General features: G+C 44.5%; 4 protein-coding genes across 20 annotated transcripts; 2 read left to right on the top strand and 2 right to left on the bottom strand.

The window, feature by feature from the left end:
- LOC100154053 (SLAM family member 7) lies at positions 2,161-25,829 on the top strand. Of its 2 annotated transcripts, none has more exons than XM_021089565.1 (7): positions 2,161-2,293; positions 11,070-11,402; positions 12,637-12,909; positions 13,141-13,257; positions 13,801-13,904; positions 15,709-15,771; positions 22,213-25,829. In XM_021089565.1, exons 1-7 carry the CDS (start codon positions 2,242-2,244, stop codon positions 22,255-22,257), a joined length of 987 nt encoding a protein of 328 aa, XP_020945224.1. In that variant the 5' UTR covers positions 2,161-2,241; the 3' UTR covers positions 22,258-25,829. The 2 variants fall into 2 exon arrangements, with proteins under 2 accessions (XP_020945224.1, XP_005663244.1); XM_005663187.3 differs by lacking the exon at positions 22,213-25,829 and adding an exon at positions 16,730-19,577.
- On the bottom strand, positions 36,744-50,356 carry LOC100156074 (SLAM family member 9). Of its 3 annotated transcripts, none has more exons than XM_021089562.1 (7): positions 50,060-50,356; positions 49,425-49,570; positions 44,061-44,411; positions 40,515-40,787; positions 39,886-40,227; positions 39,517-39,783; positions 36,744-37,710 (listed from the first exon to the last, which is right to left on the bottom strand). In XM_021089562.1, the coding sequence occupies exons 2-7, from the start codon at positions 49,471-49,473 to the stop codon at positions 37,631-37,633; spliced, it is 1,362 nt and encodes a 453-aa protein (XP_020945221.1). In that variant the 5' UTR covers positions 49,474-49,570; positions 50,060-50,356; the 3' UTR covers positions 36,744-37,630. The 3 variants fall into 3 exon arrangements, with proteins under 3 accessions (XP_020945221.1, XP_020945222.1, XP_020945223.1); XM_021089563.1 differs by having other exon boundaries at positions 49,425-49,567; XM_021089564.1 differs by lacking the exons at positions 40,515-40,787; positions 50,060-50,356 and having other exon boundaries at positions 49,425-49,891.
- LY9 (lymphocyte antigen 9) lies at positions 59,061-86,103 on the top strand. 13 transcript variants are annotated; one of them, XM_021089556.1, is made up of 10 exons: positions 59,062-59,282; positions 63,001-63,324; positions 67,844-68,119; positions 68,643-68,981; positions 71,208-71,477; positions 73,127-73,231; positions 74,461-74,514; positions 81,410-81,642; positions 82,066-82,137; positions 85,187-86,103. In XM_021089556.1, the coding sequence occupies exons 1-10, from the start codon at positions 59,159-59,161 to the stop codon at positions 85,253-85,255; spliced, it is 1,866 nt and encodes a 621-aa protein (XP_020945215.1). In that variant the 5' UTR covers positions 59,062-59,158; the 3' UTR covers positions 85,256-86,103. The 13 variants fall into 13 exon arrangements, with proteins under 13 accessions (XP_013852312.1, XP_020945215.1, XP_003125709.1 ...); XM_003125661.4 differs by having other exon boundaries at positions 81,410-81,672; XM_013996855.2 differs by having other exon boundaries at positions 81,368-81,642.
- CD244 (CD244 molecule) lies at positions 86,935-119,688 on the bottom strand. Of its 2 annotated transcripts, none has more exons than XM_013996859.2 (9): positions 119,391-119,688; positions 99,828-100,166; positions 99,464-99,739; positions 96,257-96,364; positions 95,915-95,982; positions 93,461-93,514; positions 90,569-90,634; positions 89,017-89,102; positions 86,935-87,986 (listed from the first exon to the last, which is right to left on the bottom strand). In XM_013996859.2, the coding sequence occupies exons 1-9, from the start codon at positions 119,449-119,451 to the stop codon at positions 87,944-87,946; spliced, it is 1,101 nt and encodes a 366-aa protein (XP_013852313.1). In that variant the 5' UTR covers positions 119,452-119,688; the 3' UTR covers positions 86,935-87,943. The 2 variants fall into 2 exon arrangements, with proteins under 2 accessions (XP_013852313.1, XP_001928360.1); XM_001928325.4 differs by having other exon boundaries at positions 89,046-89,102.

The raw sequence follows: 143,461 nt of genomic DNA, 5'->3' as shown, positions 1-143,461 counted from the left end.
ACCCTACTAGTAACCGTAAGGTTGCGGGTTCGATCTCTGGCCTCGCTCAGTGGGTTAAGGATCCGGTGTTGCCATGAGCTGTGGTGTAGGCTGGCAGCTATAGCTCTGATTCGACCCCTAACCTGGGAGCCTCCATATGCTGCAGGTACAGCCCTAAAAAGACAAACAAACAAACAAAATTAACAGAGACTCAGGGTGCTCTATGAGGCAATAATAGAAGAGCTAATGTTCATGTCATCAAAGTCTCAGAATGAGAGGAGAAAAAATAAGAATGTAGGGTTAAAAAAGAAAAACTATTCAAAGATGTATTAAAATTTCTCCAAATAGCAAAATGTACACACCTACAGATTCAAGAAACTGAATGAAACCCAAACAGGAAAAACTCAAAGAAATACATACCAAAACACATTATAATCAACCAGCTAAAAACTCACAACAAAGAAAAAAATCTTCATAACAGAGAAACAACACATTAACTGCGGAAGAAAACAATTCAAATTTCTCATCAGAAACTAACAAGGGTAAAAAGAGCAGCATATTTTCAAGTGCTGAAAGAAAAGAACTATCAATCTAGAATTCTATACTCAGGAAATGAAGGTGAAATCAAGACATCCTTAGGTGAAAGAAAACTAAGAAGTTGTCACCGGCAGACCTATCCTAAGAAAATGGCTAAAGGAATATTTTGAAACAGAAAGAAAAAAAAAAAAGAAGGAAACTTAGAGCATAAGGAATAAATAATTCAACCCCTAACCTGGAAACCTCCATATGCCTTGAGTGAGGCTCTAAAAAGGAAAAAAAAAAAAAAAAAAGGGTTGGGGGAACAAAGAAAGAACAACAGAGTAAAAATATGGGGCAAATGTAATGGATGATCCTTCTCCTCTTGAGTTTTCTAAATTATGTTTGAAAATTGAATCAAATTTTCTAACATTACCTGATATGGTTCTCAATGTGTGGAGAGGATATATTTAAGATAAGTTATTAAGGAGAAATGGTAAAGGGATCCCATACAGGTAATATTTCTAACATGTTAGTTGAACTGGTAAAATGCCATCATCAGTAAACCAAGTTCTGTATGTATAATGTAATGCCTTGAACAGCCATTTTAAAATCTATTTAAAGAGATACTCAAGATACATCATAGATACATCAAAATAGAATTATAAGAAATATTCAAGTAGCCTACAGAATGGCCAGGAAAGGAAAACAGAGGAGTTCCCTGATAGTTTAGAGGCTAAGGATCTGGAGTTGTCATTGCTGTGGTGTGGTGTGGTCCGGGAGCTCCCACATGCCACTGGTGCAGCCAGAAAGGAAGGAAGGAAGGAAAGAAGGAAGGAAGAACAAAGAAACTATCAGAATAGTAAAAAGGCAAGCTATATAGTGAAGTAATGGGAGAAGATATTTGTAATACATTTATTCCGCAAGAGACTTATATCCATAATATGTGGTTGTCCAATTATTCCAGCACAATTTGTTGAAAAGATTGTCCTTTCTATATTGAATTGTTTTTATACTTCTGTCAAAAATCAATCAATCATGATGACTGTGGATATATTTTGTGGGTATACCCAAGGGTTAACTATTCTGTTCCATTGATTTACATAATGTATTTATTGATATATTATGGCTTTACGAGACTTATAAGTCTACTATTTACTGTATGTTTTCTTCTTGTTTCTTCTGCCCCCACCCCGGTCCCGTTCTACTTTCATGACCATTCTATTTCTTTTGATTAAAAGAACGTCTTAATTTTGCTGTAATATACTTAAAGCCTTCATTTTCTCATCTGTAAGGGATTATGCGAGTATTTCACTCACAGGGTTGTTATGAGGAGTAAAGGAAAGAATGCAGGTACTCCTGGTACTTAGCAATTTTCAATGATGTTGTTATTATTCCCAGCGCCACCTTTTTGTTCACCATACAACCTTCTCTTTCCTTTCATGTTCTCTGTTCTGTATCTCTGACAGGTCATATGCTATAGCAGAAAAAACAGGCCATATGACCTTGACCAGTTTTTAATCTCTCTGAGACGTCACAGTAATTTCTCATCTGTGAAATGAGGGTTTCACAATTTTAAGAGTTCATTTTTTTCCTTGTTTATTGAATATATATTATGTACTAGATTATGTAGATCAGTGAGATGACTCAGTTGGTTTTCGATCTCGTGACTTCTCCCCCCTCGGGGGAAGAGATATAGCGTGAGGGAAGTGAGTTTCTTTTAGTGCCTGACCTCCAGAGAGCAATATGCTGGCTTCCCCAGCATGCTTCATCTTATTTCTTCTCTGCCAGCTCACAGGTGAGTCCAGCCAAATCCTCCTGTTTTCTTTATTGCCTATCCCATTCTAAGGTAGAGCTCCAGGCTCCTGTGTCTACTCTGGGCTCTGCTCCCTCTTCTAACATTTATTTTATGTCCTGTGGTCTCTGAATCACAGAAGGCAAGAAGACTGGAGGGAGAGGAGAAGGAATTACTTTGGGGACTGACTGCCCTTCTGACCGTCCTCAGGGCAGCAAGGGCTGAAAGAAGTGGTGTTGGGTATCAGGAAGCCTCTGCTCTAATCCAGATTCTGCCATGAATTAGATGAAAAATGTCATCTTCTTCGGACCACAGCCCTCCCTCATTTTTAGAGTAATTTTAAAAGCAAAATGAGATGGTACAGGTGTATATTTACTTATTTAGAACTATGTATTAAAATATTTGAATTTAACTATATTTATAACATTGATAAATATGTTTTGTAGTTACATAAATATATTTAGAAAAATATTTTTGAGTGATTAGGCATCACAATCAAATTGAGGACAGAAAACCTTTGAATTTTCTCTCTTTACCCAAGCAATCCGATCAGTCTCTACTTAGAAAACCGACTCATAGGCACTTTGGGTTTAATGCCATGAAGGACTGAGGACGTTCTGCACCTGTCACAGATATTCTAGTCTTTGAAGATTTCACTATGGTTGGGGCTTTCAGAAAGGACCAGGAACCGCCTAAGTTAGGAATATCTCTCTGGTCATCAAAGTCATGGGGGACCACCTTGAGGTCTCCCTCTGAGCACTTGGTGGAGGTTCATTCATGTGTTCCCCAGGGCTGCCTATGGAGACCTGCCCAAGTCCACAACCCAATGCTGTCCTCCCCCACACCTGGCCTCACAAAGTGTTCAGCACTGTCTCTCACCCTCCCTGAGTTCGTTGGAAGTTTGCATTTTTAGAAAACACCTGGTTCTAAGCAGATGGCTTAGAATAGACCTTTGTCGTAAAAACTAATCCCTGAACGGAAATGATGATCAGTTGTGGAACTTGGGGACCGTGAGGTGGGGGAGGACAAGGCAGGACTTTTAAATCCACATGCCCGCCTGAAACCTGATCCAGGCAGCAGGGTGCAAATGTGTGCCCTGCTCTAGGAGGCTGTGGCAGCCTATGCGGTTGGCCTCCCTTGGTTGAAAGGAGTCTGAGATTGTCCAAGAGCCTCCAGTGGGCGAGACCTCGGAAGCAGTGGTGACCCTGGACAAGGGCTCCTGGGTTTAACTTAGTAGCTATATTATTGTGGGTAAGGTTCTCAGCCTCTGAACCTCAGTCTTTACAAGTATATGAGAGAAAATGAAGCCAAACTTGCAGAATTATTGTGATGTTTTAAATGAGATATAAAATACAAAACAACAGGAGTTCCCGTCATGGCACAGTGGTTAACGAATCCAACTAGAAACCATGAGGTTGGGGGTTCGATCCCTGGCCTTGCTCAGTGGGTTAAGGATCTGGCATTGCCATGAGCTGTGGTGTAGGTTGCAGACGCGGCTCAGATCCCACGTTGCTGTGGCTCTGATTAGACCCCTAGCCTGGGAACCTCCATATGCCACGGGAGTGGCTCAAGAAAAGGCAAAAAGACCAAAAAAAAAAAATATATATATATATATATATAACATAATAAAAATAATCACCATTTATATAAGCTCTCATTACACCAAAGGTGAAGTCTCTAAGATATTATTATAGATTCTGAGAGGTCAGGTGTCTTACATGAGATTATATAGCTGTGTGTGTGTGTGTGTATGTGTGTGTGTCTTTTTAGGGCTGCTCCCTTGGAATATGGAGGTTCCCAGGCTAAGGGTCAAATCAGAGCTGTAGCTGCCAGCCCATGCCACAACCACAGCAATGTGGGATCCGAGCCGTGTCTGCAACCTACACCACAGCTCACGGCAACACCAGATCCCTAACCCTTTGAGAAAGGCCTGTGATGGAACCTGCATCCTCATGGTTGCTAGTCAGATGGTTTCCACTGAGCCATGATGGGAACTCTTATGTGGCTATTAAGAGGTAGAGCAGAGACTCAGTTTCCAAAGCTAGTGCTCATTTCATCACACTAAGCAAACTGCCTAATGTCATACCATCAGGAAAATTGCTCAATAAATGTGTATTTGAGCTGAATCTTCCCCAGGGATTCCTTCCCTCTCCAGGTACATGAGGCCAAGGAAATACCAAGGAAAAACAGGTAACTCTGCTTCTAAAATGTGGACACACCTACTGAGAACCACCCAGGCCAAGATCAGAGGAGCCAAGGAGCAGCTCTTACAGCCTCAAGCATTCTCACCTGGAAAATGAGCATAATTTTAAAATGATTATATGATACAGTAGTGTTGAGGAGACAACAGATAAAAAGCAACAGGAAAAGTGGGTGAGGAGATATTGGGAAGGTGTTGCAAAGGACCAGAACAGACAAGAAGGAGGGAGTGGGAGATGAGTGAAGGGCAGGGCAGTAGGGAACTTGAATGTGAATGTCACAGGTTAAAGCTAGAGTATTGGCAAAGGTGGCTGGTGAATTGGGAGGTTTGCCAGCCTCTGTTTTGTGTACATCTTACATGGCACTGATTTTAAATGCTTTTTCCAAGATTATTAGTTAAGGGGAAATTGGGTAAAGACCAATAGTTTCCAAAATCATTATTATTTTTTCTTCTTTTTAAAGCAGTGGTTTCCATTTAGAAAAAGAAATCTTACCCAGAAACAAACAAGTAAACAAATCTAAAGCATAGAATCAAAGCCTCCCTGATGGGGGGAGAGTTTCATAGCCTCCACCCACTCGATGCACCTCCCTCTAAGATTCCAAGAAATACAGCGAGGCACTGCCACAGACCTCAAGGTTAGCAGGTGACACAGCTTGGGAAATCCTGCCTTAGGGGCCCTTGTTCCTAATCCTGGCTTTTCTATGCCTTGGGGGACATCAGTATAACCCTCAGAGCCTCAGACCGCTCACCTATAAAAAGGGATTGGACTAAGTAGTCCCTAAAATTCCTCCCAGCTTTGAGATGCTCTGGTATTTGGTTTCCATGACAGCTGGTGCATTCTGATGGAGGCCCCGAGTGCTGGGAGAAACACTCAGGCATGGCTTTACTGATGATGTCCCTTCCTCCCATCCTGAGCCTTGGGGTAACTGGTTAAGGGAGGAGGTGACAAGCCAAAGGAAATACAGGTAGCAAAAGGGAGGAGCTGTTGCCCCCTCTTGTTATGAAGGGCATCTTAGGGCTGATTCTCCTGGTGCAGAAAATATCTGCGACTTGGCCAGGGCAGAAAGCAAAGGGTCTCCTGCCCCAGCTCCCTTCACCTCCAAAGGCAGATTTGTGGGAATGCTTGCTGAAAGAGATATTCCCCTGCATGGAGATTGGACATTCTTTTGTGCTGGGATTTAACCAGGGACCAGTATATAGGCATTAGGGTCCAGACCACCATCTAAGAAGCTTACCTTGCTGAGAGGCCATCCAAGGTTTTGAGAAATCTCACTTTTAGCCATTCTTCCAGAAATGAGACCCCCCAAAATGGGAAGCTTTCTCAAGGCCTGGCTCTTCTAACACTACAGCCTGTCCTTCCCTCCTGGCTCCTACTATGCTTCAGACTCTGCCCTGCACTTTTCAAAATGCTTTCAGATCTGTATTTACGCTTCATTCTTCCCCAAATCTTGGTGATAATGGTTGTTATTTTTCTCCTATGAGGGTGAGAACACCAAAACTCAAAGTGGTGGTGGGATGCAGCTGTGGCAAGAATACAGGTCTCTGGAGCAGACAGAGAAACTAACTAGCTTCTAATGTCCCTCTTGCCCTTTTCTAGTTTGGGGTCTTAGAAAGTCACTCAGCATCCTGGAGCCCTGGGGACCCATCTATAAAGTGCAGCTTAACCTCTATCATATAGAGTTGCTTGGAGGGTCAAGAAAGGCAACACCCATTAAACTAGTTTGTGAAGTATAGAATGATACCAAATGTTTGTCGCTGGAGTTATTTTTACAGAGGAACCAGATGAAACCCAGGTCCCCCGACCCCCAGTTAGGCCAGAGCTTGAACCCTTTTTCACTATTCCAGGCTGACTGGGAGGAGAGGCCCTCTCCACCCTTCACTGAGTGAGACCCCATACCCCATCACCAGGTGATCTGGAACTGAATGCCCATAGATCAGTCATCTGCTAACTCATAGCAAAATGGTATGTCCAGTCACCACCCAAAGGAATATCTCCTCTTGGAGAATTTAAAGTGGAAAAAGCAATGTCATTCATGGTGGAATTTCAAGTGGTAGGTATGAGAAAGTGTTGAAGACTTCCTCAGGGAAGGGCTTTGAACTAGGCTTTAAATAAGACTTTAGATGGACAGAGAGAAGGATAAAGCACCAACAATTGTGAGGCAGAACCTAAACTGGAGATCAGCTAAAGGAAGAGGCCCAGCTGCCAGTCTTGTGGTAGCAAGTGAGTGGTCCTAGCCTTCATATCTTCCCACAGCATCCTGTCGTCATCCTGGCCACAGAGCTAAAGCTGGGGCTTTTCTCAGGTAGATCAACCCAGGATGTGTGATACCCCTGAACTAATTAATATGCCAGAGGAAGGCTACCAGTTGAGCTGGGTGCCTGTTAGTGGTACCTAAACCACTTGGCTGCTACAAAATAAGAAAGATATGAAGTGGATGCAAAGGAGGGTTGATCCAGGTGGGAGGGTTGGGGTGGGGGGTAATGTAGGTTTGTAGAGGAATCTCATGGGACCCAATCCTCCCAGGCCTTGTAGATAGGTTTTAGTACCACTCATTCTCTAGAGTCTTCTGATCACACAGATTGTATAACCTCCCCCATAGTATGTTCCCTAAGTACCTGTAACTTCCCCTTTCACAATAGGTGTTGTTACTTATTTAATGACTCTCTCTCAACTCCATGCGTATAAGGATTATGACTATCTTGCTCCCCAGCTATAGCTTCAGCTCCTAAACAATGCCTGGGACAAACATGGACCTAAACACATTCTTGTTAAAGAAAGGAATAACTGAATTAGTAGACCATGACCTACCTAGATATGATAAAAATTTTATAGGGTTGCATATTGCCAATGGAGAAGCCACCAGAGAAGGGAAGTTCAGTTCAGTCTTAGCAGCTAAGAAAAGAAGTGTGATGTTTCTGGATCCCCTTTCACCGTCAACTAGGACGAGGAAACAAGACTGGTTAGGACTCACTAACCCAGCCCTCTCTCCTCTGAGCACACATTTAGGGAATGGCCTGGAGTACTTTCTTCTTTCATGACCCTTCTCATTACCTTGAGGATACATTTAAGATAGAACAATATTCTCCATTTAGGTTCATGTTGGCCATTTGCACTGTATTGTCTAATTTCATTCTAACAAGAAATGGTGAATTTGGAGACGTTTTCTTATATCTCCATGCAATTCACATTTCTTAAAATTTACCTGAGAACATTGCACCACATATGTAAAAATGCGAAAAAAAATATTTACTTATGGCTTAAGTGCACACACACATACAAAACACTAAAGCCACATCCTTGCAATTTTATCACCTCCACAACTTAACCTCGTGTGAAAATGAATTACTCAACATTGCCCTAAATCCAAGAATTGCATGCACTTAGGAGCAAGTGACACCCAGTTTATTTGACTGCAAAATATTCACCCTTTCCACCTTGCTAAAGTGAAAGAGGGAATGTATTAACTGATCAATCAATAATTCAAAACAAAAATTGATTTTTTCCGTAACACTTAAAGGGACTATTTTGACAGCCCATGAGATGATCAAAGAGAGCAACAAAAAAACATCCTGCCTTAGTATTAGAGAAGCAGGGAGGGTAGCTTTTTGAAAAATCAGCTTACTTAACAGGTTGATTGGATAAAGGCTTGAGTGATCCAAAGTGTATATGCACTGACTGATAAATTATAGGGGAGAAATGTCTGAAAATAGGAATCAGCTCCAAAAAGATATTTACCCCAGGCTCCAGAGTCGGAATCCTCATGTTATCACCTGCTAGCTTTGTGCCATTGGACAAGTTACTTGGGATTTTTTGAATCTGTTTTTTTTTTTTTTTCCATCAAATCAGGAGTTAACAAACTTTTGCTGTAAAGACCCAAATAGTAAATATTTCAAGCTTTACAGGCAGTATGATCTCTGTCACAACTACTCAACTCAGGCTTTATAGTGGAAAAGCAGCCATAGAAAATATGTAAAGAACACGACTTGCTGCAATAAAGTTTTATTTTCAAAAATGAAGCAGGCAAATAGGACAAGGAAACAACCTAAATGTCTACCCACAAACGAATGAATAAAGTAGATGTGGTACATGTAAGTAAAATAACATAACAGCATAACATGAAAATGGAGCAGACCAGGTTTGTCCCATGGGCTATAAGTTTGCAGATCCCTGAGTAAGGACCAAAGTTTGCAGATCCCTGAGTAAGGACCAAAGTTCCCAATTTTCAGGATTGCTTTAAGGGTCAAGAATAATCTTTACAGGAAATGTTTGACAGAGAATAATCCCTTAAAAATATCAAGTATAATTATTTGGGAACTTTTTCCAGGGTAGTTGAGTTTTAGTAGGAATTAAGATTTTAGATATCTGGCCAGGCCAGTTACAGTAATTTGTCATTTGCTAGAAGAGGCATGAGTTACATCAGTGCTGGGGTGGCAGAAAATATCACGATAAGAGATCAAGTTGTGAAATGAAATAGAGCCTGAATGCTTCATCAATCACACAAGCCCAGTTAGGCTCAGTGCCTGGGACTCATGATAGTTTTAATTTTAGTTTTTTTTAATCAGAGGAAAAATAAATATAACAACAATAATAAATATGTAATAATGAATCCAACTTGTAGTACATTCATATTTATACCAACACAGTCCCAAAATATAAATTTTAATTTTTTTTTTTTTTGGTCTTTTTAGGGCCGCCCCTGCAGCACATGGAAGTCCCCAGGCTAGGAGTCAAATCTAAGCCATTCGCCTCCACCACAGCAATGCCAGATCTGAGCCGCATTTGCGACCTACACCACAGCTTGAGGCAACGTTGGATCCTTAACCCACTGAGCGAGGTCAAGGATCAAACCTGCATCTTCATGGATACTAGTCGGGTTCCTAACCTGCTGAGCCACAATGGGAACTCCTAAATTTTAATTTTTCTATGGAGGAACAAATAGCTAAGGCAAAAGTACATACAGCCCACAAAAGCCATAACAGCCCTGCAGTAACTTCATTCTGATTATGACTGTCAGGAGCCTATAGCTTGCCTTCTTTGTTAGTTTTTTTTTTTTCCCCAGATTTTCTTTGTTCCTGAAATTTTAGCTTCAAGTATTCTGTTAAGAGGTAGAAGGGAAAATAACTTTGGGTTTTTACTTTTGTGGAGAATATATTTAAGGAGAAGACTTGCATTCTGGTTCTAGTTTTGCCACTATTTCTGAGCCTTGAATAACTTCTTCAGTCTCTATTCAATTTCCTCACTTGTAAAATTACACTATATAAGGCCTTGAACCTGTGGATACTGATGTAGGCTTTGCCTCTTCCCACATAGTTTCACTAAGTCATTTAATCTCAGAGTGTCTCAGGTTCCTGATCCATAAAAAAAGGATATAGAAATATTCTTCCTCTAAGCATTGATTTAAGGATTTCATGAGATCAGAGTAGGTGCTTTCAAACTGCTAGTCCCTATCTAAATTCCCTGACAGGTCTGTGCTAACCCTAGAGTCCATCCCTCAGATCTTAATGGGTAGAAGGTGATATTCCCCACACCTGTTCACTGGAAATGCTCAGTTGACCATTTCTGGAAGTTTTTTCAGTAGCCGGTCTAAACTGTTTTTCACAGTAATGGTTGTTTGCAAGTCATACTTTTTAGAGATGAATTAAAATTGAAGTGAAACAAAATTTTGCTGGGGGGGTGGGGTGGTGGCAAGAGGCAGTAAAGCCTTACTGCAATTCCTAATAGTTCAAGGTAAGTATCATGAGTTAGTAGCGTGGGTGAGTTCCAGACCTCCCAATCTCTCACCCTCTTCTTTTCCACTCAAAGAAGGATATTGGAATTTGAGTGAATGAGAACCTCATTTGAGGATGATCTTGAATCCACTCTAATATATCATAAAATTGGAAGATAAATCCATCCTCAAACTTCTTTTTTTTAAGTTTTATTGAAGTATAGTTGAAGTATGGTTTTTTTGAGTTTTATTGAAGTATAGTTTCTAGTGTTGTATTAATTTCTGCTGTACAGCAAAGTGATTCAGTTATACATATACATATATCCATTCTTTTTTAGATTCTTTTCCCATATAGGTTACCACAGAATACTGAGTAGAGTTCCCTGTGCTATACAGGACAGTTTCAAACTCCTAAGCTACCTCTACCTTTAAGAACTGATAGTTTGCCTCCCAGTGTCCTGGTTTGAGCTAGAACCTCTGCCCCAGGTCAGACAGACTGGCTACCTTCTTCATCTGCAGCAAAATCAGCTCTCCCAAGAGCAAGGTAGGAGTCCTAAGTGGAGTTTGAACAGTAACCTCCCCACTTGTCCCCCCACAGGAACTTGTCAAAGATGGAGTGGGCCTCATGGTCTACCTCAGAGCTTGGTCTTTTAAGCCAGAGGGCTCTGGGAACAGGGTGGGTTCACCCACAGTCCCCTGCTTTCAGGCAGAGAGTTCTGACCTCAATACCTTTGTGTGAATGAGGTCAAGGGTTTTTCAGGGCTTGTTGGACAGAGAGGGATTCTTGGGACATTTCTAGAACACAGAAGAAGTGAGTAATTAGTGGTCAGGGTAAGGACTCGGGTTTATTTATGATTTTCTGTTTCTGCAGGGCCAGCTGCCTGTGGAGTCCTGAAGAAGCTAGTTGGCGCTGTTGGGGGGTCTGTGACTTTCCCTCTGAATCTCTCAGCAAATATGATTGACAGCATTATCTGGGTCTTCAACACAACCACTTTTGTCACCATACAGCCAAAAATGGCAGACAAAAAAGCCCTTATCATAGTGACCCAACAGCGTAACAAGGAAAGGGTGGACTTCCCAAATGAAAGCTATTCCCTGAAGCTCAGCAAACTGAAGAAGAATGACTCTGGTGCCTACCGTGTAGAGATATACAGCTCAACCCTCCAGAATCCCCTCAGCCAGGAGTATGAGCTGCGTGTCTATGGTGAGCAGAATCAGTTCCAGAAGTGGATGTCTGCCTTCATAAAGTGGTGATGTCCCCAATACCAGAGCAATTCAAACAAAGGCTGGATAAACCCTTGGCAGGAATGGGGAAGAGGGAACGCCTGCACAGATGAAGCAGATGTAACTGACCCTTGAGGTCCGTTTTTACCCAGAGATTGTCAGGAGTGTGGTGCAGTAGATGGGCCATAGGAAGCGGCCATCACACATCAAATGTTGGCTTATTTCTTATTACTTTTAGTTGCATGGTCTTGGCTAAGTTGCTTCATCTCTTTGAAACTTAGTTTCAATATCTGTAATGGGGAGGAAAGTAATACTATCTTAGAAAGATTATCAAGTATAAATATCAATCACACCTCTTCCCCTGAAGAGTCTAACCAATATACACAAAGATCAGAAGGAATATAGAAATATCAGCTTGATTTTTTTCCAGTAAAACAGATAAGAGAAATACTTGTCCCAAGTCTAGACTTTGGAGGAGCCTATTCAGGGAAAATGAACTTTGTGAAACAATTACTCAACCAGCTACAAGAATAGCTGCCTTATTCACCAAGCTGCAATACTAGGGTCACCAGGAGATGGGCCATGTACCTTCAGGCCAGGTGTGTCCTGCAGGTGTGTCCTCCTCATAGACATAGCTGAAAAGAATGGAAGAGATGCATTATGTAGGCAAACTAGCCATGGGGAGGGGAGAAAAGGGCAAACCACATTTAAACATCATCTTAACAGCTCAAACATGTAAATAGAGAAATATAGATGTGTAGATGAGGCATGCCAGACTCTCACTATCTCAACAATGAACCAAATGCTCATCCTCTGAAAGAGAGGAGTGAGCACAAGGTAGAGAGAGGGACCAGAAGTGTTGCTCCAATACTGTTCCCTCTTAGAGCGTAAATTGAGTCCAGGGTAAGAACGAGAATTCTGCTCTGAATTGCTGCTTCCTCTCCACTCTGCAGCATACCAAGGAGATTCTGGTCCAAGGTTGACAAGAATAACTAAGAAAAAGAGGACTTAGAGTTCCCTGGCAGCTCAGTGGCTTAAGGATCTGGCATTGTCACTTCTGTGGCTCAGGTTGTTTCTGTGGCACGGCTTTGATCCCTGGCCTCAGAAATCCCACGTTCTGTGAGCGAGGCTAGGAAAAAAAATGAAGAAAAGAAAAGAAAAAGGAGGACTATGGACATAGTTTCCAACCTTGCTTGTCTATTTCTCTTTTACAGAGTACCTGTCAAAGCCCAAAGTCACTGTAGGTCTGCAGAACAATAACAATGGCACTTGTGTAACCAATCTGACGTGCTCCACGGAGGAGGGAGAAGAGGATGTAACTTACAGCTGGATATCCCTGGGGCAGGCAAACAATGAGTCCTATGGTGGCTCCATCCTCCCCATATCCTTGAGGCGGGAGAAAAGGGACATGACCTTCATCTGCCTGGCCAGGAACCCCATCAGCAGCAACTCCTCAAACCCCATCTTTGCCTGGAAGCTCTGTAAAGGTGACTGTCACTCCTCTCTTTCCAGGAGACCCTGGCCTCAGGACTAATATCTTCTTCAGCTCCTGCTCCCCATGGGAACAATCCCTTTGTGAAAATGGGATACCCCACCACCACCCTGCCCTGAGGAGTTACCGGGGTGGGAGGAAGGTTGCAGTTGCTCCAAAAGTTGGAGCATTTTCCCTAACTGACTCTTCTCCCTGCCCTGTGCCTCCACCCATTCTCTCTTTAAAGGTACTACTGGCGGCCTGGCTACCTCTGGAATCTTCAGCATCCTGTTGTCGTTCATACTGCTCTGTTTCCTTGCACTGATGCTAATTATTTTGATCATACGACGAGAAAGAAGAAAAGGTAGAGTGTTTACTATTTTTGCCTTCACCCTCATTCATGCATTTTCTCCCTCATTCATTCAGACAGCATATGTTGGACTGTGTGCCGAGCTTGGTGCTAGGCACTAAGGATACAGAAATGAAAAAGCCGTAGTCTCTGTCTTAAGGACAGCACCATCCGTCTGCACACCTTAGCTCTGGAGTGGAAAGAATACTTGAGCCCTTAACTTCTCTCCTATGACCAAGGTCCCAGTTCCCTCTCCAGTACCTGCCCCCCTTCTTCCCCCAGACAGAATTACTGGTGTAGCCCACCTACTGACATAGGGCCCACACTGCTGACTCTGCTTCTGTGACTGGGAAGTGATTGCTTCCAACTCTAAGGTCTCATAGACTAGCACTCATCCTCATCAGAGCCCCCAAACCTCCCTAGTTCTCTCCATTGGATCAACTCCAGGGACTTTTCTTTACTCCCCACTAAATGGGTCATCCAGATGGAATGGTGGGCCAGTGGGGGTGGTGATTGGAAGGTAAGGCCAGTTCTGATTCTCTCCCAACTTGGTTTCAGCATCCATCGAAGAGAAAGGGGGAGTGGGCACTCATCCGGAAATTCTTAGCTGCAGCCCCCCTTCTGGAGAGACCCTGGAATATGACACGATCCCTCACCTTAAAGTGAGTCTTTTCCCATCTTTCCTGGGGCCTTATTCTCCTCTCTGAGGCCCTCTTTGTTTTACTTGAGATTTTTCCATGGATTTGGACAACATGGGAAATAAGAAAGTATAACCCTCTGAACCCAGTGAACCTGGGTCTCCACCAAGTCATTATGGATTCTCTCTTAGGCAAGGGTTGGTGGTCTCCGGAGCACCTCATTCTAATCCAGCCAATAAGGCTCACCCTGTGACTTATGGAATCAATCCTTCCCCTCCACAGTTTACCATGGCCACTCAACAGGCATGATTCCTTTTGCATAGGGTAGAGAAGTGGAACTTTGACATGTTTGATTTATGATGTCAGAAGACTGACCTTAGGATGCCATTTCCTCTGAGACAACTCAAGGAATCTTTAAGAAGGAGCTCAGAGGGTCTGCAGTGGTTCTGGGCCCACACTCAAGGCTTCCCAAGTGTGGGTCACTGAGCTGAAGTGTATGAACACAAGATTAACTCAAAGAAAACTCTTTGAAAATCCTAAGACTAAGGTTTAAAGAAATTCAAATAACAAATACTGCATGTTTGTGCTCATATGAAGTATCTAAACTAGTCAAGCTCATGGAATCAGAGAGTAGAATGCTGGTTTCCAGGAGGTGGAAGGAGCAGGAAATGAGGAATTGGTAATCAATGGGTATAAGTTCTCAATTATGCAAGATGAGAAGAATCTGAGATCTGTTCTACCATATGGTCTCTGTAATTAAAGACACTATTGTCTACAAAAAAAAATTAAGAAGGTAGATATGTTGTGTTTTTATGACAATAAAATCAAAACTTAAAGAAAAAAAAAAGAGAGAGAATTTAGAGACAAGAACTAGATAGACAGCTTCAAAAGTATCCTCTCCACCCCCAACTTGGGAACAATAATTGTAGCTCAGGTTAGATTTGCTCCTTAGGAATCATAGTTGCCCTCTTTTTTATATATGATATGGTTTATTATTATTATTATTATTAATAGTTTATAGTGCCGTTTTTCACACTGGCCCATTTAATGAAGAAATAAAAGCACTTTAGAGTCTAAAAAAAATCTTAGTTTTTCTCTAGACTTCCATATATCTTGATCAGGATGCATCTTCTTACACTTATCTATAACTTTTATAGGAGGAGACAGTACGTTTCTTCTTCAAAGTTATTTGTGTCCTGAGAGCTCCTTCTTTCCACACAGGGGAGACCTCTCTGTGCTCCACTCAGGCCAGCTTCTGGCAAAATTGATTACTTTGTCACCATCCTCCTTCCTCCTGCTCAAGACTCACTCCCTGGAAACCACAGGATTGTCCCGGATGTTCAGGAATAAACTTTACTGACCCAGGACATTTTTCTCCAGCCTGGACGGAGCTTTTGTGTTGCTGTCATTGCTTTATCCCTTTAGTCATTCTTTCTGATTTGATCCACCAACCCTTTGACTGACAGAAAAGTTTATTTCTAACATTAGCAATATTAACTTCCAATTATCCTTTAATCACCTTAGGAGCCTCATAACTCATGGAACTTACATATCCTATATATGTACTAAGTCATGTAAAGCCAACACAGTTTAAAAAGTATGCAATTGCTTCTTGAAAAAAGTTATTAATAATTATAATAGCAGTTATTAATAATTATAAGAGCATTTCCTATAACCCATTCCTGCTTCAGAACCCTCTGTTCCCTCTCACCATTTCCTCCCACCTCTGCTTTCCCTTCTCTGGATTCTGGAGGCCTCTTTGGCCTTGTCTATGTGACCTAGGAGGGTAAGTGATGATTTATTTTGTTTGTTTTCTGTTTTTTAATAGAACACCATTCCAGAGGAAAATTCGCTTAACACACTTTATTCCACCGTGCAAATACCTCCAAAGGTAAGAAGCCTTAGGGCTGAGCTTCATCTTTGTTGCCTCATTCTTTCTCCTGGTTTAAGTGCCACTTAGAATTTCATGGACCCCGGGGATCTCATATTCTCTGGTACTAAAAGGTAGACCAGTACATCCAATTCCCTTTGCTTAAGGTTACACAAGTATGTGAAGAATAGAAGAGAGTTGTGTTTTAGGAGTTGAATGGAGGTAATGGGAAACAAATAGAGTAGGAGAGAGGTTCCAGGTAAGGGAAACTCCATGGGGTCCTGACTGAGGGTATGGGGAAAGGTCCATCACTTAGGCTGTGTCTGGGAAGGGAAGGATGGCTGGGAAGGAAACGCCAGCTTTTGAGCCACCAGTAAATTGGAGGCAGGAGAACATTCCTCTTCTCTTCCATGCTCTAGCTATGTAATATCTGGTTTGCATCTTTCTTCAGTCAAACTACTAATGTAGTAAGCTTTTATTTTTTCAATTTTTTTTTGCCATGCCTACCGGCATGCAGAAGTTCCCAGGCCAGGGATCAAACCCACCCCCATGCAGCTGCGGCAATGCTGGGATCCTTAACTATCTCTGCCAAGAAGGGAACTTCTCATAGTAAGATTCTAAAACTTATTCCTTCACGGATTACTCTTGGCAGAAACAGAGATGTCTTCCTGTTTCCTCTCCCAACCAGATCAGAAAAAGGAGATGGATAAAATAGTTTGCTTAATAATAAGAAAGACTGGTTTGGATAGATTATTAGAAGGAAAAGTTAGGTTCATTAAGCATTCAACAAGGTAATTGCGGTTAGCCTTAAGGAATAGTTTCTCTAAAGTCGAAATGATTGAGCAAGAGGAGCAAGCACAGTGGGAGGTTTGGGTTGGGTACCCTTGGCAATGAAGAGTATCTGGGATAGTGGGGTTTCCTGGAGGAATCCAGAGCCCTGCTCTCTCCAGAGCACTGCATCCTACTGTCTCCCTAACAGGTGGAGAAACCCCACTCACTGCCCGAGTTGCCAGACACACCAGGGCCATTTACCTATGAAAATATCATCTAAACAGCTGTGTGCTCCCTGGTGACTCACTCCAGAGAAAATGGTCAAAAGAATTCACTGATTTGACCAGAAACATCAAGGAAAAATGAAGAACAATGACTTCCTTCTAGAATAAACTATAATCTATTCCCCTTCAGAGTTAAGGGTCCCTAATCCAACCCTCTTCTGAGAAATCTCAGCTCCAGAACAGAAATGTGATTATGAATTTATCAGCCAACTTTAAGCAAGGAGCTTAGAAACATCTCTGTTGAGATGTAAATGAAGGTTCACACATAAGAATGACTGCTGCCATTCCAGAGTTTGGAGATGAGGAATATGCCAAGGGTTTGGTGGCCAAGATGGCAAGAACTTCAGAGTGGCCAATGTTCCCAGTAGAAGTAGAAGACAGTGGTCATAAATGGATTTATTTACTGACTCATCAACTATGTGCCTTGTATAGTGCTGAGCTTACCCTGATTTGGGTCAGACATGCTCTCTATACATCTGAAATTGGCCCTCCGTGAACTTCTTCTTTTTTTTTTTTTTTTTTTTTTTTTTTTGTCTTTTTGCCATTTCTTGGGCCGCTCCCACGGCATATGGAGGTTCCCAGGCTAGGGATCGAATCAGAGCTGTAGCCACCGGCCTACGCCAGAGCCACAGCAACATAGGATCCGAGCCGTGTCTGCAACCTACACCACAGCTCACGACAACGCCGGATCATTAACCCACTGAGCAAGGGCAGGGACCGAACCCACAACCTCATGGTTCCTAGTCGGATTCGTTAACCACTGCGCCATGACGGGAACTCCCGAGAACTTCTTCCATGGGCCTGACCACAGATTCCAGATACCCAGAGCGTCAAGTGTGGATCCACAGGACTTGGGAGTCTATGTGCACAAGGCCAGAGAGGCCAGAGAGAAGACTCGGTTTGGCTGGCTGGAAGTTCAGAAGTAGGCCTGGCCCAAAGGCAAGGACAGTTTTTTTGGTGGAAAGGAGAAGCCCAGGCCTTTGGCCTGAGCAGGAACCCATCTCAATGGAAGAAGTGCACCTGAAGACCCATTGTGAATCTATTTATAGGAGACTTGGACCCAAGGGGGTGGTCACTTGCAAACCTTTAAAGCTATTTAATTCATTCAACCAATATTTATTGAGAACCTCTGCTAGGTCAGTCTAGCAAATAAGACAGACATGATCCCTGACCCCTTAGAGCCCACCTTTTTAAAGGAATGAAAAACACGTGTATGGAGAGGATTGCTTAAGATGTGTTCCTGGACACATCTTGAATGGAAATGTTTGGAAGGGATCTGAGGTCCCAGGGCTGGGGGTGTGAATTGTCTTCTTTATTCAAGGGCAAAAAATCATGGATTAAGGGAGTACAGGGCCTCACAAACTGTCTTCCTGAGGCATTTGGGGCAAGAGTGAGTTCTATGGAGCTTTAGAAGAGGCAACTTTGGAAGAGGACATGATTAGCTAGGAGGCTGGTAACTTCCTTATCCGGGTAGCAGGCTGTAGTTTCTAGGGTAAGGTAAGCTGGCTAAAGCTGCGAGGGAGGATTGTGATTGGTGTATGTCAGGTTCCTGGACAGATGTTTCCTGATTTGGGTTTAGATTTGTGATGTGGGCTGGGCCACTGGGGCAGCTGTCATTTTGTGGGTCCAAATATATGAATTATGAGGCCAAAAAAGGTGAAGAAATGTGCGTTAAGATTTGTGAAAGGAGAAAACAGCTGCTGTGTCTGGAAAGGCCCACCAGGGAGATAAAGAACTTCTAGCTACCAACTCAGCCACGAGAGGAAGGACGTTTTGTACATTCCAGCATTCTCAGCACCTCAGCCAACCCCATAAGACTCAGAAGAACCACCTCGGCAATCCGCAGAAGAATGAGAAAAAAGATAACTTATTGTTTCAAGCCACCAAAGAGAGGGGTGGAGGGAACATCTGGGGGGAAGAAAAAAAAACAGCAACAAACCTTCAAATATAAGATGGCCAATGTATGAGATAATAAGCCTTCAAGAAAAAACTAAGGCTGAGCGGACCAAGAGCACACTCTGAGGCTGATTTGAAGGGAAATGAAAGTAGAAAGTAGGAGGCAGTCCTCTAGCTCTGAGGAACCTGAAAGAGGGGCCCCCTGGCCCATCGGCCCCACCTGTGGAGCTGTGCAGATGAAGGGGTGAAAAAGACAATTTCCTCTGTCCTTCTAGGTTCTTGGCTGAGAACCCCTGTAGTAAAAAGATTAACAAAAGAAAAACAAATGGAAGTTTAAAAACAAACACACCTCCTGTACACATGTGCGATACCCAGGAAAATGGAATAAACCTCCATGAAACGGCCCCTTCCGTCACCATCTCCAGCTAAAAACAAAAGAAGAAGATGGGGGCAGTTATGGGAGGTTATCAGGCAAAGCACTGTACCACATGGTCGTTACGCAGTTTTAAATCACCGCCTTCTCCATTGCTAAGAGTTTTTGGACATTTAGCCACTCTCCTCTTCCTGGTACAGAGAGGGAGATTTCACTTACGCCTGTTCATGTTTCTCACAGAAAGGTAACTTCTACTGCTTTGCAGAGCTTTTCCTATGTCTCCGGTTTCTTAAAATATAATCAGCACAAAATAATCCTTATGCCAAAGAGACATTTTTGAGATGGCATATTCTGCTCCCTTTCACAGGCGTGTCCCTTCTGAAGCATCACTTCAGATGAAGTGCCATTTGTATGATAAATATTGTAAATGCTAGTATTTATTACTATAATTTTCTAAGTGAAAAAATAAAGCATCTTTTGAAATAAAATCAATATGTCTTGAGGAAAAGTTGTTTTTTTTTTTTCCGCAAATTCTTCCCAAAAAGTGGGGGGTGGGGTGGAGTGTGGCTATTGCAGCACTTGAAGGGGAGAGCGATCCGATGTGGAGCCGGAAGAGGGAGCTAGGGCTTTCAACTTGTCCCATATCAACTGAGAATGTGTGTGACCCTCACTGGTGCCGCCTTAGCTGTGACACTCCACTACATCTTCAGGGCCAAGAGTGAAGCCAGTGAGGCACTCACCTTAGCACAAAATATAAGGGGACACCAAAAACCTCAGTTATTAAGGTAAATAATATTTTCATGCAATATGTAGAAAAATCAAAATTAATGCAAAACTCCATTGTGGGAAAAGGGAAATTCCTCCCTTTCTCCTCTTAGTTCTTTTGGCTAGCAACTAAAATGACATAAAGCAGGAGTTCCCACTGCGGCTCAGCATGTTAAGAACTCAGCAAATATCTATGGGGATGTGGGTTTGCTCCCTGGCCTCCATCAGTGGGTTAAGGATCCAGTGTTGCCACAAGCTATGGCCTAGGTTACAGATGCGACTCAGATATGGCATTGCTGTGGCTGTGGTGTAGGCTGGCAGCTGCAGCTCAGATTTGACCCCTAGCCCTGGAAACTTCCTTGTGCTGCAGGTGTGGACAAAGGAAGGAAGGAAAAAGGGAAGAAGGGAGAGAGAGAGAGAGGGAGAGGCGGGGGGGGGGGGAGAGAGGGAGAGAGAAAGAGAGAAAGAAAGGAAGGAAGGAAGGTAGGAAGGAAGGAAGGAAGGAGAAAGAAAGAAAAGAAAGAAAGAAAGAAAGAAAGAAAGAAAGAAAGAAAGAAAGAAAGAAAGAAAGAAAGAAAGAGAGAAAGAGAGAGAGAAAGAAAGAAAGAGAGAAAGAGAGAAAGAGAGAAAGAGGAGGTCCCTTCATGGCTTAGCAGTTAATGAACCTGACTAGGATCCATGAGGATGGAAGTTTGATCCCTAGCCTCGCTCAGTGGGTTAAGGATCTGGTGTTGCCTTGAGCTGTGGTGTAGGTCGCAGACACGGCTCAGATCCTGCATTGCTGTGGCTGTGGTGTAGGCCAGCAGCTGTAGCTCTGATCCAACCCCTAGCCTGGTAACCTCCATATGCCACAGGTGTGGCCCAAGAAAGAAAGAAAGAAAGAAAGAAAGAGAGAGAGAGAGAGAGAGAGACAGAGAGAGAGAGAGTGAAGGAAGGAAGGAAGATAAAATGACATTAGGCAGATTAACAGGAGAAAAGCAAATTTATTACATGCACAGAGAAAAGCAAATTTATTACATGCACAGGAGGAATCCCCATACGTCTGAAGAATTCCAAAGACAGCAAGAGAAGGTGAGGCAAGACTAAGGATGTGGGAGGCTGAGGCTGCAAGGGGAAGTAAGGCAACTCACAGGAAGATAGAGCTAATGTTTGGTACACAAATGTTTGCCAGGCCATCCAAAGGTAACGGGGCACAGAGAGGACTTTGATCAGTTGGGCTTTGCTAGGTTCTTCCTGTCTACCACTATTAATAATTTAGATAGCTATCTATGGTGATAGCTTCTTCCTGAGTAGGCCTCCTATCTTCAATTCTTTTAGCCACGAAGGGGAAAGTTCAAAGGTTGTTCTTGAGATGCTGAGGTTTGAAGCAGAGGAAAAGGTTTTTTTCCACGAGGCAGCCAAAGGAGGAGATGGGAAAACAAATGTCAAATTCACTTCCAGGGGGCTCAGAATATTTATGGGATAAGAAAGCAGAGTGATCTGAAGATTGGAAACAAGAAAAAGATGAGATCATCATCATTCTGCATAAGACCAAGCTACAGGCTTCTTCGTGGGACATATATTCAAAAAATGGCGGCAGCAATTAACATGTTCTGAGGGTGGATTTTGGGGTCCTCCAAAGTCAAAAGGTGACCAAAATGATACACCCACACCAGTGGGAGGGTAGTGGTCTAACTAATCATAGCTGGCTCAAGCTTCAGTGGAACACAGCTGACTCCAAGTTCCTGAAGCAAACATTTTTGGGTTGAGGATACATGATGCTTGGAGGACATGAAAGTTTTTGTAAAAACAATTGAAACAAGTTTGATTGGTGAAGGCAGGTTCCAAGTTTAATGGATCTAACCAATGATTACCCTCAGTCTCCACTTCAGCTCAAAATAATCTGCAGAGTGGCACACCTTGCGGAGAACTGCTTTCAGCCCTATGACCGTGAGGAACAAAATACCCAAATTTTACATAAAGAGGTGCCTTGCCAAGTCAAATTGGATACTGGGGGAAAAGGAAAAATTAGTTAATACCAATCCTGTCTTGAGTCAAAATTTTGATACTTTGTTTTCTGAGCCTCACAGTTCTGTCTCCTGTGGCCCAAAGCCAGGTGGGTCCTTAGACAAAGTGTGAGTCCCCCACTATGCTAATTGGGAAAAAATACTAATTTACAATGTCCCCTAAACTGAGATCACAGCCTCTCTGGGTGGGGGCACAGGTGTTTGCCTGACTTCACTGGAGAAAATGTGTCATTGAGCTGCCAGTAGCATTTTGCACCTGCCTAAACTTCCCAACCACAGGTGAGTCTTCCTTTCCTTGCCATACATCTCCACTCCCCCAACCCCGAGCTAGAGTCCAGTTGTTTTCATGTTAACTTTTCTTCCATAGGTCCTCATATGGGTCCTAGGCGGCAAGCTGGTCTGGGGTATATAGGCCCAGCTTATGGATGTTGAAATCAAGGCCAAGAAGAACAAGGACACTTGCCTGAAGATCCTCCACACTTCAGTATGCATCCAAGGCTAGAACAAAAGCAGTGCCCATTCCACCACTCATTAGCCCTGCAGAGGATGAGGAAGATGGGCTCAAAGCTTGAGAGGGGTGGATTCTCCTCTTCCCAACGATAAATAGCAGAAAGGGCATAACTTTGGGCTATGGGTATAGAGCCCTACCTGGCAGAGTGACCCTCACCAAAGACTTCAGTCCCATCAGCCTCTATTTTCTTATCACTAAAACCCTTATAGGACTTGTAATATCAGGATTATATGAAACAAGCATAAGTGCTTAGCCTATTAATAGGAGATTCACATACAGTACGTGATGCTTAGGGAAGAAGATAGTACATTAAAAATCATTAGTGACCCAAAGGCAACTCAGGATAAGATGCAGAAGCATTAAAATGGAGACACAGCCCTCAAAAGAGAGGTGTCTAGGTTCTTTGGCTGGAATTATAATTAGATTGATGGAAGAGAATAACAGGAGAAAAACAAATTTTATACACAAAAGAGACCTCTACAAGTACAAGACTCAAAGGCAGTCAGGCAATTGAGGTTTATAGACCAGCCTGAGCTAATGGAAGAAATGGGGGTTTGGGACTTCAAAGGATGGAAGACAACTCACAGAAAGACAAGAAGAACAGATATTTGCCCTGCCATATCCGTAAGTCTTTCAGATAAAAAATTGTCTCTGGTATTAGCTCTCTTTCTGGTACAGGCCCCATTTCTAAATTCTTTTAGGCAGTTTAGGGGGAGGTAAAAAGCCTTTTCTGAGTCAGCTAGGTCTTGGGTGCCTTCACTTCAAAATAATCTACCTGCCAAAGTGGTACATTTTGGGGTGGCATATCCTGGCCCCCTTCACTGGTGTTAAAAATAATTAAACTGTTGGAGTTTCCGTTGTGGCTCAGTGGTTAACAAAGCAGACTAGCATCCATGAGGACATGGGTTCGATCCTTGGCTCACTCAGTGGGTTAAGGATCTGGCGTTGCCATGAGCTGTGGTATAGGTCACAGAAGTGGCTCAGATTCCTCGTTGCTGTGGCTCTGGTGTAGGCCGGTGGCTACAGCTGCTTTTGGACCCCTAGCCTGGGAACCTCCCTATGTCACTGGTACGGACTTAAAAGACCAAAAAAAAAAAAAAAAAAGTGTGGAAAAAATAATTAAATTGTTTATGTGATAAAAACAAAATTTAATGAAGTGAAAAAGTCTCCATTTGGAGAACTGCAAAGTGGACAGGAGAGAGGAAGCTTTTTATATAATAAAGAACAAGATAAAAACGGAACCTATCTGATTGGCTGGAGCCACATAGTTAGACTTGTTTGGGGTGAGAAGGACCAGAATTGGCTTGGCCTTTAGGAATTGAATGACTGGATTACTGCATTTCTGACCAAGCAGAGCATTTGTAGAGACAGAAGTTAACTGAGTTTCAGTTTGCTGACATGACACCCTGCGCAGAAGCAGCTCCATCTTGGACCTAGAAATTTGACTCAAACACTGGCTTACAGCATGGAGGGGCAGGAACAGAGGAGGATCATGTTTCTCCCTACCAAGGGTTAGAAGAACTTAAAAACAGGAGTTCTGGTCATGGCTCAGCAGTAACGAACATTCGTGTTCGATTTCTGGCCTTTCCCAGTGGGTTAAGGATCCAGTGTTGCTGTAAGCTATGGTGTAGGTAGCAAATGAGGCTCAGATTCCGTGTTGTTCTGGCTGTGGTGTAGGCCAGTGGCTACAGCTTCGATTTGACCCCTAGCCTGGGAACTTCCACATGCTGCAGAAGCAGCCATTAAAAAAGGAACTTACACACAAGAACACAATGCTTCTTGAGCAAGATGGGATGAGAATTACCTCACCTGAAAAGGGAACTATGACAAGTACATACAAAAATATGTGTTACTTTGCCATGTGTGATAGTGAAGTTCTAGAAACTACCTAAGAATCTGGCCACAAGAAAAGGTCATGTGAATGCAGACATTAGTGAGGCAAGAGATAGAGGTTTCCCAGGCTGAGCAACTGGAATCTGTCCCCTGTGAACAGATACTTCAAGAGAAAGATGATGGCAAGAGCAAGGAGGAGCTTCGTCCTGCTTGGATAAAAGATAAAGAGACCACATAATCCTCATTCTTGAAGTCAAGGAGACCTCCGAAACTATGTAGAAAGGTTTCTCAGGCATCAGAGGAGGGTGGGGGCCCCAGACCATAGTACATTGTGTCAACTTTCCAGAAAGCAGGGCGCTAGAATCCACCCTGGCTAAAAGATGCTCACGCACACAGGGGAGGGCCCTGGCCCAGACCAAATATGGACTCAAGGCCAAACAAAGCGAGATGATTGGCCAGAGGAAGCCCAGAAAGACTGCTCCCCATATAGTGATTTAAACTACCTTCAAACTATGTGGCACTTTCTCTTTCTCTCTTTCTATCTATCTCTCTCTGCCCCCGTTCCCAACCACCTGTGCTTTCTCTGTACGTACCTTCTCTCTTAATAAACATTTTGCCTTACTACTATCACTCTCTTTGCCAATTTTTTTTCTCCAGAAGGACAAGAACTGGGAACCTACGACAGGCCTGATGGCTCTTGAAGTCCAGTCGTTAGAGTTCAGTGCTCTTACCCCACAACCACCCCAGAATATTAGGAATTCTGGATTATAAACTAGAGAGAGGAGGATGAACAAAACCCAAAGTTGGTAGAAGGCAAGAAATCATAAAGATCAAAGCAGAAATAAATAGAGACTAAAAAACAGTAGAAAGGATCAATGAAATTAAACGCTGGGTCTTTGAAAAGATAAACTAACTTGATAAACCATTAGCCAAACTCACCCAGAAAAAAAAAAAAAAATGGGAGAGGGCTCAAATCAATAAAACCAGAAATGAAAAAGTGAAAGTTACAGCTGACCCCCTAGAAATACGAAGGAGCGAAAGAGACTACTACGAACAACTGTAAGACAATAAAATGGATAATCTAGAAGAACTGGACAAAATCTTAGAAAGGTGCACTCTCCCCAAACTGAACCAGGAAGAAATAGGAAATATGAACAGAACAATTTCCAATAATAAAATTAAGTCAGCAATTTAAAAACTCTCAACAAAGAATTATGGATTATAAAGCTAGAAAATGCTATGACATTGAAAGGTAGCCAACTGCACCATACCCAAAATATGCCTCTTGAGCACAAGGATTATTTTGAGCTGATTATTTTTAAGAAATAGTAGGCACAGGAGAAGCTCTGACAACCAAGCAGAAGTCACCCTTTTGTAAGGGACGTGCATATTCATAAAGGAAATCTCCAGGAGTTCCTGTTGTGGTGCAGAGGAAATAAATCCAATTACTATCCATGAGGATATGTGTTCCATCCCTAACCTTGATCCGTTGGTCGAGGATCTGGTGTTGCGGTGAGCTGTGGTGTAGGTCACAGATGCAGCTCAGATATTGCGTTGCTGTGGCGGTGATGTAGGCCAGCAGCTGCAGCTCCGACCCGACGTCTCACCTGGGAACTTCCATATGCTACAGGTGCAGGCCTAAAACGCAAAAAAAAAAAAAGAAAAAGAAAAAAAGGAAAGCTCCAGACGTAAGGGTGCTCCCCTCTCTGTACCAGAAAGAGAAGGATAGCTAAATCACAAGAAACTTAGCAGTGACTTAAATCTACATCATCAGTTACCCTTCTCTGTGCTTCCTCTGATTACCTCCCATAACTGCCTCCCCACCTCAAAACAGCTTTCTTGTGCCTTTAGATGAAGATGGTATTTAAGATTGTAAGCTTCAGCCATCTGGGGGAGTTTTACCCAGTTTTCCTGGGTTTCTCTGGTGTATCCATGAAGTAAACATGTTATGAAACATCTGTTTTTCTCTTATTAATCTTTGTTTACAGGGAGGGTCTCAGCCACGGAAGCTGGAAAAGTAGCAGGTGGAAGATTGTTTTTCCTCTCCTATGATGTCACAAGTGAAAAAAGTAGAATGTCAATTTTAATATGGTATATGATTACAATTGTGTTCTAAAAACACCTATGCAGAAAGATTTAGAAGGGTCTATGAAAAAATTAATCAATGGTCAATGTAAGAAAGAAAGGGAAATTTTTATTTCAGCCAGCCCGAGGATGCTAACCCGAGAGACAGTTTAACAGAAATCTCTGAGGACTGTTCTGCCCGTTAGAGATCAAAGCGCAGTTTTCTATGTTTTTGAGACAAAATGGTTATAGTCAAATGATGGATTACTAATAATCTACACAATCCAGATCTATGCATACAAAGCAAATAATGAGTCATGGGTCAATGTGACACCTTTACAAGATTAAGAAGGGAGATGAAGAAGAAAGGTTATTGCCTACGATGTTATGACCATTTGTGAGATTAAGAAGGAATGTTTTTTCCTAAGGAAGCCTGATCATTACAGACACACAATACACACGAAGGGGAAGAGAGGAGGCCCAAACGGGCAAGGAAAAAATTTGTGGTTAAATGTGTCTTGCTTGTCTTGCCATAAAATATGAATTTATTTCATCAGAAGAAAAAAATATCAAAATATTAACACTCGCTTTTGAGGAGCTGGTGTTGGTTGGCTCAGATTTCTTCTACTTGTCTTCATCTTCTGAAAGTTCTATAATGAGAGAACATGTATTACATAATGGAGTGGAAGAAATTTTGAACAAATATTCACAGAGAAAGAAATGTTGCCCACTGTGAGGGGGAAGGGAAAATCTGAGACCCACACGTTGGGGGAGCGGTGGAGGAGGATGGAAAGTGCCTCCTCCCGGTGAGTATGGGTGGGGAGAGGTGAGGAAGCCCCTTCATGATGATCAGAGGTAAAGATTACAGAGAGGGTGGCTTGAGGTTGGAGGAGTTTCAGATGCAGATGACGATTAGGAGGGGTAGAACAGTAACTGCCTCTCAAATGCATCCGTTCCCCCACCCCCTCCCTCCTCTGAACTGGTTCAGATGGTAAAACAATTAGAACTATTTTCCTCCTGTCCATTTTTTTCCTCACCAGGGATGAAACCGGGCCCAGGGTTACCAAAGGATCTGGAGTCTGGACACAAGATCTTTCCCGAAGCCAAATGGAGACTTTACCTTGGGAGCTCCACCCGCAAGCAAAGGAAACCACCAGCAAGTTAGAACGGAAAGTCACCTTTCATATCAAGGTCCAACACTTGCAGCCCCCCAGCACTGTGTGGTTTGGAGCTTGTGAGCTATAAAACCCAGATCCTCAAATATAGAGGTGTCTGTTCCATTTCAAGCAGGTATTCACTCATGCAGGCATGCCTCACTCCGCAGGACTTAACAAGGACCAGTCAGGGTCGGTCACTGAGCTGACCACAGAATATAGCAGTGAGCCGAAACAGAGGTCTCAGGGTGCTTACGTTCCAATGAGAGAGGTTGTGATATTGTGATATAATAAGAAATACACTTTGGTTTTCCCCCACTTTCTTTGCACTCAGCTCCCAAAACTCTTGCAATCGTCACAATAGGTCTGTGTGCTAATGGAATCTTCACGATAGGTCTTTTGTGTGTGCTAATGAGACGTCTGGTGGCTGGAGGCTCATGACTCCTCTCGGGATGTGGGCTAGTTGCCAAGGGAACCAACCAGGATATTAGAATGTTGAAATTTCAGCCCCATCCCTCCAACTCTCCTATCCACCCACCTCCAGTCTCCAAGAATGGAGAGAGGCTGGAGATAGAGTTCTGTCACCAACGTTCAATGACTTCATCAATCGGGCCTATGAAATAAAGCCTCTACAAAAAAAAAAAAAAAAAAAAACTCTCAACCAAGGGGGTTGAGAGAGTTTCCAGGTTGGTGAACACAGAGCTGCTGGGAGGGTTGTGTATCTAGTGAAGCCATGGAAGCCTCACACTCCTTCCTGCATGCTCTGCCCTGTCCATCTCTTCCATTTGTCTGTTCTTGAGATGTTTCTTCTATAATAAACCAGTGATGAAATAAAAATTCACATTTTAAGGCAAAACAAGAAAAAATTAAACCTAAAAATTTTTCTCTGCCCTTTGGCCTTCCCTCTTGGGTGCTTGTGCATCTACATTATACGTCAACAGGCCCATCAGTGGAAGAAATACCCACTCAACCATAAAGATCAGTTGTTCTCCTTCTGGTCCCAGCCATGTGACTCCTTAGAAGATAACCTCCCAGGAGTTCCTGTTGTGGCTCAGCGAAAACAAATCCGATTAGTAACCATGAGGTTGCGGGTTCGATCCCTGGCTTTGCTCAGTGGGTTAATGATCCATCATTGCTGTGAGCTGTGGTATAGGTCACAGACATGGCTCAGATCCTGAGTTGCTGTGGCTCTGCCCTGTGGTGTAGGACAGTGGCTACAGCTCCAATTGGATCCCTAGCCTGGGAACTTCCATATGCCACAGGTGCGGCCCTAAAAAAAAACAAAATGAAGATAACCTTCCTTTCTAAATCCTATAAGGGGTCAGGATGACCCACCACTCACCTTGTACATGCAAACATTTTTGGAGAGGCATGCATCTTATGTACAATACCAATATATAATTTACTTAAAGGGAGCAACTGATGCAGAACAGACTGGTTGGATGACCTGGTCTGATGATGATACTGGGCCACAACTAGTGGAAGTTCTTAACCTAAATATGTGCTTATGATTTTATTAATATTACTAGCTATATTACATGTATTCTGCCTGTTTTACAAGATTATGGTTTCTTGAATTGCCAAATGTGTATCTGAGCCTCAGATAAAATGTATGATGATTAGACAACTTGAAACAATTGACCAAATATACACTCCTACAAGATCAAGGATTGTAACGATACGACTCCAGATGTGGGAAGAAACACCGAGAGGAAGTCATTTCCTGGACAATAACAGACTAGTAAGACAGGTAGTCCAGAGGCATCTTGCTACTGCTAACAGGGTCTAGTCTAATAATAGCAGGTTGAGTGGCCTATCAACAACAAATGCTCACCTGACCTGGGAATGAGCATTCTTAGTGCCATGGGACTAATCGGTCACAAAATGCCTCTCAAACCTAGGTCAAAATTAAGATCAAAAGGAAGGGATTGTAAAATAAAGAATGCTGCCCACCATTCAGTTCTACAAGAATCAAGTCATTAGCCTTTGTAGTCATGGACCTAAAATACACCCTGAAAAGAATTCAGGGTGAAGATCAAGATGACGCCTTTTGTGTTCTGGGAAAACGGACAGAACTGGCCCTCGGATAGTTATTTTCGGGAGAAACTTCATATGCATCTGGATTCTTGCATCTTCCCCTTCTTAGAAAAGCACGGAAAGCATTAACTAAGAGGTCTGTTCCTTGTGATTAGCAGCAAGGAGATGTGTGCTCGATTGCTCATTCTTAAACCGAATACTCTGGCCTCCCCCTTTATCTCTTCAGAAGCGTTCTCAGAGCTTTCTGAAAAGATGACCTCTCAAGTTTAGATTGAATAAAATTTTCTATTTCTTTCTCAGATTGACTGTGGATTAATTTTTTTGTTGCTGCCATTAATCTAGGAAGCAAACCATTTTCCTGACTTCTGTGACCTTTCTAGCAAATTATTGAAGGAAAGAGAGATTGTGCTCAGTTTCTAGAGAGCTGGTCGGACGTACAGGAGGCCCAGACTTGAGACTGGCCTCTGAAGTGGGGCAGTCTTGCCGGACTGAACCCTTGCTTTGTGGGATGTGACACTAACTCCAGGTAAACCCCGCAAGAGTTGAATTGAATTGTGCGACACCCAGCTAGTGTTGGAGAATTGGTTGGTGTGGGGAAAACGCCACATATTTAGTGTCAGGGGTATTAGTTGTCGAGAGAAAGGAAACAGAGGAGTTTTCCTTTCATTGGTGTAATAGAGAGAAATAGGAGATTTTCCCTTTTAGAGGTCAACAATCGAATTATGCCTCAAATAATTTTGCAGCTGTGATGACTACTGTGAAAGGAAGTTTCATGATATCATGATAACCTGTTAGGGGGGATTTTGCTAGGATCAGAGAAGGCTTCCCCAAAGCGGTGAGGATTGAGTGAAGATATAAAGATCAGCAGGAGGAGTTCCCTCCATGGCTCAGCGATTAATGAACCTGACTAGGATCCATGAAGATGTAGGTTCGATTCTTGGCCTCACTCAGTGGGTTTAAAGATCTGGTGTTGCTGTGAGCTGCAGAGTAGGTCGCAGACGCGGCTCGGATCTGTCGTTGCTGTGGCTGTGGTGTAGGATGGCAGCTGCAGCTCCGATTCGCCCCCTAGCCTGGGAACTTCCACGTACCACAGGTGTAGCCCTAAAAAAAAAATAAAAAGATTAAAAAAAAATCACTCAACAAAATTACCTAGTATTAAGGAAGCCACTGCCTAATCATACACATTCCATTTGGAGCTGGGCCTCTAGATATTTAAGTATAAGGAGCAATTGAAGTCCTGAGAATAGCTCTTAATCAGATAATTAAAATATTGAGACATGTGATAAGTGGTGGCTGACCAGTGCTCACAGACCAAGTGAAGCACGGAACACTCTCCTCCGTTTCATTCATTCATTCACACAACCCTTAGAGAAGACTTAAGAGGCTCCAAACTGCTCCCCCCAGCCCTCTGTCTCCGCTTCCTCCTCGCCATGCACGTGTCTTCCACTTTCCCTCGCAGTAGCTGTGCATGCATCTTAGGACCTGCACACACCTCCTCATCCACTCAGGAGCAGCCCTGCTGAGAGACAATAAAGAGGCTTTCTGTTTCTGGAAAAGGTGTTGCAGGCTCGGCTGTCCTGTGGGTACAACTCTGCTGTGCCTCCTCTCGGTCGGTGGACGCTAATCTCTGATTTTCTGGTCCCAAGGGATAGCCTGCTCCCTGCTCCCACCTCACTTGGTTCCAGCAAACCCTGTGCAGCTACCTGCTTCACCTGTTTTCTAGTCAAGTACCTACTGGTCAGACCCTGGCCTGAGATCCTACCCAGCCCACAATCTCCATTCCTTGCACCTTCCACGTCACTGCGGCAGCCACAGGGCTCTGGAGGGTCCCGCCAGAATGTGAGCCTCATGAGGGTGGGAAATTCTTGTCTGATGGCTTCACTGTCTGTCCCCAGAGCCTGGATCAGTGCCAAACTTCTCCCATTTAAACCTTACACACACACACACACACACACACACACACACACACACACACACACACACAAGAAACCTTACATACAGAATTTTGGAGCTGGAAAAGATTCTAAGGATCATGTGATGCAACCTCTTCATTTCACACATGAAAGACAGAAACAGAGAGAAAACAAGGAGTCCTGGTCTGAAGTTCTGGGTGCCAGGCCTCTGCATGTGGCACCCTGTGAGCAAGTGAAACTGGACTAAGCCCAAAGGCAAAGAACAAAGCTCTTCTTCAAGTGACGATCTAATTTAGCAAAGTCGAGCTGAATGTGGGGGAACTGAAATTCTTCACATGCACAGCAACTGGCACCCGTGAGCGTATAGAGTCGTCTGTCCTCAAGGAGAGAAGATAACTTCCACATGGAGGGTCGTGGTGCAAAAGGAAGGTACTAGGTTGCAATGAACCGTCTACATCATAAGTATAGAAGATGCAGGGAAATACTGTTGTCAAGCAACAGAGGCCAAAGGACAGACATAAGAAACTACAGTTGTTTTGGAAATTTACCAAAAATTCACTCTCAGAGAAGTGGTAGCTCCTCAAGCTCAAACAAAGAGAGAAGCAAAAGTGGTTGGCCGAGTTAGCAGTCACCTGCACCTGTTGTCAGCTGGATACAACCAGGAAGTTGAATGCTATTTCTGAGGAAGTTACTGCTATTTCTGACATAACCCAGGAGGAGACGTGAAGCTGGGATTCCATGATGGTTTGACTCCTTTCCTTGGCCCTGAAGCTTTGAACATCTTTTCTAACTGCTCTGTACCTAATTCAGATTCTTCATCTGTAAACAATGTTAGTATATGCATTGCAAAAAAAGAGAAAGAGAGGGAGAGGAAGAAGGGAGTTCCCTAGTGGCTGAGTGGGTTAAGCATCTGGCATTGTCCCTGCTGCAGCTCAGGTTGCTGCTGTGGCACAGGTTCAGTTCCTGGCCTGGGAACTTCCACATGCCATGGATGTTGCCAAAGAAATACTTTTTAAAATTTAAAAGATTTTTTTAATTAAAAAAAAAAAAGCAAGAGAAGATGTGAAATCAAAGTCACAATGCAAACTAGTGACTTCAGGATTTTCGAAGTCACATAGCAAGTCCTGGGTCAGCTCGCTGCTGCTCCCTCCTGGTAACAGGTGGCAAACCATGCACAAAGTTGGCCAATTTAAAAAAAAAATTTATGGTAGTTAATTTACAAGGCTGTAATAATTTCTGCTGTGCAAAAAAGTGACACAGTCATACATACACACATACCCATTCTCTCTCAGATTCTTTTCCCAAATAGATTATCACAGAGTACTGGGTAGAGGTCTCTGTGTTATACAGCAAGTCCCTATTGGCCAATTGTTTCATATACCTCAGTATGCATAAGCCAATCACAAGCCCCTAGTCCATTCCTCCACCCCCCACACCTGTCCCCTTTGGGACAGTTATTTTTGTGTTTGCTTTTTCAATGAAATACAAAGCCTTATGAAAATATCTGTACATTAAGCTTCATGAGCCCTGGGGGGAAAATGCAGTATTTCCATGGAGTAAAACTTGCAAATTGCATCTACTTCTTAAATCTTTCTGAGGGAAGAATACTGAGGTAACATGATCAGAAAGGGAGCAGTAAAAGAACACAGAGAAAAGAAGGCAAAATATAATTGCTATAGAAAACAAAAAAACTTACCAAAGAAATCTGATAAGAATGATGAGAGAGAAGATATGTATACTCTGGGATTTTGTGTCCATTTCTGAACTTTATTATTCAAAATTTTAAATAAACATCAGCAAAAGTGTGAATACTCCCCAACTAGACCCTACTCACTGTGGTGGAAACAAACAGAAATAGTTGTGTTCCTTCCCCCGCAAAGATTTTAGTTCATTCATTTGTTGTTGTTGTTGTTTTTCATTGATCGACTCATTCGAGAAACATTTAGTGAGTGCCTAGTATGCTATGACCAAGAAAGAGATAAATAAGGCATGACCTCTAACCTCAAAGAACTCTTTGTCTAATGGGAAAAACAAATGGGTCAAGAAGCAGCTAGCAACTTTTTGATTCTAGGATACCTGACAGTGTCACGAGACATGTTTCTACAATATTTTCTTAGCCTCTTTGCTGAAAACTCCATCTTGTCCTGCTTTACTTTACCCCATCTTCCTGCTTGAAAAACATTTGCAATGCAGGTAAATGACTTAAGCTTAAGAACAAAGACCTAAAGGCATAAGATATTCATAGGGTCAGCTGAATGAGGACATAATGTGTTGGTCTAGGCACGCCATTTGCACAGCCTGATATGTCCTCTTAAGAATAAGAGAAAGAGGAACCTCATGGCCCCAAGTGGTTTCTAAGGGGTCATTAGCAGAATATGCATTAGCAAAGAGAACCAAGGTGCAAACCTAGGCACGATGGGTTGCTGCAGATAGGCATGCCGTTTGCAGAAGCACAGTGATGATTCTCTAGAAGCTAATGCCAAGCTTCCTCAAATGCTAATGATAGTTAAATGCCTAAAGATCAGAGTAAAATCTTAACCATCTACCAGCTATGTGACTTTTAAAATAATAAAAGAATTTTTAAAATAATAATTTAAAAAACCTATATCCTGCACCCATAGCCTCCTCCTCGCTTGACTTAATCCCAAAGAGCACAATAAAAGCAGTGTGGTTTCTTGAGGCAGCGTTCTTGGTCCCTGAGACCTTGAGTCCCCTGGTTCCCAACTTTAATTAAGATAAATATCTCTGTGTCTTGTTTTATGTTAACTTTTTCACAGCATCTGTTCTTCAGCCCTAAACTGCTCAGCTGGTCTCAGCATGACAGTACCTAGCTTTTAACCTAAGTCCTCATTGGTCTGATTTAAACAGAATCCTAGACTGAAAATCATTCTCCTTCAGAATTTGAAGGCATCTATCTATTGTCCTCTTGCTCCTAGAAACGACTGAAGTTTCATGCCACTCGGACACCCAGTTTTTTGTTTGAGACTCTGATGCGTGTCTTCCAATACCACCAAATAATTAACTTAATTCTGACACTGTCTACCTGGAGATAGCATGCAATCCCCTAGGTGAAGGTCCCAGTCCCACAAGACAGCCCCCACTTCACACACCAGTCACAAGTCCAGGTTACCTGGACTTCTGACCAACTGGTTATAAACTGGAGATTCCCTCAGTCCCCTCCACGGCTTTGGTTAATTTGCTAGAGTGGCTCACAGAACTCAGAAAAACATTCATTTATATTTACCAGTTTATTATAAAGAATAATATAAAGGATACAGGTGAACAGCCAGAGGATGAGGTACCCACAGGGTGAGGTCTGGAAGAGGAGCTTCTGGGCCAGTGGAACTGAAGTGCTTCACTCTCCCCGCATGTGGAAATGTTCACTCACCTGGATGCCCATCAAATTTTGTTAATCAAGAATTTCTTATAGAGCTTAATATGCAGCCTCCTTCTCCCCTTCCCAGAGGTTGGTGGATGGGGCTGAAAGTTCTAACGCTAATCACTTGGTCTTTCTGGTGACCAGCCCCATCCTGAGTCACCCCATTAGGATGAACTTAGGTGCCATAGACGGGCTCCTTACCAATGACAAGAAATACTTGTATCACTCAGGAAACTCCGAGGTTTAAGAACTTTGTGGCAGAAACCAGGGACAAAGGTCAAGCACGTTTATTATTCCACAGTGACCTGTTTCCTCTCTGAAAGTTTTGAGAATTTTTCTTCCATTCTTGTTCTTTCTCTATTCACTATCTTGTGACTGGGTAGGGGTGATTTTTTTTCATTCATTATTCTGGAAATCAAATGGGCCCTTTGTGAAAGGGAAACCACAGCCCCAAAGGGTGTCACATGGGCTAAAGCCCATGACACCAAATCTAAAATCAACAGCTAACCTAATTACAGTTAATGACCTTCCCCAGGAATGTAATGTCATCAGCCAGTCTAGAATTTTTTGGCCAGCACTAATGAGGTAATTGGTCACATGGGTTCTCTCCACCCACCCACCCCACATCCTGGCAAAGGAAGAAGAGATCATTTGCTTGATAGACCCTCATCTTCCTTCCTTCCGGTGACTGAAACAACTTCTCTTTTCTTTTGCTGATAATTTCTTTGCCCAACTCTTCTATAAAAAGCCAATATTTTGCAAAAGGATTTATTCTCTAGATTCTGGCTTAAAAGTCTCTTGTATTTTATTATGGTTCACAAGTCTTATAGTATTAATCTTTTCATATATGCTGGTATTGAAAAACTTTTGGTCTCCGGAGGAGACAGTTTGGGGGGTGGGGGAATGTGCTTGGGCTGTGGGATGGAAATCCTGTGAAATTAGATTGTTATAGTCGTTATTAAAAAAAAATAAAACAAGTATAGAAAAAAATTAAATTAAATTAATTTTTTTAAAAAAAGCCAGTATTTTGAACAAGCCTCAGATTGCCTTTCTATTTACCGGAAATGGATGCTGCCCTATTCGAGAACCCTTGAATAACACCAATCCCATCTTCAAATTTACTTGGTTGAATTTCTTTTTTTAAACACCTTTCAATTTACAGAAATATATTCTTTAGCTCAAAGGGAAAAAAATGTATTATTTCTTTCTTAAATTTCTCCCCTCTGTTTTCTCTCTTCCATCTTTCTGGAACTTGTGTTTTTCAGGTATTGAGGTTGCCAAGCTGATTCTTTAGCTCTCTTACCCTTCTCTTTTATTTTCATCTCTGTCTTTTTTTTTTTCTTTTTTTAGAGCCGTACCCGAGGCATATGGAAGTTCCCAGGCTAGGGGTCAAAAAGCTACAGCTGCCAACCTACACCACAGCTCATGGCAATGCCGGATCCTTAACCCACTGACCAGGGCCAGGGATCAAACCTGCATCTTCATGGGTGCTAGCTGGGTTCATTACCATTGAGCCACAACAGGAACTCCTTGTCTCTCTGTCTTTTGCTCTGCTTTCTGAGGTCCTCACTTAGTTTTCTTTTTTTTTAATTACTCAATGAATTTTATTACACTTATAGGTGTACAACAATCACCACAACTGAATTTTATGAGACTGATGAGCTACCTACTGCGCTGACGAAGCACCTATCACAACTAAATTTTATAGCCTTTCCATCCCAAACCCTCAGTGTATCCCCCCAACCCCCAACATGTCTCATTTGGACTCACTTAGTTTTCAAAAAATTCCTTTTTTTTTGTTTTGTTTATTTCTGTTATCATCTTTTTTAGTTTCTGGAGTTGCTTCTTATTTTGTGATGTTTCAGTTTTTCTTATTTAGCATTCTAGTCCTATTTCTGTTTTTTAAGGTTTCATTTTCTATTTTTTTCCTTCCAGTTTTGAGAAGTAATTGACATACAGCACTGTAATTTAAGGTGTACACCGTAATAATTTGACTTACATACATCATTAAATGATTATCGCAGTAAGTTTACTGAGTATCTATCATCTCATGTACAAAATTCTTTAATACAAGATTAAAGAAATAGAAAAAAAATTTCCTCCTAGTGATGAGAACTCTTAGGATTTACTCTTTTAACTTTCACCTATAACATACAGCAGCATTAACTATATTTACCATGGTGGACATTACATCCCTAGTACTTGTTTATCGTACAACTGGCAGTTTGGACCTTTTGTCCTCCTTCATCAGATTCTCCCTTACTGTACCCTCATGCCTCTGGGGACCACAAATCGCTTCTCTTTTTCTATAAGTTTGTCTGTTTGCTTTTGAAGTATAATTAACTGCTTTTGAAGTATAATTAACTAAAACACTATGTTAGTTCCTATTACACAAAATACTGATTTGATATTTTTACACATTTCACAATGTTCACCCTGATAATTCTGGTTATGATATATCATCATTCAAAGACATTAAATAATTCTTAACTATATTCCCCATACTATACACAGCTATCTATCTATGATTAAGTTGGTGATCTTTTAAATGCATTTAAACAACCCTGAATCTTATCCCCTCATCCACTTTTACTATTTTTAATATCATATCCAGGGCAGGGATCAAACTGGGGCCCCCAGAGAGAAAAGCCGGATCATTAGCCCACTAGGCTGCAGCAGGAACTCCTAAACATATTATTTTAAACAGAAGATATGCAGCAGTTTCTTGGTTGTTTTGAACTCAGCTTGCAAACAAAATCGTTTTCATGCCTTCATCAGTATCACTGTCTCTTATACCAGGAGATGCTGGAATCAGCTCGTGCTCCTTTCTCTCTGTGCAGACGACCTTATCTCCATTCTCACCTTCCTCTTCTGGGTTTCTCCACATGTCAAGGTCAAATATGTTCAATCTGCAAAGCTACCAGGACCAAAAAGAGGAGAAACTCTTTCCTCCAGGAGCGGGGTAGGTAGGAGGCTGGATGAACAATAACCACAGGTTAGGAACTGGGTCATCGAAAAGAAAAGAAATGGGAAGACAGGGAAATAGGGGAGGGAGTTTTCCAGGAAGAAAAGTCAGAGGTGTAGGTGGGCTGGAAGTCACTTGAGGAAGCCTGATCCAGGGATGGAGCTGAAATGTCCTCCAGTCCTCACAGAGGAGGAAGGAGAATGTCACTGTTGAGCCAATGATTGTGTTTCTTTGGGTCCCACTATACCCAGCACAGGCTGCTCCCTGAATATTTGTCAGATTCACACTTTGAACACTGATTACAACTGTGTGTTGGAGATGCTGAGAAGGGTAAGCTTGGGCTTTATCACGGTTCAACAGCAAAGACAGACACATACACAAAGGCCATTACCCAGCATGCTCAGTGCTCTCCCCAGTCATTGACTAGGCTTAGCTGCTGATTGTGATGATTGAAACTGTGAGATCCCCGAGGGCTGGGAATTTATCCTGGCTGCTTCTTCAATGTATCTTCAGTGACTCGAACAACACAGGGCACCTTAAAAATGCTCTGTAGGAGTTCCCATCGTGGCTCAGTAGTTAAAGAATCTGACTAGCAACCGTGAGGATGCAGGTTCGATCCCTGGCCTTGCTCAGTGGGTTAAGGATCCGGTGTTGCCATGAGCTGTGGTGTAGCTCGCAGAGGGAGCTTGGATCCTGCATTGCTGTGGCTGTGGTGTAAGCCGGCAGCAGCCTGGGAACCTCCATATGCCACGGGTGCGGCCCTAAAACGCAAAAAACAAAACAACAAAAACTCTCTGTAACTATGTGTGGCTTATGAAGGAAGAGGTGCTAAAACATTTATACCTGAGAGAGTGGGCAGACATCATAGGGTTTTAAGCAGAAAAGAAACACAAACATTTCTTTCATTTAGAATGAACCCCCTAGCAGCACAATCAGGAGGATGACTGGGAGGTGAGAGGAGTTAGGAGACCAACGAGGAAGGGAGGCAACAGCAGGGAGCATGGGGAAGACGAGGGCTCTAAGTGATGCCCAGCCTGCTGCCTTTGAAACAGGAAGAAAACAAGGGGGTGGGGAGGAGTCGGGTGGGGGGGTGGCATCAGTCCTGAGAAGGCTGTGACCCCGAAACAAGTGGCCGAGGACAGCAGGTCCAGGAGCACAGAACTGAGGAGGAGCCCCTGAGCTCAGCAGTGGATGCCTCGGGGGGCGAAGCAGCCACGAGGGGTCGAAGTGTGAGTGGCTGGTGAGGAACTGGAGATGGGGAGCAGAGACAATGGTTTCAGAAGTCAGCTGAGATGAGGGGAGGGACAGGATTGTGTTTGGAATAAGGCGGTTTCCTGCCGTGGCCTATGGAAACCCAGAGAGGCCACCCTTGCCCATGAGAGGAGCACAGCCCCGGTTTCTCTCTCAGAGCAGCTCAGGGCAGGGGAAGAGGCTGAGGCTTCTCTGAGGACCCAGACAAGGAGGTGTGGGACCCCTCCTTCCCACCTCGGTGGGCTTTGCAGGACTGAGTGGGGGTGGGGCAAGCACCTCTTCTGGGGGAGTCCCAGCAATGAGCGGGATACCCAGCTGGGTCTGCAGCAAATCCCAGCCCAGGGGCCCAGGGGCCCCGGGGCCAATAGACATAAGGTGGGCAGAGCAGGATGGTAGCTCCGGAGCCCTTATCTCCTGCCAGCCAGAGACACCCCCTGCTGCCATCTAATCCTGCCCACCTTTTCTGCAGCCACTCCTAGAAGCCCGAGGAAGGCAGGCAGGGATGCTGAGAATCTGGGACCGAATCTGCCTGGGAGAGAGAGGATCACAGGAGGAAGAAGTTACCTGAACAGAGAGGCCTGATGGGGATGGAGCCAGAGCTTTGGCTGATGGGGTTCTCCACAGTACAGCGATAGCTATCACTGACCCCAGATCTCCAGGAGATGTTAAGAGTGCTCCCCCCATGTGACACAACTGTCCTCCGGCCACGGGGGTCCCAGCTGTACTGGACATCCTCTCCAGCCTGGTCCAGCGAGCAGGCCAGGGTGACTAAACAGGTCCCATCCTCCATGATCTGAGAGCTGGCCGTGATACTGGGCTCCTGCAGGTGCTCTGTGCCAAGAAGGGAAGGTGCAAGCTATGAGAAGGCTCTAGTCCGGCCAAGCAGAGGAGAGGAAAGGTCAGAGTTCAAAGGGAGGCCCTCCACCCCCTCACCATAGACACGCAGGGTGAAATCTTTGGTGATGTTGATGGGGGGGTTGTGCAGAGTTATCCAGGCTCTGAAGGGGCCAGAGTCCTGCAGCCTCAGGGGGCTGATCTGAAGAGAGTAGCCATGCTGGGGGACGCTCAGTCGCCTGCTGTAGGGTCCCTGAGTCCCATCAACCAGGATTGGTTTGCCTGCCCGTCCTGGTTGCAAAGTAGCAACAAGCCCTCGAGAGCTCCAGGTCACTTTTTCTACCTCCTGCCCCACCGGAACCTCCAGGGGCAGAGTGGCCGACTTCCCAAGGGTGCCAATCACTATCTCCCCCATTGTGTCCTCTCCCAGGATTCCTGGCCCTGAAGACAGAGAGAGAGAAAACCATAGTTTCAGCACCAGTGTCTCCCTGCCCACCGGGGGCAGTTGCAGGTCCCATCCAGCCCCTCCTTCCCAGACCCTCTGGCCTCCCCATCAGCTCCAGTGGGTTTCCTCCTTCTCCCCTGACCACACAGACCCACCCCTGGCCCACCCACTCTCTCCAGGGTGTTCACCCATCTCCTTGAGGCCTGAAGGGGAGAGGATCCTTCCTCCGCCTTCCATCCAGGCCAGGGCTGCCGAGCAGGGTGTGTGCTCATTTTCCTGGTACCTGTACATGAAGGTGGCACCAGGACAGGGAGGGAGCTGCTGTTACTGACTGGGTTCTTGACCATGCAGGTAAAGTTCAGAGCACCGTCCCCAGGCCTCAGGGAGACACTGAGAACAGACCCTCCATGGGACACAACAGTCCGGGGCCCCAGGGGTGTCCAGCTGTAGGTCACAGTGCCTCCTCTGCTTTCTGCCACGCATGTCAGGATGACAAGGCAGTGTCCATTCCCACTGATCCTGGAGCTCATTGTGACCCGGGGCCGGGCCAGCTGCTCTGTGTGCACCAAAAAAAAGAACAAATTAGGTCTGGAAAACTGCCCTTGGCCTTCCCTTCACAGGGCAGAAAACAGGAGGCATTGCCACCAATGAATACACATAAGGAACAGCAGAGGCAAAACCTGCCCACGTTTCTTCTAGAGCTTTGGGCTTTATAGGGCATGTCGTGTAAAATCTCATGGGATTTCCAGAACAACCTTATAAAGTAGGTAGAGAAGGAGTTATATCTAGTCTATTTAAGTAATTTGCCCAGAATCTTACTGATTAAGTGATGAATTCAAGACCCCAATCCAGTGGATCCAACCCCAAAACCGAATTCCTACCCCTGTACGAAATAGATGCCTGTAATAGCATGCAAGGAACTGTGTTGTAATTACATCTTTTCCCAGTAGGGGGCTCTGCAGCCTAGGCTGAGCCTCCTGTTGCTGAAGAAGATTCCCAAGGGAATCTGTCTCCCAGGTTTCTCCTATGCCCTTGTGCTGTCTTCAGCCTCCAGTCCATCCCCACTTCCCCCAGCACCAGGCACCCAGGTATTCTCCTTAAGGTATCCATACTGTCATTATTTGCCCACCAGCCTCCTTAGGCCAGAACCGGGGGTATCTAGGGGCGGCATCAAGAGCAGTTGCAGGAGTTCCCATCCTGACTCAGCAGAAACGAATCTGACTAGGAACCATGAGGATGCAGGTTCGATCCCTGGCCTCACTCAGCGGGTTAAGGATCCGGCTTTGCCATGAGCTGTGGTGTAGGTCACAGACATGGCTTGGATCTGGCTTTGCTGTGGTTGTGGTGTAGGCCGGCAGCTCTAGCTCCAATTAGACCACTAGCCTGGGAACCTCCATATGCCACAGGTGCAGCCCTAAAAAGCAAAAAAAAAAAAAAAGAAAGAAGAACAGTTGCAGACAACAGGCAATCAGGACAGGCTCAGAAAATTTACAGGGCTTGGGGGACTCTGCCCTGTTTGGGGGCCTCTGCCCTGGGGCTTACCTGCCCAGGGGCAGCTCAACTATGCAAAATAGGACCACACAGCCCCAAATGTCCCCTGGGAGAAGGCAAGCTGGACATATCCACTGCTGAGTAACTCTGCTGCCTCACCCCAGTATGTCTTCCATAGCCCAGGCCCTGGGATCTCAGCCCTTCCCCTGTGACCCCTTCTGCAGGCCCTTTTTGCCTCAGTGTCCTCTCTAGCTCAGGCAGATGAATACAGCAACACATGAGAAACCCAGGGTACAGCTCTATTCCCAGCTCTGCCACTTTCTATCTCTCTGTCATGGGTATGTCATTTTTCCTCCCTGACACTCAGTCTCCTTAGCCTATAAATAAAAATCCCTTCTCTGGAGTTCCCATTGTGATTCAGCAGCTTAAGAACTAACATAGTGTCCATAAGGATGCAGGTTTGATCCCTGGCCTCGCTTGGTGGGTTTAGGATCTGGTGTTTCTGTAAGCTCTGGTGTAGGTCACAGATGTGGCTCAGATCTTGCATTGACGTTAGCTTCCGCTGCAGCTCCACTTCGACCCCCAGCCTGGGAACTTCCGTATGCCCAAGATGCGGCCCTAAAAAGAAAAGGGGAAAGAAAAAAAAAAAAAAGACCTTTCCTGCTTGCTATCAAAGCCTCCATGAGTATCCGGTGACTCAGGAAACTCCCTGTGAAGGATGAAAATATGGCCCCTATCACTACTCTTACCCCAGGAGCCTCTCTGGAAGACCCCACCTCTGATTGGTTAGCACAGAATTGTATCCTGCCCAGAATCCACACTGAGCTCGTCCTGCCTGAACAACCATCATCATGGGGCTCTCCCACCACCTCTGGGGTGAACAATCCTGGTCCAGGTCCCAGCAGCCCCCACCCAGTGTTCCCTTGCTCTGTCTAAGGTACAGGGCATAACCATCCAGGCCAATTTATGGCAGAAATACTGCCCCCCCCCAACCAGGAGTTCCTGCTGTGATGCAATGGGGATTACAGCATCTCTGGAGCATTGGAACATAGGTCCAATCCCCTGCCTGGCACAGAGGGTTAAAGATCCAATGAGGCCAAAGCTGCGGTATAGGTCGTGACTGTGGCTTGGATCTGATCCCTGGCCTGGGAACTTCCATCTGCATGGGGCAGCCAAAAAAGAAAAAAAAAAAAAAAGGTTTCCCCCCAACCATGTGAACCTAACTGGGGCAATTCCATCATCCCCCACTTAAAAAAAAAAAAAAGTCCTCATCTCATAGGAATATTTCTTGTCACATAACTCAGGGAAATATCTGAGAAGGTTCTCCACCTTCCCTCCATTGCTTAGCTTCCCTGTGCTCATCATCACTCATCATCAGTACCTTTCCTGATACCTACTGTAGGGGAACAGCTCTGCCATGGCATCCTGGCAACCTTGCCATCCATAGAATCCTTGTTCCTCAGGCAAGGACTGGAGCCACAGTTAATCTGAGTCTTGCAAAGTGCCTTGTGATCTTCCCAGAACACGGGAAGAGGATGGCCTGTGAGGTGTTACCTTGAAGCCATCTCCCACGGGCCTCCCACTCGTCCTCCTGGGAGGCCGTCATGAGATGGTTTCTCACAAGGCGTGGAGCTTCCTGCTCCACCCCCGCAGAACTATAAAATCCTCTTCTCTCTAATCTAAAATTGGTTTCTCAGCAACTCCCATTGCGGTCAGCAGACCCCTTTTGTTTCAGTGTCATCCTTTCTGGGGTGTGAGATGACGACCCAGGGGCCACGCTCCCTCTCACTGTCTCTATAATAAGCCGCCTGAGTCTAAAAGTGCCCTATTGTGTTTTCACCGGCCAGTCTTGCTCCTACGTGTGCCTGGCACACATCCCTCCCTGTCTACGTTGAAGTTTCCCCTATGAAAGCAATTGTTTAAATTTCCCCTATGAAAGCAATTGTTTAAGGAATATGATAATAGCGTCTTCACATATCTGTACAGAGCTTTACAACGCTCTTTCGCATGAATTTTATTCTCACAGAAAGTAGTGTTCTGTGGAAGCAAGGAGGAAGCTCAAGGCCACACAACGAGCTTGTGGCAGAACCCAGTTCTCAGGGCTTGAAATCCAGACCCAAAGGTTCTGCTGCAATTGGTCTGGGACATGTCCTGGGCCTTGGCATTTTTCAGGACATTCTCTTAGGCAACTCTTTGTGGTTTTCGCAGTGCGCTTATATTAGTCTTGTCATTAGAAAGAAAATTTTAAATGCTACTAAAAGGGAAACGGGAAAGGCTATAAAATGGCTGAAACGTGGCACCACACACACCCACCTGTCGCCATTTCCCTGGAACTCACCATAGACATTCAGACTGTACTCCCACGTGTGGGGGATGTGAGAATTCCGCAGATTAATGTGGGCTTGGTAGGGCCCTGCATCTTCCCAGCTCAGGTGGCTGATCTGCAGGGAGCGGCCTGGGCCCACCACACTCAGACGATCCCAGTACCTCGTTTCCGCCTGGTAAAATATGTCTGGCCCTCCAGCTTCTTCCAAGGTTACCGTGGCTATGGTCCCAGGGACCGAACGACACATCCAGAAGATGCTCTCCACGTGCTGCCCAACCGGAAGCATCAGGGGTAGAGTAACAGACCCCCCTAGGGTCCCGGTTACCACCACAGGAGCCGAGTCCACTCTGGAAACACCTGGTCCTACAGACACAGAACAGAGGCCTCAGAGGTCACCTGTTACTTTGGAGGCTCACAACAGGCCTGAGAGAGAGAGTCAAGGCAATGATTATTATTTCTACTTTATAAGTGAGAAAACAGAGACCCACAGAATTTAGGTGTCTTGCTCAAGATTACATAGTTAGTTAGAGACAGAACTAGAACACACATTCAGAGAATAGGACAGAACTCACTTAGCTCAGCCCCATCCACAGCACAAAATGCCTTGCAGCATCACCATAATTGCTGGTTTGGCAACTTTTGAAATGAAAGCCAGCTCCTCTGAGGCCCAGCCAATTGTACCAATTTCTGCTGCACAGCAAAGTGACCCAGTCATACATACATACATTATATTTATATGTGTATGTGTGTGTGTGTGTGTGTGTGTGTATTCCTTTTCTTATATTATCTTCTATCATGGTCTATCCTAAGAGACTGAATATAGTTTCCTATGCTATACTGTAGGATCTCATTGCTTATCCCTTCTAAATGTAATAGTTTGCATCTACTAACCCCAAACTCCTAGTCCATCCCATTCTCTGCCCCTTCCCCCTTGGCAACCACATGTCTGTTCTCCATGTGTGTGAGTCTGTTTCTGTTTTGTAGATAGGTTCATTTGTGCCATATTTTGGGATAGGTACTTTATTTATTTTTTGTTATTTTAAAAAAAATGTTTTATTATAGTATAGTTGACTTACTATGTTGTACCAGTTTTTGCTGTGCAGCAGTGACCCAGTCATACATAGATATATACATTCTTTTTCTCATATTATTTCCATCATGTTCTCTCAAAAGAGATTGGATACAATTCCCCATGCTATACAGTAGGACATCATTGCTTATCCCTTCTAAATGTAATAGTTTGCATCTACTAACCCCAAACTCCTAGTCCATCCCATTCTATCCCCCCTCCTTGGCAACCACAAGTCTGTTCTCCATGTCTGTGAGTCTGTTTCTGTTCTGTAGATGGGTTGATTTGTACCATGTTTTAGATTCCAGATATAAGTGATATAATATGGTATTTGTCTTTCTCTTTCTGACTTACTTCACTTAGTATGAGAATCTCTAGTTGCATCTATGTTGCTGCAAATGGCATTATTTCATTCTTTTTTATGGCTGAGTAGTATTCCATTGTATAGGTAACACATCTTCCTAATCCATTCTTCTGTCAATGTACATTTAGGTTGTTTCCATGTCTTAACTATTGTGAACAGTGCTGCAATGAACTTTGGAAAGCATGTATCTTTTTGAATTATGGTTTTCTCTGGAAATATATGCCCAGGAGTGGGATTGCTGTATGATACTTTAGTTCTATATTTAGTTTCCTGAGGAACCTCCATACTGTTCTCCATAGTGGTTGTACCAATTTACATTCCCACCAACAGTGTAGGAGGGGTGGGAACATATCTTTCTAGAGCAGGAGAGCTAACGCGGGGCTGATCAAGCCAGGTTAAGTGTGGTCTGCGGGACAGTCATTTGAATATCAGCTTATAATTCACTTGAGAGAAGAAAGTAACACCAGGGACAACTGCCTAAATTTAAACCCTTGCTCTGTTAGGTACTAACTGTGTGATCTTGGGCAGATTACTCAACCTCTTGGAATCCTAGTTTTGTCACCTGTGAAATTGGGAATATCATCTTCCAGGATTTTTTGAGTGTTAAAAGAGATAACGCAAATAAACGCCTCACAATTGGTATTATTAAATATACTTAATGTCATTGGAGTAAGTTGGTGATTGCATCTTTTTTGCATATTCACTAAAAGTAGTCCGTGCTCTTGTAGAGGAAAAAAACAAACAAATTCATAAATAGTTCAACCCATCTCTATTTTTGCAATGCAGACACACAGTCCCCTAGAAGCAGAAAGTCTGAAACTAATTCAGGTCTGCTGCGTAGTTATTTACAGAAAAAAAAAGCTGCCTGCCCAGGAAGGGATCCAAGTTCTGATTCAAACTGGAATCCTGAAGCGCTGGCTGCATCACTGATTCCTAGGCCAGGTGGTGAGGTTTTTTGGCCAAAAGTTGAAGTGAGAAGTCCTGTGATAGTGGCTGTGGTGACAAGGTGTGAGAAAATGGTTGCTGTCTTGTTAGAGGGGGCACTTCACAGAGGGGAAGTATGGCACCCTGTGTGCCCACCCACCACAGAATCCCCTTGACAGCCTGGTGTTCATTTCTTCCATGGTACCATTCTGGCTCCACCTAGAGGATCATGCAAGTCGGCTGAAAGCAGGCTGGAGGTACTGGCACCAGTTGGACCTTCCTCATCCCAAGCTGGCCCAGGACCTGAAGTTCAGCCTGGAGGAATTCCATCTTGACCAAGAAGTAACCTTGTCCACTTGAGTTCAGTAACTCATTAAGCCTAGTTCAGTGCTGCTTCCTTTCTGGAGCTTTGGCTGCACGGCATATTTCTAGCCTGGCCTTTGTCCCTCCAGTCTAGCCATGCCTTTGTCCTGGTTACCTTCTGCCTGTGCTTTTGTTGGCTTGTTCAAAGATTTTACTTCATTTTGCCACATACAAATAGCTGGGTTGTTTATCTTTCCCCATAGTTCATGAACTCCCCCAAGGACAGGAGAAAGTAGAAAGAAATTCCTATCTAAGCAATAAAGGAAAGTAAGGCTGATGGTTTAACCGTGAGGTTAGTTGCAATGGGATGTATGCAGAGCTTCCTTTTCTGAATCCTATTTCTGGATTCAAGTGAGGGAAAGAGACACAAGGAATCCGATTAAGGACATGAATCCCCAGCTCCAGACACTTTGCCAAAAACGTTAAGTGCATTATTTTATTTAAACCTCCCTACAAACTAGTAAGATATGCACTTTTTGTTTGTTTTGTTTTGTTTTAAGGTACGTATTCTTAGTCTCACTTCACAGATGAAGACCATTGAGGCTCAAAGAAACTTACTTGCCCAGAGTCAGCAGCTAGGAAGCAGCAGAGTCCAGATGAAACCCAAGTTTGCCTGACCCCAAAGCTGATGCTCTGTTGAATTGTGCTACCAGGAGTAGGATTGCACCACACTTAATTCCCCCCTGGGTGCCCTACCCCCACTGTACACACAGTGTAGGACCTGAGGCCTGAGGCCCCCATAGATGTTTCGAGAATTGAACCAAGGAAATATGAATTTTTTTTTTTTTTTGGCTGCATGCATAGCATATGGAAGTTCCCAGACCAGGGATCAAATTCCATGCCACAATGCAGCAATGCTGGATCCTTAACTCACTTCAGTGGCCCAGGGATTGATCCCATGCCACCTCAGAGACAATGTTGGATCCTTAGCTCCCTGCACCACAGCAGGAACTCCAAATATGAATCTTTATTTTTGTCTTTTTAGGGCTGCACCCATGGCATATGGAAGTTCCCAGGCTAGGAGTCGAATCAGACTATAGCTGCCAGCCTACACCACAGTCACAGCAAGGTGAGATCTGAGCCGCGTCTGCGACCTACACCACAGCTCATGCCAGTGCCGGATCCTTAACCCACTGAGTGAGGCCAGGGATAGAACCCGAGTCCTCGTGGATACTAGTAGGGTTCACTACCACTGAGCCATGACAGGAATTCCCCAAATACGAACATTTTTTAAGGCAAGACTGTCTCACCCATTGTTTTTTGCCATGTGCCCAAGGGATACAGCCGAGACAGGGACCTCCAAGGCCTGGGCCTGCACATTATAGAGAAAGGAAAGCTCGCAGATGTGCTTGCTCTGTGGGGGGAAAGGAAAGTGGGGACAAGGGGAACCTTCCAGGAATCCAGCCTCTGAGTTTCAATACTGTGATTCTGGCTGGGGACACTGTGGTTCTCCAAGTTTCCTCTTTGCTGTGTTGCATTCCCACAGCTGCACTGTGCTGACTTCCATTTTCACAGACCACCTGCCATGTGCCAGAAGGTGTCACCTAATCAATCTCTCAGTCCATCAACTGTAAAGTGGGCGTAACCCTATCTGCCTTATCTATATCAAAAGATTGTCATGGGGGTCAGATTTTTTTTTTTTTTAATTTGAGTAAAAGTTCTTTCTAAAATGCCATGTTTTGGAGTTCCCGTCACAGCTCAGCAGAAATGAATCTATCATCCATGAGGACGCAGGTTCAATCCCTGGCCTTGCTCAGTGGGCTAAGGACCCAGCGTTGCCATGAGCTGTGGTATAGGTCACAGATTCTACTTGGATCCCGTGTTGCTGTGGCTGTGGTGTAGGCCGGCAGCTACAGCTCCAATTCAACCCCTAGCCTGGGAACTTCCATATGCCGCTGGTGCAGTCCTGAAAAGACTAAATAAATAAATAAACAAAATGCCAAGTTTTAAACACATCTAAGGGATTCTATAGCAGGCTTTAGGGGATCCCCTAAAGGCTAGAGTGGGGACCACCTTGAGGGCAGGTGACCCTGATAACCAGGGCAAGCCTGTTTCTTCCCGAAGGAGAATGAAAGTTAAAGCTTGAAACTCTGGAGACTAAGAGCAGAGCCTGGCTCCTCACCGTGGGTTTCTTAAGAGCTTTGTTGCCCTGGCCTCCAGTTCCCAAGCCTGTCTCCTGCCACCACTCAGGTCCTTGGGGGTGAAATGAGCACTGAGAACCCAGAGGGACAGGAAGAGCCACGAGGTTTGAGATCCCCTACTGATGTCATTTATGGGGTAGGAAAGCCCAATTCACGATGAGAGCTAATTCTCAAGGGGCTGGTGGGACAGGGAGGAAGGGGAAAAAGACATAGAGGACCATGCTTGACATGGCAAGATGCAGATGGGTGTGACACACCCTCCATCTCATTACCCCCTCTGTGAGTCTGTCTGGGGACATCCAGCCTCCTTGTGACTCACAAGCAGAAGAAATGTGAGGGTGATGCAGGCACAATTTGGATTTGCATGGTCTGAGGCGACAGCACGCACACACGCACACACACACACACACCCTGGTTCCCAGGGAGGCAGCCTCTTCAGTGACAATTACCCATTGCTGGAGAAACCCAGCAGGCAGGTGGAGGTGCCCGGAAGGTAGTGGCAGGGCTAGACTCACCAGTGAGAAGACCAAGGAGGAGTGAGAACCACAGCAGAGAATGGCCCATAGTATGCACCAGCAGACCGGCCTGCCTCACAACAGCTGATGGACGGTGCGTATGTAAATGTCAGCCCACAAATATTTCTCGTTTTTAGCGTTCTCTGCTTCAATCACATGTGTTTTTGAGTCACAGGATGTGAAAAAAGGGGACATGAAAGAAAGAAGTGTGAGAGGCACCAGAGTGAGCCATTTAAAAGCCAAAGCTGACAAAGTTGCAACCTTGCTTTAAATGCTTCCAAGGTCCCCCATCCCCCACAAGGTAAGTCCAGGGTCAGAGTCCTGGTGAATGAAACCCTTCAGGATCGACTGGCTTCCTGTCAACCTCTTGGACTCATATTGTGTCACCGAGTCTCACATCTTGGCCACCTTATGATTTCTCACTGTTAGAATTTGGCTCCTTACTGGACTGCCCTAGCCCCTGCCTCCTGCCCCACCTACCTTCCCCTAATACCCCCCTGCCAGAGTCATCACTTCTTAGGAAAGGCTTCCCTGAAACCCCAGGCTGGAACAGGTGTGCTCTTCTGGGCTTCTCAGGTCCCCATGCTCACCTCTGCTCTAACACCTGTCCTGCTGTACCATAAACATCTGCTTACCTGCATCCTCTTCCCAGTAGACTCTCAGTCCCTGGAGGGTAGGACCGACTTTCTTCATCTTTCGATCCCAAGTGACCAGCTTGGTATCTGCATATAGTAAGGGCTTAGTAAGGGCTTAGTTCCTACATGCTTGGTAAGCGCACGGACAGACATGCTGTCAGCAGGCAGAGAAGAGAGTGCTCAGCATGGCCCACGGATGAAAATGTGGAAAGGACCAGCTGACTGTAATTCTTTAGGGCAGAAACAAGGCTGGGAGTTCCTGTCATGGCTCAGTGGTAATGAACCTAACTAGTATCCATAAGGGTGCGGGTTTGATCCCTGCCCTTGCTTAGTGGGTTAAGGGTCCAGCATTTCTGTGAGCTGTGGTGTAGGTCACAGACATGGCTCAGATCTTGTGTTGCTGTGGCTATGATATAGGCTGGCAATTGCAGCTCCGATTTGACCCCTGGCCTGGGAACTGCAGTCCTAAAAAAAGACTTAACTGCAGTTCTTAAAAAAAAAAAAAAAAAAGAAAAGAAAAAGAAAAAGAAACAAGGGACAAGACTTTTGGGACCACCCCTACCTCCGACCATGAAGGACTAAATCGGATATTATTTTGTTACCTTTCACTTTGTGTGGTTGAGGGGGTTTTGGAAAAAGTCCTGATCCATGGGTTGATGGAGAGGGGAGAGCTGGGCAAGGAGGGAGCTCCCCTCCCTACCTCTCCACTCCAAAGTGTCCGATGGCTTTGCAAGGCTGTAGAGTCTCCACTAACATCTCCATGAGGGTATGATTGTGGCTAGTGTTGTCTATCTGCTCCTTTACTCCTCACACTTTGACGAGCATCTCCGTAGCCCTCGGTGTATAGAGGACAGGTGCCACAACAAGGCTGGAAGAGAATCCATGTTGCTTTTAAGACGGACACCCACAACCTCCCATGGGTCGCATCCTATAGGCCCTTTGGTCCTTATCTTATATGACCTCTTGGTTGAATCTTTTCTTTTAACGTCTTTCTTCCTTTCTTTTTTCTTTCTTTCTTTCTTTCTTTCTTTCTTTCTTTCTTTCTCTCCTCTCCTCTCCTCTCCTCTCCTCTCCTCCCCTCTCCTCCCCTCTCCTCTCCTTCCTTCCTTCCTTCCTGTCTGTCTTTTTTTAGGGCCACACTCATGGCATATGGAGGTTCCCAGGCTCAAACTGGAGCCATAGCCGCTGGCCTACACCACAGCCACAAGCAATGCGGAATCAGAGCCACATCTGCGACCTACACCACAGCTCACAGCAATGCCGGATCCTTAACCCACAGAGTGAGGCCAGGGATCAAACCTGTATCCTCATGGATGCTAGTCAGATTCGTTTCTGTTGAGCCATGATGGGAGCTCCAACTTGGTGGAATTTGACATTGGAACTTGGTGGAGGTTGACATTTGAAACCCTCTCTTGGAGAAGCTCCAAGGTGCTACTCTCACTGCGTTCTCCTCACTCATTTATTAAACACACACACACACACACACACACACACACACACACACACACGGGCTCCTGCTGAGATCCTCAAGGGCACCAAGCTGGGACTGGGGGGTTTAAAGATGAAAGGAAGCCTGGCAAGCATGTTGCTCGTAGGCCACTGGGAAAGAAAATCATGTCTATAGAGAAACAAAGGGATGCGGATGGTTTTTTTATCAGGATTGGGTGCAGTGGGGTGGGTATCAGGCTTTCTGATCTGAATCCTGCCTCTGCTGCTTGCTAGCCCTGTGAATTTAGCAGACTACCTTCCAGCCAGTAAGACTCCTCCATTATCATGTATTTCCCTGAGGGTAGCGTTAGTGCATAAAAAAAATAACTTCATAGGCTATATGGCTCTTCAGAACTCATATTCAATACTAAAAAAAAAAAAATTAAAAACCTCAATCAGCCTTAAGACCAATTCAGCTTACAAATCATATTGTTCTATTTATGAATCAGAAAACTTTTATCAACTTTTAGGAGATATTGATAATATTTGACTCATTTTACAAATGTATAAATTAATGCCCTTAAGGACTTCAAACCTCAGTATTGAATGTAATATATTTATTGAATTTCCTTTTAAAGTTTTTTTTTTTATATATACTGTTTTTTAGGGCCACACTCGCTACACACGAAAGTTCCCAGGCTAGGAGTCTAATCAGAGCCATGCCAGATCTGAGCTGTGTCTGTGACCTACACCACAGCTCTCAGCAACGCCTGATCCTTAACCCACTGAGCAAGGCCAGGGATCTAACCCAAAACCTCATGGTTCCTAGTGGGATTTGTTTCCACTGCGCCACGATGGGAACTCCCCTTTTAAAGTATTTTAACCAACAAATAAGCCTTCCCAAATATTTAAAGAAGGCTTATAAACCTAATACATTAAACTTATAAGTATGATAATTCTTATATTATATTAAAATATTCAATACCCCATAAAAGTTTCCAACTGAAATACTAAGTATAAATGAATTATTCAATTACATTCAAATCAGAACCACAAAGTTAGCTATTATTTTAATAAGCCAAATTGCTCAAACAGTACACATACTTAAACAGAAAGTCTTAACCAATCTCTCCTTTTTTTTTTTTTTTTTTTTTTTTTTTTTTTGGCTGCACCCTTGGCATATGTAAGTTCCCAGGCCAGGGATCAAACCCAAGCTGCATCTGTGACCTATGCCACAGCTGCAGCAACACAGGATCCCCAACCCACGTCAGTGAACCAGCAATGCTACAGAGACAAGCTGGATCGTTAATCTACTGAGCCATGGCAGGAGTTCCCTTCGCTGATGTCTTGAGCATGTCTATTCTGAATTCCTTATCTTTCCGGGATTAAAAGATTCATAACTACAGGAGTTCCCGTGGTGGCGCAGTGGTTAACGAATCCAACTAGGAACCATGAGGTTTCGGGTTCGATCCCTGCCCTTGCTCAGTGGGTTAACAGTCCAGTGTTGCCGTGAGCTGTGGTGTAGATCGCAGACGTGGCTCGGATCCCGTGTTGCTGTGGCTCTGGCGTAGGGTGGCAGCTACAGCTCCAATTAGACCCCTAGTCTAGGAACATCCATAGGCCATGGGAGTGGCCCAAGAAATGGCAAAAAAAAAAAAAAGAAAGAAAGAAAGAAAAAAAGATTCATAACTACATAGGAAACAATTATGTCATCTCAACCCAGCTATTCCCTGGGGCATCTTCTCAGTAAAGGACAGTTGCTTAATGACCAGATGGCACTGAGACAGTCCCTTTACTTGCTTTGCTGATGCCTTTTAAAAGTCTGGCCTCTTAGATTCAAATCCATGTCTCCTGGATTCAGCTTGCACACTGTAACATTACCTAATTCTTCCCCTTCCTGAAGCCCTTGAATTTTCCTTTGCATTTCTTTTTGCTCTTATTTAACTCTCTTTCCATGTAGGTGTAAAGAGCTTTGAACTTGTCAAAATTCTATATTCTTTCCATATTCCTCTGGATCTTTAGGAGTACATGCATGTTGAAACCCCATATAATATCAAAAGTAAAGTACAAAAATGCAGGTGTGTAAAATGCAGGGTCATCTTAATTGCAAAGTTAATGAAGCGCTGGTTAGGGCCTCATGATGAATCTATGCCATTAAATTTGGGACTGTGACTGCAGGATCCATATCCAAGTCTAGGGTTTGATGCTATTTGGGGGGCAATGCCCAGTAGATGAGCAGGGCCAGATTCCCAGGGCCAGATTCCCAGGGCCAGATTCCCAGGGATCCAGGGACTCCAGACATTTTTCCAGTAATTTGCACTCTTTGCTGACCTGGTCAAGGACACTGAGAAACTGGAGATTCTGAGATCAACTTGCATCCTGTCCATGGCCCACTGAGAATACGAACCCACTCTGCGTGAGAATATGAGCTGGATGAATACAAGACCCCATCTGCCAACTGCATTATATCAAAATTCACACGATTTTAGATTTTTACTGTACTCAATTACTGTCCTTAAATGATACTTCGCTTGGATTTTGTGCATCACAGGACTGTGTCTACCTATGTTCACAACTTCGAAGAAGGTCCTTCCAGTGACATTTCCCTCACTAAACCCTCAGCTCCCTCATCTCAAATGGGGACAAGGAGTTCCCATTGTGGCTCAGCAGAAACAAATCTCGCTAGCATCCATGAGGACGCAGGTTTGATCCCTGGCCTTGCTCAGTGAGTTAAGGATCTGGTGTTGCCGTGAGCTGTGGTGTAGGTCACAGATGTGGCTTGGATCTCGAGTTGCTGTGGCTGCCAGCAGCTACAGCTCTGATTCAACCCCTAGCCTGAGAATCTCCATATGCTGTGAGCACAACCAAAAAAAAAAAAAAGACAAAAATAAAACGGCGACAGGAGTACCAACTAAATATGGTTGATCTGAGGATTAAAAGAGAACACACATGGAAAGCTCCAAGCCCAAAGCCTTTCTCACAGAAATTACTCAACCCCTGCTAGTGATTATTTTTTATTAACATCTTTGAACCCCCTTCCACCTTTGTTCTCTCCTCCCCCCTAAGCTGTCCCTGCTCTCATGCTCTTATCTGGACTCCTAACCCTTTACCTGTTTTCTCATCTCAGTCTCATTCCTTCCATACAGCTTCCATTCTGCTGCTGGGGTGAGCTTTCATGGGTCCTTGAATCATGCCACGCTTCTGCTTAAAAACACCTACTAGACCATCATTGCTTTTAGTCTGATGTCTTAGTCCACTTGGGCCATGATAACAAAAACACCATAGACCAGGTGCCTTGTAAATGACAGAAATTTACTTCTTATGTTTCTGGAGGCTAGGAAGTCAAGGATCAAGGCACCTGCAGATTTGATGTCTGGTGAGAGTCCGCTTTCTGGTTTGCAGACAGCCGTCTTCTCGCTGTATCCTCACAGAGCGGAAAGGGAGTTCTCTGAGCTGTCTTGTAGAAGGACACAAATCCCATTCATGAGGGTGCCACCCTCATGACCTCATCATCTCCCAAAGGTTCCACCTCCTGAGGTCATCACATCTGGGATTGGACTTCAACATGTGAATGCTGGGGAGGTACAACATGTTGTTCGTAGCTCCTGGGTTTTAAGACCCTTCATCTGGGCTCTGGCAACCTTTCCTGGCCCCAAGTCATGTGGTTCTCTCTGGACAGCCATGCCCTAGTCACAGGGCTGGAACAAGAGTAAGGCAAGAGAGGAGCCAAGGGCACAAATTTAAGGAGGTTTTCCCTCTCAGGTTTATGCCACATCAGCTCATGACCAGTCTCTCCATGGGCAGAGGCCCACTATCCTAATTGTCCTCCTCCCTCCCAGACTTCTTGGGCTCAAATTCTCACTATGAAGCTCAGAGCAAACTACTTTAATCCCTTTGTGCTACAGTCTTCTCATCTATAGAATGGGGATGATCTTTTTTAAATGTCTGTCTCAAAGACAAACACCATGTATTACTTATATCTGGAATCTTATATGTGGCACAAATGAACCTTTCCGCAGAAAAGAAAATCATGGATTTGGAGAAGAGACTCGTGGTTGCCAAGGGGAAGGGGGAGGGAGCGGGAAGGGGTTAATAGATACAGACTCTTGCCTTTGGAATGGATTAGCAGTGAGATTCAGCTGTGTAGCACTGGGAACTATGTCTAGTCACTTATGATGGAGCATGATAATGTGAGAAAAAAGAATGTATACTTGTATGTGTAACTGGGTCACCATTGCTGTACAGTGGGAAATTGACAGAACACTGTAAACCAGCTATAATGGAAAAACATAAAAATCATTATATAAAAAATAAATAAATAAAATGCCTATCTCAAAGTTCCCATGGTGGCTCAGCAGGTTAAGGACCCGACATCTCTGGAAGGATGTGGGTTCCATCCCTGGCCTCACTCAGTGGGTTAAGCATCTGGCATTGCTGCAAGCTGCAGCATAGTTTGCAGATGCGACTCAGATCTGGTGTTGCTGTGGCTGTGGCATAGGCTGCCACTGCAGCTCAGTTTCAACCCCAACCCTGGGGACTTGCATATGCCACAGGTTTAGCTGTTAAAAAAAAAAAAAAAAAAAAAAAAAAAAAAAAGCCTATCTTATAAAGCTGTTGTGAGGACTAGTGAATTAATATGTGTCAAATGCTTTTAAGGCCTAGCACCAGAGAGTCACTCACTGCATGTCAGCTAAAATCACACACTCCACCATCCTAAAGTTTTCTAAGTCCTCTAATGTTACTCTCAAGAAACAACAAGCTATAGTTTAACCAGATATTACAGTATCCAAAAAAATGAAAAAGAAAGAAAGAAAAAGAAGAAGAGGTGTTCCCGTTGTGGTTCAGCAGAAATGAGTCTGACTAGTATCCATGAGGATGCGGGTTTGATCCCTGGCCTCGCTCAGTAGGTTGGGGATCAGGTGTTTCCGTGAGCTGTGGTGTAGGTCGCAGATGAGGCTCAGATCTGGCATTGCTGTGGCTGTGGCGTAAGCCGGCAGCTATAGCTCCGATTTCAACCCCTAATCTGGGAACTTCCATATGCCATGGGTGCAGCCCTAAAAAGCAAAAAAATAAAAATTAAATTAAATTTTAGAAAAAACTTTTAAATAAGAAGTCAGCTTCCCAAGGCAAGATAAAGGGAATTATGCTATCCTCCAACCTACCTTCTCTAGTTAGCCAGTTTACAACTATCACTTGCCACAAACATCCTCAGGGCCATTTCCCTGGTGCTTTTTCCATATTAGTTAAGTCTTTCAATGGCATTGACAGGGAGGGCAATATAAACTGGCTTATGCAAAACAGGGAATTTATTGGGCTACTGTATTAGTTAGCCATTGCTGTGTAACAAATTATAAAACTTAGCAGCTTAAAACAATAAGCATTTGTTATCTCACAGTTTCTGTGGATCAGGAATCAGAGGCATAGTTTACATGACAGGCAGGGCTACAGTCATCTCAAGGCCTGCCTGGAGGGGGAATCCACTTCCAATTTCATTCTTATGGTTCTTGGCAGGTCTCAGGCTCTCACTGGCTGTTGACCAGAGACATCAGTTCCATGCTAGGTGCTGGCTGGAGGCCTTCCTTATCATTTGGCCCTGCAGCTCATAACAAAATACTTGGCTCACATGGAAACAACCTAAATGTTCATTGACAGATGAATGGATTAAGATGTGGTACCTATACACAAAGGAATACTACTCAGCCATAAAAAAAACCAATGAAATAATGCCATTTGCAGCAACATGGATGGAACTAGAAACTATCATGCTAAGTGAAGTGTTGGAGGCTTGCCAGATATGCATGTATACAGGCCATAGCGAATCAAAGAAACTAGATGGTGGTTGAAGAATGATACTAATCTAGGTTTGCAAAATATATAAGACTTTCCCAGACCCCTGGGGGAAAGGGAGTGAGGGGGGAAAGGGAGTGAGACAGGAAATGTACATCGTACGAGTGGCTGCTTGAAAGCAAGTTGCCATGGGAGTTCCCATCGTGGTGCAGTGGTTAACGAATCCAACTAGGAACCATGAGGTTGCAGGTTTGATCCCTGGCCTTACTCAGTGGGTTAAGGAGCCAGCGTTGCCATGAGCTGTGGTGTAGGTTGCAGACATGGCTCGGATCCCGTGTTGCTGTGACTGTGGCGTAGGCCAGTGGCTACAGCTCCAATTAGACCCCTAGCCTGGGAACCTCCATATGCTGAGGGAGCGGCCCTAGAAAAGGCAAAAAAGAAAGCAAGTTGCCAGATACTCCAGATGTGGTCGAAGGAAAGCCATTGATATTCTTGTTCTCATGACCAGAACCCTAAGGGAGGTGGAGGAAAGGGTGTGATAGCCTTAAGCAAAAACAATATAATCTTTCTCTGGAGGGTTAATCACTTATAGCATCTGCGAACACAAAGAGAGTATCTGTAGCCTTGATCAGTAACATTGTAAATGACATGATTCTGTACGTACAAGGAAGTAGAAAATAACAAATAAAAATCATGACTTGGCTCAGAAGGTTGCTATCGCCTCTCGAAGGCAGTAGCCCCCGATCCCCTCTCTATTTCTTTGTCTCTTCTTTCTTAAATCTGCGGCACCGCTGAATTTGGGACCTGGGTTGACAAGCAGGTCTCATCAAGTGGCACCTGAACAGGGAGGGACCTGAAGCAGCTTACAGTCTGCGAGACTATTGGAAAGGTGCTGACAGACGCGGGGAATTCTGGCTGAAAAAGCAATGGACTGGGAAAGTACCAAGAGGTGGGTACACCCCTGTGGATTTGAAAATCAGGGTAAAATGGGTCAATCTTCTTCTAAACATGCTGATTATATTCTTTTGTTGAAAACTTTACTACGAGGTTTGGGAGTAAAAGTGAAAGATGAAAATTTTCGAGAATTATTTGATATCATACATAAACTTTGTTCTTTGTTAGATCCTGAGAAAGGCACATTTCGTTTAGAGGAATGGAAGGAGGTCATGCATTGCTTGCGCCGTGCTTGTCATAGTGGGGAGTCGATACGTCTGAGTGTTTGGTCTTTATGTAATTTAATTTATACTACCTTGGCTCCTTTACAATCTGAAAATTCTGATTCTTCGGATTCAGAAAAGGAGGATCTGGCATTGCTGTGGCTGTGATGTAAGCCGGCAGCTGTAACTCCAATTAGACCCCTAGCTTGGGAACCTCCATGTGCCTCGGGTGCAGCCCTAAAAAGCAAAAAAAAAAAAAAAAAAAAAAAAAAAAATATATATATATATATATATATATATATATGTGACATCCCATCCCTTCTACAACATTCTACGCACTAGAAGCAAGTCACTAAATTCATCCCATGTTCAAGAAAAGGTGATTGGTGATCACACGAGGCCTCAATACCAGGAGGCAGAGATCTTTAAAAGGACTTCTTCAGAACCAAGTTTAGAACCCAAGTCTCCTGAGGCTGAAGCAAGGGATGTCTGATATCAGTTTGCAAATCCTGTGAAGGTTATTAATAGACTTGAGGCCTCTTCCTCAGCCTGAGTTTATGGGAGGAGTCTGTGGTGCTGGGTATAAACAACTCGCCCTGGGACACACACACACACACACACACACACACACATGCAAACACACAATTGCGGAAGCTGTGGTAACTGTTTCCTCCTTCAGCTGCGGTAACTGCTTCCTCCTTCAGCTGCGATCTGAAAATCGATCATCATGGCGAGCCCAAGGAGGCGAATATATGGCAGGGCTCTACAACCTTCCTCCAGTAAGACACTGAAGAGTCAGCCACACATACTCTCTCTCTTTCTATGGATCCCGCTTCTCTTCCTGCTCATGGGTAAGTCCACTCTACGGCCATCGCCACCTGCTACTGGTGTTCCTCGGAGGCTGGTCACATTTCGCTGGGGCTTCTGGTTGTTAAAAGCAGGAAAAATCCTCTCCTTTGGTAATTATTCTGCAGGTTCCACCTTACTCTGATCTGTGTGTGTGGGTGTGTGTGTGCATGTGTGTACATAGTCACATACCATGAGCAGGTGTCATTCTAGCCCCCGTCTCAAAGAACTCCGGGCTCAAACTGTATTGCTCGTCCCCCTCACATTTTCCTGCTAAGAAATGCTGACTGATGAGTTCGTTCCCTATACAACGTGGGTAAAACTCACAGGGAGATATAGGAAACTTCTCCTGATAAGAAGCCACCTATCAGTTTCCTATGGAGGGTTGGAACTGCTGGAGCTTCGTTCCACGTCCGGCCTTGTTTATCACATATCCTGGACGACGAAGACCTCACAGGGGATCTGGAGATGGTCTGTGTCTAGGCTAGGTGGCTTCTCTCTGAATATTCTTTCTTCCCAACATCCTACCTCTCCCTCAACACCCAAGCCCTGCTAGTTTCTGGGAAACGTTCCTCAGGGGCATGGCCTGGGCCACCCCTCTCCAGTGGGCAGAGCTGAGCCAGCACCCTAGGGAGGATCTCAACCACCTGAGATGCTGGCCGCTACTGTACCGCTGGCACTCTGCTTCCCTGCCAGGGCTTCAGGGAGGATGGTGCAGGTAGAACTAGGGACCTTATAGCATTGGGGGTGGGTGGTGAGGAGAACTCTAGAAAAACTCCTAGATGCATGTATGGGGATAGAAGGAGCCTAGACCCCCCGAGCTGAATTTCAGTCTGACCTCTTTGTCACTTTCTTTCTTTTTTTTTTTTTTTTTTTTTTTTTTTTTTTTTGCTATTTCTTGGGCCGCTGCCACGGCATATGGAGGTTCCCAGGCTAGGGGTCTAATCGGAGCTGTAGCCGCCAGCCTACGCCAGAGCCACAGCAACGTGGGATCCAAGCCACGTCTGCAACCTACACCACAGCTCACGGCAACGCCAAATCGTTAACCCACTGAGAAAGGGCAGGGACCGAACCCACAACCTCATGGTTCCTAGTTGGATTCGTTAACCACTGTGCCACGACAGGAACTCCCTCTTTGTCACTTTCCATCTCATCTTTGCTTACCATAAAAAAAGCAGGAAGCATATCACTTATAGCTGGTATCTAATATGGCACAAATGAACCTTTCTACAGAAAAGCAACAAACTCATGGATTTGGAGAACAGACCTGTGATTTCCGAGGGGGAGGGGGAAGGAGTGGGATGGAGTTGGAGTTTGGGGTCAGTAGATGAAAACGACTGCATTTGGAGTGGACAAGCAATGAGATCTTGCTGTATAGCACAGGGAACTATATCTAGTCACTTGTGATGGAACATGATGGAGGATAAGGTGAGAAAAAGAATGTGTATATATGTATAATGTATATATATGCATACCTCACAATTTGTGTGTGTGTGTGTGTGTGTGTGTGTATGAGACTGGGTCACTTTGCTGTACAGCAGAAACAGATAGAACAATGTAAATCAGCTATAACAGAAAAAAAACCTAAAACATAATAATAATAAAAATAAATTTTTAAAAAACCACAGAAAGCAGAAGGGCTATTTATATCCACACCCAGCTCTTGGGGTGCTTCTTGGTTGGGTGGATAAGCCTGGAATTAGCCACATCCCATGACATCCAAGCCTCAGACAGTCAATGCAGTGAATTGCAAATAGTTCAGGGCAGCAGTTCCCGTCGTGGTGCAGCGGAAACAAATCCGACTGGGAAACATGAGGTTGCAGGTCCAATTCTTGGCCTCACTCAGTGGGTTAAGGATCCAGCGTTGCCATGAGTTATGGTGTAGGTCACAGACGCAGCTCAGATCTGGCATTGCTGTGACTGTGGCACAGGCCAGTGGCTACAGCTCCAATTAGACCCCTAGCCTGGGAACCTCCATATGCTGAGTGTGCAGCCCTAAAAAAGACGAAAAAACAAACAAACAAAAAAAATAGTTCAGGGCAAAGAGCATCTCTGTCTATCTGGCTCCACTAATTAGGGTGACCACAAACCTCACTCTTTTGGTCTAGAAGTGAATTTCTTTGATGCTTTTGTGTTTCCAAGGAATTGTTTCAGGAACTTAGGAGGAAAGAGGGTGAAAGTTCTGACACCCCTCCCCCAGCTTTAATATCAGGAACATTTACAATTAAATCCTTGCTCCAGGAGTTCCCGTCGTGGCGCAGTGGTTAACGAATCCGACTAGGAACCATGAGGTTGCGGGTTTGGTCCCTGCCCTTGCTCAGTGGGTTAATGATCCGGCGTTGCCGTGAGCTGTGGTGTAGGTTGCAGACGCGGCTCGGATCCCGCGTTGCTGTGGCTCTGGCGTAGGCCGGTGGCTACAGCTCCGATTCAACCCCTGGCCTGGGAACCTCCATATGCCGCGGGAGCGGCCCAAGAAATAGCAAGAATAACAACAACAACAACAAAAAGACAAAAAAAAAGACAAAAAAAAAAAATCCTTGCTCCATCATATATTAGGTGTGTGAGCCTCTATTTCTTAAGAGGATATAGTTATAAGAGGTATTATCTGTTTTATAGATTAGAGATAATATGTGTAAAGCATGTGGCACAAAGTTGGTGGAAGCTATGATTGTTATTATAATAATCGCTATTAATTACATTGTCCAGAAAGTATTGAAGGATGGGCAAGTGAAATTCAGTTATCACAATATTTGAAAAACCCCCCATCATTATTTGTCAAATGATGTAGTTCTAATACGATGGCTGAGGAGTTCCTGTTGTGGTGCAGCAGAAATGAATCTGACTAGGAACCATGAGGTTGTGGGTTTGATCCCTGGCCTCTCTCAGTGGCTTAAGGATCCAGTGTTGCCATGAGCTGTGGTGGAGTTTGCACACACGGCTCAGATTTGGCATTGCTGTAACTGTGGCGTAGGCCAGCAGCTGGAGCTTTGATTAGACCCCCTAGCCTGGGAACCTGCATATGCTGCGGGTATGGTCATAAAAAAGGCAAAAAAATATATATATATATATGATGGCTGATATCTGGGACTCCTGTCACTGCACAGGGAGCTACATAGCAGTGTTTGCTGCAGTATGATCTGACCTGTGGGGAGCACATCCTTATCCTCCCACTAAAAGTCTATGAAGCCTTGTTTATCAGTTATAAAACACATTCATATGTGCCCAGCCAAGATCTAGCAACTTCTGGGCTTCTATCCATCAATACTTCTTATTTTTTTAGAGGCTCCTTTTTTTTAATTCATTAGTTCTTTATCATTTACAGTAACCTGTTTTTATTTAATCTCTACAATATCCCTGGAGAAAGATGGTACAAGTGGGAATATTTCTGTCTTATGGATGAGTAACTCGATTCTCAGAGAAATTCAGAAATTCATCCAAAATTACAATGTGAATTTCCCTGTTGGAACAGAACCCCCCAAAAAAGTCTATTTTCCTGATTATTGTAGCTACATTCTTACAGAATGTTTGGTGAATGAATGAATGAATGAATGTTACATTGCTAGACAATGGACCTTCAGAGAGATGGGCCAAAATCTCATTTTATTTTTCAACATCTAGAAATTATTACCAGTATGTGTTTATTGAATGAACAAATGAATGAATGAATAAAGACTGGCTTGAGAACTCCAGCTGCTCCTCCAAGTCCCTCTCCTGTCTCTACAGGGCTAGGAGCCTCTCACTCCACCCCAACAGTGGTAAGAGGGCTTCTAGGAGGTTCAGTGATTCTCCCCCTGAACATTTCAGTCGACATGGAAATTGAGCACATCGCCTGGAATGATCCCCAAAATGCTCTTGCTTTAGTAACCCCAAGATCTGATATCATCATTATGGACAGAAGCTACCAGGGCCGAATAAACATCTTCGCCCAGAACAACTCCTTATCTATCAACAAGCTGACTTGGAAAGATGCAGGATCCTATAAAGCCCAAATAAACCAAAAGAATTCTGAAGTCACTATAAATGAGGAATTCTTCCTGCACATCTATGGTGAGTTCCAGGGAGCATCGGTGGATTTTGGCCTTTTATTTTTAAAAGGACGGGCTTTTTTTCTCTCTCTCTCTCTCCAGGAATTTCTTTCTCTAGGACAAAGAGAATCATCCCATTGGTCATTTTCACCCAATTCCATAAATATAGATGTCAAGAGTGAAAAACAGCCCATTTAAGAGTCACTCGTTTCTCTTTTCTGCAACTCTTGGTTAATATCTATTACCCATCTAGCTTGCTAGGGCTACCGTAAGAAATTATCTCAGACTGGGGTGGGTGGCTTAAACAACAGAAATTTATTTTCTCACAATTTTAGGGGGTAGAAGTCCAAGATCAAGGTGACGACAAGTCTGATTTCTTCTGAGGCTTCATCCCTTGGCTTGCAGATCGCTACCTTCTTGACGTGTCCTCACATGGCCGTCCCTCTGTGTTGTCTGTATCTTACTCTCTTTTTTTTTTTTCCTTTTTTTGGCCACCCCACATTAAATGGAGTTACTGGGCCAGGGATCAGATCCCAGCTGCAGTTATGACCTGCACTGCAGCTGTGGCAACACCAGATCCTTAAACCCGCTGTGCTGGGCCAGGAATTGAACCTGCATCCTAGTGCTTCAGAGATGCTGCAGATCCTGCTGCACCACAGCAAGAACTCCGTACTCTCCCCTTTTTATAAGGACACTAGTCATATTGAATTGAGGCCCACACTAACAACCCCATTTTAACTTAATTATCTCTTTAAAGGCTCTATCTCCAAAGACAGTCACATTCTGAGGTACTACGGATTATGACTTCAACATATGAATATTGGGAGTTCCTCTTGTGACTCAGTGGTAACAAACCCAGCTAGTATCCATGAGGATGAGGGTTCAACCCCTGGCCTCACTCAGTGGGTTAAGAATCTGGCGTTGCCACAAGCTATAGTACAGGTCACAGATGCAGCTCAGATCCTGCATTGCTGTGGCTGTGGCATAGGTTGGTAGCTGCAGCTCTAATCCGACCCCTAGCCTGGGAACCTCCATATGCTGCAGGCATGGCCCTAAAAAGCAAAAACAAACAAACAAACAAAAAAACAGAAATTTTGATTCAGCCTGTAACATGCTGCCCTCTGGGCTCCCCAAAGCTCATGTTCTTCTCGCATGCAAAATGCATTCGCTTCATCTGAACAGCTCCAAAACTCTTCATCTCTTCCATAACTAAGTCCGAAATCTTATTTAAATGGTGTCTAAACCATGTATAAGTGAGACTTGAGGTGTAAGTCATCCTGAGGCAAAATTTCTTTTAAGTTGTGAACATGTGAAAACAGACAGGATGGGACCTGCTTCCACAATGGGACAGCCATAACATAAACATCTGCATTCCAAAAAGGAGAAGTCAGAGGACTTCCCATGTGACTCACAACAAAAGGGAGAAATCAGAAAGAAGAGAGGGGTCACAGGTCCCTAACAAATCTAAAACCTATCAGGGCAAAATCCATTAGATGCTAAGGTTTGAGGATAATCCTCTTTGGCTGTGTGATCTATCCTCAGGGCCCATTTCCTTGGCACTGAGCAGCAGCCCTGCCCCTGGAACCAATGAGGAAACCACCCTACTAACACCCCCTGGGCCTATACCTTCGAGGCCCACAGTGCCAGTGGCAGCCCTGTTGACCTCTGAACTGCCTTTGGGGTCATTCTTCCCTTTTCTTGAAGGATAAGGCATGGTCTTGGCTGGTTATCTCTATTGGCTGGTCCCGTAAAATCCTCCAAATCTAGGCGTTCCCACAGTGGCTCAGTAGGTTAAGAACCCAACATAGCCTTCATGCAGGTGCAGGTTTGAACCCTGGCCTTGCTCTATGGGTTAAGGATCTGGTGTTGTCATGGCTGCAGTTCCAATTCAATCCCTAACCTAGGAACTTCCATATGCCGCAGGTGCAGCCGTAAAGAAGAAAAATCCCCCAAATATTATAACCTTCCTTCATTTTGTTCCATCTGTGTCCTTCCAGTCTAAGCTGGCAAAATTTCTACCGAAATGGTTGATTGGATCCATGAATCACACCATAATCTTTTCAGCAAACCTTGTCTGTCCAGACCCTCAGTGTTCTCTCCAGACATAAATTCTCATTTTTTGCAATACAGTCAGTCTGAGAATTTTACAAACATTCTAATTATGGTTTCTTCTTCCTTACCAGTTTCCCTCTCTTCTCTCACATTTTTCTACAGTCAGAAAGAGAAAACAGGCAGCGCCCTCAGTGCTTTGCTTAGAAATATCCTTGGCTAAACACCCAGTTCATCACTTAAATGTTCTACTTTCTACAAAACACTATAGCAAGATCTAAGTTCTCTGTCACTTTATAATAGGTATCACCTTTCCTCCAATAACATGTTCTTCATTTTCAACTGATACATTGCCAGCAACACCTGTAATGTTTCTATCTACCAACATTATGTTGATGATAAAATATGTCTACCTCTGAGATAATAGAAGCTTTCTCTACAGCTCTCTTTTTTCATTTCTGAGCTCTTAACAGAATCCCCCTTAACATCCATATTTCTATGAATAGTCTCTTGAAGACAAGCTAGGCTTTTTCTAACATGCACCTTAAAACTCTTCCAGCTTCTATCCATTTACCAGTTCCAAAACTATTTCCACATTTTTGGGTATTTGTTAACAGCAGCACCCCACTTCTGGTGCCCAAATCTATATTGGCATGCTAGAGCTGCCATAACCAAATAGCACAGACTGAGTAACTTAACAAAGACTTATTTTCTTACAAGTTTGGAGGTTGGTCAATGTGTCAACAGGTTATGTTTCTTCTGAGGCTTCTTTCTTTGGCCTGTATATGGTCACCTTCTTTCTCCATGTCTTCAGACAGTTATCTCTCTGTTTTGTCTGTGTCCTAATCTCCTCTTCTTATAAGGACACCAGTCATGTTGGATGAGGGGCCATCCTAATGACTCTATTTTAACTTAATCACCTCTACTTCTAAATACAGTTCTATATCCCAATACAATCACACTCTGAAATACTGGGGGTTGGGATCTCAACATATGAACTTTGGGGGGACACAATTCCATCTATGACATCCTCCTTCTATCAGATCATTTGACCTTTTTTTTTCTTTTAGGGCCACACATGTGGCATATGGAAGTTCCCAGGCTAGGGGTTGAATCGGAGCTGCAGCTGCTGACCTACACCACAGCCACAGCAACACAGCAACACATCTGCAAACTACACCACAGCTCACAGCAACACTGGATACTTAACCCACTGAGAGAGGCCAGGATTGAACCCACATCCTCATGGTTACTAGTCTGGTTCATTACCACTGAGCCACAACGGGAACACTCATTTGACTTTTGGATTGATTTGGAGGGTGCTCTATGCATATTAAGGAAATGGAGTGCTATGCAACTAACAGAAATGGAATGAATAGGTACTAACACCAAAAATTTCTAAGATGTATTATTAAGTTTTTTAAAAGGTTTAGGACAATTTGTATACTATGTTATCAAATATGTGTCTATAATTAGAATATCTCTGGAAATAGCAATAAGGAACTTAAAATATTAGTTGCCTCCAGGAACAATAACTCCTGGGGAGAGGAAATAGGTGGCTGGGAATGAGAAAACTTGTTTGGTGTGTGTGTGTGTGTGTGTGTGTGTTTGCATCTTTGTGATTTCAATTTTATATATGTACTGCCTATTCAAAAAAAAAGTGAACTTATACACACACACACACACACACACACTCCCTGTGACCAGAGAAGATGGAATAAAAGGGAAGGAGAGGACCAGGAAGAAATTCTGGAAGCACAATGAGTCCTAAATTTAGACCGAAAGGCAAGGGCAATTCCAATTCTAGAGCAGAGCTTCCAACTCTTCGGTGTTTGGGGCTGGCTCATTCATCCACATATTTACCAAACATTCATGAGTATCTTTCATGGGCCAGTCAGGTGTTAGATGTTCAGACATAGGCATTGGCCCTATTGTCAACAGTTAACAGACTGGTGGAGGAGAGAGAGAAGTAATCAGACTATTGTTAGGTTGAGCCATGCTGATAACACCTATAGAGGATACTATGGAAGCACAGAGGAGAGGCACTCAACCTAACTTGCAGTGGGAACCTGCAGAGGAAAAAACACACACTTCCCACTGGAACAGAAAATGCTATCCTCTTTCTTCTGCCCCCAGCTCCTCCGCCATCACCACCTATTTTTGTTTTTTTGTTTTTTGTTTTTTAGGGTTGCACCTGCAGCATAGGGAAGTTCCCAGGCTAGGGGTCTAATTGGAGCTACAGCTACCGACCTACACCACAGCCCCAGCAATGTCGGATCCTAGCTGAATCTGAGAGCTACACCACATTTCACGGTGATGCCAGACCCATATCCCACGGAGCAGGGCCAGGGATCAAACCTGAGTCCTCATGGATACTAGTCAGGTTCGTTCACGCTGAGCCACAACGGGAACTCCTTACCACCTTTTTCTCTTGGCCCTTTCCTGCTGGACAAGAGGTCTGAATAGTCTTTCCATTGTCATTGTCCCTGCAGAACAGCTGCAGGAGCCCCAAGTCACCATGAAGTCTGTGAACATGTCTGAGAACGCCTCCTGTGACTTCACCCTGCTTTGTTCCGTGGAGGGGACAGGGGAGGACGTTCAGTACCACTGGACTTTGAGGGATCCCCGTGCTGTCAAATCCTTGGATGGCTCTACTCTCACCATCTCCTGGTTGCCCTGTGACCCAGACCTGCCCTACATCTGCACAGCCAAGAACCCCGTCAGCCAGAGCAGCTCCCGCCCTGTCTATGCCTGGCAGTTCTGTACAGGTAACTGGCTCCACTTACACCCTCCAGGGGATTCCAGAAACAGTTTAGGCAGCTATAGAGTCTAAACCCCAGGATTCTAGCAGCACCCAAATGAGGTGGGGATGTAAGAGACCAGGCCTGAAGACCCCTTGTTCCCCACCCTCAGGAGGCTGAGAGACTGGCAGAGGACTTGGGGCTTCCCAGGGCACTGTGAAACTCTAAGGACAGAGCAAGGGAGGGAAAGAAGTACGGATGCAGAAATCCACATTGCTCCTTGCTTGGATAGGGGCATCTCCTAGCGTCTCCTCAGAAGGTCTTCCCCCTCAGAGAGGGAAGCATAGGCCTGGGTATGCGATAGGCAACGCCAGGTGCACACCTGTGCACAACAAGTGGTCATGGGAAAATAGCAGGGATTTCTCATCAGAGAAAGGGAAAGGGGGCCTTGGCAGAAGGGTCTATGGGGTTATAGTCCCCTGCAGGCTGGCTGGAGGTCAAGGGTGCAGGGCCAGTGGCTGAAGCTGCAATGCCATATCTCTGATTGCAGGTCCTGGAGCCTCCAGAGGAGAACCAACAGGGGAGACAGTGATGGGGATCCTGGGAGAGTCCATCACTCTGTCCCTGGCACTCCAAGACAGTCAGCACATAGAGAACGTTGTCTGGATGTTTAACACGTCTATCATCAGCAAAGAGCAGGGAGAAGCAGCAACAGCCAATCAGCTCACTGAGTTCAAAGATCCCCATAAGAACACGTTGTGGGTCTCCAACCAAGACTATTCCCTAAAGATCAGCCAGCTGAGGATGGAGGATGCCGGCCCCTACCATGCCTATGTGTGCTCAAACACCAGAGTGGCTATCACAAAACATTTCAACTTGCTTGTCTACGGTGAGTGTCTGAGTAGAGCACCCATCATTCAATTCCTTTTCTTTTTTTTGTCTTTTGTCTTTTGAGGGCTGCACCGCGGCATATGGAGGTTCCCAGGCTAGGGGTCTAATCGGAGCTGTTGCCACCGGCCTACACCAGAGCCACAGCAACTCGGGATCCGAGCTGCATCTGCGACCTATACCGCAGCTCACAGCAAAGCCAGATCCTTAACCCACTGAGCGAGGCCAGGGATCAAACCCCCAACCTCATGGTTCCTAGTGAGATTTGTTTCCGCTGCACCACGACGGGAACACCTCAATTCCTTTCCTGAAAAGGTTTTTCTTCTTTGCTGCCTATCCCACCTACCTCCTCCTACAAAACACCTCAGATGACTAGGACAGCTGCTCCATTCAAACCAATCGGTTCACGGGAGGACAATGCAACCAGCAGCTGGGCAAACTCTATCCCAGTCCCCTTTCTTCCAGGCTTGCAGTTAAGATTTCAGTACTTGCCCTGTCCTCCTGCATTGGTTGTCAGGTGTGACCAGAAGCTCTTCAGCCTGTATTCTTAAAGAACATTATCAATTTGCATAAGGGCAAAGCTGGCTCGGGTAAAACCATAGAAGACGAAGGAGGAAAACCTTAAAAGTCCTGTGACCTCTGACAACTTGGAAGGCTACTCAGCCTCCCCAAGTGTAAGGGACAGAAATCACAGTCTTCTTCCTCAGCCCTGGGCTTCACAGGAGCTTGGCTGGATAGTTTTTGTGGGTTTTTTAAGGGTTATTTTTGGGGGGGGGTAGTTGTTGTTGTTGCTATTTTAGTGCCACACACGTGGCACATGGAGGTTCCCAGGCCAGGGGTCTAATCAGAGCTACAGCTGCTGGCCTAACCACAGCCACGGCAACACGGGATCCAAGCCACGTCTGCAGCCTACACCACAGCTCATGGCAATGCCGGATTCTTAACCCACTGAGTGAGGCCAGGGATCAAACCCCCATCCTCATGGATCCTAGTCGGGTTTGTTAACTGCTGAGCCACAAAGGGAACTCCTGGATGGTTTCCTTAATTTGCATTTGTCAGTTCCTTCACATGTACCATTCAGACATGGTCAACCTCTACCCGGCCTGGGCTTGTAAAAAGAATCACTAAACATAGTTCTGCTAAAATATGCAAGTCAGCTAGTTCACATCTATTGCCCACTGTGACTCAAATGTCAAAGAACCAAGAAGAAGATCAAGTGAAAATAATAAGAAATTGGAAGAGTTCCTGTGGTGGTATAGCAGAAATGAATCCAGCTATGAACCATGACATTGCAGGTTCGATCCCTGATCTCACTCAGTAGTGTTAAGGATCCAGCTGTGGTGTAGGCCTAAGATGTGGCTCAGATCTGACGTTGCTGTGGTTGTGGCTGTGGCTGGCAGCTGTAGCTCTGATTAGACCCCTAGCCTGGGAACCTCCATACGCCGTGGGTACAGCCCTAAAAAGAAAAAAAAAAAAAAAAAAAAAAAAAAAAGAATTGGAAATAAACCGTGCTAGTCTTACATTGCTTTTTAAATTGTTAACATTTATTGATTACTTCCTCTGCGACAGTGCTTTGCTCACCTCTCCATATTCCTTATCTCAAGTAAGTCACCAAAGTAGATAATGGGACCTCAATTTCACAAGCCTTGAAGGGCATGTGAAAGCACTGCGCTTATTTGAGTTGCTTGGTTTGCTTGTTTTTCAGTGCATAGTATACTGTGTACAATGATGTGGTATCTTCCTTTTTTTTTTTTTTTGCCTTTTCTAGGGCTGCTCCTGCGGCATATGGAGGTTCCCAGGCTAGGGGTCGAATCAGAGCTATAGCTGCCAGCCTACACCAGAGCCACAGCAACACAGGATCTGAGCCGCATCTGCGACCTACACCACAGCTCACGGCAACGCCAGATCCTTAACCCACTGAGCAAGGCCAGGGATTGAACCTGCAACCTCATGCTTCCTAGTCGGATTTGTTAACCACTGAGCCACCACAGGAACTCCTCTTTTTTCATCTTTCAAATTAATTCCTTTATTTCACAGCTGAGCAGCAAAGGATCAAAGACAAGTAAAATTTATTTCACAGCTACCAGGGAAAGGTGGGGCACGCTCCTGGAGGCACCTTCCAAGCCCTAAGGCAGTGTCAACACACGATTACATGAATATATTTTGAACGTGTGATGGCGTATTGACTGCCTGACTGGTCATCTGGTCTGCCTCTCTCCTCACACAGGAAGGCTGAAGAAGCCAAAAGTCACCTGGAGCCTCAGGCACACCAAGGATGGCATCTGCAGGGTCAACCTGACATGCTCAGTGGAGGACAGTGGACACAACGTGACATACAGATGGACACCCCTGCAGAAAGGAGCTGTCAGGTCCCAAGGGGGACCTCACCTTAGTGTCTCCTGGAGAAGCGGAGAAAAACACCCCAACTTCACGTGCACAGCCAGCAACCCTGTCAGCAACAACTCCTGGCAATTTCTTTCTGGAAACATTTGTCCAGGTTGCTCTCTATCTCTATTCAGCCAGACCTTGGATCCCTCGGTTCTCAGAACCAGGAGTTATATTCTGAGAGTTCTTTATGAAAGTGCTGTGCTGTGAGGGAGGGTGAGCGAGAGTCTTTTAGAGCAGCACATTTCAATAGAAGGATAATGGAAGCCACATATGTAATTTAAGTTTATAATACTCACATTAGAAAAAGCAAAAAGAAACAGGTAAAATTAACGATTTTTTTTTTTTTTTTTTTTTTGTCTTTTGCCTATTTAGGGCCACACCAACAGCACATGGAGGTTCCCAGGCTAGGGGTCAAATCAGAGCTGCAGCTACCGGCCTACGTCACAGTCACAGCAACTTGGGATCCAAGCCTCATCTGCAACCTACACCACAGTTCACGGCAACACTGGATCCTTAACCTACTAAACGAGGCCAGGGACCAAACCCTCATCCTCATGGATGCTAGTGGGGTTCATTAACCACTGAGCCACAACAGGAACTCCAATTATACATTTTAGTTAACCCAATATATCCAAAATATCATCATTTGAACATGTATTCAATACAAAGAATTATTCATGAGATAAATTTACATTTCAGTGTGTACTAAGTTTTTGAAATCCAGTGTGTATTTTATATTTACAGCACATATCAATTCAGATGCTAAATTTCCATGGGCAGTTCTTGATCTGCGTTTAGATTTCATAAAATTTACATCTGAAAAAATATGTTTCTATCGAAATTGTTCCAAATATACTTGTCAGTTTTTTAGTGAGTAACCATTTCTTAATTTAGATTTTAATTAATTAAAATTAAATTAAATAGACAATTTATGCCTTAGTCACACTAACCACTAACCACCAAATAAGATCACTCAGCAAAAGCAAGATTGGGACTCTGAATTCTGTGCTCTGCTTTTTTTTAGAGGGAAGTAGAAAAAAAGGAACATCTACCCAAGAAGTGATAATACAGGGTCAGGCTGTGCCTGGCAAATGGGTTTAGAGCCCTTATCAGTAGGAATCTGCACTCACTGCCTTGAGCCTAGGACTCCCCTTATGCCATTTATAGAAGGGGCAGTGTAGTGTGGTGGATAAGAGTGTTTTAGAATCTGGCAGCCTGCAGTCAAATCTCAACTCAAGGACTTAAAACTCTGTGACATTGGGCATGCAGTAAATCTCTCTAACCAGGGCCAGTGTCTACCTCACTGCTATACTTTCTTGCCTAGGATATGACTGTTCAATAAATAGCTGAAGGGAGTTCCCATCGTGGCTCACCCGAAATGAATCTGGTCAACACCCATGAGGATGAAGGTTCAATCCCTGGCCTTGCACAGTGGGTTAAGGATCTGTCATTGCTGTGAGCTATGGTGTATGTAGGTCGAGGATGTGGCTTGGATCCCACATTGCTGTGGCTGTGTTGTAGGCTGGCAGCTACGGCTCTGATTGAACCCCTAGCCTGGGAACCTCCATATGCCTTGATTGCAGCCCTAGAAAGATAAATAAATAAATAAATAGCTGTAGAATCAATGAATGAAAAGGAATATGCTGCAATAGCATGGGATTTTAAGAGGCAGGTAGGATGGACACTCTGTTTTGTCCATTGTTTGTGCCAACTCCCTTGTTATTATTTATATTAATATCACTCTTTTCCTCTTCACAGGGCCTGAGAGAAGAAGCACAAAGCTTTGGGTTTGGCTCTCCCTGATAATTTTCACCCTTCTGTTCTTTGGGATCTCTGGCTGGTGCTTATGGAAGAAAAAACGATGTGAGTTTCTGAGATCAATGACATCTGCCAGTACTAGGCCATTTCCCTGGGACCTTTGGAGACTTCCTCAACCTCTCATAATCCCCTTCTACCCCTTCTCTCCCAAGACCTCATTTCTTCTCCGAGCAATGGAGAGAGGGTGTTAGCTGGGACCCTTTTATTTTTTTATTTATTTATCTTTTAGGGCCACACCCACTGCATATGGAAGTTCCCAGGCTAGAGGTCAAATCGGAGCTACAGCTATCAGCCTACACCACAGCCACAGCAACTCGGGATCTGAACCACGTCTATGACCTACACTGCAGCTCACAGCAATGCTGGATCATTAACCCACTGAGCAGGGCCAGGGATCAAACCCGCATCCTCATGAATACTAATTGGGTCCATTTCTGCTGTGCCACAATGGGAACTCCTGGGACTCTTCAGTTACAAATAATTGAAACCCAACTCAAACCAGCTTAGACAAAAAAAGGGTGGAGAGAAGTGCAAGAGGAGTAATTATTACTTGCAGACTCAACGTAATCAATCTATGGGGAAGGAAGGGAAGGAGCTGGCCTAGGAACAAATGTCACTAGAAGTCACCAGACCTCTCCATCAATCATCCCCATTTTTCCTTTTAAACCAGCTTAACTCTCTTACCACAGCCAGCAGAAAGGCAGGGGTGGGAGTGGAGTATACAAAACCACAGCAACTGGTTGCTTCAGCTTCACACACACTAATAGTTCCGACACCAGCAAAGGGAAAAAGATGTTCCCTCCAACTGCAATTTGAAGAATTGCAGAGATGTCTCTGATTGGCCTGGTTTTAGGTCATGTGACCATTGCTTGGCCTAATCACTATGGGTAAGGGGATGAGCTTATGTGATGGACAGCACCTTCTAGAATGTCAGCATTGACATGGAAGTCCAGCAAGAACAGATTGGTTAGAACACACAGGGCCCCTGGAAGAATCACTGTGAGCCAGGAAAACAGTCTGATGAGTGGGTACCGTAGAAGGATTAGACCTCTCCCTTCCAGAGAGATGGGCTTTTCCTCAGCTGAAGATCACCCTAGACTCTGGTCCTTCTTTCTCACGGGCTTGTACTCACACCAGGGTTCGCCCTTCTCTTTCAAGTCTTTTTCGGGTCTATGTCTTCAGATATCTCTCCCCCTCTGCTTTGACTCTCACAGAATCAGAGACTCTCTCCTCCCACAGCCTCATTGATAAACTTTTCTAACTTGTTTTCTCAGGTTCAGCCCCAGTCTCCAGTTCCAGTCAAGAGGAGGCCCCAGCTGACACACCAGGTAATATATCACCAATGACACCAATGGCTATGGGATCCCCGGGCCAGATGGAAGCTCCAGGGCAGGGCCACTCAAAGTGTGATTGCCTTTGTGACCAGCAACATGGGTATCCCCCAAGAGCTTGTTAGAAATGCAGATTTTGGGCACCACCCTAGAATACTGAACACAAATCTGCATGTTAACAAGATCGGTAGGTTGAATCAGATGCTTATTAAAGTTTGAGAAGCAATGTGCTAAAGAAGGCTGGTTTGGAGAACAAAAGCTACCACCAGGATGGATTCCTGAAAGAGGATAACCAGCGCTAGGAGAAATAGTCTGTCTTCTGTGGTCTCTAGGATTCTCAGAGTGTCATCACTTGGATGTGGCCCTTAGTGCAGATGGAGCTATTGTCTCCACTCCAAGAATGGAGATACAAAGACCAGAAGCAACATTCAGACTTGATTGAAATTAAAACCCATGAGACTACGTAGACACCTACCACCCAAGAGTATAACTGAGGCAGCGGTCTTTCAATTTTTGAAAAAGCCAAAGGATGCTTTCTTCAAACAAAATATTAAGCAACACTGCAATAGCCCAATACATGTTAAAGTGGAGCTGTTCTGATGAGCACTGGGGTGGAGAGCTGAGATCCCTGCACCTTACTCTCCCACTCCCGAATCTCAGTGGCCTACATTACCACCTGGAACTCTGAGGCTCTGGAGTTCTAAGGAATCCCCAAACTCTGGCTGCTCAAACTCTGTTTTAAAAACCCTATGTTACTGCTCATGGAGACATGGAATAGGAGGAGGGCCCGGGGGGTGGGGGGGGAGCCAGGGTCTCAGTAAAGCCTTTTCTGATGGGAAGGTATAACCCACAAAAAAGAGGGCAAGAAATGGGAATGAAGCTGGAATATGGAGATTCCCATCAGCTTCCTCCTCAGAGCCAGGAGGATAGACACAGGCCCGCTGAAGCTTGCACCCTCCTTCCTAGAAGAGGAGAAGGAGTAAAAGTGTTGGGGACACCACTGCCATCCCTGTCCCTCCGCCCTCCCCCAGCACCTCTCCTCAGTGCCCCAGGCCTGCTTCTTACATTTCTCCACTATCTCTCTCTGACACTCTGACACTGCCTGGGTTCATGCTGTCACCAATTGTTTGTTTTATTGAATGGGTTCTTTTTTCCATTGAAAAGTCATATATTTACATGATGTAAATTAAAAATAAATCTCCTTCTAAATCCCAATCTCCAGGTTTCTCCCTGGAGAGACCTCCATTGTTACAATATATGATGTCTAAATCCTTTCAAAACATTTTAATGCATTTACAAGCCATATATTCTTTCTTTGATTACACGTATGAGAGCAATCTATAACTTTTCTGAATCTGCTTTTTTAAAATAAATTTTATTCAAGTATAGTTGACTTAACAGTGTTGTGTTAGTTTCAGGTGTACAGCAAAGTGAATATATATATCCATTCTTTTTCAGTGAATCTGCTTTTTTAACTTAACAGTAGGTCCTAGCATTATTACATGTAGACTAAGACTGACTCCCATTTATTTCATTCTACAGATGTACCTTAATTTATTTAATGTCCTTATTAGCAGACTTTCCCACTCCTTGCAACTTCTTCCCTAAATTTTATAATAGTTTCCTAACTGACTGGTCCTTCTCCAGAGTTTCTCCTTGCTATCTCTTCCGCTTCCCCTTTGCAAACCTTAATTCTGTCTGCTCTAAGATCATTGATAGCTCCTTGTAGCCTTTGTCTGTTACTCAAAAGGCTAGATAACTTAGTGGTCAGGTGTGAGTTCTGAAGTCAGACAATCTTGCATCCCAATCCTAGCACTCCTCCTTTTTAGTGATCTTGGGTAATTCAGTCTCTACGTCTTCATTTCCTTACCTTTTTTTTTTTTTTTGGCTTTTAACTCAATGAATTTTATTATATTTATAGTTGTACAATGATTGTCACCACCCAATTTTACAGCATTGCCATCCCAAACCCCTAGCCCTTCCCTTCTTCCCCCAACCTGTCTTTTGATAACTGTAAGTTTTTCAAAGTCTGTGAGTTAGTATCTGTTCTGCAAAGAAGATCATATATTCTTTTTTTAGATTCCACATATAAGTGATAATATATGATGTTTGTGTCTCACTGCCTGACTAACTTCACTTAGCATGATAATTTCTAGGTCCAACCATGTTGCTGCAAATGCCATTATTTCTTTCCTTTTGATGGCTGAGTAATATTCCATTGTGTATATGTACCACATCTTCTTTATCCATTCCTCCGTCAATGGACATTTAAGTTGCTCCCATGTCTTGGCTATTGTATATAGTGCTGCAATGAACACTGGAGTACATGTATCTTTTCAATTCATGATTTTCTCTGGGCAGATGCCCAGGAGTAGAACTGCTGGATCAAATGGTAATTCTATTTTTAGTTTTTTAAGGATTCTACTTACTGGTTTCCATAGTGGTTGCACCAATTTACATTCCCACCAACAGTGTAAGAAGGTTCCCTTTTTTCCACACCCTCTCCAGCATTTATTGTTTGTAGACTTTTTGATAATGACCTTTCTGCCTGGTATAAAGTGGTACCTCATAGTTTTGATTTGCATTTCTCTAATAATTAGTGATGTTGAACATCTTTTCATGTGGTTTTTGGCCATCTGTATATCTTCTTTGGAGAAATGTCATGGATTTACTATTCCATCTGGTCTTTGTGTCTCCATTCTTGGAGTGGAGACAATAGCTCCATCTGCACTATGGGCCACATCCAAGTGATGACACTCTGAGAATCCTAGAGAGCACAGAAGACAGACTATTTCTCCTAGCGCTGGTTATCCTCTTTCAGGAATCCATCCTGGTTGTAGCTTTTGTTCTCCAAACCACCCCATCAAAAAAATGGATAGAAGATTTAGACAGACAGTTCTCCAAAGAAGACATACAAATGGCCAAAAAACACATGAAAAAAAAAAAAGCATGATACCAAAACCAGACAAAGATACCACAAAAAAAGAAAGTTACAGACCAATACCACCTCTTGTTTTGGTGTCAGGGTGATGGCAGACTCATAGAATGAATTTGGAAGTGTTCCTTCCTCTGCAATTTTTTTAAATAGTTTCAAAACAACAAGTGTTAGCTCTTCTCTAAATGTTTGATAGAATTTGCCAGTCTGGTCCTGGACTTCTGTTTGTTGGAAGTTTTTTAAACATATTCTCAATTTCAGTACTTGTGATTGGTCTGTTCATCTTTCTATTTCCTCTTGGTTTAGTCTTGGAAGATTGTACTTTTCTAAGAATTTGTCCATTTCTTCTAGGTTTTCCATTTTATTGGCATATAGTTGCATGTAGTAGTCCCTTATGACCCTTTATATTTCTGTGATGTCCACTGTAACTTCTTTTTCATTTCTAATTTTATTGATTTGAGTCCTCTCTCTTTTTTTCTTGGTGATCTGGCTAAGGGTTTTTCAATTTTGTTGATTTTTTCAAAGAACCAGTTTAAGTTTCATTGATCTTTGCCATGGTTTTCTTCATTTATATTTCATTTATTTCTGCTCTGATCTTTGATCTCTTTCCTTCAGCTAAGCTTGGGTTTTGTCTGTTTTTCTGTCTCTGGTTGTCTTAGGTGTAAATTTGGGTTTTTTATTTGAGCTTTTTCTTGTTTCTTTAGTTAGGCTTGCATTACTATAAACTCCCCCTCTTAGAACTGCTTCTGCTACATCCCATAGGTTTTGGATTGTTGTGTCTTTGTTGTCATTTGCTTCTAGGTATTTTTTATTTTCCTCTTTGATTTCTTCAGCGATCCATTGGTTGTTTAGGATCATATTGTTTAGCCTCCACGTGTTTGTGTTTTTTGCAGATTTGTTTCTTATTGATTTCCAGTCGCTTAGTGTTTTGGTCAGAAAAGATGCTTGAGGAGTTCCCGTCGTGGCGCAGTGGTTAACGAATCCGACTAGGAACCATGAGGTTGCGGGTTCGGTCCCTGCCTTTGCTCAGTGGGTTAACGATCCGGCGTTGCCGTGAGCTGTGGTGTAGGTTGCAGACGCGGCTCGGATCCGGCGTTGCTGTGGCTCTGGCGTAGGCCGGTGGCTACAGCTCCGATTCAACCCCTAGCCTGGGAACCTCCATATGCCGCGGGAGCGGCCCAAGAAATAGCAACAACAACAAAAAGACAAAACAAAAGGAAAAGATGCTTGATATGATTTCAATTTTCTTAAACTTACTAAGATTTGATTTTTGGCCCAGAATTGGTCTATCTTAGAGTTTGTGTGCACTTGAGAAGAATGTGTATTCTGCTGCTTTTGGATGGAATGTTCTATAAATATCTATTAAGTCCATCTGATCTAATGTATCATTTAAGGCCTGTGGTTCCTTGTTGATTTTTTGTATGGATGATCTGTCCATTGCTATAAGTCAAAGTGTTAAAGTCCCCCGCTATTATTGTGTTATTTTCAATTTCTCCTTCTAAGGTTGTTAGCAGTTGCCTTATATATTAAGGTGATCCTATATTGGGAGCCTATATATTTACAATTGCTATATCTTCTTCTTGATTGATCCTTTGATCATTATGTAGTGTCCTTCTTCGTCTCTTATAATATTCTTTATTTCAAGGTCAGTTTTTTTCTGATATGAATATTGCTACTCTAGCTTTCTTCCGATTTCTGTTTGCACAGAATATTTTCTTCCATCCTCTTGCTTTCAATTTGCACATGTCCTTAGAACTGAGGTGGGTCTCTTGAAGACAGCATATATATTGGTCTTTGTTTTTGTATCCATTCAGCCGGTCTACATCTTTTGGTTGGGGCATTTAGTCCACTTACATTTAAGGTAGTTATTGACGTGTATGTTCTTTTTGCCATTTTATTAACTGTTTTGTTGCTCTTTTTTCTTCCCTTCTTCTCTTGTTCTCTTCTCTTGTGGTTTAATGACTATCTTTTGTGTTTGGATGGCTTTTTCTTATTTGTGTGTGTATCTACTGTAGATTTTTGGTTTGCAGTTACCATGAAGTTTTGATAAAGGAGTCTATATATTTACGAGATTGTTCTAAGTTGTTGGTCTTTTTTTTTTTTTTTTTTTTTTTTTTTGAGGGCCTCTCCTGTGGCATATGGAGGTTCCCAGGCTAGGGGTCTAATTGGAGCTGTAGCTGCTAGCCTATGCCTCAGCCACAGCAATGCCAGATCCGAGCCAAGTCTGCCACCTACACCACAGCTCATGGTAATGCCGGATCCTTAACCACTGAGTGAGGCCAGGGATCGAACCCACAACCTCATGGATCCTGGTTGGATTTGTTTCCGCTGCACCATGACAGAAACTCTGGTCTCTTAATTTCAAATGTATCTCCAGTGTCCTGCATTTGTACCTTCCTCTTCTCATGATTTCTGATTTTGGTAGCACATTTGTATGTGGAAGACTTCCTACCTTTACTATATGTATAAATATTTTTGTTTCTAGTTGTGGCCTTTTCTTTTCCACCTAGAGAAGTTCCCTTATTATTTGTTGTAAAGCTGATTTAGTTGTGCCGAATTCTCTTAGTTTTTGCTTGCCTATAAATCTTTTGATTTCTTCTTCAAATCTTTCCAGTCTGTGGGCCACCCACCCACATAGGGTATAGGGTTGCTTATATCGCATAATCACTCCTCCTACCATCTTTATGTGGCCTCCTCTTTGTCTTCTGGTGTAGGATATCTTTTTTGATAGTTTTTAGTCTATCCGGTTGACGGTTGTTCAGAAGTTCGCTGTAATTTTGTTGCTTTTATGAGAGAAGGTGAGCACCAGTCCTTCTACTTCACCGTCTTAATTACATTTTAGTTTCCTTACTTTGCAAAATGAGGGCACCAACCTGTCAGTTGCTGTGGAAACTGCATGGGGCAATATCCACAGTGTGCACTCAATAGGTAAAAACTGCTATTATCACTCAGTATTGGGCCAGGCCAACTTTTGTCTACTTTTTTCCTACACAAAGCCCATAGGGGGCAGTACTGAGTAGCAGTTAAGAACATTAGGGGCCAGACTACCTGCATTCAAATCCTGGTCCTCCCACTCATTTGGACAAATGTTTAACTTTTACATGCTCCAGTTTCCTCAACTGCAAAACATAAATAAGGATAATTCTTATCTATGCTTCATGGGGTTTTATGCAGATTAAATGAATTTATTCATGAAAAACATTTAGAACAGTGATAGGCACTCGGTAAATATGAGCCATTATTACTCTACACTTAGATCAAATGGGTTGCTTGATATGCCCCAAAAGCAGTAGATGTCACCCAGCTGTTTATAGCAGGCACTCATTCTGATTGTTCTATGCCTCCACCAAGAATATCCTGTCACTCATCAAAATCCTACCCCAGGAAGTCAAGGCCCACCTTCATGCTGACACCTTCATGAGTTCTTCTCCACTTTCCAACCAGAAACCATCTATCTTCTCTCATTTCTGCACTTTCTTCATACTTTTCCTCTGACATTAGTCAGAGATGGCCTTACATTAGTTGATTTATGCCTGAATTTGACGTGCCCCCCCACCACCAGCTAGACAGTACTCCTTCTTTACCAAGTCTAATTCACCTTTGTATTTCCCCAAAGTACCTGTCATGGCATTTAGGATGGTTTATTCAATGGGGTGAGATCTGCTTGCTGAGCGTCACTAAGTCCATCCCATGTTACACTCAATGAATGTTAACAAATGAATGAATGAGTGAATGTTTGCAAGAAAGGAAGAAAGGGGAGTGGAAAGGAGCTCCCTGAGGGAAGATGGGGAAACCCTCTCTCCTCCAGTTCTCTAGGCCTCATCTGGGGTAGGAGTCAGAGCAGCTTGGATCCAAAGCAAGAGAGAGAAGCGGGGGCTCGCACACTTTTTACAAACCGTGCCCAATGTGTTCCAGAGCCCACTGCTCACCACGCACTATACACCATGCTCTCCCAAGGGTATGAAAAGCTGGACACTTTCCCTAAGGCTGTCAGACAACAGCCTAGGCACAGCTCCGATAGCAGCTCCGACAGCAATGGAACAACTGAGGAGGATGAGGACAGGACAGAGATGTACCAGCCCGAAGATGGAAGAGACCAGATGTGCGACTTGGACTCTGAGGACCAAGCAGAGTATGAACTCGTCACTCCGGGTGGCACGGCACCCTCATTTGTGGTTGAAGGGGAAACGGTATATACACAAGTGTTCCTTGACTTGCAGGTGGGCTCTTATGATCAATACAACTTCCCTCTCCCTCCCCCTTCTAGAATCATCCAAATTCCTGGATGACTAATACCTCCAAACTTGGGGAGGGAGGGGGGAATGACAGGACCAGAGGTGCATGGGCAAAGAACCGTGATTCTATCCATGTTTACCAACCTGGGGGCCCCTTGAAATGAAGGAACTTAACACTCAGCTCCCCTTCTTAGACCGTAAATAAGGGAGGTTCTGGGAAACCAGAGATGCTATCTCCACTGCACTAAGGCAGTTCTGAGCCTCTACGTGAAACCAGAACCTGGTGGGGTGTCCCTTCTCTTCAAGGGTTAAAGGGAAAAACTTCGGAAAGCTCTCATTTGGTGATTATGGATAGCCTAGTGTGTTTGTCTGTTACAGGGAAAGACTCCAGTTCCTCAGAAGAAAGAGAGTTCAACCACAATCTACTGCTCTATACAGAAACCCCAGAAGGTGAGAACAATTTTCTCCATATCCTAAGGCCCATTAAGGGAGGAAATATTACCCAGACCATTTTAACTGAAAGTCCTAGATTCCAATAGCAGAGGAGCTTAAGTTAAACACCCACCATGCAATCCCCTGACACACTCCAGAGAGAGACCCTGAAACAAATATTCCTCATTTACATCTCTGTGGCCAAAGGCTGAACATTTCTAATTAACTTAATAATCTTATACTAATTAATCATAACACTGACCAGAATGAGAGTCTGTAAATGCAAATACTGTATGGTCAATGTATATTTCTAAATCTCCCCTAATCCATCAAAATGGCAATTTCCTGAAATATTCAACAGCTTAATATCAAAAGCTTTTGGAAAATTAGTTATTAACTACAACACATTTGTCCCATTATAGTGTTAAAAGATGCCTTAAGCATAGGATTTCCCATTAATAATAACTACTTTTATATAAAGTTTAACGTTGACAAACATACTCTCATCTGATCCTTATAACACCTCTACAAGTGTGCTGTCTTCCAAATTTTTTATAGCCAAAAAAGCTGAGCTTCATGAAATTAATTTCAGTTAAGGTCACACAGATAGTAGTTGGAGTTTCTGAAAAACATTAAACAATTAACCTTCATCTGCTGGTTTTCCACTCCACTTTCACTTGACTGAAAACGTTGGGTCCATTTGTACTTTTGCTTTCAAATCTCCCCCAGAATTCCTTCCTTGTAATCATTCAGACAATATTTTTTTTTTTTTTTTTTTGCTTTGGTCTTTTTAGGGATGCACCCACGGCACATGGAGATTCCCAGGCTAGGGGTCAAGTCGGAGCTGTAGCTGCCAGCCTATACCACAGCCATAGCAACTTGGGATCCAAGCCATGCCTGCAACCTCACCCCAGCTCACAGCAGCGCCAGATCCTTAACCCACTGATCAAGGCCAGGGATCGAACCCATGTCCTCATGTATACTAGTCGGGTTCGTTAACCACTGAGCCACAACGGGAGCTCCATCGGACAATTTTTTAAATGCTCAAATGTTTTTCAATTATGCTACTTCTCAATTTCAATTATGTGATTGATGAACCAATCAGTAGATATTTCCTGAATACCTTTTGTTTGCCCAGAACTGGGTTGAGTGCCACAGGGATTCTGATAGAGTTAAGGCACCATCCTTGACTTTGTTGCCTTATCTATCTTTGGTGGAGGAGAGTTTGAGTGATTTGGTCACCTGGAAGAGGAGAAAAAACACTCTACGTGACTACTTATTATGTGTGCAGTTCCTCAGGATCTTTCAAATGTTGGATATGGTAGATAGCGCTGCACCGAGGTAGCCAGGAAACAAACAGTTTGTGTTAGACCTTAAAAGATGGATAGAATTTGCTCAGTAAACACCTGTACAGATATGCTGTTTGGTTCAACCATCTCCTGCCTCATGTCCTCATTTTTAGAACATGGCCTAAGGCTGAATCTGCTAAGAACCCTATCTTTGACCTGGGGCCAAATCTGTACTGTTCTCTACATTTCCAAAGCTGCTTGAATCCAACCTTTTGTGTTTGGGTCAATCCTGGTCGGTCATGGACCTCAGTGCCTGATCTGAGTTTCAGAATGGTCCTATGTAACACCCACACACACACCCTGCTGCCCCAACTCCTTGTCTGGTCAGCCCTGCATGCTTTCTATACCATTTCAGGAACTTAAGACTCCTAAAACCACCCTCACCCACAGTAGAAGGGGAAGTCAGTGCATTTCCTCAGTCAAGTTCCTGACAATTCGTTCCTTGCCTTCAGAATTTTCAGGACCAGAAATTCTGATTCTAGGTCTCCCAAAGCCATTATTTCCCACTTGATCAGGAAATTCTCAAACCTACATTAGTTATTATTTTTTGACGATTGCCTCTGAATGATTATCTCAAAGATTTATGCTATTCCCAAGCTATTTCTGTACCTAACCTCCTCTCCCCTCTCCCTCCGCTTGTGTTCATCTCCTCTTTAGAGCTTTTCCTGAACACTCTCAGACAAAAGAGCTTCAGAACCCTCCAAACATGAAGGTCTAATGGTTTGGACTATTAGTTTGGAACTTAACCTCCACCGCCTGGATTTTGTTTTTTCAGCTTTTTGGTTTTTTGTTTTGCTTTTTAGGGCCACACCCATGGCATATGGAGGTGCCCAGGCTAGGGATCCAATTGTAACTGTAGCTGCCGGCCTACACCACAGCCACAGCAATGCCAGATCCAAGCCACGTCTGCAATCTACACCACAGCTCACGGCAACACTGGATCCTTAACCCACTGAGGAAAGCCAGGGATCAAACCCTCATCCTCATGGATCATAGTTAGGTTTTTTCATCACTGAGCTATGAAGGGAACTCCTGGATTATTTTTATATAAATGTTCGTTTATTTTTTTTTGTCTTTTGTCTTTTTTGTTGTTGTTGTTGTTGTTGTTATTGTTGCTATTTCTTGGGCCGCTCCTGCGGCATATGGAGGTTCCCAGGCTAGGGGTTGAATCGGAGCTGTAGCCACCGGCCTACGCCAGAGCCACAGCAACGCGGGATCCGAGCCGCGTCTGCAACCTACACCACAGCTCACGGCAACGCTGGATCGTCAACCCACTGAGCAAGGGCAGGGATCGAACCCGCAACCTCATGGTTCCTAGTTGGATTCGTTAACCTCTGCGCCACGACGGGAACTCCTATTTTTATATAAATGTTTGTATTGCTTCTCTAGCTAGAGTAGAGATTGGGATTATTAGACTGTAGCTTCTTGACAGTAAAGCCTTTTGTCATTTTTTAATATCCTCAATTTGCTTCACAAAACTGTCTTTTGTCTCCCTTCCAGAGAGCCTAGCCCATGGTCCTCACCATTAGGAGATTATCTATAATGCTTCAGCATGGTTGACTGCTCCATCCCTAGGCCAGTCCATATGACCCCACTTCTATAGGATGGCCCCATCATAGCCCAGTCTCATCTTCCTCTCTCTCACCAGCACAGGGTTGAGAACACTGGTGCCTTCCAGGCTTTATTAACCATAGTCTTGTGTGTCTTTTGACTCACAGATGGTGCCACCATCGCCACAGAATGATCTTGAGTCTTCTGAAGTTCCTACCTATGAAAATGTCACCTGAAAAGAAAAGCAGCTGCCTCCTCTCTCCACGAGGCTGGAAAGACTGCTGGACCTCGTAGGGCTGGGACTCCTGTAGGCAGAAGCACATCAGAATTTCCTCCAGTGCCTCAGCGAAGCCTGGATTTGCATCTCGCCCTTCCTCTTCTGCCCTGTGACTTCCCACACCAGATAACCTCCAAGCTCCCTTCATTTCCTTGCACGCTCATACTGTTTTGGCCTCACAGCTCTGACGCAAATTTCAAAACTCTGCCAAAGCCAGTCAAATGTTGTTGAGGAGGACCTGGACTTTCACACTGTTCTCCAAAGAGCTGCTAGGATAAATTCAACAGAGAGTCCCACTTATGGACACAAAGATATAGGTGAAATCACTGTAGGTAGTATATTTTTTAACAAAAGACTGGGAAAACTCTAAATGTCCATCTAGTAGGAATCTGGTTAAATGCATGAAAGTATATACCCATGCACTGGCAAAACCTGCCACTTGTATAAAGAAAGGAAAGACTGATATGTGCTAATCAATAATGGGCTTATGACACATTGTCGAATGGAAAGCACAAAGTCCAGGACAGTGTATATCTCATAAAAAAGAAACAGATAATCTATGTTTATATAAAGAAAAGTTCTAAAGGGAAATGCAAAAAACTTGTCAGTGGCTGCCTCTCAGGAGGAAACAGAGTTGGCCTCGGGGCGGGGTGGGCGGTGTTTACTGCATACTTTTTTTGTACTGGTGGAGTATTTCTTTTTAACCATATGTGTATATCACTCTTTTGATATATTTTTAAGTGTTTAAAATGCCTCTTCTGTATAAGCGCCCCATATTTACCCCAAAGAACTCCCTTTCTTATTGTCGGGTCTGGATGTGGGTCTGGATACAAAACAGCAATGGTATCTCTCCTCTCCCTTAGCCCTGTCCCCCTGCCTATAAGTTACACTGCCCTAGATTCACATTCATGCTGCACTTGAGTGCACTTCGCAGTCCATTTATGGACAATGCTTCTGTCATCATGCTCCCCTGTGGAAGGTCTGTAGAGTCAGTAGGTCTTCTGTGGACTTCAGTAGGTACTTTTGGGGAGCAGGGCAGTGCTTCATATGCAGCAGGAGTTTAATTACTGCTTTGTTCATTGGCTGGTCATTGACCGAATAACTACCTTTGTAAGGCATTATCACAGAAGCTCAACAAAAACACATAAGATGGGAATGATGTACATTATTATGCTACAGAATAGAGTGTCCCAAAAGGCCTTGGGCCCATGGGATCTCATCTGTTCCTTAAATAAATCCAGCCAGTTCAAAATCTATGCAACTCAGGACACGTGAAAGACCAACAGCAGGCTGTGGTCAGCATCTCTGGTGTTCATCTGAACTGCAGTGACCGCTGTCATTTCCCACTCCCTCGTCTCACCAAATTCCTTGACTCTGCAGCTCAGCTTCCAGTAAGTTCCTCAGCTCTTCACCCCATCCTTTTGCATATATTTTCCAGTTTTAACCCTTGACACTTTCTCTGGGATGTGATCTGTCTGCACTTGTCTTCAGAATGAAGTTAGCCTGGTCAGCCACACAGCCACAGGGGAGAAGGATCGGGTAGGGCCTGAGCAAGCCGCCTGAGCAAGACCTGGGGACCCTAGAATCTGCTGTTCCAGCATGAACAAGGCTGGGAGACACAGCTCACCAGGAGGCCAATGGGAGTTAAATACACATGTCTTTATTGGTGGCCCACAAGTATAGTACAGAGAGGAGACATATATATTTAATACAGAAAAGAAATTTAGACTGCCTCCAAACAACAAAATGGGTTTATATTAAATTCATACCTTAAATATAGAGTAGGGCAACTGAAGAACCAGGTTCCATGCAATATCACCTGCTAGGGTCCCTATGTAGGACCTCTTCCAGTTTCCTAGGCTCAGCCAGAGTCTCAGCCTGCTCCCCACAGCCTTGTGGAAGGGTTTGGCCTGAAGACTCAGAGGATCCCAGCACTGTGCCTAGTTCCCTATGACTCAGCTGCCTGAGCCCTCCCTCCAGCATGTGCCATGAGGAACATCAGGACTCAGAATTTAAATTCAATATTGTTTCTAATGGCCAAGAATTTGCGAAGAAGCCAATAGATTTTTTATAACGTGCTTTTGTGAATCAAGTATCACACTGTAGGCAAAGCTGGTCCCACTACCAGATTATCAGGAGATCACCCTCACAGAGGGGGCTATTTCTCTTCCTTTGAGTCCCCATTATCTTTCCTTCCTCTTTAGAAGATGGGCTGAGGCAAGGGAAGGATCTAGAAATGTGAACATCCTTGATTACGGAGGAGGGAAGATGAGTAACAGATTAGGAAATCAGGGGAAGGGAATCTCAGTGCTAATAATACATAGCACTTGAAAGATTACCTGTATCTGAATTTGCCATATGATCTTTTGGAAACTATTCACCATCTCTCCCCATTCTTGTCCGGTCTGTAAGTCAGGATATTCTCTAACAGCCTTGCTCTTCTAATGGCTGTTAGATGGCATTTTCAAAAACAAAATACAGACCATGAACAAACTCTCATAGCCTCTCCAGACTAGGACCCGTTCTGCAGAGAGTCAGGTGGTACATCCATTGTGCTGATATCTAAAGTAGAAGCTAGGCTACAGAAGAGGTGGGAACAGCTGCAGCAATTAAGAGTATATGCAGAAGTTCTCCAGCTCCCTGCGGCTCAATCGAACAGGGTTTTCAGATTTGGATGCTCTCTGTCCAACCTGTAGAAGAGAAGGAGGACTTCAGACCTTCCCACTAAGAAATTCTCATACTAACCCTGTGGGTTATGAATTATTATCCCCATGTATTATTCATAAGAAAAGGAAGCTTGGAAGGGTGAAGGAAATAACTCAAGGTCAACAATGAGTGTGAAGTATGGGAGGTGCTTGAATCCAATTCTTCTGGCTCCATTTCTAGTGCTTTTAAACAACATGATGCTCCTTCAAGACCCACCTAGATTGCCTTGGCCCATACAGTGTCCTCTCCAACCCTGGACTGTCCAGCTTATTTTAATGTGGGGCTACAGCTGAAGTGCCAGAAATCCCAGCAGGTACCCATCCACCCTCTCTCTTGTGACCAGTGGCAACATTATTATCAGGCCACAGGTGGAAGCCCAGGTGTTACATGAGACTGATGGGTGGGGTGCTTGCCATTCCTTAAATACTCTGGATAGAAATGGGAAGTATAATTATACCTACCTCACAGCATTCTATGAGGATTAAATGAAATAGTTCAAATGAAGCCACTACCATATATATAATAAACCCCAAATAATGTTGAATCCCTACTTTCCATTCCCTCAATGGCCTGATAGAATCAACTCTGCCCCAAGTCTTAATGGTCACCTTTGCCCAGTGTCCATCCCAGCAGCAGCTGAAGATCACTACGTCCTGGAATCATTCCCAATTGCTTGCTAACTTGGGGAAATCAGTTGGATTCAATTATCGTTCCTTCTCTGTCCCCTATCCTCCTACAGGTATGCCTGGGGAAAGGAGAAGTGTCCATCACGTGACACACACAGCTGGGAAACAAGCCTGGGGTCAGCCCTAATGTAAATTTCAATCTCCCCAGCAGAAGTCAAACCCCAAATATATGATCTTGGGTTAGACGATCACCCTCCTTGAACCTCAGTTTCTTTGTCTCTAAAATGCACGTTTGGATTAGAAGACCCTTAAAAACCCTACAACCCTGAAGCCCTACAGATGATTTTTCACAAGTGCATGACTTCAGAGCTATACTTTGGGCACTAACCTCATCCAGAAGGAGTTCCGTGATCTTACCTCTTGATAAATAGTTTTACTGAAGGAAGGGTTATGATTCTTCTTCGTGGATCCAGCCTGGAAATTCAGAGGGTAAAGAGTGCTTATCTTCAGGTTAAGAAATTTCCCACTTCTAACTGATGTGAGAGGTCCCCAAAGAGACTCAGGGCCCAGAAAGTCCCTGAAAGTATCCCCAGCCAGGAGGAAATAGAATTTCCTATTCCCAGGAGTAAACAATAGTGTTTATGGTTTCCAAAGAAGGCACAATACATACTTATCTATGATACGACATTTCTGAGCCAAAGTCAGAATTTAGTGTCCCACCCCCACATACCTCCAAAACCCACACATACACACATTCCGGGCACACACACATATGTGGACACACACACACACACACACACACACACACTCATATATCCTTCAGACAAACCTAATACAAATACTGCCTCAAAGCATTTATCTTTTCAACACGTCGCATACATATACACACCTAGTGTAAACATTTCTGGCACACACAAAACTACCAACTCCAGCATAGACCCTGAACCCGGTGAACACTGGAGACACGGAACTCAGAGAAGCACTTCTTGATAACATACTACCAAAGCATGTGACCATGGTGCTGCTGATCATCTATATATCCATGAACTATAGCGTGTAATTTAAATATAAACATGTCTCATGGGGGAATCCAAGTTGACTGAATGACTTATTGGAGGGAGGATGAATGGAAAGTCTGAAAATCTTCCCAAATCTCTCCCCCATTTGAGACAAACACATAACCCCTGACCTGCATGTACTCAGCCCTTCCACAGTTCGGCCAGTTCCCAACTTCCCATACCCACCATGGTGAGGTTTTGGCTTCGTACTGTGACTCCAGTCTTGGAGGTACCATTTTCTCTACCTCTTCCCCCAAGATGGAAATATGGCCATGGGCACTTGGATACCCCACTTTGTGGTCCCAGGCACACATAACAGCTGTGAGCTCTGCTTAGAGCAGGATAAAAGGGGGCCATGAGGGGTTGCCTCCATCCAGAAGCCTCTACCAGCAGGTGACTGGACAGAACCTTTGTCTGATTCCCTGAAAGTCAACACCGTGTCTCTCTAGGTCCAGTCTACTCCTTCAGCTCCAGGCTATATGCCCCTGCTGTGGAAACTTCTCCAATATCTCTCACCACAGCCTCAGCTGGTCCACTGAGGACTCCGTGGGCTTTCTGCACAAAGCACCTCCTTTCTGTCTAAGTGTCCTCTGCCTCCCACAGAAATTCCTAGAGAATCCACTCTTCTCCTTGTCTCAGGGCTGTTCTTTTCCACCAAACAGAACCAGAAAGGCATTTCTAGTTGACTCATTAACATTTAAACCCAGTCATTTAACACAAGCTACTCAAATACACAAAGTGGAAGACAAGTCACTCAGAAGTACACACACACACACACACACACACACACACACACACACACACGCCCTCTGCAAACACATGCTTGCATATGCACAGGCAGAATACTTATCTGCATAAACAGCACCCATGGAGGAGGCTTACCTTCCCGGAAGACTGTACAAATGAATACAATGTATTTGCAGGTTCTCTGGATGTGGGAACAGAAGACTAAAGAGAAGAGAAATAAAACCATTTCAGATCCAGCACCACCCTGAGGAGGCAGGCATCTCTTCCATCCCTTCCCCCTCCACCTTGCCCAGATAGAAGTTTTAAGTATTAGTGAAAAGAATCCTGGGTTAGACAGGAGGTCAGATAACCTGAATGCTAGTCTCACTCAGTCATTAAAAATAACTGTTACTTGGAGTTCCCACTGTGGTGCAGCAGAAATGAATCCGACTAGCATCCATGAGGATGAGGCTTCAGTCCCTGGCCTTGGTCAGTGGGTTGGGGATCTGGCATTGCAGTGAGCTGTGATGTAGGTCACAGATGTAGCTCGGATCTGGCGTTGCTGTGGCCATGGTATAGGCTGGAAGCTGCAGCTCCAATTCAACCCCTTAGCCTGGGAACTTCCATATGCCACAGGTGTGGCCATAAAAAGCAAAAAAAAAAAAAAAAAGAAGAAGAAAAAGAAAAAGAAAAATAAACAACAGCTGCTTGCTGAGTGCTCACTCTGCATATGCATTCTCCCCTAACCCTTATAACATTCCTACAAAATAAGAATGATGATAATTTGCCCCATTCCACAAAAGAGAACCCAAAGGATAACCAGCCCAAGTCAGAGAGCGTGCTCACAGTAGAAGCAGCATTTAAACCCTAGACTCTCCAAGGTTCTTTCCTCCACACCTCTTTTTGGCATCATGCCTTCCATCTCTGCATCTGAACCAGGTGTCCTCAAAGTTAGGTACTACCCTCTTTTTAAGATGCTTCAGAGGAAGAATCTCATTCTCACCAACATCTCAGTCTGAGGGGTGTTCTTTCTTGCATTTATTTAAATTTCTCTTGTTAACCCAAATGTCCATCGACAGATGACTGGATTAGGAAGATGTGGTATATATAGACACAATGGAATACTACTCAGCCATAAAAAAAAGAATGAAATAATGCCATTTGCAGCACCATGGATGGAACTAGAGACTCTCATACTGAGTGAAGTAAGTCAGAAAGAGAAAGACAAATACCATATGATATCACTTATATCTGGAATCTAATATACAGCACAAAATGAACCTTTCAGCAGAAAAGAAAATCATGGACTTGGAGAATAGACTTGTGGTTGCCAAGGGGGAGGGGGAAGGAGTGAGGTGGTTGGGGAGCTTGGGGTTAATAGATACAAACTATTGCCTTTGGAATGGATTAGCAATGAGATCCTGCTGGTGTAGCACTGGGAACTATGTATGTCTAGTCACTTATGATGGAGCATGATAATGTGAGAAAATAGAATGTGTACATGTATGTGTAACTGGGTCACCATGATCTACAGTAGAAATAAAAATTGTATTGGGGAAATAACTATTTAAAAAAACAATAATTAAATTTCTCTTGTTGGAATTCAACATGGCCAGGAAACTAGCAGATATCAATGGCTCTTCCATCTCTCTTTGATGCTCTTTGACTTTGAACCACAATCAGTAAATCACGTGATCTTAAGGGGAACCCGAGGAGGCAACACCAAGTCTGGGAATTCCAGAGTGTCTCTGAGAGGTTGGGTACCTCCTTTCCTCCTTCCCTCTCTCTTCAGTTTCTCGCCTCTCTTCCTCTCTCCTCTCCTCACTTCTTATTGCCTTCCCTTTCCTGCTTCCTCTTCCCTTTATTCTCTTTCATCTTTTCTTGATCTTTTCTGTGAAGTCTATTAGATTCCCCAAGACTTTTTGTTTGTTTATTTGTTTTTGTTTTTGTTTTTTCCCCCTGCAGCTTAGCCACCAAGCTGAAGAGGTTGCTGCTTCAACTTTCAATTATCCAAAAAAAAAGGGGGGGTCATTTTACCACTGGCCACCAGGGGGAAGCGTTTCCCTTGAGAGACATGCCCAGGCTTCTCAATGTCATTGTAGAAGTCAAGGTTAGAGGCTGCTTCTCCAGTTTATGGGTGAATTCCTACAGTTCCAAAATGTTAGAAATGGAGTGGGTAGAGGTGGAATGAAAACTTAGAAAGCATTTGGCTCGATTTTGCCACTACCCAACTCTGTGGCCTTGGGCAGGTTAATTAACCTCTGTTTCCTCTTCTGTGAAATGGGGTTTATATTAGACTTACTTCATGAGGTTATTTTGAGATTCATTAAGAAAATAGACATAGGAGTTCCCATCGTGGCACAGCCGAAACAAATCTGACTAGGAACCATGAGGTTGCAGGTTTGATCCCTGGCCTCACTTAGTGGGTTAAGGATTCATCCAGGAGCTGTGGTGCAGGTTGCAGATGCGGCTTGGATTCCCGCACTGCTGTGGCTGTGATGTAGGCTGGCAGCTGTAACTCCAATTCAACCCCTAGCCTGGGAACCTCTATATGCCACGAGTACAGCCCTAAAAAGCAAAAAAAAAAAAAAAAAGAAAGTAGAGATATTAAGTGCTTAATAAATGTTATTGTTAAGTCATAATAAGATAAAAGAGAACAACCCAGATGCATTCTTTCCTGAAAACAGGTATAATCAAGGGTGGGGATAAAAAGTACAAAAAGCCCCACTTCTGGGAAACAGCAGAGAAAGAAAACTGAAGTTGAGTCCCTGACAAGTCTCCTCCTCCCCCCGACTTTATCTGGACCACAGCTGCCACCAGGCATGGAAGAAAAGAGAATATCTGCACCAGCCCTTCCAGCTCTGTTCAGCCATCAGGACACTCCAGAACCATGCCGATCCTTACAAACAACTCAATGCAGCTGAGGCCAAGCTGCCTCCTGGACTCCAGGAGCAGTCCTACTCCACCATTCAAGGGTGCGACTTTCTAGGGGGCAGTAGGAAGCCCCATGGGCAGGTATGGGATGGATTTGTGAAACCAAAGTGGTACCTGCAACTGGATCATGGAGTAGATGGTGGTCCCTTCTTCAGGAGAGTTCTGCTCCTGCACAAAAGACAGTAAAGGCACATGTGGTAATCTGAGCAGCTGGCTGTGTCTGTTTGGATTTAGATCGAGGAGGGAGAGACCGCATAAGAAGAGGGAAGAGATGTTAGAAGGAGCAACTCAGCATGAAGCAGTTAGTGTCAGGAGCGAGGAATGGCCCAGGTGGGAAAGAATGGCAAGGGGTGATCATACCCACACATCTCCCGTCACACGCTTTACTTTGGCAACTTAGAAACCTACTTTGCTGACTTTCTGACTAAATATGCTGCATAACTGCTGATAACGGACTGAACTTTGTGTAGGGCTCTGATTTGAGTCTTACCTAAAGACACTAAAATTCAGAGTTTCTAAAATGTTTTAAAGCCCACTCTCTAGATCCAGCTTCAGTGGCCAGCTTGCCCTTGGCCTCAAGCCAGCCCCCTGGGAAGCTGTGGTGCTGGGTAGAGCCCTGGGCCCAAGGCCAAAGGCAGGAAGCACATGACCTTCCTTCTTTCCTCTTCAGTCTTGCCCCCAGGAGACTGGAGCTGGAGGCATTTCATGCTGCTCACCCCTGAGCACAGACCACCAGGTTGGGCTCTTGGAGGAGAGCCAGAGGAGATCATTCGGGTCCATCTGTCAAGGCAGACGCTAAACCCTCCAGAAGCAGGAAGAAGTTAAGAGGAAGCTAAGAGTAGAGAAATCCTTGGAGGCTGGAGTCATGGGCATCTGGCCAGAAACAAGAGTTTGTGCTTTTCTCTTCCACCCAACCTGGGAGAAGTGTCTTCCAGAAAGGGCGAAGCTGGGCCCCAAAGTGAGATCCCAGAGTGAGTGCTTGGGATATAGGCCTTCAAGAGGAATTTGGGGACAGTAGGGACAGGCCAGGGAGAGATGAGGCCATGGAGGGAGGAAGCCCTGAGTCAGACAGATGGAAAGTATCAAGGCTGAATCCCCAAGAGGTTTCTTTTACTCTAAGTAGTTCATTTCCCTTGTATTCTTTTTTTTTTTTTTTTTTTTTTTTTGTCTTTTTAGGGCTTTACCTTCGGCATATGGAAGTCCCCAGGCTAAGGGTCTAATTGGAGCTGTAACCACTGGCCTACACCACGGCCACGTGACACGGGATCCAAGCCTCATCTGCAGCCTACACCGCAGCTCTCGGCAACTCTGGATCCTTAACCCACTGAGCAAGGCCAGAGATTGTGTGTCATCGTGGATACTAGTCAGATTCGTTTCCTCTGAGCAATGACAGGAACTCATCTCCTCCATTTATCTAATCTAAAGTCATCTTCATTTTGTGGGGGAGGAAGGGCATTTACCCAGCATTTGGGCATCAGTGGCTGTGGGAAGATAAAGTTTGCTCTTCAGAATTTGTACCAGCATCCAGAGAAACAAAGTCTCGTTTTGTTTTTCACCCCCCAGTAGTCCATGGGTGGGCCAAGGGAGATGCTCTGATTCCTAATTCCCACTGAGCCCAGACCTGAGGAACGCTGCCTCGGTTCTATGAGGCCTCACAAGGCCGCACACCAGTGACCCCACCGCTGTGACTTCCTGTCTCGCCTCCTCAGGGGGAGCACCAGAAACTGGGCGGGGGTGGGAAGAGGGCCTTTCCTCCCCTCGCACACCCGCCTTCCTACCTGGCAGTTCCCGGAGAGGAGGCCCGTCACCACATCCTGCTCTGCTCAGCAACACAGCAGAGGGGGTGGGGTGGGCTGGGCTGCAGCCCCCTGCAGTTCCCTCCCCTGGATGACTGGCAGAGTGGGCCACTGCCTGCAGAGACTAACTGGCTAGAGAAGTTCCCAGAAGAGCTGACCTTTGTGCTTACCTGGTTACGGCTCCCTCTAACACTTCAGCCAGACTCAGGCTTCTTCTTCCCAAAACATGAGCACAGACCACTGAGCCAAGTACAAAACTGCTATGCTTTGTCTGGTCAGGCTGGCACCCTCCCCAGCCTGGGCAACAGTCGAAGGACCCGCAAAAGTAAACTCAGACTTTCAGGGACGCAAGAATTTGTGGTCAGACACAAAATATAAGAAGGTTGGACTTGGAGTTCCCATTGTGGCTCAGTGGTTAATGAACCTGACTAGTGTCCATGAGGAAGAGGGTTTGATGCCTGGCCTCGCTCAGCGGGTTAAGGATCTGGCATTGCCATGATCCGTGGTGTAGGTTGCAGATGCGGCTCGGATCCCACATTGCTGTGGCTGTGGTGTAGGCTGGCAGCTGCAGCTCTGATTTGACCCCTTGCCCAGGAACTTCCAGGTGCCACAGGTGTGGCCCTAAAAAGAAAAAAGAGAGAGAGAGAAGATAAATGTCAGAGATTGAGAACGATTATCTGGTTCTCTTTATGCCCCCCTCCATAACGATCATCTTCGCAAGCGCATCTTCCACACTAGTTGAGAGAAACCGCAGCCCCCTAGGATGCCGTACTTGAATTCTCCTGGCTTGCCCGTTGTTGACATCTTCATAGATTGTCAGGAATTCCCCTGGGCTGGTCTCTGTGAGAAGAAGGAAGCAAAGAAAAGAGCTGCAGAGACCTCTGGAGGGCGTCCTGTCCAGGCTTCTGCTTCTAGCAGTCCCACCTCCATCCTAGATGGCGACGACCTTGAGAAAGGTTCTAGAAGGGAGGCCGGTTAGCGCTGCTTCCCCTCCTCTGACCATGCACATGCGTATCTCAACGCCCCGGAAGAAAAGCAGGCGCTGTGCTCCCAGCCACGTGCCACTGGAGATGTCAAATCCAGCAACACCACCTCTGAGGGACCCTGCACTTACGTGACTGCTTCCTCTTTCTCCTCCTCGCACAGAAGCAGGTGAGGGTGCCCAGGAACAACGCCATTAGGAGAGTCACGGTGCTCACCAAAATGGACAGAAAGATGAGATCTGAGGGATATAGAAGGCACGAGGCCTGAGTGCAAAGCCATCTCTGTTCTCCCTTCCTCCCTGTCTGCTTCAGGGACTGTCTCAAAACCCACACTCCTCCCTCAAGTGGCTGGTCTCCTTGCACCCTGTGAATTCACCTTCAAGGTCATCTCTCTGCTCAGTTGGAGGGACCTCCCCTGCGTGACACTCAGAGCATGGGGATTAGTATCTCACAGGCCTGGCTTAATCCCAATTCTTTTTTTTTTTTTTTTTTGTCTTTGTGCCATTTCTAGGGCTGCTCCCGCGGCACATGGAGGTTCCCAGGCTAGGGGTCTAATCGGAGCTGTAGCCACCGGCCTACACCACAGCCACTGCAACTCATGATCCAAGCCGCGTCTGCGACCTACACCACAGCTCAGGGCAACACCGCATCCCTAACCCACTGAGCAAGGCCAGGGATCGGACCCGAAACCCCATGGTTCCTAGTCGGATTCGTTAACCACTGCGCCACGACAGGAACTCCTTGATCCCAATTCTACAAGCTCTGTGCCTTTGGGCGACTTCCTCAACCTGTTTTCTCACTTATAAAAATGAAATAATAAACTCTCTTTTGCTTTTCTTGGGCTTGCTCTTAAATTCTTTCCTGCACAAAGCCAAGGACCCCACTTCCCACTTGGGGTTGGGGAGTCTGTGCCAAGGACTCCTGTGGGTCCCAGAATGTGACTTTTTCCTCTCCTGCAATAATTCTAACCCCTCATTCTGCCCTGAGGTTGCAGGGATCACATCGTGGGTACATCACACTCGAATGAAGAGGACTCTGAGCCTTGAACTCCAAAGAGTTGCCCCGAACCTGGGGCCACGGACCTCCTTCACCACTCATGTGAAGCTCTCTCTAACCTGAAGCTTCTCTTTCAAAAAACAACAAAAATGTGACCAGGGATGTTCAGGCCACGGTAGTGAGCTTAAACATCAGGGCACACTCGCCCACTGGAGAAAGACCGAGATACCTGCGTTTTTAAGAAAATTTGCTCTTGTAATTTTTTTGTCTTAAATTGTCTGATGTCCCTTGTCTCCAAAAGGTTAGATAAATGGTGGTTGCTCAGGGATACGCACAATTAGGGCTGAGACCTGGTGACCATCAAACACACCTAAAGGTAGCTCCACTCCTCTACCCGGGTTATGATGACATTCCAAACCAGCAGGAAGTAGTTACAGAAGACAGAACAGTACCCATTGACACCCCTCAAGAATAAGGAGCGGGACAAAAAGCATTGGAGGGTTTTGTCACAGCAAAGCCCATTAACAAATCCTGGTAAGTAAAAATAGAACTGGGCAATAAAGTCTAGCCTTTTTTTTCCCCCTTTGTGCTTAGTCTAGTTTCACTTGCTCATCGGGGGCTGCATGCAGAGGTCTTGCCCCCAGCCCTTCAGACCAGAGTTTCTGGTACAAAACAGTATGATGGGTGAGCTGTGAGCAGGAACGCTGCACCCAGCGCTGCAGGCTGTGTGCAGAGACACTGTGCCCAGCACTTGGGCACCACACAGCTGTGACCAACCTGCAAGAGATCAGTAGCTTCCCTGCTGACTAGAACCCTATAGAGCAGCCACACTCCCAGCCTCTCAGCGGGGGAGCATGCTCTAGAGCATAAGCTTGCACCTCTCCGTTCTCTGATAAAAGAATAAAGCTTTTCTTTGCTTATGGAAAAAAAAAGAGGAGAGATGATGTTGTCTATACATGAGGGTTAATTATAGGATCTAATATAAGTAAAATATCTGGCACAGCAAATGTTACATCTATTCACTGTTTTGTTAACTCAACAAACATTTGTTGCACACCTACTATGTGCCAGGCAAGTCTTTCCACTTCATCTTCTGTTCCTCTTGCCTTCACTGCTCTTCTTCATTCAACTTCTATATGTAACTTTTGTGTCACCATGTAACCCAATATATAACCCAGCCAACATGGGGAGAAGGGAAATGAATTAAGTTCTAAGTGCTTGCTTACTAGGTTCTTTACAAACATTATCTCATTCAATCTTAATAGCAATCCTGTGAGGTACTTATTATTACCATTCCCATCTTATTTCTTTTCTTTTCTTTTTATGCTTTTTAGGGGCAGGTGCAGCATATGGAAGTTCCCAGGCTGGGAGCTGAATCAGAACTGCAGCTGTCGGCCTACACCACAGCCACAACAACGCAGGATCCTAGCCACATCTGTGACCTACACCACAGCTCACGGCAACATAGGATCCTTAACCTACTGACTAAGGCCAGGGATTGAACCTACATCATCATGGATACCTGTCCAGCTTGTTACCACTGAGCCACAATGAGAACTCCCATTCCCATTTTACCCAAAAGAAAAATTGAGGTTCAGAGAGGTTAATGAATCAGCCTGAGATCACAGAACAAGTGAATGATGAGGCTGTGGCTGACATGAACAAAAAGTCATTGTCCTTGTCACTCCATATTGCTTAAGCTTATTTGTTTCTTTTTTGCCCATGAGTATGTTGCCCCATTTGGTTATAAGTGCCTAGAGGAAGAAGACTGCAAGTTGTTTTTTCCTGTGATGCTCATGCTGATGGCACATTAAGTCTTTGTTTATCTAATAAAAAGTGGTGTAAACTCAGGGTAACTCTCAGGATGAGCATAAGCAAAAATCCCCAAGAATTCTTCTAGGTACCCCCAAGCTTATCTGATGATTCCATGACCCAGTTACTAAGTACAACATGGTCACATTTTGGGGAACTCTATGGCTTGGGAGAGTTATCACTCAGGAAGAGGAAGAAGGTCTCCATCAGTCTCTCAGAAGAAGAAGGTAATGACCAGCATCCATGGCAGGGCTGAGACTTACCAAACAACTAAGCCTTCCCCTTGTGAAGGAGAAACTCGCATCTGCCAGAAGGAGCTTCTTTATGGAAATAAAATTCTTCCCAGATCAAGACAGCCCTAGCTTTATAGAAACTGTGTGCCTAGAGGCCAGGACCTCCTGTGGGAAGAGCTGCAAAGCCCTGGAGGAGTTAGCCAAGGAATCTCATATCCAGGTCTTCCTTGTACATGAGCCTGATTGCGGGGGTCCCACATCTTCAGCCCCTGTTATAGCCCAAAGTGGTCCACTTACTCTGATAGGCCTTCAGACAGCCCTGGGTGAGGTGAAGGGTGTGGTTTGCCCAGCTGACAGGATTGCTGACGTTGCAGGTATATATGTGCAAGCCATTGTCATCAATCTGCTCCTCCAGCTTGGTAAGGTTCCTGGGTGTCTGTATCAGCTCACCCCCTTTGTACCAAGCATAGCTTATATTATCACCTCTGGAGACAGAGCAGGACAGAGTCACTTGGCATACCCCTCTGTCCAGTGTCTTCCACTGCTCCTGCAGGTGGGGCTTCTCAACATGATCTAGAAGAAGAGGTTCTGATCAGAAAGATGCTGGAAACACAAGCCCTACTGGAGTCAGAGGGCAGGGTGAGCTGACCTTGGGACTTACCAAATACAGAAACCTGGAACTCAAATTTCCAAATCTTCCCAGAGTCATTGGTGATCTCCAAGCAGTAGAGGCCGCTGTCCCATGGCTGAGCTGCCTTGATGAGAAGAGTTAAGTCCTCAGTTGTAAAAGTGAGCCTATCCTTGAGATGATTCAAAGTCAAATTTGAAGACTCCTCTAAGTAACTCGGAGCAGAACCATTCTTCCAAAGCAGTATCCGAAAAAAGCTTGAACTTGAGTGTGGCTGCATCTTCCATTTAACAGAGTATAATTTTGTCTGTATGCTGGGGGGCCGTAACCAGACAGAATCTCCTGAGATTCCAACCACATGTTCAGCAAAACCTAAGGATGAGCAGAAGGAGAACCCAGGATAGAGGTGGAAGGAAGGGTATCAGGCCTGAGACCTGTGGGCAGCTGGATGGGACTTCCCTTAAGCCAAGAGGACACAAATGCCTATGAGGAGCCCAGAGTCTACGAGAGCCTAAAAGTGTATCTCCCTTATCCGCCTCCCCTTGCCCCAAGCTCTGTGTCCCGTAGTCTGAATGGCCTACAAACCAGTAACAACAGCTAAAATCTCTTAGGTACTTATTATGGAACAGGCAAGTTTTAAACACTTTACATGTTTTGACTATTTCACTTTACAATGACCTTAAAAGAGTCTTATCCCCATTTTACAGGTAAGGAAACTGAGTTGGAAAGAACTTAAAAGAATTGGGCTAAATTACACAGTGAAAAAGAGGAGCTTAAAATCCAGTCCATTTGGCCTTAAAGCATGAATTCTTAATCACAAAGTTATAAATATCGTATATGATGTCACTTCCTCCCTGCAGTGCTGAGGTACTGGAAATTCTTAATGACCCGACCCAGTAAGACTGGGTCCAATCTGAACTCATGTCTCCCTCTTCTGACATCTCATAGAACTAGATTCCTAATCCTTTCTTGTAGCCCTTTGCACATAGGACTGTGGCCATTATACATTAATATCTGTCAATTTTTCAGTTACTAGAAAGTATCCATAAGGATTGCTCCCTAGAAAACAATTAGAAAGAGAAAAATAGAAGTTCCCAGGAGTTCCCTTCATGACGCAGTGGTCAACAAATCCGACTAGGAACCATGAGGTTGTGGGTTCGATCCCTGGCCTTGCTCAGTGGGTTAAGGATCTGGTGTTGCCGTGAGCTGTGATGTAGGTCACACACGTGGCTTGGATCCCACGTTGCTGTGGCTCTGGCGTAGGCCAGCAGCAGCAGCTCCGATTTGACGCCTAGCCTGGGAACCTCCATATACCGCAGGTGCGGCCCCAGAAAAGGCAAAAAGACAAAAAAAAAAAAAAATAGAATTTCCCATCGTGGCTCAAGGGAAACAAATCCAACTAGTATGCATGAAGATGCAGGTTCAGTTCCTGGCCTCACTCAGTGGGTCGGGAATCTGGTGCTGCTATGAGCTGTGGTGTAGGTTGCAAACGTGGCTCAGATCCCCAGTTGCTGTGGGTATGGCATAGGCTGGCAGCTGTAGCTCTGTATTGACCCCTAGCCTGGAACTTCCATATGCCGCAGGTGTGGCCCTAAAAATTAAAAAAAGAAGAAAGAGAAAAATAAAATAATACTACCAAGGCATATCCCAGCACATCCCTCTCTAAGGACCAAGATGGAAATTAATGACCATGGGGTTGTGAAATCAAGCTGCTTGTCATTACCTACGCTAGAGCACCCCAGGGCACCCATGAGAAAGTGGAAATTCCTGTGGCCATTTTTTGGAAGGAAAGCTAAGTGGCATGGCCCAGTAGATAAAGGAAATAAAAAAGTCTTGTCTGGGTGGGTTGAAAAGGGTTAGAGGAGCTCCCATCATGGCTCAGTGGTTAACGAATCCGACTAGGAACCATGAGGCTGCAGGTTTGGTCCCTGGCCTTGCTCAGTGGGTTAAGGATCTGGTGTTGCCGTGAGCTGTGGTGTAGGTTGCAGACATGGCTCGGATCCTGCGTTGCTGTGGCTCTGGCGTAGGCTGGCGGCTATGGTTCTGATTGGACCCCTAGCCTGGGAACTTCCAAATGCCGAGGGAGCGGCCCCAAGCAATGGCAAAAAAAAATACAAAAAAAGACAAAAAAAAAAAAGGGTTAAAGAATTTGGAGGATGAATAGAGAAAATGGAGATAGTTATACAAACAGATCTATTAAAATGGAGACACTGAGAGGAAAGTGATAGAGAAAAGGGGGTTTTTAGATGTCTTCATGCATTACAAATGCTCTCACTTCTAACCATACCTTCATTCCAGCATTTTCTCAAGGGATTAAGTAAATAATTAAAGGACTTGTAATTACTACTTGTTAATACAATATGTTTCTCTGATCTGACACTCCTAGGAGTAAAACACATGCGAGTCCTACTCCTATTTCCATGGCCTGAACTGGCTCTGCCCATGACCAAACCAAAAGCAGAGACTGTGCTGTACATTTTTGTAACTTTGTCTCTTGTATCTTAGCACTGTATATGAGAACAGGCCACTGTACAAGCATCACCTAAAGATCTCAAGAGCAAGACTGAAGAGAGAAATAATTACTAAACCTACAAAAAGGACATATACTGTCACCATCAATTATTCAGTCTTTACAGAGTTCCCACTGTAATCAGGGTCCTGAAAAGGCAGGACATCTTCATGTATAAGACATGGTTCCTTCATGTCACAACAGAAGAAAGGGTGGGGGAAAAAACTGTAACTGCAATGTATACATCTAAGGATAACCTGACCCCCTTGCTGTACAGTGGGAAAATAAAAAAAAAAAAAAAAAAAGACATGGTTCCTGACTCCAGAGAACTTGGGATCTGGAAATAGAATATGCTTTCACCCCACAGCATACATTTAAAAGTTGATGTAAATAATCATCTAAGGAATGCTGCATTTTGTATATTTGATAAAGAACTTACATCCAGGGAGTTCCCATCGTGGTGCAGTGGTTAACGAATCCGACTAGGAACCAGAGGATGCGGGTTCGATCCCTGGCCTTGCTCAGTGTGTTAAGGATCCGGCGCTGCCGTGACCTGTGGTGTAGCTCAAAGACGTGGCTCAGATCCTCTGTTGCTGTGGCTATGGCGTAGGCCAGCGGCTACAGCTCTGATTTGACCCCTAGCCTGGGAACCTCCATATGCCACAGGAAGCAGCTCTAGAAAAGGCAAAAAGACAAAAAAAAAAAAAAAAAAAAAAAAAAAGACTCATAACCAGAACACAGCCATGCCTAGGAGATACTGCAGGTTCCAGACCACCACAATAAAGCAAATACTGCAATAAACACAAATATTTTGGTTTCTCAGTGCATATAAAAATTAGGTTTTGGAGTTCCCGTCGTGGCACAGTGGTTAGCGAATCCAACTAGGAACCATGAGGTTGTGGGTTCAATCCCTGCCCTTGTTCAGTGGGTTAACAATCCAGCGTTGCCGTGAGCTGTGGTGTAGGTTGCAGACGCGGCTCGGATCCCGAGTTGCTGTGGCTCTGGCGTAGGCCGGAGGCTACAGCTCCGATTCGACCCCTAGCCTGGGAACCTCCATGTGCCGCGGGAGCGGCCTTAGAAATAGCAAAAAGACAAAAAAAAAAAAAAATTAGGTTTACACCATACTGCAGTCTATTGGACGTACAATAGCATCATGTCTTAAAAAATAATGTATTTGCATTATTTAAAAATACTTTATTCCTAAAACAAGGTAACCATCATCTGTGCCTTCAGCCATTTTGCTGGTAGAGGGTCTTGCCTCTATTTTGGTGGATGCTGACTGGTCAAGGTGGTAGTTGCTGAAGGCTTCGGTGGCTGTGGCAATTTCTTAAAATAAGACAAAAATGAAGTTTGCCACCTTGATTGACTTTTCCTTTAGCAAACAATTTCCCTGTAGCAGGCAATGCTGTTTAATGACAGTTTAACCAATGTAGAACTCCTTCAAAAATTGGAGTCAACCCTCTCAAACCCTGCTGCTGCTTTAACAACTAAGTTTATATAATATTCTGAAAGCTTTATTGTCATTTTAACAATTTATTAAGTTCATCATCTTATATGGGCACACTTTATGGTGTTCCAAAACAGTTACAATAGTGACATCAAAGATCACTAATCTTGCAGACTCTTGCCTTTGGAATGAACTAGCAGTGAGATCCTGCTGTGTAGCACTGGGAACTATGTCTAGTCACTTATGATGGAGCATGAGAATGTGAGAAAAAAGAATGTATACATGTTATGTGTACTGGGCCATCATGCTGTACAGTAGAAAATTGACAGAACACTGTAAACTAGCTATAATGGAAAAAAAATAAAAATCATGCAAACTAAAGATCACTGATCACAGATTATCATAACAAATATAATAATAATGGAAAGTTTTGAAATGTTAAGAGAATTACCAAAATGTGACAAAGAGACAAAAAGTAAGCAAGTGCTATTGGAAAAAATAATAATAAGGTGTTCATAGGTTTGCTAGACATAAGGTTGCCACAACCTTCAATTTGTATAAAATTCTTTTTTTGTTTGTTTGTTTTTTAGGGCTGCACCCAAGGCATACAGAGTTTTCCAGGCTGGGAGTATAATTGGAGCTACAGCTGCCAGCCTATGCCACAGCCACAGCAACGCAGGATCTGAGCCGCGTCTGCAAACTACACCACAGCCCATAGCAATGCCAGATCCTTAACCCACTGAACAATGCCAGGGATCGAACCCACCACCTCATGGTTCCTTGTCAGATTCATGTCGACTGTGCCACAGTGAGAAATCCAAAACTCGTTCCATATGCCCCAGTTGCAGCCATAATAAGAAAAAAAAAAATGCCTATAGCCTGAAATACACAGGATAGCCTATTCTCAAGGCTCTGACCTTTAAAGGCGTAACACTTTTTAATTCACATAGAGATAAAAAGTTGCAGAACAAAGAATAGCATTTGTCTTGTTGGAGGCTCAAGGAACATTGTGACCTGACCTATGGGGACAGCTGAAAGAACAAAGAATTTCAACACCAGGAAATTTGCAACAACAAACCACACAGTCACTCCTTTTAGTATAAAAAAAGCCTGAATTCTAACTCGGGTAAGCTAGTTCTTCGGGACCACCATCTTCTTGGTCTGCTGGCTTTCTGAATAAAATTTTTATTCTTCGCCCCTACATCTCAAAATTTATTGGCCCGTCAATGTTGAGAAGTATAAGCTTGGACTTGGTAACATCAGCATCCCTGCCCCGGTCATGACAAACAAAAATGTTTTTAGACATTTCCAAATGTCCACTGTGGGGGGCGGGGGCGGCAAAATTGCCCCTAGTTGAGAATCACTGCTTTAGGTATTGGAATAGAGGGGGGGTGAGAAAAAAAGATAAGGTCCTGTCACGAGACATGTTTTTACAATCTTGTCTTAGCCTCTTTGCTTCTATTTTCTATGCTGAAAACTCCATCTTTTCCTGCTTTACTTTACCCCATCTTCCTGCTTGAAAAACAGTCACAGTGCTGGTAAATGACTTACGCTTAAGAACAAAGACCTAAAGGCATAAGTTATTCATAGGGTCAGCTGAATGAGGACATAATACATTGGTCTAGACACACCGGACCTGTGCAGATAGGCACGCCGTTTGCACAGGCACGATATGTCCTCTAAAGAGTAAGAGGAAAAAATGCTCAACATCCCTGATTATAAGAGAAATGCAAATCAAAACTACCATGAGATACCACCTCACACCAGTCAGAATGGCCATCATTAATAAATCCACAAATAACAAGTGCTGGAGGGGCTGTGGAGAAAAGGGAACCCTCCTGCACTGCTGGTGGGAATGTAAACTGGTACAGCCACTATGGAGAACAGTTTGGAGATACCTTAGAAATCTATACATAGAACTTCCATATGACCCCACAATCCCACTCTTGGGCATCTATCCGGACAAAACTCTACTTAAAAGAGACACGGGCACCCGCATGTTCATTGCAGTACTATTCACAATAGCCAGGACATGGAAACAACCCAAATGTCCATCGACCGATGATTGGATTAGGAAGAAGTGGTATATATACACAATGGAATACTACTCAGCCATAAAAAAGAATGACATAATGCCATTTGCAGCAACATGGATGGAACTAGAGAATCGCATACTGAGTGAAATGAGCCAGAAAGACAAAGACAAATACCATATGATATCACTTATAACTGGAATCTAAGATCCAGCACAAATGAACATCTCCTCAGAAAAGAAAATCATGGACTTGGAGAAGAGACTTGTGGCTGCCTGATGGGAGGGGGAGGGAGTGGGAGGGATCGGGAGCTTGGGCTTATCAGACACAACCTAGAATAGATTTACAAGGAGATCCTGCTGAATAGCATTGAGAACTATGTCTAGATATTCATGTTGCAACAGAAGGAAGGGTGGGGGAAAAAATGTAATTGTAATGTATACATGTAAGGATAACCTGACCCCCTTGCTATACAGTGGGAAAATTAAAAAAAATATTAAAAAAAAAAAGAATAAGAGGAAGATGAACCTCATGGCCCCAAAGGGTTTATGAGGGGTCGTTAGCAGGATATGCATCAGCAAGGAGAACCGAGGTGCAAACCTAGGCACACTGGGTTGCTGCAAATAGGCACGCTGCCTGCAGAAGCACAATGGTGATTCTCCAGATGCTATGCATAGATAGCTGATGCCAAGCTTCCTCAATGCTAATGATTGTTAAATGCCTAAAGGTCAGAATAAAAGCTTAATCAGCAACCAGCTATGTGACTTTTAAAATAACTTAAAAAAAAACCTATATCCTGCACCTACAACTCCCTCCTCACTTGGCATAATCCTCAAGAGCACAATAAAAGCAGTGTGGTTTCTTGAGGCAGCGCTCTTGGTCCCTGAGACCTTGAGTCCCCCAGTTCCCACCTTTAATTAAGATAAATGTCTCTGTGTCTTGTTTTATGTTAACTTTTTCCTGAGCTGAGCTGGTCTTGGTAAGGTCCCTGCCTTTATTTTGCTTTATTTTTTTTAATTTTTAATTAAAGTATAGTTGATTTACAATGTTCCCCTCAATTTTGGCTATACAGCAAAGTGACCTAGCCACCCATATGGTCTCTACCTTTATGACACTTACATTCCAGTTGGGGAGCACATCACAAATAAGTGAAAACTAAAATAAGATTCTTTCAGAGAGGCAGAGGTGCCATGAAAAAAAAGGGGATTTTGCTTGTTTGTTTTGCTTTTAGGGGCCCCAACTATGACATCTGGATGTTCCCAGGCTAGGGGTCATATCAGCCTATGCCACAGCCACAGCAATGAGGGATCTGAGCCTCATCTGTGATCTACACCACAGCTCATGGCAACACCGGATCCTTAACCTACTAAAAGAGGCCAGGGTTTGAACCCACAACCTCACAGATACTAGCTGGGTTCATAACCCAGTGAGCCACAACGGGAACTCCCAAAAAAGTTTTAAAAGGTTGATAGGGAGTTCCCACTGTGGCACAGTGGATCTGGATCTTGCGTTACCTCAGCTGTGGCATAGGTCACAGAAGTGGCTCAGATTAGATCCCTGGCCCAGGAACTTCCAAATGCCTTGGGCATGGCCAAAAAAAAGGTAACATAACAGAGTGGTAAATTCATGTCCAGGGACGGCCTCTCTAAGGAGATGATATTTGCACGAATGGAAGATATGAAAGATCCAGCCGGGGGAAAGAGCTACCAAAAAAAAAAAAAAAAAAAAAAAACTTTCCAGGTAGAGGGAACAGCAATTTCAAAGGTCCTCTGGGGACAGGAATCAAGCAGATGGCGCAGACCTTAGGCAGAATATTATAGATAGAAGAACTAAGAGAGGAGTTCCCATTGTGGCGCAGTGGAAACGAATCCAACTAGGAACCATGAGGTTGCAGGTTTGATCCCTGGCCTTGCTCAGTGAGTTAAGGATCCGGCGTTGCCGTGACCTGTGGTGTAGGTTGCAGATGCGGCTCGGATCTGACGTTGCTGTGGCTGTGGCATAGGCTGGCAGATACAGCTCTGATTCGACCCCTAGCCTGGGAACTTCCACATGCCTCGGGTACGGCCTTCAAAAGACAATAAGACAAAAAAAAGAAGAAGAACAAAGAGAGATGGTCTTAATGGTTGGCAGCATTTGGAAAGAAATACATACATCTCAAAAGTCGTCATTTCCAAGACAGATAAAGACTATTCCACAGGAGGCAACTCCAAGAGCATTAAGAAAAATCCAAGTCTAAGGGCTTTAGGATGGGTGCCAGAAGTGCTTACAAAAACCAAACCAAAATCTATAGAGCAGAATCAGGATTATTTTTTTTTTATGGCCACACCTGCAGCATACAGGAGGTTCCCAGGCTAGGGCTTGAATCGGAGCTATAGCCCCACCAGCCTACACCACAGACACAGCAACGTCAGATCCAAGCATTTCTGCAACTTACCCCACAGCTCACAGCAATGCTGGATATTTAACCCACTGAGCGAGGCCGGGGATCGAAACTGCGTCCTCGTGGATACCAGACAGATTCTTTTCTGCCGAGCCACGATGGGGACTCCGGGAAGGTCAGGATTTTAAATAAGGAATGAAAGCCAAATCATAAGAAGAGAACAGGACCAAAACAGAAGCATTTAAGGATAATATGGGAGCTATGAACGGCCGAGGATGCCGGTACATGCACAGGTGCATTTTACTGGCTCAAAGGCAGGGACAAAGTTCAGCTAAAATACCAATAAAGCTTTCCAGGTTACTCAGAGTTGGCATCTGCTATAAATGGTTATTGGTCACATCATATCTGTAAGTATATATTTGTAATATCATTCATATTTTAAAGAATGGGAGTATTAAGGGCACTGGACAAAGACATAAAAGAAAAGTTATAATCCCTGTTTTACTGTTCATACAGCGCATATGGTTGAGAAAGATAAACCCCAAACAGCCAACTGTGGCACAGAGGCTTAAGGATCTGGCATTGCTGCAGCTATGGCATAGGTTGCAGCCGTGGCTTGGATTGGACCCCTAGCTGGGGAACTTCTATACACTGGAGGGACAGCCAAAAAAAGAAGAAGAAAGAGGGAGTTCCCGTCGTAGCACAGCAGAAACGAATCCGACTAGGAACCATGAGTTTGTGGGTTGGATCCCTGGCCTTGCTCAGTGGGTTAAGGATCTGGCGTTGCCATGAGCTGGTATAGGTTGCAGATGCAGCTCGGATCTGGTGTTGCTGTGGCTGTGTCGTAGGCTGGTGGCTGTAGCTCCAATTAGACCCCTAGCCTGGGAACCTCCATATGCCACAAGCACGGCCCTAAAAAGACAAAAAGACAAAAATATATATATATGTGTGTATAATTTTCATCTTTAATAAAATTGAGAGATGGAACAAATATTAAAGGGTGCCTAAAATATAAATGTAGAGTGTCATGAAGAATTATAAAGTAAACTCCTGTATAACTATAACCAGGTCAAAACATAGATCCTTCATTCTGGTTCCCCACCATGACAAAATTGAGTACAGAGCACATAGGAAATGATTAAGTTATTGACTAGACTATTAAATACTTAAGGAATCAAGAGTGTGATCTATAGTCCTGATGCGACACTGCCTTTGTGGTCATTTTTTAAATTATACTATTATATTTTATTTTATTTTCTTGTAGATTCTATTAGTTTATACACTTAAGAAGGTTTGTTTCCAAGTGAAAGGAGCTAGGAAAGAAGCTACCAAAGGAAGAACACTAAGTGTTATTTTGGTTTGTTGGTTTTGTTTTTGTGAGATAATAGAATATATATATATATTTGTATTTATATATTTATGTATTAGCTTCTCCCTCCAGTTCCTGTAACAGAGTTCTAAAACCCTAAATTTCCCAGTGATAAAAGCATCCATCTCTTATTTCAGTATTTAGTCTTTGACCCTCATTCCTGGCACAGAGCTTCTAAAACCCTTGTAAACTCCTAAGTAATAAGAGCACCAGGAGTATCTTTTAGTCTATGAAGATGACTTCAGGTGGAGTTCCCATCGTGACTCAGCGGAAACAAATCTGACTAGCATCTGTGAGGATGCAGGTTTGATCCCTAGCCTCGCTCAGTGGGTTAAGGATCCAATGTTGCCGTGAGCTATGGTGTAGTTCACAGACATGGCTCGGATCCCACGTTGCCATTGCGTAAGCCCGGCAGCTGTAGCTCCGATTCAACCCCTAGCCTGGGAACCTCCATATGCCACGGGTGCAGCCATAAAAAGACCAAAAAAAAAAAAAATTTGACTCTAGGTGGACTCCTGTGTCAGGGGCTGGTCACACAAAAGACCAAGCCATGATTAAAAGCTTGGAATTTCCAGCCCCACCTCCCATCATTCAGAAAACGGAGAGAGGCTGGAAATGGAGTTAATAGTTAATAACTGATCACACCTATGTGAAGAAGCCCCCATAAAATTCCAACAGCACCAGTTAGGGGAGCTTCTGGGTAGATGAACCCCAGCTCCAAGGGAACAGACGCTCCCTTCCAGACCTCACCCCATGTCTCTCTTCATTTGGCTGTTCGTCTGTATCCTTTACCATATCCTTTAATAAACTGGTAAATCTAAGTGTTCCCTGAGTTCTGTGAGCCGCTCTAGCAAATTAATTGAAAGAGAGGAGAGGGTCACTGGAATCTCTGACCTTCAACCTAGTCTTGAGACCAGCGTCTGAAGTGGCAGGGCAGGCAATCTTGTGGGAATGGACCCTTAACCTGTGGAATCTAACTCTATCTCCAAGCAGGTGGTGTCAGAATTGAGTCAAATCATAAGACACCCAGCTGGTGTCACAGAAAATTGCTTGGTGTGAGGGGAAGAAAAACCAAAAAAAAAAAAAAAAAAAAAAAAACCACATTTGGTGACCAAAGATGTCAAAAATGTAGTGTTTTGTGTGGGAAGTAAAAGACATACAGGAGGAAAGACACGGGGGTGGGGGGTGGGGAAACTGGGCAGTACACCAATACAGTTTTTTAAATGGGAGGATAATAAACTCAGTGGAAAGCCAGCAGAAAAGGAGCAGATGAAGAAAGATCAGAGATATCGTCGTGGAACAGGCAGGTCCAGGATGATCTCCCAGATGAAGCAGGGATGTCGAGAGCATACACAGAAGGATGACCAAGGAAAGGCAGAAGAGCTCCTTAACATGGAGCAGGGGTGAATGTGGTCCTTTATGGGAGCAGATGAGGCTAGCTGGCATCAAGAAATTGTTGGTACACTTAGGAGAATCCCTAATGGGGGTCTCTGTGTCTTTGGAGGAGGAAAGTATAGGCTGATAGAAGCTGTAATGATGGAACAGAATCTTGAAGAGATGGTAAAGGTTTGGAATCACCCCCTTGGGAGAATGGAAGAAGTTGTGGATCAGACACAAGGATTCCCAGGACACTGCTTCCCAGCTGAAACTGAAGACTCTCGATCTGTAGTTTCTCTTTGTTATAGAGTTTTCTTCAGCAGCCCTCCACAGCCCAGTGTGGGGAAAAGGAAGATATTCAGAGTAAGGCAGAGACGGGGGTGGGGGTGAGGCTGGAGGTGGGGGGTAGGGGTGGGGCTACCACAGAAAGATGACTGGGCCAGGTAATATGTACTGTGTGCAGTGGCTGATCCAGAAAGACTTCCGTCCCTGTCCCAGAGAGCACATATGCCAAATGGAGAGACAGGAAATCCCAGCGTGAAAAGATGATTTCAACACAAGTTCTCACATATTAGTGAGAGGCAGAGGAGGCCCCCAGCAAGTGGTGAGTTATTCAGAGGGTGAGAGGCCGCAGCAGATTCCGGTGGCCAGAGGAGGCCGCAGGGCTGCTGCCACTGCTGTTGCTACTGCTCGGCAGCTTTGGGGCCCCTTTCCTGTGGTTAAGAAAGGATGGGGTGAAACAGTAACTCTGCAGAGGGAGGTTAGAGGTCAAGTGATCTCAGGAAGAAGCGCCAACACAGAGGACGTCCAAGGAGACCGTCAGACCCAGCCGTGAGTCCTGCTCAGCCCAGAGCCTGAGTGCCAGAGCTGCAGCCTCCAAAGTCATGCAGTGTCCAGAGTCTGTTCAGCTCCCTTTGACTGAGAGCACACACTGCTGGTCAGAGGAAGGGTGAGGTGGGAGGAAGGATGAAGCCAGAGCACCAAGGAGAGGGGGCAGAGGAGAGGAAAGTAAGTATAACTTTCAAAAAAATGTAACTTCCTCTAGCCAACAAAAGGAGTTGTTTTCTCAACTCAGGGTTATGCCACCAAACTTTGGATGAAGGCAACAGTGGGGTACTGAGAGGATAAAACTCAGGGAGATCCCAAAAGTGCTGGGGCAGAGGCAGACCTAGTCAAGGCAAAATCACAAAGTAAATAAAATACCCTCTAGGATCCACGTCCCACTTCATCACCTCTCTTCTTCTTGACTATCCCGACACTTGGAGGCTTCCTACCGACCTTACTGACTCCTCTTCTCAGACAATACAACTTCCTTACCTCTGTCAAACTTAACTAGCCTACATCCCACTCTTTGTATCAGGTAACTGAATCATCCCGTTTATAACACTGTCTTCCTCCAAGATAACAAGTGCCTTTGCTTTTCATGTTTCCCCGTCCAAACCTATGTTTTCCCTACTTCTGTTTAGGCTGTTCCCTCTGCTTAGCTTGCCCTTCTACCTTATCCCTCTCTCCTGAACTGTCATTTATTATTCAAGGCCACTTCCCCAGTACTCCTACTTAGAAGGAATCTCCATCTTCTTATCACCCTTTGTGCCTGTCACTTTGCATTTTCTGTCCTCCTTGAGGATCTTGTACAGACCTATTTTCCTCTAACTGTCTGAAAGATTCTTTTTTTTTTTTTTTTTGTCTTTTTGCCATTTCTTGGGCCGCTCCCACCACATATGGAGGTTCCCAGGCTAGGGGTCAAATCGGAGCTGTAGCCACTGGCCTACACCAGAGCCACAGCAACATGGGATCCGAGCCGCGTCTGCGACCTACACCACAGCTCACGGCAACGCCGGATCATCAACCCACTGAGCAAGGGCAGGGATCGAACCCGCAACCTCACGGTTCCTAGTCAGATCGTTAACCACTGTGCCACGACAGGAACTCCTGAAAGATTCTTAAGGATGGAGTCAATGTCTGTGTCATCTTTGTTTCCTCCACAAAACCTTGCATAGTGCCTAGAACATAGTCAAGTTTTAACAAAGTGTCCAGCTGACCAATTCATTAATTGAATTCAGCACCCAGAAATGACTCTCATGTAGGGATTTCATGCAGAATACAAAGGAAGCCACAGAGATGTGGTTCCCTTGGTTTTGACTTTCACCTTACATGCTCAACACCCCTATGCTTTCATTTCCTATTGCAGGCCCTCAGAACACAAAGCCAGTGGCCCTGAAGCCACTTGGAACTCTCACGCACTACTTGGTTCAACCACATGGGAAAATAGTTTGGCAACATCTGCTAGGGGTATAATACATACCCAGTTAGTCTACTCCAGAGATAAACACCCAACAGACATGCGTGAACAAAAAGGCTCTTAGCAGCGTTGCTGTAATAGGAAAAAAACCTTGGAAACAACCCAAATTTTCATCAATAGTAGAATAGATGAATAAACTACTCCATTGTCATACAATGAAGTCGTATACTGCCATGAAAATGACCAGCTACCAGAGATGAGAGATAAATCTCATCAGATGTTGAGCAGAGAAGCCAAATACAAGGGTACATGCGGGATCCAAGCCGCGTCTGCTACCTACACCACAGCTCACGGCAATGCCAGATCCTTAACCCACTGAGCAAGGCCAGGGATTGAATCCAAGTCTTTGCTAATCAGGACTGGATGCTAGTCAGGTTTGCTAACCACTGAGCAATGACAGAAACTCCAAGGGTACATGTCCTATTATTTCATTTATATACAGGCAAAATTAACCTATGATGTTAGAAATTAGAAGGGTGATTACATTTATGGAGGAGAGAGGAGGTAACGAAAGGTAACAAAAGGATAGATACAGGGTGTATTCAGTTAATAATTCACTGAAATGTAAGTATATGATTTTCTTTTCTTTTTCTTTTCTTTTTTTTTTTCTTTCTTTTGTCTTTTTAGGGCCAAACTCGCGGCATATGGAGTTTCCCAGACTAGGGGTCCAACTGGAGCTGTAGCTGCTGGCCTATACCACGGCCCCAGCAGTGCCAGATCTGAGCCTCATCTGCTACCTACACCACAGGTCACAGCAACACCTGATCCTTAACCGACTGAAAGAGGCCAGGGATCAAACCTGTGTCCTCATGGACACTAGTCAGATTCCTTTCTGCTGAGCCACAACGGGAACTCCCACGTTTGTGATTTTCTGCACTCTTGTATACACATGTCACACCTTAAGGAAAAAGGTTTGTTCACGGAGACAATGGTCTGGCTATCTCTGGAGGGATTCCCATGGAACTTGTTCCCCCCAGGGGTGTCGTGACCCCAGTTCTCTGAGTCCTGATCTCTTTCCTGTGGCCAGCTACTTCACTATTCACACTTTGTTTGAGAAGAAGTACAACGAGTAAAATATGGGTAAAAATGAGTTCTGCCTCCTTAGAACTTGCCTGGATTCCAGCCAGACTGGTTGCGATCAGAGACCCCTTTCTGAGAAGTGAAAGTTTTCAATACAACCTATATGAATAGCAGGCAGCCTTCAGAGTTCATCTGTGAGGTACTGCCCCATCCCTTTTTTTTTCCCCCAGTACATCTCCCTCCAGACCTTGCATCCCCTGGGGATTCACAGTCTCCTTTGGAACGTTTGGAGTTTCCTCAGAATGCATAACAAAAACCTGAATTGAGGGGCCAAAATGAACTCTAGGACTCAGACCCACTCTTTTTTTTTTTTTTTTTTTTTTGCTTTTTAGGGTTGCACCTGAAGCATATGGAGGTTCCCAGGATAGGGCTCAAATAGGAGCTACAGCTGACAGCCTACACCACAGCCACAGCAATGCCAGATCCGAGCAGCATCTAAGAACTACACCACAGCTCACAGAAATTTGGAATCCTCAACCCACTGAGCAAGGCCAGGGATCGAACCTGCAACCCGATGGTTACTGATTGGATTGGTTTCCACTTCACCACAATGGTAACTTCAACCGAGGCCCACACTTATGGGCAACGATTTCAAGGTCCCTGGTCTCTGACATACCTGATCCCTAAATCACTCCAATCTTCCCCTAAGATGCCTGAAAATAATCCATTTACTCACTCAGTTAGCATGTTTTGAGCACGTACTGTGTTGGGCACTTTGTTATGCATTAATCATGGCTGTAATTGTACATCAATTCATGTAATTGGTGTAGGCTCCATGAACAAAGAGGCTGTGCAATTATTCACTACATAATCCTCAGTACTTAGTCCAGTGTCTGGTACAGAGCTGCTCAAAACATATCCAAGGAAGGGATGGAAATAGAGAGGTGGATGCTATTGTGAAAACAGACCATTTTGCAATACGAGGTAATCCTGTGATTAAATGTCTTGAATACATGTTCCTTTAAGCTAAAACTATTGAAGTCTCCTTAAGATTCTGGTTATGACAAACCCTCAGAAAAGGGTCACACATTAAAATTTTATCATCTTATCTCAAGATTCTCTAACCCATTTTTTATTCAATTAAGTCAACAAAAGATTACTGAAGAGTTTCCCCTTTTCCCTCTGACTACGAAACTAAGTGAAGTATTTGTGCTGGCTCCAAGGAGCTGAATAACATGAATTTTTGTTTTGGAGGACTTGTTTAACTCAACATTTCCCTAAGCACCTAATATATCTCATCTAATCCTCACACATCCCCTATGAGGCAGGCTCCACAGTTAACTTCATTTTATGGATGAAAAATTGTGAAACAAAAGCTTAGTTTACTTTCTCAAGGTGACAGAGGTAGTTAGTACATGCTTTAAAATTTAAAACATCTTTTTCCCAATGAAACTTTCCAGTAGACAGATAAACTCACTTTATTCCATGGATTATTTAAAGTATTCAATCATTCCTTCATGCCATGCATATGTATTGATGGTTTACTTGTGCCAGATACTGTTCAAGATGCTAAAGATACAGGAGTTCCCATCATGGCGCAGCAGAAATGAACCTGACTAGGAACCATGAGGTTGCTCTGTAACCCACTCAGTGGGTTACAGATCCGGCATTGCTGTGAGCTGTGGTGTGTGTCGCAAACGCTGTTCGGATCTGGCGTTGCTGTGCCTCTGGCGTAGGCTGGCGGCTACAGCTCTGGTTAGACCTCTAGCCTGGGACTCCATATGCCACGGGTGTGGCCCTAAAAAGGCGAAAAAAAAAAGATGCTAAAGATACAGCAGTGAGCAACACAAACTAAAGCCCTGGCCTCAGGGATCTTGTGTTCTAATGAGATAAAGAGGAGCCTGGGAGATAGAAAATAAGACAAGCAAACATAGACTATGTAAAATAGAGATGAGCACTGCAGAGAAAAATAAGTGAAGAGGGAGCTAAGGAGTCGCAGGATGGAGGGGTTGACCTTTTTATTCGGAAAGACATCCCTGCAGAAGTGGTAGTCCAGCAAAATAAGGAAACAAGTCGCATGGCAAAGAAGGAAGAAGCAGCCAGCATTCCAGGTGGAGAAAACAGTGCCAAGCCCTCGAGCGGAGCGTGTGTGCGAACCAGCAGGCCAACACAGCAGAAATGCAGTGAGAAGAGCAGAGGGGCAGGGTGGTGGTCAGGGTGGCCGGCTCATGTGGGCCATTGTAAAATGTACAGCTTTTGGGTGTTCCCACTGTAGCTCAGTGGTGACAAACCCAACTAGCATCCTTCAAGCTGCAGGTTCAATCCCTGGCCTCGTTCAGTGGCTTAAAGGATCTGGTGTTGCTGTGAGCCGTGCTGTAGGTCACAGATGCGGCTCAGATCTGATGTTGCTGTGGCTGTGGTGTAGGCCAGTGGCTGTGGTGTAGGCCAGCGGCTACAGCTCCGATTTCAACACCTAACATGGGAATTTCCATATGCCACAGATGTAGCCCTAAAAATAAATACATAATTTTCAAAAGACCCCAAAAAAACGGTATGACTTTTACTCTACATGACGTGAGAAGCCTTTGGAAGATTTTGCAAAGCTTAAGAGTGACATGAACTTCTTATGCATATATGATGCATATTAAATTCTTCAATGGACCAAGTCAGAAAAAATGTTTCACTGTCATCGTGTCCCCTGGTGGCACTGAAAAAGACAGGGCATCACTTCTGTGGTATTCCTGCCAAAAGTGCATGACCTGAGCCGTACAACAGAAACATCAGACAAACCCAGGTGGAGAAGCCCTCTAGAAAACAACTGATTTGTACTCCAAAAATGTCAGTGTCATGAAAGATGAAGAAAGGTTGAGGGATAATTGTAGATTAAAGACAACGACTGGGAGTTCCCGTCGTGGCTCAGTGGTTAACGAATCCGACTAGGAACCATGAGGTTTCGGGTTCGATCCCTGGCCTTGCTCAGTGGGTTAAGGATCTGGTATTGCCGTGACACAGCACGGTGTAGGATGCAGACACAGCTTGGATCCTGAATTGCTGTGGCTGTAGCGTAGGCCGGTGGCTACAGCTGCGATTAGACCCATAGCCTGGGAATATCCACATGCCGAGGGAGCAGCCCTAGAAAAGGCAAAAAGACGACAAAAAAAAAAAAAAAAAAAGACATAACGACAGAATGTAACACATGATCCTGATTGGATTTTGGATGGGAAAAAAGATATCATGTAGCTCATTTGGGAGACAGTTGGTAATATTTAAATATGGGCTGTATATTTGATTGTATCGATGTTCAATTTATTAAAATTTGGTCATTGTGCTGATATGATATAATATGGGAATATCCTTGTTCTTGGAAGATGTGTGCTAAAATAATTAAGAGTAAAGGAGCCTAATGTCTATAACTTACTCTCAAAATTTTTATTTCACAAAAAGAAATTATATGTTTATATGCACCTATATATATTTGAAAAGAAAGAGAAATAAAGCAACTGTGATAAAATGTTACCAATTGGTGAATCCAGGTGAAGGAAATACAAGAATTCTTCGTTCTATTCTTGCAACTTCCCTGGAACTTCTAAATTTTTTAAAACTAAAAAGTTCAAAAATGGAAAGAAATAAAGAGAGGAGTTTTGGTCAGCTTACACTTGGCCAGCCCCACAGACACAGGGCACAGCAAGAAGAAAGAGAAGGTCCCTAAGACCGAAGTCTATCATCCCTGTGCACAAAGAAGGACTGGCCCAGCGCCCCCTGCAGTGGTTCTGGCATAGCCACACCCAGAGACAGGACCACCACCCTGGGATCGAGGATGGAAGGAGCATTATTCTCCTGCCACACAGGCTCATGATCTCAGAGTTAGCCTCAACCTTCCATCACTCCCACCCCCAGAACCAGGCATCGAATCCCACGGGTCCAACCACTTAGCCCAGGTTCCAACCTATAGTTCTCATGCCTAGGATTCTGGGTCTCTGGTTCCCCGGGTCCCCCCAGTCCACACCCATGAGCCCCAGGCTTCAGACTTCTCTCTCTGCTTTCTACTCCTCATCATACCCTGACCTACTCCACCTGTACTCGTGACAAGCGCCAGAACCTAGAATGTGTCTTCTTGAAGGACACAAGTGCTTGGGGGCTCCATGACTGAACCGAGTCCCCGGGGATGGATTCTAACATGCCCTGGGCAAACGTGACCTTGTGCCTCGGTTTCCTCTCTTTGCTCCCAAATGTGCCCTCCTCTCTCCCCACCCTCACTCATGATGCCTCTTGAGGATGTGCTGATCTAAAACTCAGGCTAAAAATAAATAATTTTTAAAAAATGAAATAAAATCAACACCTTGAGTGAAATAAAAATAAATAAATAAATAAAAATAAAACTCAGGCTCCATGTCTCAGAGCCTCCTAGACTCAGGATTGGAGGAAAAGGGGGTGCAGCCCTCAGCTGAGACTTCTGCCTCCCAGTGAACATTAGCCGGTTCGAGGCCCAGCTGACAGTTTCCAGTTTGCCTAATATTCTCTTCCCTTCCCTGTTCCCTCCCCCAGCCAACATTTTCCAAATAATCCTCAAGCTCCCAAGGCCTCTGGGCTGCTGGAGGTAAAGGCTCTGCTTTGGCTTTGGCCTCACACTTCTCAGCACTGTCCCCCCAACCTCCTCTCCGCAAAACTCTCCCACCCGCCCCCTCCTGCCTTGCCAGGACTCAGATTTCCTCCCTCAGGAAACAATCTTGTCAGTCTCCCAGCTCCAGAACCACCCAACTTCCTTGGAGAGACTCAAATTCAAGGGCTGCTTCTCCTCTCTGCCGTCATAGCACCAATTTAGAGGACATTCCCTCTGTCCTTCTAACAGCCAGCACAAAGGACATTTTCTCTCCACCACACGGAAGGGAAAACTGAAGCCTGTGGACCGGATTCACCTTGCCTGAGGGGGCCTGGATGACTGATGGCTTGGCCAGAAGCACCGCTCAAGGACCTCCCAAACCACTGCCAGCCTTTGCTGTCTGACCCAGCCTGTCCAGAGCTGCTGGGAGCTGCACAGAGTCGCAGTTCCAGGGGATCATGTAAGCAGCATGATCCAGAGGCTCTGGATTCTGATCTGCCTGAGGGTCATGGCCCCTAATCCATGCCAGCCCCACCCCAGCCAGGCTGGGCCTGCTTACCTTGGCCCTGATGGCCCTTGACGACCAGGAGGAGTATGAGGGCCAGTGCTTGCCCCAACATCCCCACAGGACAGAGGGGTCCCTCGGCTCGTCTCCCACCAGACGCTCTGCCTTGCACAGGCTCAGCAGCCACCCATCAGCAGGAGGGTGACGGGGAGCAGAACTGCCTCGCTCTCAGGCTCCAGCCACAATTTCCTCAACTTGAGGCTGTTCTCATCAGCAGAATGCTAACAAGGCCGTTGAGGAAGCTCCAGTCCCCGGACCTGGTCTGATAGTTCTCACAAGCTAAACTTGCAAAGTCCTCCTCAAGTGGGCGGGTGTTCAGAGTTCACAGTGACTCACGAAACCAGCTTCAAAATCATGTCCTGAGCTCTAACCCAGCCTGGCTACCTTGTTCGAAAGGCAGATGCCCAAGAAATTTTCCAATCGTCTGCATCCTGCTGGCAATGTAGAGAAACCTAACCAAACAGCCGTTATCTGAGCCTGTCCCATCCCAACAGACATTGTGAAGGTGGAGGGGAGAGAGTTTGGGAAGGATGTAGGCTGGGAAGTGGAACCCTAGATAAGCGGGTGAAATGAAGAAGAAGAGGAGTGAGGGAGTGGGGCACTAGAAAAATCTAACAGGCCTGGAATTCTCTGCAAATTGATGCCAAAGTTTAAGCACATGCAAATTAAATTTTTTTCATGAGAATTTTCCTTTGTCTTAGTTTCCTACCTGTACTTCTAAATTCCTCCCTTTCTCTTTTTCTACTTTCCCATAATAGTTTGTCCTTCTCTCACCTAAACAGGATGTGGAAGTTTTTTGTTTTGTTTTGTTTTGTTTTTTAATTATTATTTCCCCAATACAATTTTTTTTTGCTACTGTGACCCAGTTACCCATACATGTATACATTCTTTTTTCTCACAGAATCATGCTCCATCACAAGTGACTAGATATATTTCCCAGTGCTGCACAGCAGGATCTCATTGCTAATGCAGACAAAGGACAATAGTTTGCATCCATTAACCCCGGGATGTAGAAGATTTTTGATGCCCCCAACACACACTTCGATTCTACCCTCCAGAAAGGCCAGGCAGGGTCCTCTCCCTGCCCCTAAGGAAGGGTGGAGCTGTCCCACCTTTCCCAGGATGCAATGGCTTTGAGGCCCCACCCCAGAGTTCCATACCTTTCTTCTGCTTTCCCTTTAGCAGAAAATACTTTCAGTTCCCTTCTGGTGACTCCTTCTCCTTTTCCATCCTTTTTTTTTTTTTTTTTTTTTTTTTTTTTTGTCTTTTTGCCATTTCTTGAGCTGCTCCCGCTAGGAGGTTTCCAGGCTAGGGGTCAAATGGGAGCTGTAGCTGCCGGCCTACACCAGAGCCACAGCAACGTGGGATCCAAGCCACGTCTGCAACCTACACCACAGCTCACGGCAATACTGGATCCTTAACCTACTGAGCAAGGCCAGGGATCAAACCTGAAACCTCCTGGTTCCTAGTCAGATTTGTTAACCACTGCGCCACAACGGGAACGCCTCCTTTTCCATCTTTTGATCCATTTCCAGTCACCCTGTCTGAAGCTGGGCTGAGGAGGGGCAGACTGAAAGCCTTGGCTGCCAATTAATGCAGCAATGATATTCTGGATCAGGCATTGGATTTGGAGTCAAAGGTGCAGACTCAAGTTCCAGTTCAGCCACTCACAACCTACGTGATCCTGACCACTTCCTAAACCTACTGGTTCCCATCCCTTGCAAGGCAGTTTTCAGAATCAAATTAAAAAGTGTAGGCGTTCCCCACTGTGGCTCAGTGGAAAACAAATCTGACTAGTATCTATGAGGATGCAGGTTCCATTCCTGGCCTCGATCAGTGGGTTAAGGATCCAGCTTTGCTGTGAGCTGTGATGTAGGTCGCAGTGGGTTAAGGATCCAGCTTTGCTGTGAGCTGTGATGTAGGTCAGATCGGATCTGGCATTGCTATGACTGTGGCGTAGGCTAGCAGCTACAGCTCTGATTCACCCCCTAGCCTGGGAACCTCCCTATGCCATGGGCGTGGCCCTAAAAAGACAAAAACAAAATAAAATAAAATAAAATAAAAACTGTATCTGAGAGAAGTTCCATGGTGGCTCAGCGGGTTAAAGATCGGCATTGTCACTGCTGTGGCACAGGTTTGATTCCTGGCCTGGGAGCTTCTGTGTGTCACAGGCACCACAAAAAAAGAAAAAGAATTTACACCTGAGAGTATGCATGTGAAAACTCTAGACAAAGATAAGGTTTTGTTTGGTTGTTTAAATATAGACCTACACAGGGCTCGCTTCGGCAGCACACATACTAAAATTGGAACGATACAGAGAAGATTAGCATGGCCCCTGAGCAAGGATGACATGCAAATTCATGAAGCGTTCCATATTTTTAAACATTGCCTTGCTGTATTCGCCAAAAGGACTTATTCTTGTTTCCCCCCACTCCAGTTTTATAGAGAGGAAACAATGTCTAAAATAGGATTTCCTAAAATATTTGGGAACAGCTAAATGCTAATTGTAGACATCTGTAGTTCTTCTACATTTTCTTAAAATTTGGGCAGTTAAGTATTCATTTCATGTTGTAAAGAAATCAAATAGTGAAGTGGCTATTTGATCGCATCAAAGGAACTGCTTGAGGAGTTCCCATCGTGGCGCAGTGATTAACGAATCCGACTAGAAACAAGGAGGTTGCGGGTTCAGTCCCTGCCCTTGCTCAGTGGGTTAAGGATCCAGCGTTGCTGTGAGCTGTGGTGTAGGTTGCAGACGTGGCTTGGATCCCACGTTGCTGTGGCTCTGGCCTAGGCCGGTAGCTACAGCTCAGATTAGACCCCTAGCCTGGGAAACTCCATATGCCATGGGAGTGGCCCAAGAAATGGCAAAAAGACAAAAAAAAAAAAAAAAAAGGAACTGTTTGAAAATAAGAACACTTATACATTCCTGCTGAGGAGGGCAGGGGAAAGAAAGGGAAACGTAAGAGCAGGAGGCCTGAAGGGGCCCACTATCTTGCAGGCTTCTGGAAGGGCTTCCTAAATGCAATGGACCTGTGGTGTTGATAATCAAGTAATGATTCCCACTGCTGGAAGGCACCTCTCTCAGCCTTGCTGAGCATCTCCACCAGAACTATAGAAAACTCCTTGAGGCTTGTTGATGAAATAGAAGTGTGCATCCCAGACCCAGCGATGGTGGCAAAGCCGAGTGAAGTTCCAGGATGGTCTCCTGATGACCCGGCTCTGTATGTTAGAATAGACGCAAAATGAAACTGTCCTATAGGCATTAAGGAAACAAAGCAGTAAAACTCCCAGTCGACACTTAGGAGCTTCAGGTCTAGGAGGTGGCTAGACTGCGAATCAACTCCCGAAGCTCCATAATTAAAGAAGGATGAAAAACATGTACATCTTTGACCAGCAAATGCCTGAAACACCTGTAAACATCCTTCCCTGAATACAGAGGCTTCAAGGAGACTGCCTATAAAGGAGGAATTGAAAAATGTGTTCAAGAACCACCAACGAGCAGCCAATGAGAGGGAAATTCCACTCTGATAATTTGGGGTCGGTGTGGGGTGGGGGAGGAGAAAAGATTCACACTTGAAATTGTATGAGAAAAAGAAAGCAGTAGACACTAAAAGAGAACTCAGTGCCTCTTTCCCAACCAGCTGAATGCTGTTTGTGTTACCAGAAAGCTACGACTATTTTCTGTCTTTCTTAGAAAGACTAGAAAGTTTCTTCCCCTTCTAAGTATATTTATCTCCCTTGAACTTGCACTTCTTTCTTTTCTTTTCTTTTTTGGTCTTTTGCCTTTTCGGGGCCACACCCACGGCATCTGGAGGTTCCCAGGCTGGGATCCAAAAGGAGCTGTTGCAACCTATACGTTGCAACCTATACCACAACTCATGGCAACACCAGATCATTAACCCATTGAGCAAAGCCAGGGATCGAACCCAAAACTTCATGGTTCCTAGTCGGATTTGTTTCCGCTGTGCCACTATGGGAACTCCGAACTTCCACTGATTTCTGATAAGAGAGAATCAGCCCATCGTTGTTTATTTATTGACTGTGATGACTCTCAGTTTCAGGTTAAATGGGAAGAATGGGATATTCCCATAAAGAAGATGGGATTACACGGGACACCACATCACCTGGCAGACCCTCATGTGAGTCAAGGACCCAGGAGCCAAAGAGAGCAACGCACATGAGGGATCAGCTCAGAATTTGAGCCTAACAAGGAACTCATTACTCCAGCTTCTGCATAGAGAAACAGCTCTAACAATGCAGAAAATTGGAGGCTGTTTCCCAGACATTAGCAGTGTGGTGTAAGAAATTGGAATCAATCTTTGCTTCCTTAGCTGAAATAAGATATTTCTACATGAGAAGTGAATGGAGTAGTTTTCCCAAAGTGCAGGAGAAATGCATCCATAACTTGCCTTATACAATCTGAAGATAAGTAAATACAAATTTGGGAGTTCCCGTAACGGCTCAGCAGTTGACAAACCCAACTAGCATCCATGAGGACACAGGTTCGAGCCCAGCCTTCGCCTAGTGGATTAAAGATCTGGCATTCCTATGAACTGTGGTGTACGTCGCAGGTGCGGCTTGGATCCTGAGCTGCTGTGGCTCTAGAGAAGGCTGGCTGCTACAGCTTCAATCTGACCCCTAGCCTGGGAAACTCCATATGCCGCGGGTGCGGCCCTAAAATAAATAAATAAATAAATAAATAAATAAATACAAATTTGTCTTATACATTAGAGTCTTTTAATATACAGTTGACTCATATAGCTTGTGGTCCACTTATACACAGGTTTTTTTTTTTTTTTTTCACTAAATTGGTTCTGCAGTACTGCATGATCTGCAGCTGGTTGAATCTGTGGATGCAGAACTGCCTATATAAAGGGCCAACTATAAAGTTATACTCAGATTTTCAGCTTCGGTGGGTGATGAAGGAGGGGGCAGATCAGCACCCCTAACTCCCACTTTGTTCAAGACTCAACCACTAAATCAGAGTCTAACTGAGAATCAAGGAGTTCCCGTCGTGGATTAGTGGTTAATGAATCCGACTAGGAACCAGGAGGTTGCAGGTTCAATCCCTAGCCTTGCTCAGTGGGTTAAGGATCCGGCGTTGCTGTGAGCTGTGGTGTGGGCTGCAGATGCAGCTTGGATCTGGCATTGCTGTGGCTCTGGCATAGGCTGGCGGCTACAGCTCCGATTGGGCTCCATATGCCGCGGGAGCAGCCCAAAAAAATGGCAGAAAGACAATAAATAAATAAATAAATAAATAAAACTGAGCATCAAATTATATCCTTACATTGTTACATTTGACATATTACTATATCAGAGTGATTTGCAAAAATTGAAAACGTAATGACTCTAGGTGCCCTGCCACTTAGTTTGAGAATTATACCTACTTTGTGAATTATAAATTTAGAAAGTCCAAACTGAGGTTTTAATGATGAAGTAAATTGTGCAAGACAGTATTCCCTTGAATTTTTTTACATTGGGCTACATTGGCACTTCTGGAAATAAGTGCATGTGATCAAAGTTTCATGTTCCAATTAGAAACTTACAACCAAGTTATCATTTTAATGATAGGAACATTCACAGCTGACCCTAAATGAATTCGCCATAGCAAACTCTGTTCTGGAGGACTTTCTTTCCTTCACGTTGTCATTTGTCTGTCACGCATAAGGCGTATCAGGGCTGACCAGTTCCTGGCAGTTACAGTTCGCACTCGGGTTGCACATAACACACATACCCACTCACAAAACCACAAAACGAAGAGCCTAGATCGGATTTCCTGAGTTCCCCTTTCTTTCCTCCATCCCACCTCCCTGTCCCACATAACTTTCATGTGCCACTCTCCCAGTCTTTCTGCGGGCCCTGGTCCTGCTGCCGCTGGTGTGCGCTTGCACATCTGTGTGCTTTCTCCTTGTAAGGATAGGGGCTTAGGAATCACGTGCTTTGCCTCCCCTCACTCCACTCTCTCACCTGATGCTGCTTCTTTTTTTTTTTTCTGGCTGCAGCGTGCAGTGGCTTGAGGTGAGATCTCAGGTCTCAAGGATGGAATAGGGCCACTGAGGTGGAAGCACTGAACCCTAACCACTAGACAACCAGGGAACTTTCCTGATATTTCTTTGCCGTCGTCCATCCCAGCCCGGGAAATCCAACACAAGCACAGGCAGTTAGACACACCCTTAAATGTCTAAAAGTTCATCAGCCTCATTTCAATGGATGTTTTTTGTTTCTTTGTTTGTTGTTTTCCTTTTAAGGCCACACCTGTGGCATGGGGAAGTTCCAGGGCTAGGGGTTGAATCAGAGGTGCAGCTGCTGGCCTACCCCACAGCCACAGCAACATGGTCTCTGAGCCACATCTGTGACCTACACCACAGCTTGAGGCAACGCCAGATCCTTAACATGCTGAGCGAGGCCAGGGATCAAACCAGCATCTTCATGGATACAAGTCAGGTTCTTAACCCACTAAGCCATAACTGGAATTCCCCACCTGATGTTTTTAAAGCACCATTTCAGATTTATATGTCTTTAGCAGAGACTTTTTTAAGGTTTTTTTTATTTATTTATTTGTCTTTTTGCCTTTTCTAGGGCCACTCCCACAGCATGTGGGAGCTCTAGCGGCCTGTAGCTGCCAGCTTATGCAGGATCTGAGCCGCATCTGCAACCTAGACCACAGCTCACGGCAACGCTGGATCCTTAACCCACTGAGCAAGACCAGGGATCGAACCCACAATCTCATAGTTCCTGGTCACTGCACCATGACGGGAACTCCTAAATTTTTACCTTTTTCACAGGTTGCTTTGGATTTTAATTCTAGTACTTTTTTCCAGCCTATATCAAAGGAAAACATTTGGATCCTGGACTCTAGACATTTTACTCCTATTCACTGTCTCAAGTCTGAAAATTACCATTTTATCTTTCACATCTAGCCCCTTTTTCTTTTCTAAATGCATTGGTATCTCCTTCCCTGTTCTCCTTTCTGTTCTTAGTTTTATCAGATCTTTTAAAATCATCTTTTTTTCCTAGCCACAATGCTATTGTCAATTCAGCACATGCATTTTTCTTTTTTAGCGTGGTAGTGCTTGTCATGTATCTCGTGTGTCTGTGTGTGTGTGTGAGTGTGTGTAGTGACACGATATACATTTATCTTTCCAAAGCAGTTTCCTGAGCACTGGTTTTAATTACTTAAAACATCCGCCCTACTTGTGGGAAGAAGAACAAGTTGGAATTCCACCAACTTGAATCTTTGGACATTGTCAGTGAAATAACATGATCCATATGTAATGTTTAATGAAAGACAGTGGAATTTCTGTTTTTCTATAATTTCAACCATTAGGTTTCTGATCTGTTAACTTCAAAAGGAATTTTTTTTTTTTTTTTTTTGTCTTTTTGCCATTTCTTGGTTCCCAGGTTAGGGGTCGAATTGGAGCTGTAGCCACCGGCCTACGCCTCAGTCACAGCCACAGCCACAGCCACAGCAACGCAGGATCCGAGCCACGTCTGAGACCTACACCACAGCTCACGGGCAACGCCGGATCCTTAACCCACTGAGCAAGGCCAGGGATCGAACCCGCAACCTCATCATTTCTAGCCGCCACGACGGGAACTGCCTTCAAAAGGAATTTTAGGCACAGGTCACAACTGTGACTCAGATCAGATCCCTGGCCCAGGAACTTCATATGCTGTGGGGTGGCCGAAAACATTAAAAAAAAAAAATTTTTTTTTAACAACCCAGCATTTTTACTCCCCTCTTTCATCATTACTTTTTTTTTCTTTTTATGGCCACACCTTCAGCATGTGGAATTATCTGGGCCAGCTGTCAAATTGGAGCTGCAGCTGCAGCCTATGCCACAGCCACAGCAACACTGGATCTGAGACATATCTGTGACCCATGCCACAGCTTACAGTGATGCCAGATCCTTAACCCACTGAGCCAGGCCAGGATCAAACCAGCATCTTCACATAGACATCAGATCCTTAACCCACTCAGCCACAGTGGGAATTCAGCATCATTATTATTTTTAATGTCATATTTTATATCTTTTAACGACTTATTGCAAATATAATACTACTTTTGTATTTTAACCTTCCTGAGAGCTTTGTAGTAAATGGTTGATTTACTAACATTACTGTATATTTGCCTTTACCAGTGAGATTTTTTTTTCCCTGTTGTAATTTTCATGTTTCTAGTTGTGGCCTTTTCTTTTTTCACTTAGAGGAGCCCCTTTAACATCTCTTATAAAGATGGTTTGGTAATGCTAAACTCTTTCGCTTGACTACAAAAATTTTGATCTCTCCATCAAATCTGAATGGAAGCTCTGCCAGGTAGATTATTGTTTGGCTGTAGGTTTTTCCCTTTCATCATTTTAAATATATCTGCCATCTCCTTTGGCCTGCAGAGTTTCTACTGAAAGACAGGTGGTAGACTTATGGTAATTCTCTTGCACAAAAATTCCTACTTTTCCCTTGCTGCTTTTAATAGTCTCTCTTATCTTTAATATTTGTCATTTTACATACATTGTGTCTTGATGTGTTCCTCTTTGGGTTGATCCTGTTTGAGACTCTCAGTGCTTCCAGAAACTGGATGACTATTTCCTTTAGGGAAGTTTTCATCTATTGTGTCTTCAAATATGTTCTCTGTCCCTTTCTCTCTTCTCCTTCTGGAACCCCTAAAATGCAAAAGTTTGTATTTTGATGTTGTCCCAGAGGTCTCTTACACTGTGCTCATTTCTACTCATTCTTGTTTTTTTTTTTCTGTTCAATTTCAGTGATTTCCTCTTCTCTGTCTTCCAGCTTGCTGATCTAATCCTCTGTATCATCTAATCTACTGCTGATTCCTTCTAGTATATTTTTCACGTCAGTAATTATATTCTTCATCTCTGTTTGGGTCTTAACATTTTCTAACTCTTTATTTAAAACCTCTAACTTCTCAGAGTTTCTGCTGTGGCACAGTTAGTTAAGGATCCAGTGTCATGGTGGCTGTGACGTAGGTCAGAGCTGTGGCTCAGATTCAATCCATGGCCCAGGAACTTTCATATGCTGCAGGTACAACCAAAACAAAAGAAAACAACAAACAATAAGAAAAGTTCTAACTTCTCATTCTGTTCATCCATTCCTCTGCCAAGTTCTGTGGCCATATTTATGATCATTATCTTAAAAGTTTTATTGGGTAGATTGCTTATCTCTACTTCATTTGGTTCTTCTTCTGGGGTTTTATCTTGTTCCTTTATTTGTAACATGTTCCACTGCTGCCTTATTTTGCCTAGTTTGCTGTTTTTACTTCTATATATCTAGTAGATTGTGTATGGTTCTCAATCTTAGAGAAGTATCCTTTTGTAGGAGATATCCCATGTGTCCCAGCAGCCCACTCCCCTCTGGTCACCAGAGCAATAAGCTCTAGGGATACGCCCTCTGTGGGCTATACGGATTTTTTTTGTTGTGGTAGGCTGAGTACTCTTGGTATGTGACTGGCTCACAGTCCATTTAGTTGCCAGGCTCTGCCTTGTGTGGAGGCTGCCAGCAGGTGGTTGGTGGGACCAATTCCTGATATGGCTGGCTGTATATTTTATGGTGTCCCAAAGCTGGTGCTGGCCTATGGGTTAGTGGGCCTGGATCCTGAGGTGACTGGCTGAGGGGACCAATGTGTCTCAGAGCTGGTGTAGACCTGATGGTGGATGGGCTGGGTCCTGCCATGACAGGTGCAGGGCTGCAGTGATCCTAGGGCTGATCGTGCCTGCTGGTAAGCAGGGTCAGGGCCCAAGGTATCCTGGGTCTGGTGCTTGCCCATCAGAGTATGAAGCCAATCCTGGAGCTAGTACCAGCCCACCAGCAGGTGGTCAGAACCTGGGACTTCTGGCTGCAGAGCCCTAGGGGACATGGGGTTGGTGCCTGAGCACTGGTGTGTGGGGTAAAGTTCTTGGCCTCCAGGTGGACTGACAATGTCTCAGGGTGGGGGTTGGCTCAGGCCTCCAGGTGGACTGACAATGTCTCAGGGTGGGGGTTTAAAAAAGCCTGTCTGCTGGTGGATGGGACTGTGTCCCCACTCACCAAGTGTCTTGGTCTGAGGAGGCATCACAGTATTGGTGGGTGGGGCAGATTCCTGGGTTAATAGGCCAAAAAGAGGATTTCAAAATCATGCTTGCCAGCACCAGTGTCCACATGGTAGAGAAAGTTCCCCAAAATATCTGCTGACAGTGTCTGTGTCCCCCGGGTCAGCTCTAGTTACCTCCTATCTCTCCAGGAGCCTCTCCAAGATCAGGAAGTGGGTATGACCCAGGATCCTTTCAAATGACTACTTCTGCCCCGTGTCCCAGAGTGCGTGAGATGCTGAGTGCCCCCTTTTAAGAGTGAAGTCTCTATTTCCCACAGCTCTATGACTCTCCCAAAAGTAAGCCCTACTGACCTCCAAAGTCAAATGTTCTAGGGGCTCTTCTTTCCAGTGCAGGCCCCAGGCTGGAGAGCCTGCTGTGAGGCTCAGACCATTCACTCCTTTGGAAGAACCTCTGCGTTTGTAATTATGGTCCCATTTGTGCATCATCTACCCAGGGATGAGTCTTGACTATATTAAGACTCTACCCCTCCCACCCATCTCCTTGAGATTCCTTCTTTACATTTTTAGTTGCAGATCTTTTCTAAATTCCTGTTTTTCTCATCAATAGTTTCTCTATTGCAATGTTGGTGTGCCTGTGAGAGGAAGTTGAGACTGGCCACAAACTTGGCCCAAGTAAGTCTAAAAAATAGAATGATAAACACAAATTCAGACAATGCCAGTGTAGAGGAGCACATGGGTAATTTGGCTTCCTAATAACATTCCAGTTCTTAAATTGCAATAGTGGTTTATAAGTGTCCAAGTCATTACAGAAAAAAGAAAGGGGATGGGAGGGATGGGAGGAAGGAGGAGAGAAGGAGATAGAAGGAAGAAGATATGGAAAGAGGACTGACATGCCTCCCATGCATCTCTGCTGTGTGGTACAATCATAAGCAAATGATCACCAATATCACTTCATCAGGAAACATTTCAGGTAATCATTGGGTTGCTCATTGTGATTTGATTCACTTCTTTTTGGAGGCATATGAAACACTGCGTTTCTTCTCCGTGAAGTTAAACAGAGCCATGTGACTTGTTCTAGCCAAGAAATATAAGCAGAAAGGAGGGTCACATTCTGGCTGAAGCCTTTACCAGGCAGCCCACAAGTCAACCTGGCCCTTTTTATACCTTCAGGAAACAGCTGAATTATAAGGCACTGGCTTGGTGGTACATTATAGCTGATGAAGAAACCGGTCTTGGGGGTTAGAAAGATGGTGTTCCATGTTCTGTTGTGGGGAGAATGTTAAATGCATCGCCAGTGGTGGCTCAGGAAGTATGTGCTCTGCCTATCATACTGCAGCTTAAAGGGAAAACATCAGGGAAACAACATCAGCCCCATGTGTCAGCTGCCTTGTTCTGTTACAAAGGACACGACCTCGAGGAGGAAAGGGTGGTCTGTCTACAAGAAGGAATGAAAGGAATAACTGATTCTGGGTTTCAACAGCCAAATGACATGGAAAAATTTCCTTAATAAATCATGTTCAATAGAGACACACACACACACAGACACATGCACACAAATACCACTCCCAAAATCTTTCACTGCATGCACCTCAGGCAAGAGCAAGCTATTTGGTATCTCATGTGCAGTATAGTAACTAGTGACACAGACCCAAACCAGCAAGGCAAGAAGCTGAGAAATATAGTTCCTACACGGTATATCAGACTTCTAAAATTTGACTAGTAAAATTTGGGGGAATAAAACCATACATTTTTAATGCCATCTGGATTGAGTAATCTTCCAGATTTCATTCTTTGAACATCGACACATGGCTTGATCCCCTGCTAAACACTCTTTCTTACAGGAGGCTATTGAGAATAAATGGCCAAAATGTATATTCAGTGACCTCTATAATCACTGCTGGATAATTATGATTATATTATAGGGTCTATAATCAATCGATCAGCCCTAAAACATGGGCATAGTCGGGAGGGGTTGTGACCACACCGTAGGTTTGGCTTGTGCTGACATTCTGAAACACAGGACTCTCTAGTGCCAAAATCCCAATATTTGGGGTATAATGACACATTTCAGTGTCCTTCAAACATATGAAATCTGAATTTGAATATATTAATATATACATGAAGGAACAATATGCATTAAAATTTCAAATTGAATAAAACTACACTCCTTTTACAAATATGTCACCATATCCATTCCTCACTTCAAAGCCCATCCTAGTTTTACCTCAATAAGTACATTAGCATATCAGTTATACAGAATATCAGAGTGTATTGGAGTACTAAAAATTTGTTCTATAGTCCCAACATCCTGGTGGCAGACTCAATTTTTATGTCTGGCTATAGTCTATTCCTGCAATTTGTCGTCATTTAAAAAATTTGTACTCCTTGGAGTTACCGTCGTGGCGCAGTGGTTAACGAATCCGACTAGGAACCATGAGGTTGCGGGTTCGATCCCTGCCCTTGCTCAGTGGGTTGATGATCCGGCGTTGCCGTAAGCTGTGGTGTAGGTCGCAGACGCGGCTCGGATCCCACGTTGCTGTGGCTCTGGTGTAGGCCAGTGGCTACAGCTCCGATTTGACCCCTAGCCTGGGAACCTCCATATGTGGCAGGAGCGGCCCAAGAAATGGCAAAAAGACCAAAAAAAAAAAAAAATTTGTACTCCTTGAGTTTCCATCATGGCTCAGTGGTTAACAAACCCAACTAGTCTCCATGAGGACTCAGGTTTGATTCTTGGTCTTGTTCAGTGGGTTAAGGATCCAGCATTGTGTGAGCTGTGGTGTAGGTCAAAGATGTGGCTCAGATTCTGCATTGCTGTGGCTATGGCATAGGCCAGCAGCTACAGCTCTGATCTGACCCCTAACCTGGGAACCTCCATATGCCGCAGGTGAGGCCCTAAAATGACAAAAAAAATAAAAATAAATAAAAATAAAAAATGTGTACTCCTAAATATCTGAGAACTCATTTCTTGCATTAACTCATCTGGACCTATTGAGTAATTCATTTCCTTGACATTCTTGACATTCTCAAAATAGAAAACATTAGCTTAGCAAACATAGGAAATCACCAACTCTTTCCTAAGAGTTTTTAGAAGAGTCAAATATTTGAATGCAATATTATTGGTTACGTAATAAAAGCTTGACTAAAAATTATGAAAATACATAGGAGGAAGTGGTTGATTCTGCTACCGGAAAGAGAAATAAATAAATTTTTCAAACTCACTGAACCAGGGGTGTGACTGTTGTCAAATGTCTTGATCGTGAGAGGAGTTTGTACTGAATCTGATTCACAAATTGCCCTCTAAAGATGGTGGCGGGTCATGGCAATTTCCAGTGTTTGGCATACAACATAAAAAATATAAGAACAAAAAAGTGGCTTTTCCATAAAACTGGATATATTCAAGCTAAAGAACTATATTTACTCTGTGAGTATATCCTTTTTATTTTGTTCTTGGTAAAATATCTTTCATGCAAAACTATATTGATAATAGACGTTATATTTTGGCCTTTAAATCTCTAACGGGTAGATTTTTAAATTTTGCAACATTATCATTTTTCCCTTGGAAGTAAACGAACTTCATGATGAGTTCTAGGTCTAAGATTCTGGGCTGAGCCTAGTCTAGCTCTGAGAAAACCAAAGTCTCATCTCCAATGAGCAAAACATGTGGGCAGAGGCGCCACTGGGCTTTCCTCCTGAAGGACTCAGCAGTAAACTACAGGGAGTTTACAAAACAAGCACAGGATCCCAACTTAGCAGGAAACTATCCATTCCAAACAGCTTGTAGATGAATAGAGTAAGAGAAAGCCTGCACTTCCCCTTGGAAGGAGAATTCAGAGGCTGTTCTCAGTTGATCATTGAGTCGCCCATTCTTTTCCCTTTGGGATTGTGTGCCTTGAAAGAGAAAGGAAAATAAAAGTGAACATTAAGACACTTTCTGCACCTTGGTTTTATCTTTTCAATGACAATGACCAGAATCTCTTTTTCGTTGATGGGGGGTGGGGGGTCAGTGCCCATGAGTCACTTTCTTCGGGACAGTAATTTCTTCAAGTTAGTGGTTCAGTAAAGTGGAGGTAACAGAGCTGTGCTAAGATGTTCTTAGCAGCAAAGTCTCCCCAGGGTTAGAGTAGATGACTGAGGTACAGAGAGACCTCCAGTCCACTGCAGCCTCCAAACCTGGGGAGACGACTTCTGGGCCTTTCTGGAGCCTCTTTTTGTTACCCCTTTAAATAGGTTTCCTTCTACTTCAGAGGACAACCCGGTTTTGTGATACTCCCATATTCCCAGCGTAGCTTTCCCCAGATAGGACATTCTAAGGAAATAAAGAAATAGAGAGAAAATAAGTGGAAAAAGCAGGTAGGCCCGAAACCAGCCACCAGGAAAGTGCAGAGAAGTGGGGAAAATAACAGTACATCAATCATGGGGTGCTGGGACAATTTGAAATCAATATGGAAAAGAAAATGAAGTAGGAGTTCTTTTGCGGCACAACAGGTCAAGGATCCGACACTGTCACTACAGTGACTTGGGTCACTGCTGTGGTGCAGGTTCGATCCCTGGCCCAGGAATGTCCATACGGCATGCCATGGATGCAGAAAGAAAGAGAGAGAGAGGAAGGGAGAAAGGAAGGAAGGAAAGAAAAGGAAAGGAAAGGAAAGGAAAGAAAGGAGAGAAGAAAGAAAGAAAGAGGAAGAAAGAAAGAAAGAAAGAAAGAAAGAAAGAAAGAAAGAAAGAAAGAAAGAAAGAAAGAAAGAAAGAAAGAAAAGAAAAGAAAGAAAAGGAAAAAGAGAGGAAGGAAGAAAGAAAAGTAAGCAACTCTTACCTTACAATAAATATAAAAATCAGTGACAGCTGGATTGTAGATTTTTGTGTGAAATGTAAAACAACAGTGCTTCTAGAATATTACACAGGTGAATATCTTCATGACCTGAGAATAAGGAAAATGTATTAAATAAGATACAAAAAGAACAGGAACAATAAACTGCAACAAATTACAATTAAGAAACTCTGTTCATGGAGTTCCCATCGTGGTGCAGCAGAAACGAATCCGACTAGGAACCATGACGTTTCGGGTTCAATCCCTGGCCTCGTTCAGTGGGATAAGGATCCGGCGTTGCCGTGAACTGTGGTGTAGGTCATATACGCGGCTCGGATCTGGCGTTGCTGTAGCTGTGGTATAGGCCGGCAGCAACAGCTCCAATTAAACCCCTAGCCTGAAGACCTCCATGTGCTGCAGGTGCAGCCCTAAAAAGACAAAAAAAAAAAAAAAAAAAGAAGAAGAAGAAGAAACTCTGTTCATCAAAAACATAAAGAGAGTGAAAAGGCAAGCCACAGAATGGGAAAAGAATTTGTAACACATATAATTAATAAAAGGGTGTATCTGCAAATACAGAATGTATATTGAATGCCTAAATATCCCACAGGGCATTTTCATTGTTTTTTCTGTTTGTTTTTTTGTTTTGTTTTGTTTTTGCCTTTTAGGGCCACACCTGTGGCATATGGAGGTTCCCAGGCTAGGGGTCTAATTGGAGCTGTAGCCTCCAGCCTATGCCACAGCTACAACAATGCAGGATCTGAGCCACGTCTGCAACCTACATCACAGTTCACGGCAATGCCGGATCCTTAACCCACTGAGCAAGGCCAGGGATTGAACCCACCCCCTCATGGTTCCTAGTCGGATTCGTTTCCTCTGCACTACCATGGGAACTCTGGCATTTTCATTGTTATGTGCCCTTGAGTGGGTTACCAAAAGAAACAGCTTCAGAAGACTTGGATATTTTAAATGTGGAGACCATATAACATGTGTTAGTATGCTTTGCTGAATTATACAGTAATTTTATTTTTAATTTCTTGAGGAACTGCCATATTGTGACCAATACCACTTAACTCCCCCCGCCCCCGCCAAGAGTGCATAAGTGTACCAATTTCTCCAAATCCTTTCCATAACTTGTTTTTTGATAATGATTATCCTAAGGGTGTGAGGCAGTATCTCATTGTAGTTTTGTTTTGTTTTACTTTTTTTTTTATTTCTCAAATGAATTGATCACATCTGTAGTTGCATAATGATCATAATAATCTAATTTCACAGGATTTCCATCCCACAACCCAAGCACATCCCCCCACCCCCCAAACTGTCTGCTCTGGAGACCATAAGTTTTTCAATGTCTGTGAGTCAGCATCTGTTCTGCAAAGAAGTTCAGTCTGTCCTTTTTTCAGAATCCACATATCAGTGAAGGCATTTGATGTTGGTGTCTCATTGAACGGCTGACTTCACTTAGCATGATAGTTTCTAGGTCAATCCATGTTGCTAAGAATGCCGGTATTTTGTTCTTTTTAATGTCTGAGTAATATTCCATTGTGTATATGTACCACATCTTCTTGATCCACTCCTCTGTCGATGGACATTTAGGTTGTTTCCATGTCTTGGCTATTGTAAATAGTGCTGCAATGAACATTGGAGTACATGTGTCTTTGGGAGTCATGGTTTCTTCTGGATAGATGCCCAGGAGTGGGTATCTCACTGTAGTTTTGATGAGCATTTTGCTAGTGATTAATGGTATAGAACACCTTTTTATGTGCTTGTTGGCTATTTGTATATCTTCTTTAGAGAAATCTCTATTCAAGTCCCAAGCCCATTTTTTTTTTTTTTTTTTTTTTTTTTTTTTTTTTTTTTTATGGTCACACCTGAGGCATATAGAAGTTCCCAGGCCGGAGACTGAATCCGGCAAAGCCATATCCTTCAACCCACTGCACAGGGCTGGGGATCGAACCTACCCAGGCTGCTGCAATCTTATTCCTAACCCACCATGCCACAGCGGTAACTCCCCCTCCCCATTTTTGAGGGGGGTTTTGTTGTTGTTGTTGAATTTTAAGAGTTCTCTGTAGGAGTTCCCATTGTGCCTCAGTGGATTAAGGATCCGGAGTTGCCCTGAGCTGTGGTGTAAGTCACAGACATGGCTCAGACAGATCTGGCATTGCTGTGGCTGCGGTGTAGGCCAGCAGCTACAGCTCCAATTTGACCTGTAGCCTGGGAACCTCCACATGCCACAGGTGCATCCCTAAAAAGACCAAAAAAAAATTCTCTGTATATTCTAGACCTTAACCCCACTTTAGACGTATAATTTGCAACTAATTTTTCCCATTCAGTCTTTTTACTCTGTTAATAGTGTCTTATGATGAAAAAAATTGTCATGAAATACAATTTGCCTACCTCCTTTTTTTTGCCTGTGCATTTGGTGTCATACCCAAGAAATCATTGCCAAATTCAATATGACGTTTTGCCCTATAAACACCTACAAATCTCTCAGGACAGACCAGAAGTTACCTTTCCTGCAGTCACCCCCCTGATCCCCAGCAGAGTTAGGTGCTCACAGAGCCCCTCAGTAATACTTGTGTTATACCTCAGTTGCTTCTGATTATAATTATGTGTTTGTGTGGATGCCTGTCCTGCCAGACACGGAGCAAGGCACAGGCCATCTTTGTTTCTCCCACAGCAACACGAAACAGGTGCTCCCTGCATGCTCTGTTAAGGGGCCTACAGGCACGCATGCAACACACATGCTTTGCACCACGGCTGGAAGGAGCCATGATGGGGAAGAAATGCACAGATACCTGCCCCCTGAAAAAAAATTAAAAAAAAAAAAAGGAGTTCCCGTCATGGCTCAGCAGTTAAGGAACCCAACTAGTATCCATGAGGACAAGGGCTCGATCCCTGGCCTCGTTCAGTGGGTTAAGGATCTAGCGTTGCTGTGAGCTGTGGTGTAGGTCTCAGACATGGCTCAGATCCATATGCAGTGGGTACAGCCCTAAAAAAAAGAAAAAAAGGGAGTTCCCGTGGTGGCGCAGTGGTTAACGAATCCGACTAGGAACCATGAGGTTGCGGGTTCGGTCCCTGCCCTTGCTCAGTGGGTTAACGATCCGGCGTTGCCGTGAGCTGTGGTGTAGGTCACAGACGTGGCTCGGATCCCGAGTTGTTGTGGCTCTGGCGTAGGCCAGTGGCTACAGCTCCGATTCGACCCCTAGCCTGGGAACCTCCATATGCCGCAGGAGCGGCCCAAAGAAATAGCAAAAAGACAAAAAAAAAAAAAAAGAGAGAGAGACCTTCCCTTTAATATTTCCACACTCATCACCCCCTCCCATCAGATCCCTGGTACTCCCTGAAATGGAAGTGGTCTCATCCTGACTGGGAAAGGGACAAGCTGAAGACTGAGGAGGAAGCAAGGATAACATCTCAGGGTCACCTGTGAGCAGCAAGGACCTTTGTCTCAGACTGTTAATTTGGAAAGGAGTGGTGTAAACAGGCTCAGTCTTGACAGCTCTGACTCTGAGCAGCCCAAGGGCTTCCTCCTCACCTACCTCTGCTGTGAGACATCCTGCAGATACTGGAAAAAATAGGAGTGGAATGATGTCTGGCCCAGAGGGGACATCAAGGCTGCTGCAGACGAGAGAAGAATCCACCTGCCCTGGACGTTAGCACTCGTGGTGACCGCTGGCCAGAGAGAGTGCCCGTGGTGGGAGGGGTTGCCTGGATGAGGCCAAGGGATGCCCAGGATTCTCCCAGGAACCCCCTACACAGAGGGAGTCTCTGCAAATCCTGGCCAGGAGCCAGGAAGTTGAGTTTTGCTCTGCAGAGCTAAACTTCTGGTTGAGAATGACAATACTTTGTGTTTCTCAAGCCATCTCAGCTCCAAATGTCTTCCACTGAATGCTTCTACACACAAGCCTCACCTGACTCAGGCAACTGAGCAGTTTATCCCAAAGGCTAAACATCTAGCGATGGTGTTTTTGGAGACCAACCCTTGCAGTTCTGTCCTCAGTTCAATCCTCAAAGGTCTATGATGCCTATACCTGGACAGAGGATCCTATAGCCCTGGCCCCGGAGACGGCAAGAGAAAAGCGAGGTCCCATTCCCACATACGCAGACGCACTGACACTATGGTCATACCACACCCACACGTATACCAGGTCTCACACACACACAACAACAACAACCACCTTAGACTCATCCCCCTTGAGCTGCACAAGGATTCGCACTCCTTGTTATACCTGGTGACTCTCTATCCAGCACACGAGGCTCTGACTGCTCTCTCATTATGAAACACCTGAACTGGACACATCCATAGTAAATTCCCCTGAAAACAAGAGGCAGAAAACCGTATTAAGGCACATGCTAGAAATAGCCTGTTTAGGTCACCGCAGAGATTCTCTGTACTCAACACTCTAGCCTGACTGGGGGAGTCCAGCCCCTCTGTGGACAATCTTGGTCAAACTTGGTCAAGAGGGACATTTTCCCTACCCCGTGGACCAGAGGCAGTCCTCAGAGAGGGCCCCTGGTCTGCCAGAGGTCTGTAAGGAGAAACTCACCTACACAGGACGATTACACCAAACACCTTCAAGGGCTCAGTGGCCACATTTATAGATCTTCTCACTCCAACCCTGTTCATACTTTCTTATCCTCCTTTAAAGTCTCAAATCCCAAACATAAATAACGACTCCTTTAAATTTTGCAGCATAGGCTTCCACTCTGTGAAGGATATTATGCTGCCAGCTTTCAGATTGCTAAAATAAACCAATGGTTACCCATCACAATAGAAATCCAATGGGCTCACCGTTGGGTTGGTTATTCTACCCCGTGCTCATGAACCCAGCCTGGTCCTAACAAGTTACTAAGGGGCCAGGAATAGAGTCAGGAGGCACGTTTCCTCATTTCAAATGCTAACAATCTTCTGTATGCCCTGGGATCTCTGGCAAGATCCGAACCTTGAAGTGCATCAGATTCCTAATCTGTAAAATGTATCTAATAATAGTTCAGATGGCAACAATAGTCACGCAGATGAAATGAGACAATACATAACATAGAAGAGTAAGAGAAAATAACTGTTACCTAATATCATTGCATCTATGGCCTTTCCTATTATGAATTTAGAGGAGTGTTGAAAACTTACTCTGGCCAAGGAGTGAGTAAAAGGATGTCAGTCGTTTTCTGGGCATCACCGCAATGATAGACCATTGCCAGGCCATTGTCAATCTAACACTCGTCTTCTCCACATTTCCCTGGGAATTTCCACAAGGTACAAGAAAGTCACTGAGTGGGAACAGTAGCTTTGGCTCTTTCAGGATGCTGCATTCCTAAAGGGCAGAGAGGAAAAAATTCTTTCTCAGTATTGAGACTATTTCAAGACTAAGTCAAGGAGTTCCCTATAGCCCAGTGATTAAGGATGGGCCATTGTCATTGCTGTGATGCAGGTTTGATTCCTGGCCCGGGAACTTTCACATACTGCAGGCGCAGCCAAAAGAAAAAGTCAAAATAAGAATCTTCCATTTCCTCTTTGCTGATGATATGATGATAAATCAGTCAGAAGCTGTACATATCCAACAGCCCAGGCCACCCCAGGATGCATGCCCTGACTCAGTCTTGCTGTCTCTCTCATGTGCACATGCTCTCTCTCTCTCTTCCTCCCTCTCCCAAACTGCACTGAATTCCCCTCTCCGATGGGTCTCCTAAATGCCAGGCCCAGAAATCCTCAAAGAAGCAGGACAGGAGCCATCACAGAATCAAGGTTAGGGGAACAAAGACAATAAAACCACATGACCATCTTCAGGCACACAATTATTGTCTCTACACTCATGAAACCAACACAGCCAGCAGCCCTGGGCACCTGGTAACCAGATTATGTCCCAGATTTTGGAAGAATCCAGTATTGATGGGGTACCCCAGCAGGGAGCTCTTCCTCCACTGCTCCAGGGGCACCAGTGGAACACATGCCAGAGGCCCAGGTCCTGGGCTGAGAGGTCTGGGGTCCAGGCGGTCAGGTGACCAGCAGCACTCAGACACCCCCTTCCAGCAGGTGGCAGTGCCCCACCACCCAGCAGACTGCTTGGGAGAAGGTTGTGATTCAAATGGAATCCTCTCTTTCTCTCTCCCCAGCCCTACCTCCACATCCCCGCCCTCCACCCTCCCTTCCACACCCTGGGGTCCAGCCACACTCAGCAACTACCCTTTCCTAGCTGGGTGGTCAGGGCCACCAACCTTGTAGTCATCGCTGGTGGCCGCCTCTGCAGACCCAAAGGTGCAATAATTGGCTCAGGTGCCGGCCCCCTCAGGGTAGACAGCCCTGTTACCCTGCTGACTGGAGCAGTGGTCACCCAAATGTCTAACCACAGGCATTTCCCGGCAATGTGGTTCTCATACACATTGGCCACCAGGGTCCGGCCCTCACCCCCAGACATCATGTCACAGAATGTCTAGTAGTTGATGCCATTCTAAGTGCAGAGGAAATACAGGCCATCTGCAGAGGGAACCAGCCCATGCCCCCCCGTCTGAGACCACACGGTCCTTCTCAAGACCCACAACTAAAATGGTCCTGGAACTAGAGACGCGGCCTAAAGTCACCTCCCTGAGCCTTATCACTGAGTGTCCCTACTGGCACTGGGATCTCCCTGAGTTCAGAAGATCATGACCCATGACTGAGACAGAGCATAGAATCACCAAACCTCCCATGACTCCTCTCAACAATTTAAACACTGAGACTCAGCAATCCCTCTCCTAAGCACACACGCAAAGGAAATGGAGACAGAGTCTCTGAGGCTCACACACCAGTGTTCATCGCAGCATGATTCACAAGAGCCAAAAGGAAGGAACAACCCCAAGCATCCCTCACCAGAGGGAAGGATAAACAAAATGAGGGACATACGCTACCATGTATAAAAGGGAATCAAATTTTCAGCTGCAACCAGATGGCGTGCTAGCGGCTGGACATGGCTTTGTTTGTTTGTTTGTTTTGCTTTTTAGGGCTGTGCCTGCAGGACAAGGAGATTCCCAGGCTACGGGTCCAATCAGAGCTGCACCTGCTGGCCTTCACCTCGGCCACAGCAATGCAGGATCCAAACCACATTTGCGACCGACATCATAGCTCACAGCAATACCAGATCCCTCACCCACTGAGGGAGGCTAGGGATTGAACCCTCAACCTCATGGTTCCTAGTCAGATTTGCTTCTACTGTGCCATGATGGGAACTCCTGGAGCTGGCTTTCCTGGCTAGATCCTGGGGTCACCTGTTGGACCCCATCAGTAGGTCAGCAGCGCTAACAGGTGGCAGGTGGCTTCAGCCCGGGGCCTGGCTGGGGCTCCCGGATGCATAGGGACCCCCCTCCATGAAGCAGACCTGGGACAAGGCACAGGGAATGCGTATCAGCAGAGCAACATCAAACGCGAGCACAAGCATGATGGGGTCCAGAGTTTGAGCACGCCAGCCGGTGTCCAGGTCATTCTTAGTTGTATGCTCAGGGACTGAAAATCACTGAGTCATCGAGAAGCACACCTGGACCCCCTCTCCCCCATTAAATCATTTTCCTTGCTTCAAAAAAAAAAAAAGGAATGAAGTTCTGACACATGCCACCACCCAAATGAGACACAAAAAGGCAGACATTGCATTAGTCACCACTTGTATGGGGTACCTAGAATAGAGAAATTCATAGACACAGGAAGTAAAACAGAATTTAACAGGGTCCTGTGGCTGGGAAGAATATGAAGTTATTACTTGACGAGTACAGAGCTTCTGTGTGAGGTGATGAAAAAGTTTGAGAAATAGTGGTGAGAGTTGCAAAACACTGTGAAGACAAATCATATCACTGAACTGTACACTTAAAAGCGATTAAATTGGCAGATTTTATGTTATCTCTATTTTATCACAATTTTTAACAGATCTCCCAGTGAACAGAAACCCAACTGTGTGGCTCTGCTCAGTGTAAATGCTTCATCACCCACCACGGGCACCACAGCACCTCTTTTGTATTTGCTGGAGCTCCTGGGTAGACATGGAGACCAAGAAAAAAAGGTCCGTTTCTCTTTTCATTTCTTCTTTTTTTTCTTTTTTTTTTTTTTTTTTTTTTTTTTTTTTTGTCTTTTTCTAGGGCCGCATCCGCAGCACATGGAGGTTCCCAGGCTAGGGGTCTAATCGGAGCTATTGCTGCCGGTCTACGCCACAGCCACAGCAATGCCAGATCTGAGCCGCATCTTCGACCTACACCACAGCTCATGGCAACACTGGATCCTTAACCCACTGAGCAAGGCCAGAGATCAAACCCGCAACCTCAGGGTTCTTAGTTGGATTCGTTAACCCCTGAGCCACAACAGGAACTCCTCTTCTCATTTCTTGAGCTGAAGATAGTCCACAGCTAGAGAATATGCAAAGTCTGGCACAAAACCGGTATCTCCTTGCTATTAGTCCCAGGCCCATTCCACTGGCAGAGCAGAGACTCCCTGCCTGGGATGTCAGGGCCTGGGGTGTCCAGCGTCCTCTCCACTCAGCCCATCTGACCCAGTATCCAGCAGAGGCTTATGGCAACACTCCCTCCCCAAGATCTCATGCTGGTGCTGGGCCCTCCCCAGGCTCTGGCTTTCAAAGAAAGCAAACATTCCCCCAAGAGTTTACCTCAACAGAAAATTAGGTTGAGGAGGTCCTGTCATGGCACACTGGAAACAAATCTGACTAGGAACCATGAGGTTGCAGGTTCAATCCTTGGCTTTGCTCTGTGGGCTAAGAATCCGATGTTACCATGAACTGTGGTATAAGTCACAGACACGGCTCAGATCTGGCATTGCTGTGGCTATGGCATAAGCAGGTGGCAACAGCTCCAGTTAGACCTCTAGCCTGGGAACCTCCATATGCTGCAGGTGCAGCCCTAAAATGACAAAAGACAAAAAAAGAAAATTAGGTTGAGAAGAAGAAATAACAGGAGACAAGACTAAGGGAACCAAAGAGAGATTGGAGGTGAGACTGGAGACAGGAGTGACCAGTAGGGGGCAGGCGGTGGTCTGGGGAAAGGATGGCAGTGGTTATTCAGAGAATGCCTCCTAGTCCTGGTGACTCCTTAGCTTATTCTGACAGCATAGATATGACTTTTCAGTAGGAAGAAAAGAGATAGGAAAGCAGGAAGAACAGCATACCCTTAGGCACGGAAAAAATAATGTAGCATAGTCCAGCCTGTTAGGAAATGCAAGTGGTTTAATGTGACTGAAACATGAGGTGT

This window comes from Sus scrofa, chromosome 4, assembly GCF_000003025.6.
Source record: "Sus scrofa isolate TJ Tabasco breed Duroc chromosome 4, Sscrofa11.1, whole genome shotgun sequence".
Lineage (NCBI taxonomy): Eukaryota > Metazoa > Chordata > Mammalia > Artiodactyla > Suidae > Sus > Sus scrofa.
The sequence above is the reverse complement of the archived record's forward strand: the minus strand, read 5'-3'. Positions and strand labels throughout refer to the sequence as shown.

Bases quoted from the DNA above. Each gene is read 5' to 3' on its own strand.
- LOC100154053 (XM_005663187.3), top strand. From the start codon at position 2,242: ATGCTGGCTTCCCCAGCATGCTTCATCTTATTTCTTCTCTGCCAGCTC. The intron at 2,294-11,069 runs GTGAGTCCAGCC...CTGTTTCTGCAG, and splicing joins TCTTCTCTGCCAGCTCACAG to GGCCAGCTGCCTGTGGAGTC. The intron at 11,403-12,636 runs GTGAGCAGAATC...TCTCTTTTACAG, and splicing joins GTATGAGCTGCGTGTCTATG to AGTACCTGTCAAAGCCCAAA.
- LOC100156074 (XM_021089562.1), bottom strand. From the start codon at position 49,473: ATGGGCCATTCTCTGCTGTGGTTCTCACTCCTCCTTGGTCTTCTCACT. The intron at 39,784-39,885 runs GTGAGGGGGTGG...TTCTTGGCACAG, and splicing joins TTTCACCCTGCGTGTCTATG to AGCACCTGCAGGAGCCCAGT. The intron at 37,711-39,516 runs GTAACTTCTTCC...TTGTTCATCCAG, and splicing joins CATCAGGCCTCTCTGTTCAG to CCTCCTACCTACCCCGCTCC.
- LY9 (XM_001925597.5), top strand. From the start codon at position 59,159: ATGGCGAGCCCAAGGAGGCGAATATATGGCAGGGCTCTACAACCTTCC. The intron at 74,515-81,367 runs GTAATATATCAC...AATGTGTTCCAG, and splicing joins GGCCCCAGCTGACACACCAG to AGCCCACTGCTCACCACGCA. The intron at 82,138-85,186 runs GTGAGAACAATT...TTTGACTCACAG, and splicing joins CTATACAGAAACCCCAGAAG to ATGGTGCCACCATCGCCACA.
- CD244 (XM_001928325.4), bottom strand. From the start codon at position 119,451: ATGTTGGGGCAAGCACTGGCCCTCATACTCCTCCTGGTCGTCAAGGGC. The intron at 100,167-119,390 runs GTAAGCAGGCCC...GCTCATCCTTAG, and splicing joins CAAGGGCCATCAGGGCCAAG to GTTTTGCTGAACATGTGGTT. The intron at 93,515-95,914 runs GTACGGCATCCT...TCTTTTGTGCAG, and splicing joins GGCAAGCCAGGAGAATTCAA to GAGCAGAACTCTCCTGAAGA.